We start from the raw sequence: 134,598 nt of genomic DNA on the forward strand, positions 1-134,598 counted from the left end.
AAGACCAACAAGATTAGCTGTATTGAAAATGTCCCATAGCCAATTTCAATCTTACCAATTCAGTGCAATTTTCTTTACGATAATGGTGATCAAAATTTCAAATTGTCAAATTAATTCAATGGAGTTAAAATCACCTCAATGCGCAGTAAAGTGAGCAATAATACATTTTCATTCTAAATTATCGAACATTTGACTTTATTTCTTCCCTCGAACGTAACCTAAGCATCGATGGTAAGATAAGGTACGGTTTGTTTGATACTGGACCCAAAGTTCTGCAAAAGCTTTTCCCACCGGACAGCATAAGTTCGGACTTTCTTACCCCAGCAAGAACGACCGTAAATACTACGGTATAGCTCTTTCGTAAAATCGATTTCACTCTCTCTCTCTCTCTCTCTCTCTCTCTCTCTCTCTCTCTCTCTCTCTCTCTTTCTCTCACACACACACTTTACCCTTAAATGGTGTATCGTAATCGATTGGTATAAAGTTTTCACCTACCAACCGTCCGTAGCAGTCGCAAGCCACATAGGGACTGAAAACTGCCAACCTTAGGAGAGAATAGCAAACAGAGAAGCGTCAAGGGATAAACCAGCGACTCCGGGACCGGAAGCGTCCGGAGGGTGTTCGGGATTGCGTACCGGGCCCGACGCGTAGCTGGCGGCCACTTTTCGACGCAATAAAACGTGATCAAAGAAGGTCGATGGGTTTTTATTGGCATGCTTCGAGGGAGGGGGTGGAGGCATTCCTTGAGAATTCTTAACGAACCTGCCGGGTCGGATCGGATCGGTTTGGTTGTGCTATGTAGCAGCCAACAGACGCACAGGACGCAATGAAGACGTACCGTTGCTTTCAGACGGATATCGTTCGTTTATTTGCTTCGCTGCAGTTTGGTCTCTACCGAGCGGCGGTAACTGATCAGCGTGATGGGATGCTGTGTATGGTTTATCGGTTCGCTTTTTGACCCCCGACACGGTACGGGATCGAATGCAGAGAGCGGCGGTAGGCACACAGAAACGCATCCGGAGGAGGTAAATGGGTAGGTTGGCTTTACAACCACCACTACATGAATAAACCGATGACAACTGTCGCAACGCTGTCAAGATGGAACAGCTGTGAAGAGACATCCAGGGTCTTGATGGTGCAGTCGTTAAATTGAATCGGTTTGTCGGAATGGGTTTTGTCTTGGGTCGGCCGCTGCTGCCCCGGTAGACCCCGGATGGCAAGAGTGAAAAGCTTCCGATCATCGCTGTTGCCGGTCGAGTCGATCTCTACACGCATAATCGTAAAGCGATAATAGATTTCGATTTCGTGTTGTCTCGGTTTTGTGCGAGTGGTCGATATGGCGATAAAATGTGAGATGAAAATAACGCGCAGATGACAAAAACAGATCGAGCTGTAGGTGTAAAATGATAAAACCGCCTGAAGGTACAAAAAAGAACCAACTATTGTATTTCTTATAATTTTTTTTTATTTAATTCTATTTCATTAGTCAATCCTGTAAACGCCTCAATGTATGCAATCAGCATCATGTGTCTCGAGAGATCAATTTAGATAATGGCATTTACATTTTTCATACATTTTTACACACACAAAAATACAAGTTAATTAACTTACCTTTAAATAAATGCTTCTAATAAGGTCTTCAGACTTCTCAATTTGCTCATACCCAATCCAATAGACTGTATGCGTCCTAGCAGCTCCATTCATCCATACAACCTGCAGCAATGTAGCAGTTGAATTGGAATGCATTTAACAGCGAATGAAAAGATCTTTTATCTCATCATCATGACAAAAAGCTTGTTGAGCTGCTAGGCACTCTTGGCGCTCTGAATCGGAACAGAGACTGTTTTGTTTGCAGCCCTCGTGTGCACGCATAAAGAACAGCCCAGTTCATTCAAGCATAATCGCTTTAACAGTAATCAGCAAGAAATTCATACACATTTACATATGGGATTCGCATACGCACTCGCACAGCTTTACCGTGAGTAAAATATAATCTCCCACAGCGTAAAAGGCACCACTCACAAAACCGTAAAGTACCACAAATAAGAATCTCAGTTGTAATCTTGCCATTTTATTCGCTCTACGTACGTCTGCGAGCAGCAGGTAAAGCATACCATGTGCTTTGTGTGTGTGTGAGTATTTTTATTTGTGTGTGCTCTCTTTCTTTCAACCTTCTATTTGTTCTACCTCTATCGGATGCTCTAGTGAAGGTTCCATACCATCCCGAAGGAGCTGTATGATAAATGAGCGTGATGGTAATATTAAAAGCCATGCTCCGGTGGCTAGACTCGTTAGACCGTTGGGAAGGGGAATGGGGCGTACCAGTTGGAGCGAAACCAGCAACAAGTACTTCAAGTGCTTCAAGGTCTCGTTAGGCGCTCTTCTCCGTCGGATGGGAAAGACACGGACGTGCTGCGACCACGGGAGAGCAATTATTTTTTACTGCTTAATCTTAATCGGTCTCTCCAATGTTCGGCAAGGGAATTTCGCTGGACGCCAGGTTGGCCTTGGCTGGACTGACGAAGTTTTCGTGCTGGTGGCTAGCTTTGCTGTACACGGTAAGCCATGTTTGTGGTTATTTAGCAGTAATCTAGTAGTAGTAGTAGTAGTACGCTTATCCACTCCACCGGAGAGCAACCGGGAAAGTTTTCCCTTGAACTTGAACGCGCCGGAGTTGGCTGCTGGAAGTCAAAGCAGTGTTATGTTCTACCTTTTGTGCAAGTTACATCAACAACCGAAATGCTGTATTTGGCAGCGTACCAGATGATCATGCTTCAAGGTGAAGCCTCACACAAATAATCTTTGACCAAAAAACGAGAAACAAACACTAGACCCAAAAAAAGGAGAGGAACCCACTAGTCCCCCCTCAAATGAAGTCAATGGATGGAAAATTTAATTATGATGGTAAATTAAATTTTGCCAAAAAACAACACATCATTCAGCCGGTCCCGGTGGTTTGGTCCTGCCCTGGTAGTGTTGCAAATGCTTTCGCACAACAGCCAAAACACCCGTAGGGCCACTTGGGCAACGTGCAACCTCGCCCGTCCCTGGGAACGAGCCAACGACGGGGGCAACAAGGCAAGGTCACGCAGACGGTTGCCGGGGCAAAAGTTTTATGAGCATAATATTTGAATGAAGATGTTCGCCAGAAGTGAAAAGTTTAATGAAGGTGAAACGATAAAGGCGGACGCGATCGGGGCCACTGATAAGCCGAGGCGGTGCGGCGGACCGTGCGCTGGACGTGTTGATGCAGCACGGCAAAAGCGTTGTTGATGAAATGAATTGAATGGACTTACCTTTGAAGTTGTTGCTGCTGGCTGGCGGCGTGTTTTATTTTGTGCGCGAGATAAATTTATGAGTATGGTTATCGCGTTGTTTCGCGTTTGAAGCGGAGTCTTTTTTCGCAGAATTTGTGGTAAATTAGATTACGCAAATTTATGGAAGCGAAAATGTGGCACGCTTTAAGAAGTCAGCTCAGGTCATTTGGGGCATTATCTCCAGCGATAAGACAGTGATTTGTGTCCATTAAAGTGAACACTTGTTTGCAGCATCGTTGAAAGAATAGCAGATTGCATACCTTTAGGCGTAACGTTTCGAGCAATGATTTGTAATGGAAATGTACGGAGTTTAATAATTAATTCTACCAAACTATAGCTATATGGTCTACTGCTGCCAAAGCTTAGTCAGTCCTGTATGTCATTTGAAGGCAACGCTTGTGTACATTACAATAAAAAAACGAAATTACATACCTTTAGGCGCAACGCTTGATCGATGGCTTGTAATGAAGATGTAAGAGTTGATTAATTAAAACTTGCCAAACTATTAGCCCGTTCTTTGCATACTTCCTTCTAGTGAAGCTTTCGGATAACTGTGAACGTTTCATTACACGATATGCAGCTGCACAGGTGGACAGTACTAACAGCCGTTGTTGACGTTCCTTCGCACGACCAAAGTCGTTTCCAAGCAGGGAACTAGTTAAATCCACTGCCTTCGCCCATTATCACCAATTAGCGTCCACTCGAATGCACTCCAGGTGGGATAATTGAATACGCTCGGAGTGAAAGACAATCGGCCCAGATGAACAACAACCAGCGGGAGTGAGTACAAGATTAGCGCCAGGTAAAACTATTTCTCAACTCACGGGTCCATGCCAACAAACAACACTCTTGACCGGGAATGGTTTCGTTTTTTAAATGTACTTTCATTTTATTGGGTCTCGGTTCGTTTGTTTGTTTGTTTTTTGTTGCACGTAATTGATTTGATTATACAGTTGCGCTTTTGCTGCCTTGCTCGGAACATGGAAATGGTGCATTTTGTTCGTGTTTGCTCCATGTTTGAACGTGTCTTTTTTATATATATATCGTATGGGCTTTACAGTACTTTGAAAGATGGTGCTTTACTTTGCTTTGTATTTGATTTGTATTGTTGTTTTTCGTTCTGGTTTTGCTTTCTATAAGTAAACTGCTATATTTTGTATCATTATTCTTGTTCTTCTTCTTTGCCTTACTTTTTTCTTATTTGTAGTCAGCAGTAAACTGTGGAATAGTGATGAAAGTTTTATGTTTGTTCGTGTTTTGCTGAAATTGTCTTTTAGATTGTCTTCAAAATAAAATGGTTAGATAATACTCGATGAACACTGGACCACGAAATGAGTCATTTTGTGATGTGAATGAAATGTACAATAATCAGTCTTAGGAAAAGGGATTACAATGTGTTATTTGCCTGAATGTGTTTGTCATCCAATACGATAAACGGAATAAATAACGTAAAGCTCATTTTTCCAAGCACTACTAAGATTTTTGGCTCCATTCCTTCCAAACTCATCGGAAAAGGTGCACGTGCGAGTAAGTAAGCGTATGCGTATGTTTGCTGTTGCGTACAAGTTGCGACAAGTGTGTAGTAGTACGTCCACGGATGGTACGAAACATTGGTCCACGAAATAAGACATTATACATCTTGTTTGGTTTTGCTGCTGTCCTTTCTTCCTGCGCATGCCCCTTTCCTCGCCTCATTCACTAACTGCCTGCTGGACTGGCTGGAACATAATTTTCCTCAGAACATGGTTTCTATTTTCGGTTCAACAACATGTATGTAACACGCCGGGACACAAGTCGCTCGTGACATTATGTTTTACGCGCGTGACTGTTGTTGTGCTGTTTCGGGGCTTTTTTCCTCCTTCTTCTTTACATGAGCTGAAGTGAAGTAATATAAGTAAGTGAATGTTTTGTTTTTTTTACCTTTCCTTTCGTCGCTTGCTCTGTGCCCCAGCGGCAAAACGGTGTACTAGTGTGTGGTAACGGGTTGGTTTGATTTGGTTTCGTTTGTTGGTGAGTACGTTGCTCAGTGTGCTTCTAAGCCGAGCTTTTAGATAATTTGTGATGAATTGTATAATAGCTTGTAATGTCACGATTCTGTCTCAGTTTCTGTATACATTTGCCAAATGCTGTCTACTACTTTGATTGGTGTTACAGGCTTTTGATGTTGTGTGCTAGCTTGATCGCCCCTTACCTTTACTATGGCGTATAAATCGAAAACATTTACAATAGAAATTCAACAAGACTCAAATGATGTTAATCTCTAAATTGCACCTAATGAGTTTTTCTTGCATTAAAATACACTCAAAACGCGATCGATTTTAGCATAATAAAATGTCAACAGAATGATAACACAAACAACAAATGCTTCTCTACATGTTCTTTTTTTCTATTTTCCCTCTACACGACACATCTTAATGGGCCTTATCTTTAAAAGGGTGAGTTAAACAACAATTTATATACCTTTGGTTGTGTGTAATAGGTTATAGCCTCTGTTTTTATGTTGCTGAAATGCTTAAATAGAAGTATGCATATAAAACGTGTTCGGTGTGCAGATGTACCCCTTTACCCGCCCCATTAACATGGCTAGATGTGCGCTTGATGCTTCGACATCAGACAATCAACCATTTGCTACCGGTTGCACTATCACTACATCATACGATTACAACTAGTACTATTTGAATGTGTGTTACAATGTAGGTAAACTCGAACAGAACGCTATGCAACGCTGCCTCAACATCGTCATCATCCTCATCACCACGGTTGTTAGGGTTGTTCGATTTCCGTTCGGCTGATTACGAGCTTTTAACGAACATTTTGCATAATCTTTAATCGTGTGTGCTTGTTGCGGTTTTTTTGTTTGTTTGTTTTGTTTTTACTTTCCATTTCTCAAATTGACAAACAGGACATCTATATCACAGTTATCACTAAACGTAGTAAACGAAATCGCATCACGCCCGCCAGCATTCCCCTTTGCTCTTATTACTGCGCTCAGCGTTTTAATCAGGGGTTGGTTGGAACAATGGAGACATTTTTTTCAATAAAATGCATTTTCCTACAACTACTGCAATGTAGATCGCTTTATGTTTGCTATAATTTAGGTTTCTACAAACACGTACGTTTGATTTTGTTTTTTGTCTACCGATGGGAATATGCTAAATGTTAATAATGTTATATGTTTGCAAGTAAAAAAATAAAAACACCTCCCGAACATGTTTCCACTAGTTCTCTGTATCGCTAGAGCATATGCGTATTTGCCGTGTGACTGTGAATAAATGGTGAATTTAATTCGAATTCATTCTACAGGTGTACCGGTGCGTTTTAAAAATCGTGTTTTGAAGTTGATCGTCTGTTGAGTGGATCTGGATCACTGCTCCATTTGCCTTTAATCGTTTGAATCCGATCAATGTGTATTTTATGTAACATTACTATGTTTATTATCATGGGAGGAGGCGCTTGCTTGCTTGCCGTCTGCGCCTGGCTCCTTTCGACGATATCTTACACTGTTAATATTTATATGCTTTCCCAATGCTACGCATTCGTATGGTGTGCTTTTGTTTTTATTTTTTGTTCTCTCTCTCTCTCTCTCTCTCTCTCTCTCTCGCGCGCATACTCCAGATGTTTGAGGAATATAAAACCGATAAAAAATATACGAAATTTATTGCTTTTGTACATGTATTCTGTACCATTTTTCGTGTCGTGTTTGTTTGTATGTTTTTTAATCTCGCAATCTACTTAAATCTAGAAGATAAGTATCATGTGGTGTGTTGTAACATATCAATGCCAATCGATTTTTTATACATTGTTTAGCACTTAATTGTAAGATCATTTGGGTGTGTTTTATTTTTCGAAGTTTGGGTTGCTTCCATCGCAGCCGTTGCGCAATTTATTGTGCCATTATGATCGTAACTATATGCCCATATTTACGTATCGCTCGACGTGAAAGGGATGGAATAAAAATCAACAAAAAGTACACAAAAATACAGTCAAACAAAGCACATGCAATGAAAAAAATGTACGAATGTCAGCTGCAACTAAATGACCATTTTAATCTTCTCAACCGTAGGTTTAATTCGTGACATTACCCAAGCCTACACCAACAGGAGGAAAACAATTAGAAGCCTCTACCCTGTTGGCACCAACCATGAACGCACTGTGTGCACATTAAGCCCCAAACTCATCCATTTAATCCCTAAACTCCAATTGTTGCTCGAAAGCACAAATCCAACCACCAGCGCAGGGAACCACGCCAGGGATCGTGCACGCTCTCTGCGCTAATTCTAATCTAATCCAATATTTACGCCGGTCATTAGGAGGTTATAGTTATTGAAATGATTGTTGCTCCCGCCGGCATGCCGGAAACATCGGGAGACGGAAATCTCCTAATGAAATCATTCCGGTTGTGGTCGGGTCCCCGAGCCACACGGCCCCGACTGGTGGGTCAGTCAGAGGTAGTATTGGGGTAATATTTTTCCGCTTGATTAAACTTCCATTAAAAGCTGCACAAGCGTAAGCAAACGAGCAACAAATGAACGTTCGGGCGCTTCGGGTCCGGTACAACAGTGTGTTTTTGTGGCGGCGCAAACAAAAGGGGGAAAGGCAGCAGCCGCGCTTTTTCGTTGCTGGCTAAACAAATATTCGACCCATACAATTCAACATTTTCCGAAGCCTCCGGTGGGAAGGAAAAATAAAGAGAAAAACAACCATTTCTATGAAGCGTTTGATTAATGATTATGATTCCAGTTTTGGGGGGGGGGGAGGCTTTGGAAGCTAAACATAATGTATTTACCCGCGTTCTTCTTCGATCGACGTACCGTTCTGGGGCTGGCCTAAAAAACCTATCGCTTCAATCAATTTGATACACCGCGCGCTCGTTCGGTGGTAAATGGGTAAGCGCTCACATAATTAGCGATGAATAAAAGGGGATTTTGTTCTCATTCTCGGAACCCACACACACACAGTTTCTCGCTTGCCTTCGATCGGGGTCGATTATCGGTGCGGTTTTTCCCCTGTGCAATAATTATTACTGCCTTAATGCTGCCTCCACATGCGAGAACGGTGTGGGCAAAACAGGTGAGGGGTACCAAAAACCCAGGGCATGTGGACAACCCGCCAGATTGGCATAATTACCGGAATAGATGGAAGTGCTCATAGTGCGATTGTTGTAGATTATCGGCTCGATTTTATTGTAGCGGGATGTTGAATAATAAAGCAGCATTTAATTATGCAAATAATGTGCATGCTCAAGCACACAATGTTCATACACTACTGCCACAAACTGTGCAGAAGGGTGAGAAGGGGAGTTGCAAACTATTCAGCGATCTGTCATAGGAAAAGTTTTAGTTTTGATGGTACAAAAAAGGGTATGAAACAATTTTCATCATGTTCATATTTTTACACACCGTTGAGTAAGGATGTAAATGTTGTGCTAAAAGTTTGCAGCATCCAATAAATCTCATGAGGGATGTTTTTTGTTTTTGCTGGTGTGCTGGTACAATGTCCATCCCATGTAATCTGGTTCGTGGAAAACTGTTCTCTATTTAGGAGCGCACACTTCAGCGTAAATGAGTGGATGATAAAATTGGTTTAGTGTGAAGAGGAGAAGAAGAGGAAGAAAAAGAAGGCTGTCAGTATCGTCAGGAATTGCATGTTTCGTTGTGCAGGGTTTACCCGTCCTTTTCGCGTTGTTAGCTACACTATTTGTCGTTCATTTTGGAAAGCATTTTGAATAATTTTCCAAATTTCTACAGACCCAAAGCATAAATGTTTAATTTGTTTTTCGATTTAATCTTCATCACATTACTTTCTACAGTGGAAAACGTAAAAATATGGGTAAAAAATAAAAAAAATCAATTTTTGGGATAAAAAACAATGCAATGAAGTAATAAAAAAACGAAAATAATTGTTCATATTCAATTCGATTTGTGGATTTAAAAACTTGTTTGCACGATATCAACCTCGAGTAGATTAGCCAAACAAATGCTCTTCAAAACAACGAGCTGTCGAGGAAAGCTCGAATAATGTTCAAAAGTAGCTCCAGATGGTGCTGTCGAGAGAAATTAGGACGAAAAGAGATAAGACAAAGAGAGACAACCAGCTGATCATAAATTGGGCCAAAACGGTAAGATTTGGCTAAGGTCCCTAAGCGGGGTCAGACAAGGTCAGCTGAAGATTATAGGGCTTATTGCCATCGAAGGCGGACAGTTTAGCAAAAGTTTAGCGAGAAAAAAGACGAATTTTCAAACTAATTTAAGATAATAGATAAACGCAAACGACAGTTGTAGAAAAGCCCGAAAAAAACTATTCAATCAAAAAAAAAAAATACTAGTCGTAGTAACAAAATTGCAAAACATTTTTCAATTGCCCAGTCTCCTAAAACACATTGGCTGGTATTATTGAATCCGTTCGTAGCGAGAACGTACGGCGCTCACATGAAATTCTAGGGATGGCAACACATTTCTTGAACCTGGTCCTACAACGCCGCGGTGAATAATTGTAGCAACCATCTAGTACGTTAGGAAAATGAGTGTCGGGACGTACGCCGCCGCTACGTACGGATTCAATAATACCAGCCATTGATTGTATAGTTATGCTGCGCACTGTACAGAAATATTTCTCTCTGGGCGAATTAAGTTGGGACAAAAATGAAGCCGAAATTAAATGCAAACAAACTATTTGTGAGTAAACATTCGGCTGCTTATAATTTAACAACTAAATCAGCTAATGGTTAAAATAATCAAGACTAATACTGCATAATTGTTACCTACAAATTACTTTCAAAAATGTAATGAAAATAAATAAGATGCAATAAGATGAAAATCTGTACTAAAACTGAGGCCTTATATTCATATTGCACAGATGAAGCAATAGTTTTGAACAATACATACATCTTAATAGACAATTTAGGCAGCTCACTTCGCAAAATTGATGCAAGAAACCCTGTTTTTTTAATTTAATTTAAAAAAAACATTAAACTAATTATAAAATAGCGTTAATTTTGTTTGCTCTCAGAGGTCAAACCGAGGTCAAATATGCAAATAATATTAAAAAAATGAATAAAACAAGACCCAAAACTGCTTCCATCATCACTATCATCATCAATCGCCCGTCTGAGCTATAAAAAAATCCATACAAACCAAAAAAAACACACCCACATAGAGTTGAAAAAAAAATGGCACCATCGGGCAACTTACAAAAAAAATGAAGCCAAAAATAAAGTTCCCTTTCAGCACGTTAGTCTCACATGGCATTATTTCGCGCATTGCTCGCTCGCTGCCTGCTGCCTACGGTAAAGTTTCCTTCGCAGTGCAAGAGTGTCTGTCCGTGTGTATGTTCGTTCCGTTGGTGCATTGGTGCCCCCTGCTGCGCTTCCGTTACAGTCCGATGCACCCTCTTTTTTATTGCCGCAATGTATCAAGCAGTGCAGGATGCATCTGCACTTCGCCATCGCTGTCCATCGCATCTATTTTAGTCTCGCTGGCTTCTCTAGGCTGCAGCGTTTTTTGTGCAGCCTTTCACATCATCATTCCCTCGCACATTTGTTCTATTTCTTTCATACATACTCACACACACACACACACACACACTGGCTGTGGTTATCGTTAACCGAAAAACGGAGCCCGGAAGCGATATCCTACCGCGGGCTGCCGTTATCCATCCAGCTTCCTTCTCAGGCAAGCTTACTGGCGAGTGAGCAACGATGCTCTACTTTCCCCGGCCACGCTACGGGGCCGTACCAATACGAAATTTCAAGTTTTGCACGAACCCAGCCACGTCCGGTCAACGCTTTTCGAGCGCGCTCGATCCATCGATGACACTGTGATGCGGAGTGATCCATACCGTTGATGATGAAATCAACGCCACGGGTACATTTCCTGCCATTTCTGCCTGGTTCAGGGTCGGTGGGTTTTCGATTCGCGGGCGACAAGGGGTGGGGGGAGAAGCGGCCCTTTTTATTGTTGTGCACTGCCGGGGGCGAGGGGGAGTTACGCGGTTGCGGTTACGCTCTTGGGAGGGCGATGATGCATTGTGCGGCTGGCTGATCGAACGGATCAGTCCACGGCACACTCGGCCGCAGTGACGTCCGCATTCATAGGTAGTTGGGCCGAGAGACGCAGCACAGCAGGCCCATGTTTTTGTATAATGATCCACGCCGTCGCTTCGCCGGCCAGGGTCCGTTGATTTCGGTCGTCAGGGCAATGGTTCGCTCTGGAAAAAACAGGTGAGGTGAGGTGTTTGGGGAATCACGCAAGGGATGGCCATCGGTATCGAATAAAATGAGTCAATCATGGCCCCGGCTACGAAAGGCTTTCCGGGTACGAAGGAAAAGCACGCAATGACAGTGTGTGTTTGTGTGGTTGTTTAAAAGTGATGCACTGTTTGTGGTAGTGCATACTTTTAGGCGCCAACGAGAGTGCTCGTGCAAGAGGTGGCGAAATGACGCACCCTCTCAACAACGGGGTTCAAAAACAATGAACATGCAGATGCTGCATTTGAGGGAAAGGGGTGGTTCAAAGCTTCCCACATGGTTTTGACATTTTCCCAAACGCTTGATGAATGTGTTCCAAATCAAGGCAAACAGAAACCACAAAAAGTACCACAAAAACCGAACGACCATTTCACATCTTTCAGTGTGACCAGGTGATCGATCGCCCCCGACTGTACCTACCCAGGTAGTTTTCCTGCTGCGGCATAAACTCCTGCAGCTCCTGCAGTATTCGGGCGATCTCCTGCGAGTCCTTCGTAATGCTGCACAGCTCCTCCTGGTTGAAGTCGGGCGTAATTTGCTTGCAGAGCAGTATCTGACTTATCACATTGCCCAGATTGGACGGGCCGGCCCGGTTCTCTGCGTGGGAGAAGATAAGCTTGGTTAGGCGCGACGGGGGCAACAGCATCACCGCACCATCGTTTTGAAGCGGAGGGGAAAGGATATAGGTCAACGAACTTACCGTAATAGCCGGACATGTCCATCGGTATTACCTGCACCAGTCGGTGGCTTTTGATTAATTCTCTTAGAAATAGTTGAGCAAGGTAGAACAGCAGCACCAGGTGCGGGTTATCGGTCAGGATACCCTCGGCGATGGCGCTATTGGGGGGAGGAGGATGAGAAAAAAGGACGAAAAGAACACTGTCATGAAGCTTTCAAATGGTTATTGGGAGGGTATCGATTTTTCTTCGCTTTTGTATGTGTACTAGTGATGGGAAAGTGAAGTTTGGGTCGGAATCGAATCCGATTTTTTATGGAATCAATTCCGGATAGTAGCTCCGCAATCAGTTTCCAAAATCGGTTCCGGAGATGGCTTTGGAATTGGAATCGATGCTGGAATCGGAATTGGCTCAGGTATCCGAATTGGTTTAGGAACCGGTTCTGGAGTCAGCTCCGGAATAGAATTCAGTTTTGGTGCCTCCATGAGTATAGGCTCCTATGCAGCTACGATTGTATCGATAGCCGCCAAGAACCCAAATTTATTTGTAAAAGATCCATTCTCATGGAGTTTGTGGGATTTCGGCGACTTCTTATTTCGATTTCGGAGTTGATTACAACTAACGGACCAATTCCGATTCCAGAGCCGATTCTGACTCCAGAATCAATTCCGGAATCGGATTCAACTCCGGAATTGGCTCCGGCATCGCAATCGATTCCAGAACTTGAATTGACACCAAAATTGATTCCCAAAACGGAATTGAAATTATCTCCGGAATCTGAATCGGAGTCTGCTGACGAATCGACTCCGACATCGGAATCCAAAATGGAATGAAACTGGAATTGATTGCGAAAATGTTATCGGAACCGGGTAGTTCAAAGTCCGAGTTCCCACCACTAACTTATACGTCTGTGTAAAGGTTCCACGGTGATTCTATCACATTAAAGTGATCAATTATGTTGACGCAAAAAAAGAGCTAGCGAGAGAGAGAGAAAAAACTATATCGATCAATTAATGAGCGCTGTCAGCAGAGATGAAATTGAGGAAAGCTCCCATCAACGAAGCAGTAAAATCGTAGTTTAAAACATTCTCATATACAGCACACTGTTTTTTTACTGTCCCGTGGGTGTGAGGATTTCTTCCTCCGCTACGCTACATTGACACAGTTTTCCGCTGGCAGTGCTCCAATTTTATCTCCACTGCAACGCGCACAACCACCTAGCGACGGCCATTACTGTGGCACTGTTTGTGGCTGCACTACATCACGTACATGATTATCATCGGCTGGGCTGTGGTAAAGCGCTCGAAACGCGCGGGTTAAAGATGAGACTGCTCGGCCAACGTACGGCTCAGTTAAACCGTGGTTGGCAGCAGCTGAATAGGGGAGGTGAACTTCCTTTAAGCATCCGGTTGGCATCGTAATTGGGTTACGGTCACATCAGCTTACAAAGCGTGCGATTTAAGGGCCAACCATTGCGAACAAACATGCGCCATTTACAGCAGGCACGGTGCATCGGATCGGTCGGTGGTGTCATAGTTCAGAAGCACCCCAAGGCACAGTGAGTTTATTATCGATTGGTCAAGTCCGTTCTAACGGAACGATCTTATGGTTAGAACAAGAGAGGAAGATCGTAACTTTTTACAAGTAAATGAAACAAGTAACAGGCCAACCAGTTTGCGCAGCTAATCGCATTGTACAACTTAGCCAATTAATTAATATAATTAATATAGCTCCAGCTCTGCACAAGATACAGAGAGAGAGAGAGAGAGAGAGAGTGTGTGTGTACAAGAAGGTGGTCAAACACGATGATGATAATCATTTCAAGGGGCAGCTCGGTCACATCGTTTGCGTTAATGGTCCTGGGATTTGTCTGCTCGTTACGAACCGTGCGCTAACGTCCCTTTTTTCCCCCGTTGCGTATGCTCGTGCGAAACGCAACCATGTTATGTTCTCACCAGAAAGCGCCTCCCCAAATAAGAAGGAGCAACAACATCACCTTCAGCTATACTTTTGACATTTGTTTACTTGGCAACGTGTCTGTGTGTGTGTGTGTTTGGGCGTGTCTCGGGGTTGTGATAATGTCCAGTGTTTATTAGGCTGCTGGTGCTGCTGCTGCTACTGCTGCTCTACGAAGTCCGGGCAAGGGCACGTAAAATCTTGGGAAGTCTCAGGAGTAAACCTTTTCCGAAACAAGGTTCTTTCACTTAGTGCATGTTCTTTAGCAAGGCAGACATGCTCTTTCCATTTCGAGAACGTCTTGAGCGGAATGGAGCAACGGGAGTGAAATGCGGGGAAAGTGTTGTTTCTTGCAAAACGGGGTGAAAGTTTCTGTTTGTGTTAAGTCATGTTTGCTGATTACCGAGAAACATTTGCACAGCCAACGGGTAACGGCTGGTATGGTGCAGAGCACTCATATTTTAAATTTGTTTTTGAGCATCTAGCATTTAAATTCCTCACCTACTATTACCTAGCACATTAAATAATTTATAAGAATTAAATATAAATATTTATCAAATAAACATGGCTTCAATTTAAGTTAATTTCCATCTGAATCCAATCTTATTAAAATATACTTTTTATTTGAAACATGTAATTCATTATAAGCTTTGCAATGTGTGATTTGCCATCTCAATTAGTAGCAGATCTGTAAATTGTCTGAAAGGTTTGTTTGAACCGTAATAAAACACACATTTTCCCAGTAAATAAATATAATGCGCTTAAAACCACATAATTAAGTGATTGCATTGAGCAAAAAAAGCAACAAAAAACAAACTGATTGCTTAATGATAATAGATGCAATTAAACAACCACATTAATTGCACTGCACATTTGCACTTAGCGGGGGAAAAAGCAATTTACTGCTTCATTAAGTACCATCACCAACGTTCACGCATTTGATTCATTATTGTAAATAGATGATTATTTAGATGGTTTGCAAAACTGTCCCATAACGTTGGCTGTTAGCGACACTTAACACAAGCTAGTTAAAGCTACTGCAACGACCGTTCAAATGCGCTTAATTTGCATACTGTAATTCATTTGTAAAATTCCACCCAATTGTGCTATACCGCTGCGTAGAAATGATTTTCCATCCGCGTGCGGGTGGTACCACCCAGACAGTGCTTTAATTGAATACTCAATCTCGATAGCATCATGATTCCTCTTGGAACAGGGAGAAGAGGAAGAAAAAAAACCCGGCACTCTGAAAACGTTAATGAGCACAAGCGTGCCTTTTTTACCTGGTGCGACTGGGGCACGTTTTGCGCGTCAGCGACCGTGCGTCTCCATGGGAGTAAGCGGCAGTAAAGTATCGTGCGTCTCCATCACGCAACGATATAGCACAGGGGGGAATTCCCTTTTGCTCACGCAAGGCGGGCAGCTGGCAGCAGCGGGAAACAAGCGGGAAAAATCTTCAATCAAGAGCGCCGGCCGTATGCTGCCGGAGCCTATCAGCACCGTTCCGGTAATGATCGGTTGCCACCCGGGTGGTATGATAAAAGGGGAAAACAATATCATCGCTTGCCGGGTGATGCGGAACGCATCGTACGCTCGATAGCAGGTTCCAGCTCACCTATTTTCAACCTCCTCCAATCGATTCGTTTGCCGGTGCGAGCACATTGATTCTCTTGCCTTTTTTTTTAATCTGCTCTTGCTTCAACTGCCAGGAATTGAAGAATCACAAACGCCAGAGATAGGAAAACAGTCTAACCAATCAATTTCCCATTCCCAGCACGGTGCCCGGCATGCTGCTAGGAGCAAGCAGTGTGCAGCCACTCATGGGCGTAAATGAGATCGACTTTTCAGCATTCTTGAAAAAAATAACATAAAGAAACTTTCCAAAATACGCTACCCCAAGAACGAACGAGCAGCATGTGATTTTTGGTTCCTCACCCTACCAGCTGTTTGAATTATACGCTCGGATGGCTTTCGGTGCTGCCGATACGGTATGTAAGTTGCCTTTTTTTCTCTCGGTTGGCTGAAGGGTTTTATTTTCAGCTCAAAATCACTCACCACGGCAGACAGGAAGTGCATGGCAGCGACGCACGACCGATCACGTTTGATGAAGCATGTTTTGCTGGTGTTATTTCGAAAAAAAAATTGATTAGAATTTTGTACCCGCCCCGCCTTGGCCCTGTGATTGGGCGGAAGCGCATTGATTAGGTTAGCGAAAACACGCGTAACAGATCGAAGACAATCACGATGCCAATCCACCAGCTGGGTAAAGGGCAGAGCGGGCTCGAGATAAAGCGCAGCAGTTTACATTCGGTCGTGCTGTGAATTTTTTAAACAAAATCATACTTATCTGCCTTTCCCTTCGCCAAGTGTTTGCCGCGTGGCTTGTTATCATTTCTCGCCTGCCTTTTTGTAGCGTTACTTTAAATCACCACGCATTCGCTGACGGGGCGAATTGATTTGATTATCTCCGTTACCTGGTGCCGACTTGTGGCTGTTTGTCAAAGTCGCGCGGGCGCACACGGAACGGTAATTTATTGTCCTGCTTGCGCGCGTGCGAGCGTGTGTACGTCAGGCACGGTTTCGAAAAACAATTTACCGGTAAGCTTAAGAATTTACGAGGCATTAGCAGGATGCTGCTACGGCGTAGCGGCGTCAATGCAAACGTACAGGTATCGCACACAGATAAAACACACCGAAGACGTTCATAATTAATGTACTTCATTAAGCGCGGTACAGCGCGTGTGGCAGCGTTTTCACAAGGCAGGGCGAGCACCGGGGGCTGTATCATGTGTCGCCCGTATTGCATACTTTTAGGATGAGTGGCAAAAATGGCTGCTTGCCGAAGTTGCTTGCCGTACCGCTATGAGGTAAGTTTTACTTTTTCTTTCGTGCCTGAGTGCGGCGCGCACTTGCCCAAAAGTACCCTCGTCATGTGCTATGGCTGCTTCGGAAACTAGGAGTAGATTTTACGAAAGCGTATCATCCCCCTTGTCAAGAGGGGGCTGTAAAATAGCTGATAAATTTCTAGACTATACATTCGCTCGTGCAAAAGTTTTGGGATGGGGCGGAAGCACCCGGTACGAAGGGATCGATCGTGATGGAGAATGGAAATTAATGTTTGTACCTTTCGGAGTATATTGGTGAAGTTTGTTTTCAAATCTTGAAACGCAACTTACCACGCAATCATGCACAGATTGAGGTGCCCGTTTAGGAAGGTTCCGCAGTGAAAAATCGTTCCACATGATGAAAATTACCCACACTTTGTAATCAGCAAAGGAAAAACATTAATAATGCTTAAACAAGTATGCTGCTAGCCATTTTCACCTTCTCTTATTAATATTACACTGCTTTTGTAAACTGAAAACTAAGCTGAAAGTTAATTAGTCAGCGGTGATTAAAGCTTTCTTGTCTCGTACGCGCAAACAAAGCCCACCGGCCTCCGACCACACGACCGGCAGCACGTGTCGCGTCAAAACCGAGAGCGATACACAATTATCGGGTTTGTCAGGACTAACAGCCGCCTGTCAGCAGCGGCTGTCTCGTCATTAGTTTCGTCATCCGTTGCGGTTAGTGATGATGTGGCACGCGTGTGGTGGTTGATTACTTCGTGGCTTGTTCGTTTGTCTGCTCCTGCCACTGTTAACCGGGTGGCCGTGAATTACGATGAAACATGATAATGTTTGGTTGCTTTGGGGTGGCTTTGTTTAAATGACAAACAATTCTTTACAAGAATCGATAAATCGTTCATCAAAGACCGCTTGGAATGTTTCGAATCAAAATGGCACATCTTTAGGCGTTTTTTTGTTTTTACTTCGAATTGCATACTTTAAGGCTGTAGCGCTTTGCTCGGCATCAAAACAATAAAAACACCTAATTCGAAGTTAACTGCTTTAATGGACGTCATGAAGATAAAACTGAAAACAATATAGTTGATAAAATGACTCAATAAAAATGATGAATGTTTGATAGCAAAAAATAAGCTACATAAAAATACATTTCCGCTTTAAAATAATGCAAACCCATAAACCCTTCGCGGACGGTTAGGGAACATTAGCACCTCACCGAGCCAAGGCATCCCTTTCTCGGATGATTTGTTGCAATCGGTGCAGCACGTAGAGCCGGCAGCTGAGCCCTTGCTTCTTGTTTTGCGAGTGTCATCTGCAGTGAACGGTAGCGTCCCTTGTCGCCCATTCACTACCAGTGTCTCAATAAATCAAACTTTCCTAGCCTTCCTTTTTGCTGTTGTAGTTGTTGATATTGCTGGGAGCAATCGGCCGGAATAGGATTAAGAATTTGCTTTTACAGTTGGGAGCACCAAGCAGCTGCACCGGTTCACTCGCGATCATGTTCATGCTTATGGTAGCATACAAAAAATAGATTGCACATTCCATGTAGTTCAGCTTGCGGACTGGTGGTCCGTGAAAAGTGTTTCCGTGCTAGTTTGCAGAGACGGCAGACGTTGTTTTATCCATATTTTAATACAGCACACTTGCCGGGCACTGTCAAGTGGGGCTCTGTCCGTGAGAAAGCGTGTAAAATTTACTGCCTTGAGATCTTTTTGTATGATGGACTCAGTTTTGATACAAGAGCTGTCTTGTGTAGACGAATATAGCAGTTGAAAAGTTTATCACGATCTACTGTCGCTATTGTGTACCGTTTGGACTGGGTGTGCGAATCAATTAAACTTCATAATGTCATAGTTAACGTTTGCACTACAGTCGTCCCAAAAGAAAATGCCTCAAATAGTGTCACTTTCCCGACACGATCTTAAGATTACGCTTCACTATCAAAGCCGTTTGATTCCGGCAAACCCCGCCAGTGGCTGTCGTGCTGATTTCCATCGGCCTTGCTGTGGGCCGAGTGTGGTTGTGAAAGGAAGGCAGAAAGATTATCCGACGATTGTGCCGAAAGGCAAATCTGCTTTTGAATAGATTATCTTCTACCATGCCGAGGCAATCCCGAACGTCCCGAACGTGCCGAAAGCTGGATTTTAAAGCGATGGTATGATGCTAGTCACGTGAGGAATGCGACTATTCCTTTCAAAACTGATCTCATGAATGATTGTTCACGCTCACAAAAGGAAACTGATTATAGCCTTAAGATATTTTCGCTCTTCTGTAGACTCTTACTGGTGTGTATGGATGTTGGAGGGTAAGCTGTTAATGTAGGATTATGCTGCATTTATAACAAAAACTAATAATGCAGGACAAATGGTGGTAGTGCAATAATTTGTGCCATTTTATCTAGAAAAAATAAAGAAATCGCATTAAAAATATCCTTAAATAACGTTTTAAACTTAGAATAATTGCAAAAGCGGTTGTGCAAAGGTTTATGTGCTCCTTGTTTATTAGAATAACGGCAGTGAGAACACTTTATATTTAATTTAAAAAAAAACACTCAAAGCATACGAAAGCTGTTTCATACTTTCGCAAGAAGTGCCATCACTGCAGTCATGTCCAATTCCATTATCGCACCCACCCCGCTGTATGTTCTGAAAACGCATAGAACAGGACAATGCAGCGTATGCCATGCCTTCAGCACTGCCCAAAAGCTTAAGAGCAAACGTGCAAAAACTCGTACCGACACAGAGAATAGTAGAGAGCACCGCCAAAAAACACAAAAAACAAACACTCACACACTAAAAAGAAACCACCAGCGCCGTACGTGACAGGAACGGGAAATGAAATAAATTGCATAAATTTTGAAACTCCGTTGTTTATTATTTTCTTTCCCAGCGCGGAACAGATTATGATGGTCCCGGCTCGGTAGTGACCGGTGGGCCGGAGGAAACGGCAGACAGCCAGTCTGACAGAGTTCATTACTTTTGCGCTGCTGGCGAAAGTGTGTTGCTGCTGTTGCTGCTCCAGCAATCGTGATTCGTGTTTATTTTGCCTCTTTCTCTACTTTCTACCCGGTGGTTTATTCTTCGCATTCTGGGTGAGGATTTATTTAAAATCTGTTGCCGGAGTCCGGATAGCTTAGCGAATGAATTGCCCGCGAAGCCTTAGACGGTGGTTTAACGCCCCGGCTGACTGTCAATTGCATTGAAAGATTAACGCCACTTGCTGTCAAAGTTGATAAATTGCAACCCACAATGGGAACAGTGCTGCTCGCTCGACATTTGTCGCTTAGAGATCGGCTCGAATAGAAAGGCTCGTTATGAGCATGCCGGGGAAAGAGGTGTGATTATGTATTTCTTCAGCTTTCTCACAGATAATGAAAAAACTTTCATAATCGTCTTATTCTTGTTCTGGTTCATGGTTTTTTTATTTGTTTTTGTAGAGATTTGTTTCTCCTCGGTTTGAAGTTGAGTTAAATTGTCCGCCAAGTCGATCAAGAAGTCTACAAAAAAGTATACCAAATTGCATACTCTCAGGCGGTTGGGTGTAGGTAGGAAATGGTTTAAATATTTCTGCATATATATTGCATACATTTAGGCGATATCGCAGAACGTAAAAACGCTTCAAACGATGATTAAAAGTATACAGCATTCTTTTGCAAAATATCAAATATTATGATTTGACGGTATCGTCATACAGAAGTTTTGGTTTCTCATCTTACAGCCCCATAATATGAAGTAGCTCGTTAGTACATTTTTTCGAACAAAAAGCACACTTTCTTTAACTGCAACCACTGGAAACAAGCAAAACAATACCGCTCTTCACCAAACAGGTCTATTGCTTTCGGGGTGTCTTACAAATGGTAGTCCCATTCTTAGACGGTGAGCCAACTTTACAAACACTTCACCGCCAACAGTAAGCTCCTTTCGGGCCGAAGTACCTTAAGTACTGCTCCTTACAACACAACCGGTCAGACCGCTCGGTGACACCCTCGGTTGGTCGCGTGCGCGCTCGCTCGCTGGGTAAATATTTAAACTGGCACAGGACAATTTCCAACCGGCCCATTCGAGAAAACAACTTCCGGCCGCTTTACACCCACCGGGAGCAAGGGGGCCTTGTTTGCATCTCGTTAGTTCGCTCGCTTGCTTGCGCTCACCGTGAACGCTTTCCGGGGCCGGCCAGCATGATATGAAAATAAACTTTTTCACTTTTCCTTGCAAGATCCTTGCTAGTTCCTCCAAACGGAAAGCATGTGTTTGTGCAGGAGCTGGATGTGGAGTACATTAGCCTTGGTGCCGAAAGATGGTAGCAAAGCATCCACTCGCATCTAACAACTTCCTGCTCTCGGGGTCGAGTCGAGAGTGTAGTGGACTCGCACGACTGCTATCGTACGTATCGTATTGCAGATCATATCGCCCGAAATGCCACACGAATGTTGGATAAAAGTGTTAACATACTCCCTTTTCCTCTTGCTTGTGACATGATGGAGTAAGTTTTTGTGAAATGTTTGCGTAAAGTAGAGGATAAGTGATACAATTCCACCACAACTCCGGATGCAGTGACACACTTACGTTCGTATTTGGGGCAGTATCAGGGCGGCGGTATGCTTGCAGGCCTCGACGCAGGATCGGCGAAGTTTTCGGATCTTCTCCCGCAGCTCCGGACAGTCCCTCGATTGGCCGACGTGTATGAGCAGGTCGCGAAATAGTGCCACCTCACTGTTGATTTCCAGGATGAGCTGCAAGGAGAGAATGCAAAAAGGAAGGCACGAGGTTGTATTAAAGTTAGCTTGGTACTGGGCCTTTAAAGGTACATCTTGTTCATGTTGAAAAGGCAGATACTTTGAATTAAAGTTCCTCTAAAATATTCTGCCTACACCTTCAACACACCAGCAGGATTTACAGTTCGGTGACTAAAACGCTTCATCTGGTTTGGTTACATTCTTAGTTTACACACCTTGAGCTAAGCATGTTACATGTGCGGTTGCTACAGTAGACAAAAGCTCATTTTCATGCTAAGCGCATAAGCAAGCAAGCATCCCCTTAAATGCTTCCTTCTTACAGTATTTCACCTGGCACTGGAAACATGCATCCTACAGGATGCCTTTTGAATATTAATGCTGCTCGAAAATGCGTCTAAAGCGTGCCAGACATGCAGTGCCTTGCAGTTGTGGTTTTAAGGTCGCTTTGCTAGACGGTGAATATGAGATGCAGAATTTTACCAGACTGTCATGCTTTGGGTATTAGTCAGGAAGAAAATGGCTCTAACAATGGCTCACAAGGTAAGCATAAACGATCAAAACGGATCGGGTTGAAAATGATAAATAACTTGTCTGCACTGGGAAAGCTAAAATAGGTGCTTGAGGACTTAACAAGACTTAAACGCCAAGCGGATTGCATACTTTTAGGCTAATATATCACATTTATGACAAAACGATAGTTTGAATACATTTTACGAGTTCAATGTAACCACAGCTGTCGGTTTGTGATACATTTTGGCATCATGTAAACCAACTAAAGCTTTCCTGTAGACAGCTGCTTCCAGCTCTTCTCCAGAAACAATAACTCATGTGCTAGACATATCAACGGTATGGTTATTGCTACGGGACAGTTCCATTTCCCATGTGTTTGCTGCACTATTTCGGTTGAACAATCGTATCGCTCCAATATACGACTCTACCAGCCGGTGTAACGCCCGCAGCATCCGTACACCTGCACCAGAAAAATCAACTCCTCCCCAGGTTCATCTCCGTTGCAAAATGCATACGAAAAACGTAAAGCTCCGGGTGCGCATCCGTACAACTTTGAAGCGTGCCAACCCCAGTGGGCGCTTCGCTTTCCCGTAGGCCCTGAATAATATATTAATAATTTGCACCAGCAGCAGTGAGCGATACTAGCGGCAACTCAAACAACCAAACGTGACACCACACACCCACCCACACCGTGGGAGCGTTTCCGGCCTAGAAACTCATTAAAATTCTATCTGTAGCGCTCGTGCCGTTTACATGCGCTGGTGAATTTAATTCCACGACGAAGCGGCCATTGTGTCGTTCCGAGCCATACTGGAAACGGTTGCATGGGTTTGATAAGGGGATGGAGAAGACGGAATGGAATGAATTCGATACCGAGACCTACGTCCGACAGTTCGATGGACGCTTCTAGGGAAGATGGTTTCGCTACTATTTCGATCTGCGGCGGGTAAGTTTATTAATATTCATAACTTACAACCAGCGAGTAGATCACAAATGTAGTTGTACGCTGTATGAACCTCGTGATGCGTGACTCGCAATATGTCACGGCAATCAAACAGGAGCGGCTCTATGTTGCTTGATTCCATTTTTGACCCAATGAGGTTCAATTTCGTGCACACACATAATGCTCGCTCGCACACGTTTAATCGTATCTAAATATCGCACGGTAAGCCAGCTCAGCCAGCTTATTTCCAATACACTAGCCGGCTTACATTTGGCGGTGTTTGGTGTTGATCCGTTCGGGTAGGGTAATAAACCTTCCGGTCAACCTGCCGGCCACAACCCGGGGCACGCTCTGCTAATCGATCGATATCGATTTTACGGCCGATGTACTGTCTGGATCTCCGCGGGGCGATAAATTGTGCGTCTAGCGAGCCGGGACCTAAATTAATTCACCCTCTCGTCGGCTCGTGAAATCACCCCTTGGATAAAGAGAGAGGGAGAGAGATGTAAGGGAGCGCCGTATTACCACGGGTCAAAGGATACTAAATTAAACAATTTACATAATAAACGCCACGAGCAGACAGACGCCGCCAAAATTCGAAACACGCAGTGGGTAGGTCATGGCAAACGCTGAACGCTGATAATTATTCAGCAGAAACTAATAGTCGTCTTCTCTCCCTGCTCTAAACGAATAATTTACATAAAAGCTTGTGATGTATGTGATGGCAAAGTAAACTTTGCTGGAGTTTACGACAAGTTTTTTTCACTCGAAAAAGATTTCTTTTTCCGTTAGATTTCTCTACTAAAAGCTGAAATAACGAAATGTTTTTACCTACTTTTCAACCTTTTAAAACCGCCGCAACCTTCACAGCCTGTGGGTTCCGGTTTGGACCATTTTAATTATTCTAATTGCTTAAGCCAAAACCTCTAACCCACAGCGATCGTTTGCGCACTCACACGTACAGTATCCTTCTCCCCTCCCTGATCACATTCCGCAATGCACCCGAATTGTGCAGACAGTGAAATTCATGCATGTAGTAAAATGTGTAGTAGTCGTATGCCACCGCCTGTTCCTTTATGTCGTAATGGGGCACAGCATGGGCACAAATAATAGGTGGGTTAGTCTCAGCGCACCAGAAGGTTCCAAAGTTTAATTAAAATGCTTCTCACAGCTCCCGCATCGGTGTGCATGGGGGTGTGTGTGTTTGGGCTTCCACCTGTTGTGGATGGGGAATATGTTAAAGGCTAGCAAAATGTTAAGGAATCAAAGTATAAAGAAGAAACCGTTTTTCTAATGAATATTTCGATGTTTTGTGTAAAACCAAAACCATATTTGTTTTTCATAGCAGGACGAGAATTGGTAATATTTTATGCTGCATAAAGACCATATCAATAGTGAAATTTATGTTTGTTCTTCTTAGTTGTTAACAAAACGATTTTTACTACTTTTACTTACATATGCATACTGCCCGTAAAACACACATATAGGAGGTTATGTCATCAAGCAAGCCTAATTTTAGGCGTTTTAAGTATCCAATGTTGTGACGCAAAACTTAAAGCGAGTTGCTGTCACTTTTGCTCCACATTGATTGACCTACGCTTGTTTAAAAATAAATTTCAGTTCCACGAAGGTAAAGCTAAAAACCAAAGTGATTTGTCCTGTTTCCATGTTGTTTCAACATTGTCGATTAAGATAAGACAGCAGGTGTAGTGGGATGGAATGATATGAAAAGGTAATTCCAGGGACGATTTTATAATAGAAAAAAAAACTACATCTACCTTTTTTCAACTCTACATCTCACAAAAAGGTTGATGAATGTGCTGTAAATTAATTCGTAAGTGTGCGCATAAAAAAGGATTCTAGATTTTGTTTACCCACACCGAGCTTATCAGCCCGAGCTCAACACACTAATGAAAATAGATGAAACCGCTAATGCTGAACGGTTGTGCGCCCGACACTAGGCTATGCAAACTTGTGAATGGCACCCGAAACACTGCTGCGCCCGAATGTAGGCAGCTCTTCAGGACTGCCAAATGAGTGAACTTGATTTTATTTTTGTTTTTTCTACATCCCAACACCAAACCCCAACAACATCATTAACATCTCGGAAAATGTTCACGTTCGTTGGTGACGAGTGTTTGTATACAATGTGTGTGTGTTTGTGGGTGTGTGTGTGTGTGAGTGTGGAAAGCTTTCAGAGCGTGATGGATGTTGATAGGATGGTAGGACTAGGAGCAGTTTTAATTAGATTCCCATGTTGTTTGTTACCTTGCTTGAAAGGTTGCCGGATCAGAGGGCAAACATAGTTGCTCAACCCCTGATGCCCCCGTCAGGCATTTACAAATTGTAAACTCCAAGCTGTATTTGCAGCTCGTATGCAATTGTTTTCTTGTCCTATTCATTAATGCCAGCTGTATCATCACCGCTGGTGACAGTAAGAATGTATTGTTGACTTGTTTATGTACTTCTGAGGTTTATAACTGTGTTGGAAAATCTTGAACGTGCTTCCAATACTCAGGAAAATACAGTAACCGACTTCAAACTCACCGTGTGCAGGTTGGAGATTTGGGTAACTTCCACCGGTGTCATATGGTGCATGGCCAACATGTCGTCGCGTGGGCACTACCAGTACGCGTGTCGCTAATACTCGCTTACCCTTACCCCCTACCCACTACTGTACGTACTAAACACGCGCCCAAACTACGAGCCCCCCGTGAGGCACGCGGACACGCAACACGATGCTTTTATTACGGCTACGATTTTCACTGGTGGCATCCGGCGCGACGGCAAGTAATGCTGGTCACGCAGTAAATCCAGACCCATTACGGACGCACGGGAGGAATGGACGCTGTACCACGGTAGGCACTGCAGTGATAGTCCCGAGCACCATTAACATCGATTTTTGCATCTTTCTCACATGCTTTCTTTTGCGCAGGTTGACTGTATGTTATTCTTATTCACATTTTATCGCTACTGCTAGACAGCCTTTAAGTAGACACTGGCACAGTAAGCACATATACACTCTGTCGACGATTCGAAGTGGTCACATTACGTTGTCACATTCTTTTATGATGATTGGCACAGTATTTCATAGTTTCACTCTGAATATCTCTTACTAGACGGACCGGAGAGAGCCTGGGGCATATATGTATGGTAAATTTTGTATTTGTTAACAATAGTATGCACGGAAGTAAGTTTTTCATTGATTTCAACCGAAATGCGCCTAAAATTATGCAATTTCATAAGAAATGCGCCTACAACTATGCAATTTACATTACTTTACATCATTTGTATGCGTTTACATTAGTTTTGAAACATTTTTCTTCCTAAAATCATGGTTCAATAGGGAATTTTGGATGAAATTAAGATGTCGTTTGTGGTGAATAAATCTCACCAACTTCCCCCGCAATACGCCCTGGACTGGGCAGAAAGCAATCTTGTATTGTGGAGAGCATCGATTGGATTCACGGGATGGAAACACCCCACTCTAGTTCCCTTTACACTATCCTTGAAGCCATTATACAATGATGCACGGTGCACAAAAGACACCATACCAACGCACCGAAGCTCATCTCGTTTCTACGCCCGGTCTCGAGGAAACGCGTCCCAACTTCAGCGAGCGAGTTTGACGTAGCGCCTCGAGGAAACGTAGCACAACCCGAAACAATGCTCATCGCAAACGAACAACGCAGTGAAATGTTAACTTGTGTGACTTCTTGCCCCGCACGGTGACTCGCGTCGCCTCGACACAATCGAAAGTTACACAGTTGCCTTTAAGGGAGGAAAGAGCGTCAGCAGTACGAACAGCAACCAGCAACACGAAGCGATGCCAACCGGAGGCGTGTATGCGATCAGTTTCGCCGGCCAGTCGGTGGCCGGTGCCGAGAGGGATAACGAACGAGCTACGAAATTGGCTCGCTTTCAGCAGCGAGCGAGGCCGAATGTTAGTGATTCCACTTCCTGGAACATGTTAACATGACGCTGAACGATGCTGCACCCCTCGCACCGTACGGGCTGCCTGGAAGCTCGCCAACGGAACAGCTCGTTTCGCAGCAGTACATTGCTGCGAGCATGGTGTAGCTATTGTCGGGCGATGCAATGGCGAAGTAATTGTAACGTGCTTTTAATAGAATGAGTCTGCCTTCAGACAGCTGTAGAGTGTGTACAATCTTTCGAATGAAACTATAACTTAATTCAATAAACCATGAAAAACCCCTCGCGAGCTTCATACAACTCACTAGTAAACAACCATTTCAGGGTCCGAATCGCCAATACAAACCATCTAAACCGGCCGAAAGTGATACCTCGGAAGGCTAGGAGGAAATGGCAGGGCCAATACCATTCCCCTGTAGTGTGCAAAGGACACAGGACGCATGTCTTTCCGTCTATCAGCGAGGCACTTGGCCAAAGTGGATCAATTAGAGTGCTGTTGTCGGTGCTGTTGGGCAATGGACACACACACACACACATACACAGTCAGCCAGTCAAACTCAACTGGTTGTTCGGTTGTGGACAACTGTCGCGCGCGCGGAAGCACTTCTGGCAGAACATGAGCAATTTTTCGGTTCCGCTGTCAGCGTCAGACAACCGAACCGACAAATGTGTGATTGCTCGTTTGTGCCGTCCTCTATGGTTATCCTGATCGCCTGCTACGGGCTGCTGTTCTGTGTTGTTTGTGCTTGTGGGCGTACACACATGCGTGTTTGCTCCGGAAGTCGATCCAAGTCGAGTTGTCTGCTTTCGGTGAGGGTTTTTTTCTGGGCAAATATGACACTGACAGCTATAGCCGGTTTTGTTTGTTGATCGTCTGATGCACTCAACACTGTAGTGGTGTAATAAAGGCTATTCTGGCTAGCTTGTGATGGTAATAAATTGTATATTACTCGTGTTGTTGTCGCGTTTTCCAACCATTCAACTTTTTACCGCGTCATTATTCCCTCGAATAAAAATACTTTGCTAAACAAGTTTAGCAGAAATATTTGGCGTGCAATGGAGTGAGGTTTGAAATTGGGCTTTTTTCTACAATCCTCATCCTTTTCTCCACGGTACGCAAAACTCAAGTCCAAAAGCGGTACATAAATAAGCGACTCTATACTCTTCGTTCTGGGGGACCACTTTTTCGGGCAGCTAATAAATCAAACACCGAACTGTAGCTTGCGCCAGCGAACGTTCACCACTCCGCGCCCGGGCTAAACGCATCAAAACTGGGGTAGATGGAAAACAAAAGGGGAGAAATATTTTGCATCTGCTCTGGCAGAAGAACAGCAATAGCAACGAACGATCGAGATAACAATTTGCATGTTTATGAAGGGGAAATATCGCTCCCCAGCGTTGGTTGGCTTTTTTGCGTTGTTCTCGCAAAACAGGAACATGATTGCAGATGAAAACTTTTGAACTCAAACTTTTGGCCAAAGCGGGCAAATTATCGTCCATGTTTTCTTGGAGCATCGAAAGTTAAAACACACGATAAGGCGGAAAGTGGCACGATGTTTGTTGCAGGAATATAGAATTTTAATGTGTTGCTCTGTTTGGATTATAATCTTCCTGGAAATGGAGAGTTGAAGCAAAATGTAAAAATGAGCAAAACGGCAACACATAATAATCTATCGTAATAAGCCGTGAGATGAAAGGATGTCTTTACAGGGTTTCCCACGATTTATTGGTTGGTTCCCACGATTTATTGGTGCGTTCCCACGATTTTTTGGTCATTTCCCATAATTTTTTGGTAGCAACCCACGATTTATTGGTCGGTTCCCAAATATTATTGGTCGGTTCCCAAATATTATTGGTCGTTTCCCAAATATTATTGGTCGGTATTATATTATATTATATTTGGGAACCGACCAATAATATTTGGGAAACGACCAATAATATTTGGGAACCGACCAATAATATTTGGGAACCGACCAATAAATCGTGGGTTGCTACCAAAAAATTATGGGAAATGACCAAAAAATCGTGGGAACGCACCAATAAATCGTGGGAACCAACCAATAAATCGTGGGAAACCCTGTACATATCTATCAAAAATTTAATTTATCGGTAAGCAAAGCTTAAAGAGTGCAGTTTTATACTGTTAACACGCCTAAAAGTATGCATTTTTAAATACGGATGGTATTTAAATACGCCAAATCGTCAAATTTAAATACGCCTAAAGGTATGCAATTAGGCGTATAAATTTGACACAATTGACGCGAAACGCATTTGTTTCTTTTAAATCGTTACCAGAGATTTATTGTTAATATATTTAAACAGTTTTACATATAGATTTATCTTTTAGAATATGTATTTTTATATTTAAAAAATGCATACTTCAATAACTCACACATTGCAAATCATTTAGATCAAGCGTCACTGTTTAGAAGCAACGCCACTGCCGCATGCTCGAAAGAACGGAATGCTCCCGGTCCGTTAATAAAAACAAGGAAGCGCCAACACACAGCACAAATAAATCTTTCCCATACCAGTCATCAACCAACTACCCCTCTGTTACTTCGCCCCTCCGTTATCATTTGTAATGGGTTGCATTTGACACCGGACTTGGCATACCCAAGCTCAGGCCCACCCAAGAAGGGGATGAGAACATCGGGAGCAGGAGTCGACATTTCACTTCCCTTAAACTGCTCTCAACAGCTGCATAAAACATCGGGCCGGCTGTCCCCCGACTACGCAGGAAGTACACGTTGCGGGGTACCGCTAGGGCCGAACGGGAGTACAAATTCCAGCAAATCGCGCCATCGGTGTGAAGTCCGCCCAGGGGCCAACCAGCGCCGCTGAAGTGAAGTGAACATAAAAAGGACCGCACTGGAGTGTGGTGCCGGCTTGCTGCATTTGCTGCTTCACTCCGGTGGTGTAGTGCTGTCAATGTGTGGGTGTGTGTTTGTATTATAGTGTGTGTGTGTTCCACCATGAAGCATGGTTGTTTTGCGAACGCTTTGTGAATCTTTCCTGGAGGTGATGAATCCTGCCAAATGGTGCTGAATTCCTTCATTACCGTGGAAAGCTTTTGTCCATTCATCGCACAACTCTGCAGCTGCGCTGGAGGAGGACGTCGAAAGTGAGAGGGTTTGTTTAGGAAAATATTTCAATATTGCTTTTTAACGGGAAGTTGTGGGCGGATTCTATTGTTCACTTGATTTAGGAGCTTTCATACGGAAATTTAAGTTTGGGATACACGGATTAGGCGTGTTATGTTTTACTATTTCAGGCATAATTAAATACAGAATGTCTTGCAATGATAAATGTAAATGAGCTGATTTGGGCAGCTTTCTTTGAGTATCGTATATATGTTTGTGTTATATAAAACACAATAAATAAAAACATTGTTTAAACTGCTTGAAATATTCATCAACTTATAATATTCCTATGAACATTACATACACAGAAAAACATTAACTATCATTGTGAATAATTCAAATAATAAAGTAACATATACTAGGGTAAACGTACCTATAGTGGTGCTAGTACCAATAGTGGTGGTATTGCACTAAAATGCGTCTCATACAATAAATTAACAGTAGTTAAGTTATTTATGATAGTGTGAAATGTTCTCTAGCCTTTTACAAAGGATTTAAAAATGAAATGGGGCCATTCCGTTTCTTAGTGACCGAAAAATCCATTATTTTGTGAAAGGTATCAACATTTTTCCAAAATCCTTAGGATTTCATAACGATACTCATATTCTTGTTAACGTTCTAAATGACCACATAACTACGCAATTATTCGTTTTTTAGCATAATTGTTATCAAATGATATTGTTTTATTCAAATTCATTGGCTTTTGACCATATTTACGTATTTTTAAATGTTTTTTTATGATAGTGCCATTATAGGTACACCAAACAGGCATGTTCCTACGGTGGTCCTAGTTCTAAAATCAATAAAAACAGTTAATTTTAGATTTTTTTCGACGACATTTTTGACATGTCGTACTGTTTTCATTAAAATAAGCAACAAAAATTAGTTTTCTGTAAGTAATTTGTGAAACAAAGGCCAAAATTCGCTTATCTGGCTGAGTGAAAAATCGACTTCAAATCGAGCAAACTCTTCTGAGTATGCGTTGACGACAGGAGTTATTCAGTACTTCAGTCAATATTTTCATCAACCAAATTCATACATTTTTTACGATCAAATTACGAAAGATATCATTATTATGGCAGTAATCCATGCTATTCATACGAAAACAGCCTCAAAACTAAGTTATATTGATATTATACACTGTTTTGAGGCATCTTTGTTTACCACCACTATAGGAACACAATACGACGACTATAGGAACCATACCACCATTATAGGTACAACGAAGCAATCACAAAAATATGTATTTTTTTCGTAGATTCGATGTGTTTTATGGTAAAAATGGTTTTGATTGCGAAGATAAAACATATTCCAACTGTTATGTGTTGAAATATTCAGAAATTGTCGTTTCTGACACTTTAAATCCATTAAAATAAATTTGTACCACCACAAATTGCACCACTATTGGTACATTTACCCTACTTGATATTCAACTTTAAACATTCAATTGCCAATTTCGAACGATACTGCTTGCAAACTACACAGTGAAGCTGCTGGGGGCAAGCCAAACAATCGAATCAAAATATTTGTCACTCTAATTGGTGTTGTGAAGCCGCGTTGAAGAAAAACATCCATACATGCTTCTTCGCCAAGCAAAACGTACACAACATGCCTGCCAAGAGCACGTATGAATGATTATTTTTAGAATCCGATTTAATGTTAAAGGATCTTGTTTTTTGTTTTTGTTGCTCTGTTCGTTTGCTCGGCTCGTTCCATTTCGTTTCGTTCATTAAAATATGAATCGTTCGAGCAGTGCAAATGTTTCCGACAGCAGCTGTACCAACTGGCAGCAGCAGAACCGCTTAACGTACCCCTAGAGGTATGCAATGTTAAGAAAGAAAGTATCACCATGAAGCATGAGCCTCTAGTCAGCTCCAAGAAAGCGAGAGAGAGAGAGAGAGAGAGAGTGAGAGAGAGAGAGAGAGAGAGGGAGAGAGAGAGGGAGAGAGAGTGTGTGAGAGAGAGAGAGAGAGAGAGAGGGAAAAAGAGAGAGAGCGAGAAACAAACAAAGTGCACAGCTTATGCTTACTTTCACCACTGGAATACAAGTGTTGTGGTTTTTTTTAATTGTTAGTCTCTACAATATTTTAAGTCGAAGGGAAGCAAACTGTCATGAACAATTCAGAGAGAAGAAAGCTCGAAGCAGAATATAAAAAAAGAACAACTTAGCAGACCTGTCTTGTTGATATAGTTTTTTTTAAACAATAATTACAGTATGTTGCAACGTGAGATTAGTATATGAAGCAAACTTAGCGTGTGGTTTTAATTACAATAAATATTTTAATTACAAAAAATGCTCCAACATTCGTCTCAGCTTCCTCATTGATGTTTTGTTTGAGTGATATTTTTTATATTTTCAGCAATTGGTATCGCCCTCGGCCAAAGATACACAATTGGTTGTTAATTCCATCTCCCTTCATCACGCGCACACGGGCATGGACATGAAAATTTTATTTTGCATCTATAAGCCCGTCCCCACAACCCCACGCACCAGTTTCATACCATCCAGCCAGCCTCCAAGCTCCAAGCTCTCATTGTATGTGCTCCCTTCACGTGCCTTTCACTTCCATTAGCTTGGCGGAAGTAAAAATATCCATCATTACGAGCGCATCATGTTTCCGGTTGTCGTGCCGGTAGCGAAGCGCATGGGACCGGAACCGTTGCCTTTTCCCTATTTGGTGGCTAGGTCTCATTGTTTGTTTGTGTGAAGAAAGGAGAGAGCGAGAGAGATATAGAAAGAGAGAGAGAGGCAGCACGAGCTTTTTCCTTTTCCCGTGTTGGGTTGGCGCTCGTTTGTCCACCCGCTGCAAAAAGGATGTCATCAAATTAATGTCAGCTCTGATAACGATATGACACTATTCCCACAAGCGCCGGCGGCATCGCCAAGCCAGCACCGGAAAGCTAACGATAGAATAAAAATGTTATGTTATTCTTCGTACCCTTGCGCGACTGACAGGCCCGCCAGACAACTGGAAGAGACGGGACAGAGGGATAGCGTGGGCCAGAAACGTGAGTGATAAGACGATATTGAGGTAAGCTTGCTAAAGAGCGGCAAAAAAGGGCTCCCAGCCCTTTCCGCCGGAAGTAATAGGGCCGAACGGGTGAAGCAATCATACTTTTTTTTTTGCGCCACCTTTCTTTTCTCTCTCGAGAACAATGCAAATTCAACGCCAAACAGCTGACCGAAGACTAGATTCGGCGCTGGCGCTTCAGCCAGACCATTTTCGCCCGGATGAGGATGATGCTAACGGTTGCGAACGGAAAATGGGTGCAGAGAGGAAGGCAACGGACAAAAGGTGAAAAGCGCCGGAACACTCCGAACGTTCCCGGGTGTGACAGACAGTGACAAATGGGAAGCAATGAGTGGTCGCTGCCAGCACCATTGTCAGCGCCACTGTCCGACAAGGTTATGAGGTTATGAGGCTGTATCACGCTTCGTGCTGGTTTTTGTATTTTATTTTGCGCGCCATCAGCAATGGTGACAGCAAGGTTGGTTAAGCATCAAACTGGTCGGTAAACAGTCCGGACCCCGCTTAGCTTGATGGCACCAGAAGCAGCACCCACAACAGCAGCGAGCAGATTTAAGACTCATTATTTTTGTTTTCCATTTTTTGCGGTAAATTTCCACGGAAAACCACCTACAGCATTGAGGCTGTGTGTGTGTCTGTGGGTGGGTTGTGGGCTTGATTTAAAAACACTTGCTGGTGAATCTCGTTCCGAGCAGCTCTGGCCGGATAGAAGGAAAAGGTGGGCGAAAAATCAATCAACCATTAAATTCATTTTTCCAAACTCTTCTCCACGTTTTTGCTCAACCTTCCACAGCTTTCGGTCACCTTTTGGGGTTGAACTTTTTGAGGGCAGAGCAAAAACAAAAAAAAATGCATGCTTCAGAATGAATGGAGAAAGTTTCGTGTTTGATCACAAATCTGATACGATGTTTTTTTGTGTTGAGCTCTTGAATTATTTTACATCCATTAAGTCATTAGATGGCAACGGTGGTCTGGCTGGGTTCAAGCACTCCATCGAGAACAAAATGGACTGAAATAAAAAAAAAATCACTAAAATCATTTTGTAGATTGGAAGCGTGTAAGTAGGAGAAAGTTTTTATTGAAATGGATTCAAATCACGTGGTTGGGCAGTAGATTTAACCAGTGGATAAAACAAATTGCGGACAGTTGCGAGATTGATCATTGTTGATAGTGTTTTAAAAGCGTTATTCAGACATTCAAAATGAAGAAAACGAAATGAAATGACAAACAGGAAATAGTGAAAAAAGGAAACGAAATCAATATTTGTTTGCATATAGAAGCTTAAAAATGGCAAATAAGATAACAGAGAATTCGTAAGAAGGGGTCAATTGGCAATGTTAAAAACGAGTACACAAAAAGAGCAAAATATTACTCTTTAAACACCGTCGCTCCCCTCGAAGGGAGTGTAAAAGTGAGCGGTGCGAGCAGGGCAAAAAGTCAATACGCTAGTGCACGACAATCAATGCCGGTTCGGGAACGAATCCTAATCAAATGTTTGCCTAAACTCTCAGCTGGCTCGTATCGGGTCAGCTTCGTTCCATTTTTTGCATGTATAAGTGTGTGCTGATTGCATCAAAAATGAAGGTTCACTTGTTGAACCATTGCTCGTAATATTGACTCGGGCATGAGCAGTCGAGTTCGTGTGTGTGTGTGTGTGTGTGTGTGTGTGTGTGTGTGTGTGTGTGTGTAGGTAAGGAGAACAGCATGTTTACATACAGGGGAAATGCTAGTTACGTGAATCTGGTTACCAGCTCATTGGCAGCGGATGATGTGTGCACGTACATGGGGATAGCCACTGGAGGATAAAGTTCGAGTAACGAGCTTTGAGTGTCGATTGCCCCGCAGAACTGGGTGTGGAAAATGGATAGTTCACATACACACACACACACCAACACCTTCGGGAATGCAAATTCAGTAACAAGATGAGGTTTAGACGGGTACAATGGTCGACACCGCAACGGCATGAAAAGGTTAGTACATTGAGTTGGTTTGCCCTCTCCCGGAGGAGTTTACGAGATGTTTTTGAACATTCCAAGCCGTGATTGTTAGAAGCTTGGCTTTGTACAGTTTCCTGTCCACTGAGTAACACAAGGACTATGGGGTGAAAGTTTGATCCAAGTTCGTTTTCGGAGATCGGCTCGGAAACCCTAGGGATACAGTTTGAAAGGAAACTGTTGTAAAGAGTATGCGAACTTTTGATATGAAAGAAGCTTAAGAACATTTAAGGGCGAAATCAAAAATTACTATTAAAACTGCATAATTTGATTGGTAGTTTCGACAGTGATGCACTGACAGCGCCTAAAAGTATGCCATGTTATTTGCATATTTGAATGTAATAATTAGGTTTATTCTATTCTGAACTCGATTCGATTCGAGTCGAGAAAATGAACTAAATGTGAACTTTTTCATACAAATGAACATAAAAAAAAATCATCAACTTGACATCGAGACGACTCGATTACAAGAATAGAATACATCTGAATGTTTTTTGTCAAGCTTTACATGCCCAGCACAAAGACTAGTGTTGACCATTCCCATCGAAAACCCAATAAATCAAGATGTTGTATGTTTGCATTGCATACATGCAGGAGTGCTCTACGTATGACTAAAATTGAACACGCCTAAATTTATACATTTCGTTCATCAAAATTACCATGTTAGCGTTTCCGTTCAAGTAGTTTCTCTTTTGTTTTCCTTTTGTTCCATTCCTACTCAGCTAGCGAGACACCGTAACCTACAAATTTACATTCGGTTGAACACTGCGCAGACCTTGTACCGATGGTAAGTATACATGGACACAGCTCGCCCAAAGACAGACAGATTCATGTTTATTCCGATGCACACCAGCGCACACCGTAATGAGAGACTCGACTCGACACTGCTACAATACACATACAAGCCAGAGATGACAATGACAAAACAAAGCTTAGTACCTTACCGTCTTGCATAAAAGCCCACCAATACCACAGGTGGAATGGAATGGAATCACCTGTGCGATTAAACGTACCTCTGCATTTCCATTCCCATTCGCTCATACTGCGCTCATACTCAAGGAAATAATACCAACCGACCTTAACAAACCGAACTCGAACCAAATGCAAATGCATCAATGAAGGCTGAAGCCGTACCGTACCGTCTATTATAGTCGATCCCTGTGATTTTCTTCCCTCGCGGTTTCAGCTCATAAGCTAAACAAAGGCTTAATTGTATGCGTCAAATCACCGTCACACGGAGCATTGTTGTCGAGCGGAGCGATGTACACACGAGTGACTGACTTGACGCAGCGCAAGAGAAAAAAAAGCTTCTCCAAATAGCGTGACAGCGAGCGCCGAGAATGGAGGAACCAGCCAAGAAGGGGAAATAATTATCTTCATCCGCGTGTGAGGTGGAATGTTTCCTTCTTTCAAGGGACGCGTCAGCGCTGGGGCTCTTTACGGTAGCGAGTGAGCTTAAGAGATGTTGCCTGCCGTTTTGTTTTTTTTTGTCGTTCTTCACCTTCTGCTACCTTCTGCTCCGTTACCAGGGTTTCATATTTCAGAATGTAAGCTTGCCACGCGGTGGCTAATGTTGCGGAAAAAGAAACCACAAGATGCCGACACCTTGTGGAATTTCACCGGTTGCGACAGGTTGGAAAGCAACACACGCGTGCACAGCTAATGATGGCAATTATTGATTTTTCGCTGCTTTTGTCCTTGAAAGTGGCAGATGGGTTTTTGTGTAAAAGGTTACTTTGTGAAAGGTGAAATAGCTGACGGTTAGACCATGGGATGGAACAAAATTTAAAAATTATCTTTGATCAAATACAAGCATGTTGTAGGGAAGCTTTGGCAAGCGCTGGTAAGTGCCCTAAAGGCATGGAAGCCTTGGCTTACAGCATCCTAAGCCATCTATTACTTCGATAAGAAATTACAGGCAAGGTTGTTTCCGGTTGAAGTTTTACAACACTTTAAAAAAAATGGCCGAATTGATAAAGCTCTCTCGCGCAAGCAACCAAACCTACCGACCGAAAAACCAATGAAAAGAAACAATCTTTTAAAAATCGAAAGAAACTTTTCCATTTACAAAGCAGCTTCCTTGCTGCTACGCTCCTCCCCTGGTCAGCACACCAAAGAGCTTCGGGCGCTCGAAACTGCACGAAAGCATCCCACATAATCTTCCCAGGCTAGGGGCTCGTACAACACTTCATTCACCAGCGTCCGGCGCATTGGCGCACCGGCGAAAGGAGGAAGCGGCCAAAGGTTTACAGAAACTCCTGTTCGGGGGATTCACTTTGAGCCTTTCGGAACCGGAGGATCCGGTTCGCAAAGGAAACACACTCTTGCAAAGCCCTGCCGGTATGGTGTAGCGTTTGTTTTGCTTTACCCAATCCCCCCATGAACACTCTATCCCTCTGGCACTCTGGCTCCTCAATCATTGGCTAGTTTGTTTCTGTGTGTTGCACTGTTCGCATTCATGCTTGCTTCGGGTGAGGCGCGCGTGGAAGAAAAACCAAGGAAAAGGATTGGCCAAACCCATCAAATCCCAAAACCGTACCGAAATGAAGTTAATTCACATCCCAACGCGCGCTTCGGCCGGCTTTGGAGGGTAGGAGGCACCAAATGCTTAGAATTGTGTGTGTGTGTGTTCATTCTTTCCGGTCGGCCGAAGCTTTTCCGTAGAATTTCACGGCCGGGGGTTTATTGATCCAACGCAAAAATTCCGGCAAGCCGAGCTTATCCCTTCAAACGTACGAGCTGCAGACGGTTTCCTTGGTGGACCTTTATTTCCTTTTTACTCGCATTGTTGTAAAACCGGTACAGTAAAAGTGCTGCGTTCGAGGAATTTATTTGTGGAAAAGATGTGTGCGTTTTTTTGCTCTCTTTCCTTTGTTAAGTCAGCTAAGAAAGATGAACATAATGGAATATGTTTCATAAAACATGTGAGATTAGATGCCATTCTTTTGTTGGCGATTACGTTCGAAAAAAAAGGTATCAATCACAATACGCTGTCAATGGTAAACATTTTTCCTCAATTTTTAGAATTAAATTTGTCATTAAAAAAAGCCTCATCTCTTTAAAGAATGCCTTCCTTCTAGGCAAGTAACAATTTAATCCTCACGATACAGCTGTCCTTAAAGGCGTCTGAGTCTGGGTTGTGCTCGTCGACTCACTCTTTGTGGCTGTGCTTGGTGCTGTCACTCTTCGCCAAATGTTCAATCAATCGCGCATATCGCACCGAAACCGATTCTCGTTACACGGTTACAATGAACCGTGGCTCTTCCCGTTCGTTTTATTTTAAAGATGTTCCATCCCCCAAATCCCATCAACCAGACGCCTACCGCGCCCTTACGTAGCGTTCCAAAATCAAATACAACGGATATTCTATATCCCGCGGCCCGTCAGAATCCTAAACCAAGGGTTGCGTGTAAACTGGGCTTTCCAGGCAGGTCCCACCGACGTGTCCCCTCGATGATGGATGGATGTTGCGTTGGCTTCATTGATATGTGCGTGTGTGGGTGTGTGATTTTTTTCGCACAAAATGCTCCCCAAGGGACACACTTGGCAAGCAAGTCGATTGTAAAGCTCGAAACGAAATGGATTTGTTTGCCGGTGAACCGGTTTTTCTGGTTGGTTAAGCCTACGACGATGCTTCTTACTGGGAAAGATGGCATGTTTGAGATTGCGGGAATGGGTATGTTAATCAAATTGGTTCAAAGTTTTCACACAAGTCAATCAATGTGTAATAAATAGAGTAAAGTATGCTGATTTATAACGTCTTAGCGATAAAACGATAGGAAGTTTAAGTATTTTTTATTGAAAGACGCTAAAAACGTGTTTTATTAAATGTTATTATTACAGCATTTAAACTTAAAACTCTAATAATGTAGCAATTTGCAATCCAAATTGTTATGATTGAAGAGATGTCAGGCGGTAGTTGCAGTCCCGACGTAAGTTTTGCCTGAAAGTATGCAACCGTTTGCACAACGGATAACGCCTGACATTATGCAATTTACATAACTCAACTATCTGCGTGAATATTACTTTCTGCAAAATAAGACAGGGTAATCCCCTTTTTGCAACGTGCATTACCAATTGTAAATGATTCCATGAATAAATAAATACACAGTTTTGATCACATATTCGATTTCAGTTTTAAAAACTTCACAGTATAAGCTCCATGTTTCAACTCCTATCAACGTTTCTATTTTTTCATCAATAACCCATCGATTCATAAAAATAAAGGAAAGCCACGCGATTAAACGCTTTGCGAAAGCCCATTTCGCACGCACGGTTCTGCCTCCATCGGTGCGGCCTTATTGCGATATCGGCAATTTCAATCTCTTTCCGATGAAGCGCTATCACTGGCTTCCGGAAATCCTCCCATTTCCATCAGTGCCAAATTCGTGCAGCACAGACGAACGGGATTTTCAGCGAAACTGTTGCGTTTGAGGCGAGGGCCCCCGGGCAGAAGCCAATTTTAACCTGGGCAGCACCTGGGACATGAGTTTTATCACCGCTCGATGCTGCTCAAGCGGTGCAGTAGCGAGGAAAAAAGGCTTCATTCTCCGGAACGAGATTAAACTGACTTGCTGGCGTGATGGAGACTACGGTGGCCGGGTTGGAGAAGCCTGTTCAAACTGGGCATATTGTTTCAATATGCCTGTCGTTCTGTGTGGGTGCAGCCGGGGCCACCGATCAAAAGATCACCGGGAAGATATCAATATTTGATCCATCGTTAGGGCGCCTCACGTTCGGCGGGGCGAAACATTCACTTAACACGTACGTATGATTATTGCACGCGATCGATTCGTGGCCCTTTTTCTCGTTCGGCAGGGCAATAAAAACAGGCAGCTGCTTCCTTTTAGCCCAGACGCAACATTTCAGCAGTAAAAGATAAGCCACAACGTCGTGAAAGGATCTTTACGCATTCGGCAGGTTTATGCCCATCGAAACATTAGCACGTAAGCACTTTCCTGCTTATTTGGAGTTGGGGCTGCTAGTACGCTCACCATGTGCCTGCAGTTTTGGTCGCACAATGCCATCGTGACAAAAGGAATGAGAGGGGCCTTCGGTAATTGAATTTTGTTCCCATAGCCCAACAATAATGGGACTTCATTAGAGACCAGACCGTTGCTTTTCGGGTGGTTTTAATTTTTCAGTTCCAACTAGCCCGAGGAGCATGAGCCCATACATACAAACACGTACCGACTATGGGTTGCGTTTGTTTTGTCGCAAACGAGGCATAGAGGCTTGCTGTGGCGTACCTTTCAACATAAAATAGAGCGCTGTTTGGGAGCGTGTTTGATAAATATTTAAGATTTGGGGATTTTGTTATCGCTCTTCTTTGGCGTACATAGGCAACGGCCCCATGTGCAATGGTGATTTGTTTAAAAATTCAATACACTTTAAAATTGCAAAAAGGGCCACCTCAAGCCTCACAGCTCTCATATGAAATGCCATGAACTTAAAAATATATATCCTGATAGTGACAGTTTAAGCTCCAAGCTCCGTACAAACACGTCCCCAGGAAAGAATGTCTGCATTTAATTGGGTGTTTTTCGAACATCGGAATCCGCTTTGCTGAAGATGACAAAAAACAAACAAACATAATGAAACCTCTTAAAGAACAAAACGGCAAGTCAAACAAACGATTGAAGAGGGCCCTCTTCCTATGTAAGGTCGAAGGATTATAACCCATGTCCGGACCAGACAGCAACCCAAGGTAAAGGTAAAAAATAATGATAAAGCTCTTAAGGAAAAGCATTCTTTTTGGGTACATTCTATGTCTGGATTGCAGAATTGAAAGCATTCTAAAAATATCAACAACTACTAATGGGCGTTAGTGTTATTATACTGATTAGAAAACGGCTTGTATACAACTGGATTTTTTGCTGCAATAATTATAGATACAAATTGGAATTCTACCCGTTTATTCTCAGAGTTAGTAATGTATGCAATCTGCAAGACATCATCCTGTAGTTATACAAAGGTCGGATCAGTACCATCTTATTTAGACCAATAATTTGTTACAGTGTGACCAATAATATGTTTTCACAGCGTGCCATTTCGTCTGGAATAATAACAAGATTATCGCAAAAACGACCCAGAAAGAAATAGTCACGCCGATGTTCCATCATCTAATTACGACACAACAATGTAAAAAGTTTAATCTGACACTGCACAGTTTCGAAAAGTCGAAAACTCATTCTTTTTATATCATTTCGTTGCTCGTGCAGAACGGTCATCGCCATTCCCTTCTTTCTGCGACATAAAACTACAATTTTTAAGATGCGCCCTTTCACACACTTTTCACCAAGATTCCGATCGCTCTCGACGATGGGTCATCGCATACTTTCGCCCGATCGATAGTTGCAGGTGTTTGGTGAAAGTTGCCCACTCTTGCCTGCATCTCTTGGGTCACTTCAACGTGGCTGCTGGCGAATGGAGAAACTTTTTCGAAATGATAAATTGACACCGGACACCTTCCCTTCAGTCCGTAGCCGTATCGTGGCGTATGGCAGTGTGGTGTGGTCCCGGCGTTGAACAGATCCAATATCCTTTCGTTCGTGTTTTACGTGTGTTTCAAATATCAATGGGATCACCCCCGGGTTCCTCAGCCTGCGCAGGCAAGCAGGTCTAACAGTTCGCTCATTGCCGTTGACAGCATTAGGGCAGCAAAGGTCACCGTTTCTTGCTGGCAGCTGCGTTTTATGACCCAGTTGATAGTGTGTCCGGCACAAAGGAGCAGCATTATTGGATGCTGGGTTTTACTGTACGTTATTTACGGTAAATTTTAAAGAGAATTGTAGATGGAACAAGCTTGCAATCAACTGTAATATTTACTGGTTGAGCATTTCAATGAATTTTTGGACCTATTTGATATACATTTCTTATGATGCTGACACGGTAAGATGTTGACACAAAATTTTCCAACAAAATTCCATCCCACACTGATCTTTGCACGAAAACAATCTTGTTGCGAAAAATTTTCACATCAATCCATTTCCCCGATACAAGCCATAGAATCACAAAACATCATTTTAAAACTTATAATGCACACCGTTTGCACCACCTCTTCACTTCTATGCACTTTTATTGCACACAGCACAACACTGAGGCTTCATATCCAATTATAACAATTCCCACAGAAATCGTCAGTTCCAGCACGCGTTTCCACGACTAGAACCAAGTGGCACTTGACGCGAGCCCGTGCTCAGCATCGCACGAGATGTAGAAATTAACTGGCAGTCCTGCAGCGGGCACGGCATTCCAGTAGGCCGTACGGGGCGCACAAGGAAACGACTTCCTCCTCGCGCTACCAAAGCAACAGCGAGTCGTGTCGAGCGTGAGCGGGAAACACTGATCCTGCCCCGAGCGGAACGGAACGGGCCAGATCGAAAGAGGACGAACACTTGAGGAATGAGCACGAGCACATTGAAGCCCGCTCAGCTGAAATCCACCATCATCAACATCATCGTCAGGAGTCGTCATCGTTGCACGCTGAGAGGGTAGTGATGGAGGCAATTCGAACCTCTCCAACTGCCGCGTTTATCATCGGGAGCGTGGGAGAACATGTCGTAGCAATGAAATGGAAGAGAAAATCATTATTTCCCCCATAATCGACCAACAAAATAGCGCGCCATTTTATGAGCTTTCCGCTTACGGTCAGGGTTGCTTCGTTTCGTCGACTGTGAGTGCCTTTTCCCCTCCGAGTGACTGTGGATGAGTTACCGTATTGCGAGAGCTTTAAGGAGAGGAAGCTTAAGTAAACAATAAGCGCGAGCTTTTACACATGCTTGGTACGCAGCGTTGTTTTGGTTTTTCCTTTCGAGAGTTCATTCACCAGCCCCAGCCGGTCAAGTCGATGATAGGGCTAACGTTTGACCATGATGAGGATGTGGAGAATGCTTTAAGTCGTTAAGTTTTCATTCTGTACACACAAACACAACGCCCCAAAATCAAATAGTGGCCGGATATTAGTCCGTCTCGCCTGACCGAACCAGTCGGAAGAGGTTCGGCCATTGCCAGACAAAGTGATAATGGCTGTTTTATTGCACCGTGAACTATTACTGTGCCGCCCTTTTTTTCCTTCCCTACTTACACACCCAAAACGGCAAAATTGCAGTGCACGCTGATCGCTGAGATAGTGTTGTTCGTATAATGGGAACTCGGCGGTACACATAAAAAGTAATGGAAAATTATGCACGATTGTTATCGCCAATACGCAACCAGCAAGGCTGTGCGGTGCGGCAGTAGCCCACGATAGTGGTTTTATTTACTTCGGCCGCCATTGCACAATGGGCAGTTTAGAACAAATTGCGGGATGAAATTATTTTTGCAGAAATTGTTAGTTTTTATCGTTTGTAGTAGAGTATTATGATAGTAAATAACATTTTATTTGTAGTTCGCATCCATACCACCAGGTGGCGCTACATAAAATAGTGTTTTAAGGGATTTTTGCTTAGTTTTATTAATTTTGTGTGTTTTTTTTCTTGTATTATTTGTTGCTAATAGTATAAACCATTTTAAAATATACTGTAATGTTCCATAATGAAGATTAAATAAATAATAATAATAATAATATATAAACAAAACATAATAATTTTGAATAAAATAATTGTTTCTGCTTTGTATAGGACAATTGTAGCTAATTCTCGTCACTTTTACTCACAGGTAGTACAAATATTAAAAATTTACATACACAACTTAGGTGGATGCTATTACAAGCTCCTGACGTCTAGTTCACTTTTCTAAAGACATGAATAAAGGCATTTAAATAATTAGATAGAGCAGGTGCATTGAAATAAAGTACTTCCCAAATTCGTAATGAAAAGCAGCACATATTGTTTATCTTTGAATATTCATCCAATACCTTTCCAAGTGCTGTACTGCCTTCAGAAGGGGTAATAAAACTAAAAATCCTTCTGGTGGTTTAATGGTTTTACAACTATCTGAAAAAATCAAAATTGCACGATAGCTACAAACTAAGTATTTACTTCATTTGTAAAGTTAAACCCTGTCTTTGTTTTAGTGCGTGTAGCTACTGATATTGAACTGGTTAACGAATCAGAGGAATACAGCTCATTATACAAAATGTCCTTCTGGATGCATTTTCTTTCTTGCAAAATATTCTTTGTAGCATCTCCCCTTTACTTATATTTAGTTTGTCATGAGTTTTGGGAGTTTCTTCTCCCAAAACTCCAATAGATGCTACTGCATTCATAACGTTTTCCTGTTATGCGTATAATTTAAGAATTATTTTCCTTATATCCTTCTATAATCTACAGTAGAACCAAAAGGTATTTGGTTCTGATTTGCTTCATTATATTTAATGATAAAGTTAGGTTAGAATAGAAATTTACATATTAGATAAGTACATGAGCTGAAACTAAGATACACAGCTTCGTAATTGAAATGAAAGTTGATCAAAAGCACGTAGAATATATTTTTGTAGAATACACGAAATACGCTACACTAGGCACCTATGGAGCCGCCTAGTTACGCATGTGTCTGTTTTTAGAAAAAGTTGATGTGAAAAAACTTCAATAAAATTCGCGTTCGCAAACTTTCGCAGAATATTTCTTCACAGATTGATAGTATATATATTACACTATGATGTGACATATATGAGACAACGCCACTCTACGCCACTTTTATAATGGCATCAAGTCAAAAATTAAAATTATGAAAATTTTCAGGAGGTTTCTTCAGTTATTATCGTATATTTTTGCATATGAATAACTTAGCTCAAAATTTTTCATGTGTTTATAAAGCTGACTAAATATCCTTTATAAAATGTCTAAATTTATCAAAATCGGTTCATATTTGAAAAAGTTACAAAGGTTTAAAGTTTTCCAAAAAAGTGGAGATTTTTCTGCGTTTTTTTAACAAATCTCGACTTTGAGAGGTTTTTTCTAGAGAACCAGAACAGATAAAGAGCTCATATTTGGTATTTTTCTTAGTTTAACCCTTAGTATTAAAACCTATTATTTGGAATTGCGCTATTACAAAGTTGATTTTTTGAATTTCATCCCGGCAAATGCCCATTGTGCATTGGGCTGGTGGATCAATATGCTTTAAGCGTGCAGATGAGGGATAAATCGAGTAGCGATTACGTTATTTACCAGATGGGTGTTTTTTTTTGTGGTTGTAATTTGGTTGGAGAACAAAACAGAAATTTGATCAGTTCTGATGAAATAAGTCCATGGAAAAGCATACCCAATGAGTTTTTATCTTAAAACTAAAATAAGCTTGGCAGAAAAAGCGCCTCAAAGTATGCAATAGTTGAAACAAAAGATGCATTATAATGCTGCAATGGAACAATACTGAACAGAACTGATAATAGTCCATTCGAACATACAAATATCCATTGAAAAAGTTTTTCCAAACTCAATTACAATAAGTTTCAAAATACATCGTCAAAATGTCCAATGCATGAAATCACCAAGAAGAAAAAAAATCATCGTTGAAAATCCGAAACAAATAAAGATACCCAGTATAACGATTGCAATAAAGATTATGGCGCTGATTCGTTCTCTGGCGGGTCTGTATACGAAATAATAGCAAACATTTTTCCACCAGCCACTGTACCCTTCCAGCAGCCCACAGAAACAACATCACGGGGTAAATAAAAGTCCAAGCTATTTTTCAACAGGAATCAATTTTCCTTCCGTTGCCCTCGCTCCGGCTAAAAAGGAAGATATCACCCACAGAACGTGCCCGCCGTTGCTGCGTTCGGAAATCGGAAACCAACCAGGCAACTAGGAAAGAATGGAAAATGTTGCGAAAATAATATTACACCGGTTTTTGCTGGACCATCCGGACCATGGTTGGACAAAGGGGAGCGGTTCGGATCGCGCTCAGGTATCTTATCATTGATTCAAACCCAGCAAAAGGATTCGATTTGTCATTTGGTTTCTTGCGACAAGTTTGTCATTTTTATTTTCCCTCGCTGCTTGGGTTGGGCTCAATCCAAGAAGCAAGAAGGAAGCAATAGCAACAACAAAAAACACAGGAAACGTCTTGAACGGCAAGGTATTCTTGGGGTCCGTTTGCTTGCTTGCTGCTTCTCTGCAGGTTCTTATTCGCTCCAATGCAGAAAGAGGACAGATCGGACGTCTTCGTTATGGGGCTACTATTTATCATTCTTTCAGTGCGATAGGTAGCGAAGCAGATAGTTGTTCATGGTCTGTTTTTTTTTTTTTGCTTGTCTACTTCTGCATAGCTGCTTCGCAGCATTCGCATTATGTATCCTTTTCCGGTTCCCTTCATATTTCTTATGTCACATTGCACATGGTTTCATGGATCCAGCAGTAAACCATTTCCTTAGTAACGCATCATGATTCATGTTTTTTCTTGGTCGTTTAAAGTCAGCTATGATATATGTTAACCCCTTTTTACTCCTCGTTTAGTCCCGTGCGCCTTTCACACTGGGACAGGCGCTTTCGGTAGAGTGTCGTACCAGTTTTCAGGTGAACTGGACGGATTCAGGTAAATGTGAAAAAATGACTTCCGCTTTACAAAATGATCGTACGCATTATTCATCGTGAGTCATCCGTTTGTCTGGGAATTTGCTTCGTTCGTTGGAAGTGAGCAAAGGGAATTTCACTTCCTGTACTAAAGAGTCATACGTGTTGTAATATGAGTTCTGAAGAAACAAACCACTCGTTCGCTAAATTACCCTTATTGTTTGGGTGTTCTTGTGAAAAAAGTGCAACGTGAAAAGTAGCGCCAAAAGCTGCCTTTCCACTTTTACCTGAACTTCATGTTGGGGTTTGCAATTTAGCCTCAAAACAGCCTTTTTCCAACCGAAACCCCTTTTCAAACCGCAAATGTGCTAAAAATAAAAACCCACAATTTATTAGTTTCGTTTACGATCAATTACGATACTTTGTTTCACCGCTATCCCGTTGCTGATTTGAGAAGTTTTTGTTTTCTTTCCTTTAACACTCTGCGTTCCTATTACAGATTGTTCGATAACTGAGGGCAGAGTTCCGGTTTCAAAAAGTAACCAGAGCCCAAGATTTTATTACCAATTCAGGGTAAGCAAAGGGTAAAGCCATCATAACAGTGGTAAAGTAAAAGTAGCTAAACCCCCGCCTAGAACAGTAGCAAAGCGTCTCAGCACCAAATCGCGGTACAAAGCGCACCCAACTGATCGAACCAAAGTTGCAATGCACACACACACACAACACAACTATCCCGTATTTGCCGGGTATATTGTATTGTCATTTCCGTCCACAGGAAAATCAACGGTATGTTGTTTGGAAAGTTTTTCCGCTTCAATCGCCCTTCCTTTCCTGTGCAATGGAAGTTCTGTGCACGGGAAGCACAACGCTTCCCCGTTCCCCACATTGGGCAGCAAACTTTTCCACCCCCTTCCCGGGCTGAGAAGAAAGTAAAGGACATTTTCTACCGCGTGAAAAAGCTTTGGCAAAACCTGTGAACGATGTTTATGATCAAAGTTTTAGTCAACAGTATCGGCTCGGCCGTGACGGAGCAGGATATATCCGGATGCCGGGGAACGGGTTCGAGGCTTGCTATACCAGCGCCCGAGAATCAAGCTCGAGCTCGAGAGGAAGGAAATTATTTTTTGTTCCATTGCCGCCCGTTGTCTCCCTCCGCAAGGTCCAATTTTACGATCCGATCGACACCGGAACCGTTGTTGGAAAAGTTTATTGCTTTACCGAACCGTGGACCGGCTGGACCGGACCGGTTTTTGCGGTATTGTTTTGAGGGGCTGTGGCAGAACGTGCGGCAGATTTTCTATTACACTGCGCGCTACCAGCCGTGTTGTTTTACTTCGAGCTTAGAACACTAACTAGAACTGCAGCCGTAGCGCATGGAGGGGGCGAGGGTTCAAAGTTTTCCGATCCGCTTGCTCCACCGGATGCCAGCCTGAAGAAACGTGCGATGGAAAATGTCAACAGCTTGCCGGCTGCTGCAGTGAAGCGCTAGATACGGCTTTGCGGCTGCTGCAGAATACCAAACAATGGTGTCGCCTTGCCCCGTGTTCCAATCAGCAGTGCAGTTGGTGTTCGCTCTAACAAACCCAGGAACCCAAGGGTTTTCTCATTTTCCATTTCGATGTAAATGGTAAGAGTAAGAGATGAAATGAAAATTGCCAATGTACAAACACACGGCACCGTTCTCATTTGTTTGTGTATCATAGTGACCGATTGCTATCAGCGAAGCTCGGTAATAGACAAACAGTGGTCCGAGTGATGTGCCCTGGCAGTGACCACTGCTTGCCCTGTGCCTTTTCTATCATGAATGAGGTTCTTGTTGCACCACTGCAATGATCATGCTCAATACTGCTGCTGGGTGAAGTGTAATGTGGAAACCGTTTACTGTACTTTTGCTGATATTTACGTTTGATTGCTGGTAGAAAGTGGCAGAATGAGCTCTAACCTTTGAAGACCAACTATCATCTCAGCCGAGTGAAAGATGAGAAGTCAAACTGAAGTAAAATATCGTTTTTTGTGTTTTAAATGCAGTGAAATATCGTCTGTTTGCTTTGTACTTAGAAACGCCTAAAAGTATGCAAACAGTACGACGCATACATCGTATTAAAGTACTTCCCTCTGCTTACTGCTTCGGTCCCATGGCAATCCTCTCGAGAGGTAAGTATTCTTTCTCGCCAATAATAACACTCAATGAAGCCGAATAATCCCCTGCTAATCCTCAGCTTACATGTTTATGAACATAAATGTTATCCACTACACACCCCCAAGACGATAATCGCTTAATGCGTCTTTGCGTGGCAGCCTAACGTGTTCATGAGACACTTTTTATCGACCGCACAAGGGTGCTGGCCGCCTGAGAGCTCATTCTTTCTTCGAGTAAGTAGTTACAAAACAACAAATCCTACTCCTACGCCGTCCTATTAAGTACTTACAGATGTTTTCCGTTCCGTGCGCTGGATGCTAAAGGAAGTTTCATTGAGTGTTGAGTAGGGGAAGAAATCTACCGGGGCCACCGGGAGTCTGCGTTCCAATTTTCATTCGCAACCGTTTATGCCTAATCATTCATGGCATTGAATCCTCTTTTACGGCACCTCATGACATTACAGCTTACGCACGTTCTCCGCAAAACACACGCTTCGCGTTGTTTGGAATATTTTCTTGCACGTCACTTCTGGTAAGAGGACGGTTTCCGAAGCGAAGGAAAAAAAAGGAATCGTTAAAACGAGATTGTATTTGCTGTCATCCTCCACACACTGCCAACCTTTCAAGTGAAAGCTCGAAATTGACTACGTATCCCAACGGGAGAGGGGGCGGGACGGGTCTATCAATTGGATGATGATCGGAGGAGTAGGAGCTCTTCCCCGAAACTATGGAACCATATTTTATCGACATGGCCGCACCATCATGGACAGCGTGCGCGTGTGATACCTTTGTGTCGGCGTGGTGTCCGTAGCCGTGCATCGCGTTTCTCGACTGTCACGGTGCGAGAATGTTAATGGACAAGCAATTGAACCTTCGGCACGTGATGTCTATCGTCTATTGCCCTGCTCTTGTCCCGCGCTTGTTCGGTGTGTGTGCGATATTTCTTCCGAACCATAAAGCTCATAAATGAGTGTCGTGGAAGTAGTGTCTATTGGTCTGTTGGTGTTGCCCAACGGCAGGTCATTTAAGATAAGTCAGGCTTTTCACCATAAATAGACAAAAAAAGTGTGAGGTGTCATTTTCGGTGCCCTCTAAGCTACTATTCCTAGTGAATGGAGGTCTTTATTAACTTCTCAACATCTTCACACCTCTTTAAAATGGCAAAAGGATGCTGTATAATTGGAAATTGTTTCATGACGTTCTAAACAAAGTAGTTGTAGTGACTTAAACACACAATTATAAACGACATATCTAACTGATAACATGTTATACTAATATCCGCCCCAAAGTATGCAAATCCCAAAGCAATGTGCTCCTTTTAGTACACTCATATACAGATTGCAGACTTTGAGGCGAATAGTAAATAACAAATCATTTTAATAAATCATGAGCCTACAATTCATAGTGCCAGTGCATTTCTTAGCAATAAAGTAGCAATAAAAATCACCTTACTACAACCAACGATACCCATCGTTCGCCGACCCGTACGATGCCCAACTTTCAACTTTAGCCCAACTCCATTCAACGCAAAAACCTGACCTGGGTTCAAACGGGCTCCGCCTCAAAAAGGCCTCACACACTGCCGCAATTCTTTTGCGACGGCTTTCAGCGCAAAAATGGGACGACAAATAAATTGACAAAGGCATCCTTGCTATCCGTACCCGTCAGCGGCCACATTGGGTAACGTAAATTTAATATGCCAAACAAAGTGCGATACAGGGAATCTCGACCAAAAAACCCACTCGACGCCATCTTAACAACCTTGCTGGACAGGGAAAAGATAGGAAGAGGGGGTGTAATATGGTCTGATGATCGATAAGTTAAACAAGATTGGACCTGAATGGGAGTCGACGTGATTCCCTTTTTTCTTGGGTGTAAGGTTGGTGAGACCAATTTTGTTGGACCTTTTGTGAATGGGACGAAAGTGAATAGCGAATCAATGTGACCAGCCGGTGTACCTACGTGGCTTGTTAATACTGGCTGAGTAGCCTTCACAAGTGCTTTCCGGGGGAGGACAGTTTCGGCACACGGGTCGAAAATCTGCTAGGTTCATCAAGAATGCGAGTTATGCTGAAGAATCTTGAACGGGAAAAGCGGAAAACGGCCTCTTTAAGCGGCTGTGTTTGAAGACAGAGAGGAATGGAATTTTATTGCAATTTAAAACATATAAAATAGACTCGTCACTGCAGATCTTACTACGTTAATCTTTTCACATGAACAATTCTTAAACAATTGCCAATTCATGGAACCATTGAATGCGCAACAAAACAAACAGTGTGCAATAAAAACACATCACACGGTTGAAAGTTATTTCAATTCGTGCCCAATTTGTAAGACCATCTCAGCCGGTTTCAATCCGACACATTGTTACAACTTTCAGCCATTTCAAGTTTTCCCGAAAGCCATGAATTATAGTCAAACCCATGTTACTTTTCTGCACCGTCTCTCGTGTCAGCTTTCCTTTACCCGTGCAAGAAAGGGGCGGGGTGCAAAAGTTTCCTGCTTGGCGTAGGAGCAAAAAGCCAGTACGCGTACCGGGTGCCGCAACAATTCAAATAAATGCCCGCCTCTTTACCTCATTCAAGCACGAGTCGTAACGACGGAAAGAATTAGACGTTCCGTTCAGTTTTTTTTCTTTCCGTGTATAAGATCCCTCAGCTAGATGGTGTAAAACTTTTAAACTTCTAAAAAAAAAAGAAAAACAAACAACCAAAAATCATCAACAATACAGCGCCACAATAAGGGGGAACATCTGCGTTCACTCGTCACCACAAAACAAGTCAAAAATTGGGAAAAGAAAGCGACAAAAAATAATGTTAAGCAAAAAACTTTGTTACCATCTCTATCGCAATACGTCGGGCTGGCCCTGAGTTGGACTGTTGTTTACTTATGATGACGGCTTTTCATGTGCTTTGTATGTGTCACAGGACTTGGTCGACTGCAATGAGATTTTAATATTCTGCTGCTTTTGAAGACTGCTATCGTTCGGCCGGATGACAAAACCATCTTTGGGAATGGTCATTCGACCAGCTGGCGGAGTGATAACGATGATGAAAGTGTCCATTTTCAATTTTCCCCAAATAATAGCCAGCCAGTAGTAAGGAAACCCACCGCCCACCATTTCCTTTTGTAGGTAGAATTTTGTCGTGGACCCCGGGGCTGCAATCGTTTACCCTCAAATTACTGACGTCGCAAAACTGAGGGAAAATGGTCTTGCACAGTACGTTTTCACCGTGGCTTTTTGCGTGCAACCCTGCTCAAACATTGAATTTTAAGTCTCGCTTGATTATTCACCGGCCAGTGCTTGCAGTGTTTCGTTTGTGTTCGTCCGTCACGCAAGTGCTTTTCAATCAAGGGAATATTGAATAAATTATGAATTCTATATTTCACTGTTTGCTCGTGGGTAGTCGAGAGGCTAATTGCTTTTTTTGCAAATAGTAATATTCCATTGATGTGACCGGATGGACGAATGCCATGTAGGACAATATACTATATAATTTTCAAATTGTCAAAAAATCGCTTAGTCAAGCAAAATTACAAGATTGTAAGCATGAGAAAAACAATAATCAATACATTCAATCATATTACACTCTCGTGCGCCAAAAAGTATGCAAATCTCAGCACAATGCATGATTGAACGTATGCTATGTGGATTGCATACTTTTAGGCAGTCAAAATCTATGAAATCACGTTTAATGCAAAAAACATAAAGAGTATGTTGCGTTATTTGTGAGACAAAACTACGTTTAAGATGTACGATGCTTTTAATCATATTAAAATATCAAATTAATTCGAAACATTTTTCTAAATTATCACCCAACAAAACCATAGCAAAAGCTTCCAAGCTCTCCCTCAACCGAACGACCGATTGGTTTCCGTGCTCACAAACAAAAAAAGCGCATCTCTCCGGCCGTTCTGAAATGAAATTCCACTGCCAATCAGGGCCATGGGGGAAAGTTTGCAGATAAATGAAATTAAATCAATCTTGCTCGGACTTGCAGTGGCTGTGTCCATACTGCGGTAAATGAGCGAAACCGCATACTATTAGGATCATCTACGATAGCTTTTCCTTTTTTTCCTCCCCCACTGGTACACACTTGCTGACGGGGTTTGTTCAACAAATCCAAGCGGGGTAGCGAAAGGGGACTACGGTTTCTGTGGATTGATTATGGATTCGAATGCTTCAATCATTGCAGTGCTTTCTCCCGGCCGCTCGCCATATTTCTGCTGGCAAACGGACCGATCGTTCTTATCAACCATCCAGAAAAGGGTAGCGGGATGAGAATATTCCCTTGCGTAGCGCAAATGGATCTCATTTTTCTCTGTTCGCAGAAAAGGGGAAAACAAGCAGCTCGAGCGTCCCGTAATCAATTTAACTGGTTTTTGGGGGTGGTGGTCTGTTGCTGTTTTTTCGATACATTTAGCACCGCAGAAAATAAATCTCCTTAAAGGGAAGTAGAACAAAGATGTAATCAAAAAACAAAGGTTATGGAACAGGCGCTCAATCTTAGTATTTGTAAGCAAAGATCATAACGGATCGGTATTCCCTATCAAAGAGATTATAAGACGTTGCTACGCTTGCACCCTCTCCCTCAGTTATGTCGCTTTATCATTGTGCTCATAAATATTCAAACGAGTTGATTGAAATACTAAACTCAATTGGTGTTGGGAGCATCTCGGGTCGGCCCTTTTTTCCAGCTAAACCAGTTTCTAGATTATAACATTATCATGCATCGTGATTGAAAATTACAATAAATCACGAAAGATTATAAACATAAACATTCGCGCGCCATCCCGCACCGGTGATGCTTGGTGATTTGATTTCTGCCGCTGCTGCGCGCGTGTAGCTGAAATTAGAAACCCATTAATCATCTCACGCGTCACCCGGCATCGCGCATCCCAACGGCTGCCATTAGCATCGGTCGTCATCTTTATCGGCATCCTTATCGACACCATTACCATCTTGGCCGCTTTAAAGCACAGCCGCTCGGTGGAACCGTACCTTTTGCGCTTTGTCCTACGCTTTCATCGCTTTTCTTAGCAAATCCCTCCCGCAGACGATCAAAGCGCAGCGCAGCGTTCGGCTCAATTGGGTGGTACAGATAGCAGAAAGTAAGCACCACTACCACCACTGCAAAATCATGAATGATAGATCTAACACAAACGACCACCACCGTTAACGAATTGGCGAGTGATCAAATCATCAAACCGAACGCAATTTGAAGAAATGGTACGAGACCTTTTTTTTAGTACCTTTTTTGTCGTTTTTTTTTCCTTCCTTCAATGGGACCGCTTTTCGTCACTGGAAAGTGTCTTGACCGACGCGTCATCCATCAAACCACACCCCGGGCTTCGAGGGAGAGGGGAGGGGGGGAGTGTTGACGGTGGGACAGTTATCTTTTGCAGAGATTTATGAAAATGTTTGACACTCCGGTACCAAAATCTTTTCGGTGCCATCAATGAGATGGAAGGAATGGGACAGCAAAAAAAAAGCAAAAGAAACTTATCTGCAGGCAAAAAGTTGAGCTTGGAGTGTGTCCTTTGGATGGCTTTTTTGCAAATATTTTTCGAGGGTTTCTTTTTCACTAGAATGCTCATTATTTTTGTGGTTTATGTTTCCATTTATTCGTATACTGCGAGAATAATTTTTCAGTTGCTAGGTGAAGCAAATTAAACCAATATTTTTTTTTGGCATTTTGCTTCCCTTCAAAGTCATTTCGGAACTTAATATCTGAATGGGGAATTAATTGACAAGAAGTAAGGATGCATTTGTTGCGTTTCATTTCATGCCTACCTTGAACGGATCACGGTCGTGCTGCGTTTGGTTGATGTACATGGAAGTCCGCCGGCCGACAATTGACCGACAGCCGATGGAGCTGCTCCGGCGTCCAAACCGATCCGCCGTCACTTGAAGCATTTTGGGAGCTTTATTGAACCTTTGATGTGTTTTTGTTACACGAGCAGCACTGCACTATTATACTCTTTGCACCACTAAACAAAAATTAAAATATTAATAATTATTTTTTTTTTAATTATTATTTCTTCCTCACACTGAACTTTACGGTATCAACATTCACTTGCATTCAATTTATTCACAAACCGTAAAAAACAGCATATTTCAAACACTCTCTTGACACCAGGTAATCCACCGCTAAGCTCACACTTTGTTGCTTTGATGCTTTGTTTTCCAACCCGTTCTGAAAAGAAACCAAAACGGCACCGAGGTCAGACATAGACAACAGCAGCAGTAAATGTATTGTAATCGATTGAGATCTATTCCTCCGGCACAGTGTCGCAGCGTATGCTCCACTTCCCGTTCTCCATCCTAACGGCAAACGCCGAAGGACATGCGTCAACGAAACTGGAAACAAATCACCGAACAAGCCACCGCAAAAGTAGTCGCGTCGGTGGAAAATGGAAACACGGTCACATTTTCCAATTCCATTCCGCCTCCCTAGCAACCCGAAGCGGAGTTGAGTGGGAGTTGATGAATTTCCATTGAATAATGTTTAATCGAATGGTTGATTTTGAGGTTTCTGTACACTGATCCTCGCCCAGTAACGTCGGTAACGAACGACGAATCCGATTACTTCGGACCGCAAAAGCAGCGAACGGTGAGTTTGTTGTGTGCCCGATTCCCCCTCTCCCTTGCCAGTACATTTGCACCATTTGTAGGCAGTTATTCATGGTGCGGGAGCGTGTACTGGCTGCGTGTTTTCATATTGTTTTCCGCTTTCCTTTTCTGGGCGCGTTCTCCCTACCCTAACGCTCCGCCAGCACAGGCTCCTTATTTTCCTCTCCGTTACACACGGTGGGAAGAATGTTCGGGAGAAATCATCGCAAACCATTGTACAAGTGGCGGAAAACCATCAATTCGGATATCCGGATAAAGCGACCGGTTTTTGCCAAAAGGTAAAACCGCAAAACATCGATGGGGAGATTTGGTTGGCTTGGCGTAACACAAAAGCGGCAGCAGCAGCAGCAGCTGTAACACAAAACAAAACAAAAATGAGCTTTCTGCACCCGCAGACAAGAGTGTGGTATTATTTTGGGCCTCCTCTGACCATTCTCCCCTTCCTCCTCCACCCCTCCCGCATCGCAACAATCGAGATTGATGGCATGCCTTGTCATAGGTGAAACGACCGAAAATCCTGCCACCGAGCCGAGGTGGGCCTTCTCGGGCGGTAACGAGATTTTGCTGGCATCTTCGCGCGCGCCGTCAGCCACAAATCGGAATTGATGGGTTGGTTGTGTGTGTGTGTGTGTATGTGTGTGTTTGTTTCTAACGAAAAGTGTATGATGCCCAACCCCGGGAAAAACCGGCTTAAGGTTCGGTAGCAACGCAAAAGAGCTGCCGACAACGTATTTTCATTAATGCTAATGTGACGAAGCAACAAGACGTATACGGGGCGGGTGTTTTTTCGGTGGAGGGTCGATCGGAAAGGGGTTATTCGATTCGGTAAACCATAAAAGTGGAAGATAAGAGGTACATACCCTTTTCTTTGTTTGTGGTAAGTTTGGCAAGAGAGAGAGAGAGAGATAGAGAGAGAAATAGCGACCATGGGGCTATAATTTTAGAGTGCGTGTTAATACATTTTACAGAAAAGCTTTGTTTGGCTATGGCGTGGGCCATCGTTTTGATGGGAAAATTTAACCTCGGAATTGAGAAAAAGCGCTAGCAACCGAGGGTAATGAGATGATCGAGCGGTAAAAGCCGATGTTGGAGAAGATTAAACCGGAATGCGATAAATTACTCGTAATAGGAAAATATTGCAATGCCATTAGAGGGAATTTAGGCGCTTTGCAAGGAAACACCAGTTATTTTATCTTTCTGTCCAATAGTGTTTGGAACCTGTAGTAAGACTGCCATTTTTTCTTTCTTGAGAAATCAATCACTGAGTAATCATCACATGATCATGCCTTTACAGGAGTTTCGAGGATTAAATAGACATGTTCAGCGAGTTGTAGTTTTGTTCAGGCATATAATAGACTCTTTCATCAAGATATGGTATTGTTGGGAAGAAGGCGTTGACATATTAGGCTATACTGTAGAGCTGGCACATTCGTACCCCATGAACTGCAGCTTGGCTCATTCTCATCAGTAGGTAAACAAACGGTTTTTGAAAATATATGCCCGTTTTAACTAACTTATATTGTAGAATAATTATTTGCTACTTTAAGGATATTTCAGAAAGAAAATTTTAACGCTGCGGCAGGGTGCAGTAGGGTACAAACAAAACAAATGACAACACTACAACATCACCGAACATGTCAACGTCTACTTCCCAACAATGCTATATCTCGCTGAAAGAGTCTAATATATGCCTGAATAAAACTACAACTCGCTGAACATGTCTATATAATCCCCAAAAACCTTGTATGTAAGCACAATTTTTCGCTAAGTTTATATATTCTATATTGAGCGTACTAAAATTACTTACTTATAAACATCTAATTGATAATATTTTTTTTTATAAAATTGTTTCAAACACAACAGAAAATAATTTTTCAACTAATTGGTGTGTAATGTGTACATTTTGTTAATTAATAAAAATAATGTTATTAAATAAGTGCATACATTAAGGCGCTTGCATCTACTAAGAGCTCAAATCGATACAGAAGCTTTGTCGCAATATGACCTTCACAATATAGCTCAGTGTTAATTCATCAACAATGGCGCATAGGTACTGACCAGTCTACACACTTACATCGAAACTTAAAATTGCACTTACCAAACGTACAGCTGATAGGTAAGCTGTAAAAAAATAGTCCAAAAAGCCAAAATCGAGCTTGGTGTGATTTTTATCTCCCTTCCCCTTATGCTCATTTCCAGGAAAGCACTCACGCTGCACCTATTTGGCTTGTAAGATATATGGATGGATGGATAGATCGCTTGGAAAACATACACTCCCACGTGCATTGCGCGCTTACTGTCAGCTGCACGGGAAGGACACTTTATTTCCACCAGGCATCGTACGCTCCCAAATTCTTGGAACCACTAAAAAACCTCCGGTTGTTTCAAACTGTGCTTGTCTCACCAAAATCTTCGTTTTTTTCTGTTTGAGTTGTATTTTACTTTTCCCCCCGCATAGGTAACGCTTTTGAATGAACCCACTAGAGTATACAGGGTTTTTTGTGTGTCTCTTGCTATCCCGTACCCTCGAAACTGTCCTCGATGGGTTTTGATGGTTTGTAAGAAAAAAAACGCAACCCGTTCCCAGCACGAGTTTCGTAAGCTACGAAATCTAGGAATAGGGAGAAGCAGAAAAAAAGATACTCACACACAACCGGGAAGACACTTATCACCATCACAAGCTAAGCCATCACTGAGACACGCTCGTAGACGGAAGTGTGAAAAATGTGTGTTTCCTTTCCATTTCGGTGCAACCGTAGCCTGTTCCCTGGCCTCCCCCCCCCCCCCCCCCCCAGCTTCACCACAGTGAGGGCGTATTTTGCTCATCGCTCAGGGGAAAAGCTCGTTCACCAACACACGCTACGCCAAGACAAGACACGTCCCACTGTCTTATGCAAAGAAATCCCCAACCATTCCTTTCCCACCGACACAGCTGCTTGATCGCGCTGCGGTAAGGCGTGAAATATTTTATGCAACCAGCAAAGCTTGTACGCGTGGATGGCGATATCCCCGTATGCTACCAGGGCGCAGGCGGTAGTAGGAAAACGTTCGCAGAACCGATTGTTTGCACGAGAGACCGAACCGCCGAACCGAACCGACGATGTTTGCATTGCGAATGAAGTGTTAAATTATAAACCCATTACGAGGAGAAGTGCTTCACCGTTGTGCGCGGATGTAAATTGCGGTAAAACGGCATTGCTTTCATTGCGCTATCAATCGGATCTGGTGTGCTGGTTGGGTTGAGTGGGAGAGAGCATTTAGATCTTAAGCCACAAAACAGCACCTCTCCACTTCAATTGGTTAGGAGGAGAGAGGCACAAAAACCATTCAAAATATTACAAATTAAGAGATAAAAGAATATGCGAATCCATTTTCTAGGAATCGTAAGCTTTTCATTGCAAGAGCCACCATTCATACAATCACCGGCACGAAGTACAATACGAACTGGCTGGTCGTTGGTACGGTCTTACTGCTCTCCCCCTCTCTCTGTACATTGCAGCCCGTTGTAGCGCCCAAAACATCGTCCCGATTGCATGCTGTGAATTCGGTGGAAAAGTGCCAACCACGCACATTATTATTACTGCCACCCTTCCCGCAAACGATATCGGGTCCGGCCATCGTCTCGGCGCGAGACACCGTGAATGGTTTGCATAAAATTATCTACCCTTTTGTTCCCGCGCTCCTTCAAAGCTTTCCTTCTCTCTCGCTCTCTTGAAGCTCTCGTTAGCTTCAGAACGTTTATGTTTGCCCACCCTCCGCTCTACGATGCCGTTTGCGTTTAGAAAATTAAGTTCTAAGAACGATGGTACACAAAAAAACAAGACATTCCCCCCCCCCCCCCCCCAACCACCAAACCTTACCAAGACGTTGCTGAGTCGACGGTTCTGCTCGGCCAGTGCGTGAAGATGAAGGCAACAAACCAATGCCCAATAAATATCCGATTCATTCCACTGGCCGCTGGAAGACTTGCTGGAATGCCGGCGCAAGAGGTGGGGGGGTTTTGTAAAAGTATTCAAATTTCAACTTTTCAACCAGAGCTTTCGATGTTGACACTCCCGCACACAAACACTCACACCAGGCAAGCGCTGTATTCTTCACTTTATTCTGACCCAATGTCAATCGCAAACGAGTGGAAAATTGAGATGCCAGCTGGCCTCATTTACATTCAAATGGATTTGGCCTCTTTTTCGTTTTCCATTCATTCCTATTTTTTTTTTCATGCTGCCTTTCCCTGTTTTATGTTATGCTGTGTCATGTTTCACCCAAAGCAAATCATCGCGGACGGCTCTTCGCACTCCCATAATTCTATGGTTTTGTACTTGATTTTTGAGCAGGTTTTTTGGGAAAATGTTAAGCCTTCACAATTCAAAACGCGCTGCTTGCATTGACACACAAACCGTGTGCCGTGAAAAAAGAGACACAGACAAGTGGTAAAAGGTTCGTGGTTTGGTGCGCGTTCAACTGTAGCGAGTGCTTCGCTGCACACACACACACTTTCGTTTTCGATCTTTTTAAATGCGAAAAAATGGGGGGAAAATCTGATGAGACAAAAATCGATTAAATGTTACGCTTTTGTGTTGCCGCTGGGGTCAAACCAATTTCACTTTAGAGCTCTCGGGTGACCCCGAGAGCAGATTGGTGATTGATTTAAATTATCCACTCCTTTCATCACTTTCAGCGCTCAACCATTAGGCGACACTTTTCGAGATGGTTTTCTGGTGCGGGAGGAGGAAGCAATGGTATCGGATTTTTAATTACGGCCCAGCATTACTCCACATTTTCGAAAATGAAATATTTAATCACACGAAACATCGGGATGGGGGAAAATACATTTAAAAAAACATACGAGCATTCAGCTATTGGCTGAGAGAGGGAATTAAATGCTTGTAAATGGTAACACTACAACAGTATCGGTGACAATTCTGGCCAACGTACTGCAACAGCTCGATAGAAGTCGAAATGAGGATAAATATGCAACAAATTAAAACCTTTTTCGAAACCGCTTCGAAACCGTATCACTCACCAGCGTGTCCGTGCTAATTAACGGACATTATTCTGTTTCATGCTACAACGCGCGTGCACCCAACCACGTGCAAACACGCATGGAAAATGAGGGTCGCATGGAAAAAAAAGAACAAGGAAGCCCATCACAATGATTGAATCAATTGAATGTCATCGAACAAAACGTGCGTGCCGCTTTTTTTTTTGCTTGAATTTAAAATTCAATATATTTTGCTGGCATGTCGTGTGTGTCGGCAGCGCTGCAACGGATTGCAATTTATGCATCGATCGCGCACCAAACCACCCCGGTGTACTACAACAAAATCCGATCTTCTTTCCACCGACTGGCTGCCGACACGATTGACAGGTTTCGGTTTTGGAGCTGGATGTAGATACGTGCTGCCCGGGATAGACAGTTCATTTAGCATGTATGTGGATGTGGCAACCACAAAACCGGTCACGAATCGTCGTACTTCTACCATTTCGAATGGTTGCTACCAAACTGTTCGTGGTTCGTTGCGGTTTTTATCGTTGGAATAACAAAACGGTTTTATCGCATCGCTCGGAACACATTGCGAAACAAAATGAGGGGTGGTGGGGAGGGGGATGCATAAATGATTGGCATATTTTCGACTGATTTGACCACAATCCCCCTTTTGTGACCCAGCCGTGGTTGCAGCGCCAGAAAACAGAAAACAATGCTCATGCGACCGGTACCGGATTAAAGTGAAATAGCCCTCATGGATGTGTTGCTCTACACACAAACACACACACACACGCACCCTGTAGAGTAGAGAGTGCAGCAAATGTTTGCTCGGAAAGTCGATGACAGAGCCATAATCCTTTCATCTTCTGGTGTTTTTTTTTGTTCAATCCTATTATTTCTTGTCTCCCGTCGGTACCGTAGCTTCCAAGCAATATGGTTCGGGAAATGAAGCATCTTCTCCTAGCACCATGGGAAAGGTAATCCTGGCAGCTGTGAGATTAATTTGTAGCAATTTGTATTTTCAGATGAATTGTGGCAGTTTTTCTTCACTCGAGAGGATGCAAAACGTTTGCTCAAGGTTTTTTTTTTTGCAGGAAAGGTTTACGGCCACAGTACGGTGCGATACAGTTTATGACGTTTTTGTTGGACCCTGGTGAGAAATTCGCTTCCCACTCCCGCTGGGACAAGACAAATGGTGCGTTGAAATTTGATTTTTGTTGTTAATATTGCGGCACGATCAGCGAGAGCATCGTGTTATGCTGAACAAAATTCACGTCAGAAGACATGTTTTGTATCTGCACGTGTAAGATGATTCATGTGTCTATTTAAAACGCCTGAAACTATGCTATGATTGACAGAATCTGCCATAAACGCCCAAAAGTAGGCAAATTGCATGTTTTTATCTATTCAAAGCATCAACAACAAGCAAATTGCCTACATTTAGGCGCTTCACATGCAACCCACATCACAACGGGCCAAGACGTTCATATGTAGCTTATTTTTATTACATCACCGCAATCCACACACGCTAGCTTCCATATTAAAGTCATATTTTTCAGTCTCTAAATCAGCTTCAGCTGTTCTACACCCCTGGGCCACCGCAACCCCTCCATGCATGAAGCTACATTCGTTTGCTTTTGCTATTAAAATAAATACACAAACCATCTGTCTCCTTTCCTCAGTCCTTAGTGGCCGCAATCGTTTCACCCAAAGGGAGAGAAGCACGAACTGCAAGCAAAAAAAAAGAAGCACAACCATCCGCAAGTAAAATATTGCAAATGGTCGTGATTGCCGGAAAGATGGTACCACTTCCGGCACGCGAAAACAATACCACAGGAAAAGCGAACGAGGCACAAAGCTACGGGCGTACAGCGAACGTACGCCACCGCACAAAGCATTGCCAGCGCATTACCATGTTACAAACGTTCTCACGCATAATGCTTTGCCCGCCGTGGCAGTAGTAGTCGCACTGCGTGTGCCGATAGCATACCGTACAGGCGCAGGAAGACGCATCGTAACGATCTCGAATGGTGTTATTCAAATGGTTGAGCAAAATAATAGCAAAAAAATGCTCGCAGGAGTAAAAAGTGATATTGACGATGGCTAGAAAAAAAGAATCGTATCATCGTGGTTTTGATGTTGTTTCATATTAATAAATTCTCACGAAACAGTAAATCGCACTGGTTTTGTAGAGTGGTAGAGTGTGTAAATATTCTACGCGCCAATGACATTTCAAGAGCATATTTGTTTGAATGACGAGTTTACATAATATTAAGCAAAATATATTAAAATATCCACAACACGATGGAGACGCCTGGTCACTTTCGTAATGGTGACATTGGGATAATAAATTACAGGCGACAAAAAGTAGCGAAAATGCTTATAAAAAGAGCACCAAGATTGAGATCAACTTTCGCTCAAGGTTTCTCATAAAATCAATTGCAGCGTCACAACCGCGTCATGACTTTACACAATTTCATTTCACTTAACGCATCAGTCCATAGAAAGTGTGAGTTCTTGGAGTGGAAATTCTTTTAAAAAAAGCGTTTGAACCGAACCAAACTCAAGAACAAAAAACCGCAGAACCAGCACTCCGGCATGAATAATCGTTCGTTTGAACTGGCTGTGGCACTTTCATGCCGCGTTTTGTTGAATGGTAGCTATTTCACTACGGCTTGGTACTGTTTCTCGTGTACATCAGACGGTTACCACGCAGATCGACACCTTGCAGCACGAAAAGTAAAGCACCCGAGTCGCAGCCGCAAAGCGAGTCGAAATGGCAAACGAAACGCGGAGTGGAGCAATCGAAGCAGCGATTTATATTTCCTTTTTTTCAACTCGCCTCAGGGCGAAGGAGCACACAGTGGAAGGTGATTTTATTTGCATGGCTTCTGTCATATTTTGCTGCTACTTTTTGTCTGCGTTCGTTCGAGCTTTGCCATTCCCGTAGCGGATTTCACGTGTATCGCGTTTGGTATGTTTAGCTAAAAAGAAGCAGGCGGTTTGGGCATTGTTTCACGCGCTTCGACATTTCATGAATCCGGTGGGACCCAACCGGCCAAAAGTAACACGAGGAAAACTTTTTTTTTATTTGTATTTTTGTTTCCCCTTTTTTTGTTTGATGCAGCAAACTTCTCTAACATGGGTGTGTGCGGAACGAATCGTTTAATCCACCAGTGGTCGTCGTCGTCGTCGCCGTCGTCGCCGTCAGCATTCAGCGGAAACGTTGTCGATTTCAAACGGCAAAACAAGCGGTACACGGGTATTGGCCGGACGGATACGTTTATGGGAAGAATAAAACAGAGCAGTCAGTCGAAATGATGAATATATTTGCGGTGGAAAGATTTATCGCCCACAGAAGGTCCGTTACTTCAAGCGTGGTAAAGGTTGCCCTCTTTTATTTGTGTTACTGTTTTCCAAAGTACTGCTTCGCCCATTACGGTTGGTGTGATTTTTGTACGATCGTTTTTTGTATTTAAACGTGTAATGTTTTATTCACTTGCATGTGTTTGCACTTTAGCTGAGACTCTTCAAAGTCACTGAAATAAATCACGGAAGCTTATGAATTATTACACCAAAACATAATTTAAATCCTTACGAGTGGAAAAACACGAGTTACAAAACAATTAATCAAGCACGCTTTAAAAGCGCTCACCCTTACTGACCCGCTCGATGTGAGGTCGCTCGTTAATCACAACCGTCCCGTGTGGCGTGTGAGCAGCCTGTGGCGAAAATTCGTTACAAAATTTAACTTAAACGTTGCTCCATCACGGCAAGCAATTAATCTTCCATTCTTTAGCTGACCTTTATTTAGTGATATCACAATTGGATGGATTGGCACGAAAAACAGTAACAAAACGACATGTAGGTAAAACAGTACCAGTCGTTAAAGCTACACACGTGCGGACTGGCTCGAATTAAGCGCGCGCCAAATTATGTCTCGGGGCAGTTTTATGGCGCCCTAACAAAAACCTTTCGCCCTTCATTACCCTGCGGGGTGTAAGCGGGCACGGATAAGCCCGTCGTGAGAAAATATCTTCTTTGTGAAGACGAATTCGTGCCCAGCCAGGCTGCTCGAGGATCGCTATTGAGCGCTGCACAGCAGTCAGTTGCTGCGCTATACAATGCGCTGGCGTTTCTTTTGTTTAGCCCCAGCAAGTGTCACTTTACACATCCATACACGAATCCACGGGGTGTCTGGAACGAGTGTGTTAGTGTGTGTGTGTCGATGAAGGAACGGAAAAGAAAGAGGAAAACTCGATGAAAGGCTACGATAACAACGGGATGGAATAAAAACTGCTCTTCGTTCTAGAACAGCAAGAGACTAAATTGGATCTCGGAGCTTAAGCGCCTAGAGGTATGCAATCATTTTACTATTTTACTTTTTTAAAGCCTTGCTTACTTATGTTTGTGTTATGAAATAAAGTAAAACCTTCGTGCTGCTTAAATTAAGTCTTTTTTCATTGATTCAATCTAATGCACAGTATTTTCAATAGTTTGCTCCGTTTAAAACTTTATCCCTGCGTACTTATTTGTGATTATATTTCCTCTCTAATACACCAATGGTTCATACTCTCCTTGCTCTAATGTTCATCCTCATCAGTGACATGAACCGTTCTGAAGCGGGAAACAATTTATTAGAATTAATGTGCCACTGGTTTCTCGCTGATAAGAACCGACAAAACCAACGGACATATTTATTGCAAAACACAATCGCACGCGTCACCCGTTCTTCTCCCCCATCCCACCACCGCCTTAATGGTATTCCTGCAACTGTTCAAGTTTTGTTGTTAACCAGGCACGACAGGCAGCTTAACATTGCCCGCAACACAACCAGTTCAGGGTAGCAGTTGAAGCGCTTCACTTTCGCTATTAAACTACAAACACAGCCAGGCCACAAGTTGGTTGCAACATTTCACTACAACCTGACACCTATCGTTTGCGATTAATATCCATCGTTGCCATCGTTCGTTGCCGTCGTTTCAGGTTTCGGGGACTGTTTTGAAGCCTTTGTGGGAAAGAAAACAAAAGACAAAGCGGTTCTCTTGTTCTCTGCTGTCTTCTTGCCCGAACAGATAGCCTTTCGTCGGCGGACGGGAAAGGGCTCCAGCTCTGGCAAATACATGATAACAAATCGTTTTGGACAACAGTCATAATAAAATAACTTGCACGAGGAAAAGAAAATCCTCACGCATCGCTCCCAAATAAACAAAAGCATGAGGAGGCGAAAGAAGCGTTTCTGTTATGGAAACTGGAAGAAGGAAAAAACATCCCTGATAATAGCTAAACACGTGATTGTATGAGAAGGAAATAACAAAAAAAAACACACACTCACTGTCGCTGTGTTGTTTTATGTTTGCAGTGAACGAATCGAACCGGCTCAACCGAACGGGGATAAATAAACCTTCCCCAAAAATCCCCCCGCTTTCACCGTAAAAGCTCGTTGACCATCCGCCCGCTTTATTCACTCCAACTTCCGATAAGTCTGCGGCGGTCCGATTTTCCTCGCCCCTCGATCTCTATAAATTCCTTAACACCTCTCCGCCAGTCGCCTGCCGCACGCCGATTCCACCGCCTGCATGATGCGTAATAAAACAAGGCACCCTTTCCCATAGGGGAAATCCCAACGACGCTTCGTTCGATCCCTTCGGACTGTTATCAAAACGCAGCGATGGGAGCAGGTTTCTTTGTGCGGTGTTCGGTTTTTCGACACGCACTGCCACGGCCATGTCATAAATTGTTGTTTCGTTCGGTGATTTTCAGCTGTTCGCCGACACAAACAAAGCAAACGAACGTATCAAGCGGTAAAAAGAAACCATTCCTCGTACGTATCGGAAGTGGGAGGAGGTTGGTGGGTCTTAAGATGACTTTCGATTTGATAAGGCAAACAAAAAAACAAGTTTTGGGAGAAGAAAAAAACGCGCCCTCAAAAAGTTCGGTGGGCGATGAGTAGAACCATGAGCGCTTCGAAGAAACACTTGTCATGGGAAAATAAATTGGCCAACTACATGCCTCCAGAGGGTGTAGGGAGTCGTATGAATCGTTTAAGGGCTGGTGTCGTTGCGGCAATTGTTGTGGTTGGTGTATTTAAGCCATTGAGTGTGTGTGTTCTTGTTAAATAAAATGTTGTTTGCTTCGGTATTGAACGGTGCAAATCAATCGTTTTATGGGGAGAAATAGCAAGTAAATCGATGGAATCCATTTTTTGTATCGATAGGACTATAATTTCAATGGATTAATTGGTTCTAAAATAATCAGAAAACTCAAATTCATTTTGCAAAATACAGTCGTTTCGAATACCATGCAATTTACAAATTTTGTTATGCAAATTGCATACTTTAGGGCGTAGTGGTTCTTACATCAAGCTGAGTATGCAATCCGCATTACTAAGTACAGCTTTTACATAGTTTTTGTTTATTTTTAGTTTTGGTTCTATAAGTTATGGTATCTACTAATATTAAATGAATCAATATATTACTCATACATTATTGGCAACTTTCGTTAAAAATCGAATTGCTCGTAGAGATTATACTTAATTATTTTTATTATTTCCAAACGGAATGTTATGTTATGCTTCGGCGAAAATTACGACACCCCTTGAAAAACAAACAATCAATAAAACACTCAACCCATTGGACAGTGTGGGTCAAAGTAAATTGTAAATGATTTATCGCTAAAGGTGTCGAAGGTTTGGGCCGAAAAACAAGCAAAACGCAAACACCCAATTCCCATCCAATTGGTCACGGCGCCAGCTGCATACCGTGAAACGTGTTTGCTTTATTAAAAGTAAATGGACGGGAGCCCTTTTTTCGATCAATCATATTTTCTCCCTTCCCAAGCACGGGTTCAAAAACGTCTCAAAAGCAGCACCGGCAACAGCATTTGGCATTTTATTTTACACTCTGAAGCAGTTCATGCGCTGCAAACTGATTTACATTCCGTCCTTCCAGCTAAAGAGTGAAATGCCACTCAATTCTGTAGAAGCCCCCGGTGGCGAATATTGCTAAAGAAAGATTTTCCAGCAGCATTGCTCCACAATCGCCCGAAAACTATCGCACTGACTAAAATAACGTTTAACCCTTCAGCTAACACCTTTCCATTTGAAAACATTCTTTTTCGCCGTGCGCAATATGCTGCCGGATATTCTCTTTCTCCCGCCTGAAGCTCCCTTCCTTAACCGTAATCGCTCCACTTGCCGTGCAGATGGTTCGCATATTTTCCTGGCGCCAAGTAATCCGATTAGCATGGCACGGCATGCCAAACTCGACGCGAGCACTACGCCCCCTCGATTGCCGTGTTGCGTCGATTGCTTCGACAATGCTCGACCCCTTTTCGGCCCCGAAAGGCTGACTAATGACGCTGCCGCCAATGACGCCCCATTATGATGATGATGATGAGAATGATGAATGAAAGTGTTAATTTGGTACGTGACTGCTTGGGTTAGGCGGTAGCACCATCTCACCATCCATCCTTTGCGAGTCTCGATCGCCTACGACCAGGTGGAATGGGCTATTTTCTTGTATCGTCAAAATTCAGAACGGGGCTTCATTGCGAGCAGGGTGAAAGTTTTCGTTTCGAAACCGTTGCATCATTATCTGAAGCTGGGTGCGTGTGTATTGTGCAAGCTGTACCACACGAACCTCCAGACCGACCTATTTAGCCCCATGTCAAAAGCTCCTTTCAGGTGAATCTGGTGGATTGGCCGCGGTAGAAGGTAGATGAAAGTTTCGATCGAATTTTCTTCGACAACTTCGCCGAGTGAAACAACTTGTTAGGTTTGATTTGAGTTTTATTACGGGCTTCCGTCAAGTTTGAGCCGGTCGTTCGACGTTGCATACCCAGCACGATACCCAACCGACCGACCCACAGCGCAGACACCGCAATGCGCGATTGTTTGGCCAACTTTGGCTGACCGGGAATGTTTCCCAATGGAAGACCGTCGAACAAAAGGGCTTCGAACAAAAATGGAGCAACCCGGGATCCCGGGTTTTGTGAGCTTTCGGGACGAAGCCACCGCTCAAATGCTAATTTCATTTCTTACCAGCCTTTGGCCACCCGAGCAAACCGAGAGCGATGGCGCTGGTGCATTCCGGGCAAAAATTATATTCCCCGCTGCCATGGGTACGGTCGCCACTGGTCACAATTTATGCTCTACTGCGGGTGGTCCTCCCTTGGACTCGCATTTTTTTCCCGCAGCATGCCCTCTAGCGCCAAGACAATTTACGACCTCACCAGACATAAATACCTTTCGGCTAACCCCGCTTTCGTACCGCGGGTGGGGCTGAGCTTACACCGTTTTTGCGTTAAACAGAACAACGTTGAAACCCCTTTTTCGGGGTTTCTCGCTTCCCCGCCCTTTCTCTCTGCTTGCTACATTCGCTATGTTAACATTTGCATGCTGCCCCATGTCCGCTGCCCAGTGGATACTGCTTTTTGTGTTTTCGTGCTCACTGCTCAACGTTACTTCGCGTGCTTTCGTGCCGTGGTTGTGCGCGAAAGAAAAGCTTCCATCCGTTCTAGACTCACAACAACAAAAAACGAAGCGAAAACAAATGTAACAGGAAAAACAAAATTGAAACGATGTACAGCATAACGTGCAACATGTTTGATAGTTTGGTGGGACGCGTTATTATTACAACTAGCGCGTTGATATCTCGCTGACAGGCCGCCGAGCCAGCCAGCTTAGCCGTGGATGACGATTGAAAAAGTGAGTGACGGTTTTTGCCTCCCCCACCTTCTCCATTACAGCACTTTACAGCACTGCCATGTTTTGGCTTTTATTGTATTTTGTTTTTTGTTGTTGTTTGCCTTGCCACTGTAATTCATGTTGCTATGCGCTATGTGCAGCTAAAGGTGGATGCATTCTTTCACTTCCGTGTGTCGTGTTTTGTTGGGTTTTTTTTAATCTTCCTTTTGTAGGGAGTTAAACGTAAACGCTATGCTACTGCTCGATTGAGTAGTTGATTGTGTTTGCAACTGGGGATGGTTTTGACATTGGAGCTAATTAAAAGTTGACTGGTAATACTGGTGCTGTTCGTACGTTATCTCGCCTGGTGTACCAGCGGACGGCTACAGGTCGGACAGCGTAAATGGTTTGCATGTTGTAGGATACAATAGATGAAGATAAACAGAGTGACTGGTTGAACGGCAACAATGCGCATACAATGTTGATAACCGTTGCTCGACTTTTCTTTGTGACCCATGGCAGTGTGCATTTCATACAAAGTCAAACGTAATTGCTAATAGAGACTAACTAGCTAATTAATACTAGCACAGCATTTTATGAACATTTTAAATTTTAAACATTTATAGCTGACCGATTTGTTAAAAAAATGCTTTAAGAAAGGCTTCAACGGCTCAGAGTCTCTGTAATAAAACCAATCAGGCTTCCGAAGCACAATTAACGTGCATTTGTTATGTTTATTGCATAGTTTTAGGCGTTTTAACATTTCTAAATTTCTAATGTTCATTTGCGCCTAAAGTTATGCAAAATTGATTTTCCCAGCACAAACCTTTGCACATTTCAATTAAATTGAACGTACACCTCGTAATCATTACCCTATCTCGATGTTCAGCAGACACAATCCATATTCAGCTCCTGAAAAACATTGTCTTACGCTTTCGTGCAATGATAACAACACGAAAGTGAAACAATGACATCAACTTTAATTAATTTACATCACTTTTCATTGTTTCACAGTTGCGCTCTAATGTGAATCACCCACCTACAAAGACAATGTTCCACCGCTTCTACCAACCGAAGTGCAATGCTTGAAATTGTTTGGAAATACTAAGCATTGTTTCGATCTCGGTCAAGCTTAATGTCTGCCAAATCGGTCGTCTAACCATGCAAAGAACCAACAAAAAAAAGACAAACAAACTTTAATAAACTGCCAAACTTTATCCTTCGCATGGAATGAGTCCCGCACAGACGATGCATGGATCAAGCTTCCCCGATTAATCCAGCACGACCAAAAGTTCTCGCACTCGCACTGAAATGGATCCGTTCGCCCCTTTCCCAAAGCGGCAGCCACATTCCAGTGCATCCTATTCTCGACGGGACATTAAATCTGCCATTTGTTAATGCGCCACTTTCGCTCGTTGCTTATCGTTCGATTCTTCGTCGGTGCGTTTCGGAGCAGCAGCAGCAGCAGCTCGACGCTGTTTGTGCGCCAAACGTTCTAATGCCCGCCGGGTGATAACAAGTTCAACGGTCTCGGGATGTGGAATCAGCCACCGACGGGACGAATCATGGGAAGGTTCAACCTTTTTTTTTGCTGCTTCTTTTTGTTTGCGCTATCGCTCTGATGGATCGTGGAAACGAAAGGAGCATCCTTGGGCAAACACTGTCCATTACTGTTGAACCACATTTTCCACCATTACCATCAACGCTCTTATTATTATTATCATCCAGTTCGCCATTGACGTGGACAGATGATATCGTTCGCTTGGAAAAGAACAGCGAATGGTACCATGCAATGATGCATTCCGTTTACACTTGATAGTGGCTGCACACTCGCAACCATTCCGAGAAAACAATGCTTTGGCATAATTTATGCACAACTTTTAGAACAAACAAAAAAGTCCATCCGATCTTGAATCTGCCATAGGGCCAACATTCATTTAGTGGGTGATTTATGCTCGGTTTGTATTTAATCGTACTCCAACCGAACGGACGAAAGCCGATGATTGTGTGTGTGTGTGATGGGCCGGATGTGGCAAACCCGAGCACGTTTGCTCATCGCAGCGCCAAAAGGTTATGGGTGAGTTCAAGCGTACTTGACTCGACGAGCAGCAGCAGCAAAGCGCTTAGAGCATATTCCGGAAGAATGCAATCATGCACCCCGCCAGCAATTGCCATTGTCCCAACGCAGCACTGTCCGGATGTGAGCTTACCTCAAACAACGTAACACTTGCTTCGGGGCGGTGAGGTGATAATGTTGTCGGTTCCTAACCCCTCGAGGGGCTTTAGATCAGATGGTCAACCCGGACACTGTTAGTAATCAACCACCCGTTCTAGCTCGGTTGAGCCGTTGCTTCCGTTGGCAGAACGGGGTACAGCTGTGACCGCTGGCCCTTTGGAAAGTGGCACTGGGTTGGAAAATCGAGATCCCGGTACTGGTAGCCTCCAAACTCCCTTTCAATACACACACACACACACTTACAGAGACACCGGATGCAGTAATGGCTAAACGACAGCGACACATGTGTTTGTGTGCTAAGTGATATTTAAATTGTACGGTTATCGTTTGCGGATGGGATGGCTCTGTTAGTGCTACCGCTTTTCCCTTGCTGTCCGGCTTCTCCCAGCCTTTTCCGTACCGTTGCTACTATTCACCAAACATACACTTTATCATGTTAGTCACGCAATACCACCGTGAAGTCGTACAACTGTGGTGTGGTGGCAAGAAGGGAGGGCAAGCAAAAGGCGCTACACTGTCCTTCCGGTCATTCTTTCCGCCCGATGGGAGAGTGGATCATAATTGCCCTGGGAGCCTTGGCGGCAATCACTTTGATGGTGATGATGATGACTGCGCTGCGGTGATGAGCATGCGTTAGTCCTCGCACAGTACAGTGGGATTTCCCACTTTCCCACAGCAATGTTGGTGCTTTTGTCCACATTTTTGCGCCAATGAAACTTACTCTGTTGCGATCGAGCAAAGAAGGATCCTGCGAATTAAGATAATTAGTGCACAAATTTGCGGTGAAATGTAGCATTAGGAAGCATCAAACATAATCTCTTGTACTGGAACCGTTTAGACACACAAAAAAGGCTGGTTCAAGCGATGCATAAAGCGGATACAAACAAATTCGCCTAAAGCTATGCAATCCGCAATACAATTTTATTTTTATTAGCACATTGTCTAGCGCCTTTGAACTGCTCTACATTTTTTGTGATGATCATCATTTTCTGAAGAGAAATTTTTCATATAACTACTGACCGACAGTGGCTTTAATAGGACCCTTTAATTGTACTCACACCCCGAAACATAAGCATCAAATAGATGCGCCTCATTTTTATTCTACCCGTAACATTAATCCGTTGCTGCATATACACAGACACACAAAGCTGTGCAAACAACAGCATGCAAATCACTCGACACGATCCGTCAAGACAGCTGTCAGTGCAATGAAACCTAAGCGCTTTCAAGCGCCTGCAAGCTGTCAGGCTCAGCTGTTTTCCGCCCTCTGCTTTCCGGATGCTGAAAATTCATTTCATCAGCCGTTTTGAGAAGGGTAACTAGTGCGCTCAAGGACGCAACAGAGGCGGCACGAAGGGGTGAGCGAAGACGTTGCTATTATTTTGCGCTATCTTTCTTATTTTGAGCACACGAAGTGCCGGGCTTTCGACGTTTCCATGATGATTTCAAAATATCTTTGCGTTCCCTTTGTTTGGCTGACCCGCTGTAGCGTTTGGTCAACAGAGAATGGATTGTTATTCTTGTATTTTTTTTTTAATGATGCATCCCAAGATTCTCAGTCGGTTTTGTGTAGCAAGCAGCGTTTGTAGTTCAAAATTTCACCATCCACTGACGCCTTGTCATTACACATTACTATGCAGTATAATGTATCCCAGCGAGCTACAAACACGTTTTGACTGAAGACGTTTGAGAAGACCTTGAGCGATACAAACCATCGCTGCTACAACATGATGTGTCATTCGGTCCATGAAGATGGGTGGCAGAGCTTTACTGCCACGTTGGCACCGGAACAACATGACGAACAATAATATATTTCGCACGTCACTGACGCGTGCGGTAAGAAACATTAGATTTGCAGGAATGCATTATGCAAGGCACTTTCAGCCATTGCGTGAACTGGGCAAATTCATGTAGAACACCGGAACAGGAGGGCGGTAAAAGGTGAAAGACAGGCAGGGCAAGCAGGTTGTGTGTTTGATGAGGTGATAAGCTCGGAAGCTATTTAATGGATGGTTAAAGTGAGCGCATCGATACGGATGCCTTGAGGGAAGCAATTTGGGTGAAAAATGTTCAATTTAATGGTTCTGTAGTGGATACGATCAATTATTTGCACTAAAATGCTATACAAACGACCAGATGGTACAAAGGTTGCTTAGAGTCGTCACTCAACTCGTCTTTCAGTATGCAATCCGCATTACAAAAGGAGTGCAATAGTTACACTTCTGATTTAAACTCTCTTTATCAAACTATTTGTCTCTTTTAGAAGGTTATTTTGCAGAAACTGATAAAAATGACATTTTTCGTCTTAAAAGTGTAAGTAATTCTTCTGTCTTCCGCTTCAAAAGGAATGATCCAAAGTACCACCAACTCATAATGCAGTTTATTCATGCTTGAGGACATAGAAAATTTCGCTCCTTGCATTAATCCTTCCAAAACTCTCAGCTCCCGGTCCATAAACTAGCAAGAATAAGTTTTTCCTTTTTTTTTTTTGTTTCCAACTCAAAAGTTTTCTCCCTTTTAATTTGCACTCTTGCACAGCTCATACGTGCCAACCATCGTGCCATCGATTGCCTTTGTCCACCCACACATAGCCAGACACAAACACACTTCTATTACTCCGTCAACATCCGGCGACCGAAAGCAACGTTTGAAACCCGAGTTTTATTGCGGCTTGAAATGTGGAGCAAAGTTTTGCCACCACCAGGTCAGCAGCGGTTGGAAGGTAGAAGGGCGGAAGAAAAACTGAAACTGCAAAGGATTACTTGTGGAAAATCCAATCGAAACTTACCCATCGAACCGTTATGTTGCTGCTGACATTTCGCCTTGAGTCACGTTTGTGATCTGACGGAGCGTTTCCTTCCACTTGCGCTCTATCTCTCCCTTGCTTTGCCTTCGCCCTGCTCAGCCAGTCACTAAAAAGAGCACTCGAATCTAATGATTTACCACTTCGATACTCGATCAACGGATAAGCTTGGGTGGGTACAACACACACGCGGTACACACGAGTGGGCCCGCCCGCTCCGGCCCCGGCACAAACGGAACCGTCAGTTTGATTAATTGACACCGCCTCTTAATTACTGCCAACAGTCGAGTGGAGCAGTGGGTCCGTGAGGGAGGGGGGCTGCGGAGGTCTGTGTTTGGTGGCACTGGAATGTTGGAGGATGCTATTGCTATTGCCTGCAACTAATTGGCTGCTGCTCTTTAAAAGATTGACCATGGAAAGGTGAGTGACGTTGCGTCAAGCAGCATGGCGGGGTGGCGACGCTGGCTGGCCTGCAGGACGATCGTTCGCACTGCTACACGTGTATTGTATTAGAAGTGAATTGACTTTATAAGATTACGCTGATGTTTAATTTACTCGCATTCTGATACACAATTTTTTAAACTATCTCGTGTTTGAAGTTACTCAGTTTTTGTCATTAGAAAAATTTGATGTATCAATATTGTACCAAACTTTCGTGTTCACGGCATAAATTTTCACGAAAATTAAACTCGTTTTCCACTTTTTTACCCCACACCAACCAAACTAGAATCATGAATCATTCGATGCTTAAACTGTCCGACACACGATCAATCACGGTGCAGCCATGGGACCGTTTGCGCTAAACCTTTCCCTTCGCCACGTGTTACATCGAAATCAAGACATCGCTTTGGGAAGATGAACCCAAAAAAAGCATGCTAGAAACTGTATGTTATCCACCGTTTGTGCGCTCTTTCGATCAATCATCTACATTGCACAGTCGATGCACTAATACCGTGTTTTTATCCTTATTTTTTAACACACAGTTCACTATTTTTTGTTTAGCGGTACCTCTTTCTTCACAGCACCTTTCCTTCAAGAAGTTTTTTTGTTGTTGTGTGTTAATACTAAAAGTGCGCGCACTGAACTGTCCGACGAGAAGCACCCCAATCACTTGTACGTGAGAGTCTCTTCATCATCGAAGCAGTCGTATCGAACTAACGTACCGTTGCTCAGAACGCAAACAACAAATACTAGATGGCGCGAAAATGTTCGCTCTTCGGGTTTTATCAGGCGGCGTTCGTGCCACATTCGGTTGCAGGGGCTGTCAACCGCAGGGAAACGAAAGGATACGAAAGTAAACGGACTATATGAAGAAAGCAGTACTAAGGCGAAATTGAATTGATCGGTTTGATTGTATATTTTGGTTGTAAATGCAAAAAAATAAAAGGTGTAAATAAATAAATGTCATATAACTAAGCATTTAATCTCAAAATAATTAATAAAAGCCTAAATTACAGATGATTTTTACACGATCGAGTAAGTTACAACAGAAACATCTTCATCTATCATACATCATCTACTACGCCTAAAGGTATGCAATTTCCGAGAAAATTTAGTTTAGCCTGAAGAATATACCTTTAGGATTAATTTACATATTTACATGCTTAGTAAGATACTTCATTTTATTTACTTTTCATGACTAACATCCTGGAAATGATATAAAGTTATTAAACCACCAATACCAAGAGCATCTCAACAGCTCAACAAACCGAACACCTGCTTCGGATCTACTCGAATTGTCATTCGCAACAACTGCTCGATTATTTCCAACCACCTTTTCCGACCGGTTAGTAAGAGCCTTTCCAACGTAGGATGTGATTTTGATACGTTCACGGGCAGTCCCAACGATGGATATGTCAGCCAGCTCGCCTGTCTGCATGCCTAGCAAAGCAACAAAACAATGCAAACACACGTCACATAAAGTGAGAACAGCGTCGGATGGGCCAATTTCGGTCGGCTGCGTTGCTCGTGTGAAAAAAGGGCACGTTTCGTTGATGTTACACTACACTCGCTCTACAAAGATCTAACACCAGCATTTGATTGTTTGCGCTTCATCGTTCTCATTTCGCGTACGATACGTACAATCATGGAAAGTGGGGTGCGAAGAGTATGTTAGTGTATGCTGTTCGTGTTAGTGGGGCAGCTCTACGCGTGCTGCACGAAATGCGAATGCGTGGTCACAGCTTATCCTTCATCCCGCGCCTGCTGACCGTCGAGCGTCACGAATTGTTGACCTCTGAAAGCACATGCTCTTTCAACATTTTCACAGCTGGCTGATTTCATCCCGATGGTGTGCCCAGGCTCGAGATTCAATAACCATTTTTTGTTCTCAGCACGTCAGCAGAATTACGGACAGGACAGGACGGTGGTTTAAGCGCACAGTCAAACAGCAGAGGTAAGAAACGAAACGGAATCGCTTTTAAATCCTGCTATCTGACTGAGACTAATGGTCTCGCCGAGAGGCTGGAGTAATGATGCCATGAACGCTTCAATGGCGATAACAGAGACTATACATGGCTAGCGTAAATGGATACTGTGAAGAAGCAGGGTAAAAAACAGTAATGTATGTTGGGTATCCGAGTAAAACAATATTCAAAACATGTGGATAAAGCATAAATTAACAACTAATTAAAACGCACTCATGTTGCAATGTATAGCGCATAACATATATATTATATATACATAACACATATATTAACATATATTATTAATGTTTGCTTTTAGTTTAAGCGGATTTGTGATTTGGTTGTTTCAGAAAAGGAAAAAAAAATAAAATAACACTTATAATTTACCAGCCTTAAGGTATGCAATCGGCAAAACTATTTTCTCATTTTAAGCATCTGTAGAGCTTGAAAAGCCTTTTTCAACTTTAATTCATTAAACCTTGTTTAATACTCAGTATTATTTTACAATATATACGTTTCATGAGCTGAAAGCTTTATTTTGAATTCTAATAGGCCGCAAAAACGCACAAAATCCATGTGACCTACTTCCTTCACGAGTACCGGGAAAGCCTACGCACACAAAAACACACTCCAACACTAAACTCAATTAAACCAGCATAAATTCAATTTGAATGTCAGATAGCTGCCGATGTTGGGTGGTTTTTATTCGCAAAGCATGTGTTGCATCCCATTCCACTGTCCGAATGATTGACAGGAAAACGGAGTGCTTCAAAAAATTCAAAAGTATAAATAACTTTGGGCTTGTTTTTGCATTGCCCTGGATATGCATTAGTTTACACTTCCCTGCTACTACGCTCTGGCACTCAGGCTTAACGGCGATTGTTATAAACCAGCTTCATAATCTGACCTGGTTTTCGGTAGGCCAGCCCCAGGTACCGTGTCCTGATTGCTCAATGCCCTGCCTCGTAAATCCTGTAAACAAAGCCACGCTTTAGAAAGTTTAGCATCAAGTTCGTCGATAATGTTGGTCACGCAGAAGGAACTTGCTCTTGTTGGGTGCGTGCTTACATCGAAAGTCTTCGCTCACTGCTTTCCACTCCAATCCGAGAGCTGATTCGTGCCAAAATCAACCAACGTCGTTTGATATGCAAATATCAGAAATTTCTCTATTTTGAGTACATGGAGACTTACAGCAGAGCGTTTGGATAGATGCAAACGATAGTTCGATTTTCGTCTACATTGCTTTATTTAAACCGAATTGCATTGACTTAACGAGTTACGGGTGGAATGAAGCTCCTTTACGGTGATGTGATGATCGATAGATGTGATTGAATCGTTTGCTTTGTTTGAAATGAAAACTTGTGCTTTTTTCTGAGTTAACAATTGTCTTTGTGATTATTCAATTAAGTTCGTTCGAGTTTCTTTTACTAAAGCTTTTGATTATGGCAAGTAAATATAACAAAAAAAGGATTATTTTTTCGACTTGAATATCTTTAGCCGTATCTATCCTACTAAAAATCAAAATCCAAATTCTCCTTAAAGTATGCAATGTACCTTGCAATATTTCATTATTACGATTTATTCTCAAATATTGACCGGATTGTTAGCCATAAACATGCAACAGCAAACGAATCAAGCATGAATGCACCAACACAAGAACTCCATTTTTGTGCAGCTCAAATTTCAACATGCATAACACATCTCACCAATCCGCCAGTCGTTTGCCCTTGTAAAAGAGGGTCAGCAGCTTCCAGCAGCCAAACGAATGCAATCCCGCCAGGTGCTCCTGTTAGCATTGCAGTTGCGGCACACACTTACATAGCAGCACTTGAGGCACGTAACACCGATTCACCGATCCCAATGTCAACCCGGCGTAGGACAATATGTCAATGTGCTGCCGGAAGTGCAGTTTTTTTTTTTTGGTACTCTGAGTCTCGCACACGCCCTTCGTGACGTCTCTCGCCAGACACCATGGCGACGGCGAGTTCATTCATTTTTTGCTCTTCTTCCTCTTCTGTTCCGCAACTTTAGAGCATCAACCACATTCGTCACGATGGAACTCTCAACAGCTGCAAAAATCGGTTGAGAGCCGGTCGTTAGAAGCCAACAATTGTAGTGCCATCCTTCCGCCGGATATTGGTACTCCCCCATCGGTGCCGTGCGGAATGCCAACACGGGACAAACTCTTCACGAAACGATTGCATTTTCGTTCCACGCCACCAATCTGGGACCGAGCAATTAGAGGAAGAATGCAACGTGCGAAAACTTTTCACTTCCCTCGGGGCAAGGACGAGCGACAGCGTTTTGGCGGGGAAGGAAGCATGCCCCCGGCGAGTGAGGGGGGGGGGGGAGGGACCTATCGGATACCGTCTGTCGGATGCTCGTGCCGAAGTGTTGTGGCTGCGGACAATGGCAGTGCCAGACGCAATCGTCACCATAATGATACCGCAATAACCGCGTCTGTGTGGTTTAACGCTGTGCCATTTAAGACGGAGGACGGAATTTGTGGCAGACATCTTGGGGAGCAATGAAAGAGTGGCAGGGTGATGGTGAAGATGGAAGATAGTTTTTACTTGTTGTGTCAGAGGAAAACTTTACGCAGTACAGGGTTATCGGGCGACTAACAATCGTCCTTCGAAGAACAATTAAGTTTTAAACAAGCGTTTCTTTAGTTTTGTGAGTTGCATACATTGAGGCGTTCTTGAAATAGCTTGCATACTTTTTGGCGAATTTCGATCGCTTTGAAAAGGCCTGCAGCCGTCGTTTTTTTTCTCATTGTATTGCATTTGATATGTTTATATGAACCCTTTCTTACGCAACGAAACACATTTCTTGCTGACGGCGGTGTAGAAGATTATTCACCATTTAATAAACTCCCCTGCGGGACATCAAACTCCTCTTTTGATCCGTACCATACTAAGAAAATGGCTACTAATTAACCACTAATTTGTGCTCCTATTTTCAAACCTTAATGACACATAAAACATCACTCCGCCTACCGTGAAGCGCCCACAAAGGCAAGATACGATTATTGGCAGTAAATTTTGACTCCCAAAGGGTACAAAAAAATGCTCCCCACTATTTACGACATCCTGCAAGCAACGCTTATCAAAGAGCAGGCCGGCAACACACGTCGTCAGCGGAAATCGGTACTTAATTAAATTATCCTCCCACCAAACTCAACATACTTCCATACACCCAAAGCCCCAATCACTTACAAACTCCCATTTTTCCACCGTGCGCACACTCACAACCGCGTTCGTTTTGTTTTCGAACATTTTAATCGCTGCCCGGCGTCCCAACGGAAAGCGAGCATCCCTTTTGCACCGTGCTTCTTTCGATAGGGAGATCGTAAATTAATCAAATAAACTAGCGAAACCGGTTCGGTTTCGTTCTGCACCGCACTGTTTAGCCACTGGTGACAGACCATGAGCCCGCTAATGTTATTAACTCGCAGCGGAGGAACAAAAAGCACCCTGCACAACCGGCACACTGAAAGGCGTCAGCAACTTTGCTTGCTTTACGTTTTTACACGGCGCGCAAGAAAAGAAGTAGCGTAGTGGACTCCTTCTTGGCTTGGAAGGAAACGACCGTTGGAGCAGTATCTCGCATCTTGCCCGCTAACAGGGCGGAAGTATCGCGACCATCTTGTTCTAATTGGATTAAACAAGTTTTTCTTTTTGTGCCGTGCAGCAGCAGCAGCAGCGGCACGTCGATGGTGAAGGTTCGGTCGCGTGCGTTGAACGGTCTGTTTGATGGGCAGCATCCGAAGGGAAAAAGAAACCACAAAACTAGTATTTTTTTTTTCATGTGCAAAACTATGCGAGTTACGTTCAAATTTTCCACAGCATTGACGTTGCTGAAGGTGGTAAAGTAAGGCAAGGAATGAACCTTTTTCAAACAGCTTTTTCTCAGCAGAGATTTCTTGTTGTTTTTTGTGGGAAAGGTTAATTTCATGCTCTTGATGCTTCGTTTTCGCACCGCGTGGCGTCAGAAAGGCACTCTAGCCAATCTTAATAAACCCACTTCAGATCCACCGAATGTACAAAAATGGTTTAGAGCAAACGATAAAGTTTTATACAGGATTGTAGGATTATTTTTCTTCTCACAATTACCTTTTTAGTAAAAGCAACAGCTATATTTCACGGGTTGCACCTTTGTTTTATTTGCTCAAACTATTATGATACAAAAAATAAATCTCGTAGCAACGAAGCTTCAACCAATGAGATGAAGAAACTGTACAGCAAATCCCCCTTGACCGCTACCACATTGACCAATCTTCCAGGGTAGCAAACTTTTCAATTGTGCAGTTTAAAAGATAGTTTTTGATATAAGCATTGAGAAGGAACATAATTTGTAATATTTATGTAACGATGAACAGCGTGTTAAAAAGGTCCAATCATGTTTAGTATCTTAAATATTATCATATTTAATTATTTCCTTCAACTTTTTGAACGGCCAGTGCAATGCACTCTGTACTCATAACTTACTGAGCAACAGTATCGTGTGTTGCATACCTTAAGGCGTTTCATAGACTTGATATTGAACGAAGCTCAAACTGGACTTAAAATATCAAAATTTGCATGCTAAAACAGTGGGAAAATAACATCCCAATTGTTTGTTTTATTATGTAACCAAACAATTGTTCACGCCTTGATGTCAGACGGTGGTATACTCAAATAATTTGTAACATGATTTGAAACGGCTAAAGCTAGGCAAATCGTGTTTCGTAATAACATCATCCTGCGGATTTAATTGCTATATTTAATACAATTTCATATCATTTGTTGGACTAGATAATTAGAAAATCATGCATAACTACAGCATATACATAAAAAATGCAAAAGGCTATCGTTTTGTAAAAAAACCCCTTCATTCGTGAGCTTTTATCAGAAAATGTTATAGCTATGCTCGGCAAGAGCACTCAAACCTGCAGAGTGGGTAACTTCTAATAACGTAATCCTCTCCGGACATCGTCCAGATGAACTGTAAAGGTACACTATTTCGCCTCAAATCCGAAAGAAACTGCAACCGGCGTGTACGATGCGATATCTCCAAGCACTCCTCCCCCAGGAGTACGTTCTGGGTACGTTCAATTTCTTGATCGTGTTATTTCCGCTGCGCACAGCTCCGCAACGTTCCCCGTATCATACATCATCACGTCCATTTCTCCATCAGTTTACAAGGTTCGAAAAGCACCAAACAAAACTACTGCTCGGAATGATGATAAATCCATCCGGACAATATGGAGATGAGAGTGCAGTTTTTCCCCCATCCCCGTTTGCTCGTCCGGCCCTTACGTTGCAACATTCCACATCAAAGATTCAGTGCGAGATTTTTGCTTCAAGAATGGCAACATCGAAAGGATGTAACTGATGTTCGTTCTGTGTCGTTCGTGCTTACCGGTCGGGTGGGAGGATTTTCATATGAGAAATGAGTGAAGACCACACACTCACACACGCCAGGTACAATGGCAGTGGCAAAAAAAAAAGAAGAAACAGTCGTACCAATTGCTAAAACACAATCCATTCGAGTTCGAACGCCTCTCCCCTCGGACCGTTCGCTACATCGGTACCTAAACTCTAAACCACAAAAATGTTTGTAAGCTAGAAGCTTGTAAAAACGAAAAAAAGAGTCCGTTCCCATCATTCCATCCGATGTCCGTTTCAGTCTCTTTTTCTCTCTATCATTCTCTTGCAGACGCACAGCATATGGTCCGATGACAACTTGGCCTTGGTCGATACCACTCCATTACAGTGATCACGGAAGCGATAAAACCATCGCTTGGCTTGGTAGCTTACTATTTCCCGCTGCTAGCACGCACAACAGAGCCGATCTGCGTACGCGTACGACAAACCCGGCGGGATGTCGATGATGACGAACGTCGGCGCAAAAGAGTTGACGGCGTGTAGAACGCAAACGCACGCCATTTGGCGACGCGATGAAGCACGAACGTAACCATGGGAGCATCCTTCGACGGTACAGGGCTGCTCGGCACGCATCATCAAAGCACTCATCTCCTAGCACGTGGCACCGGTAAAGCGCCTAAAAGTATGCAATCCAATGATATTCATAGCAAAATATTATCAAACACCGTACAAGACACCAACTGAACGAATCGATTTTCAATAGTGCCTCGTCCGCTCGGGTAGTCCCCCAAGATCCGTCACAATCAGGCCCAGTGCGACGTCATTACCGACTCCCGCCGGGTAACGAATGACGTTGGCAAAAAGTTGTCAAAGACGCCACGCCACTAACAGGCTGCACCCAGAGGATTGCGGCACCGAGGCATCTCTTGAGCGTAAAGTTTTCAGTTACGCATCCTTTGGGCAACAAAAAGCGATTCCAGAACCAGTCCCCAGATTCCATGCATAATTGTTCATCGCTGATGTAACTGACCTTGAAAAGCTGTCGCTACACACTGTACCATTCAGGCTGCTTTAAATAATCGACCGCTCCTCGCAGCTCGCCACCTAGCGGGAAGCGGGATAGGTCATTAAGTTAAATGGTTGCCGCTTTGGCTTTTGTGTTGTGCCACCGCTTCCGGGCGGCGATCTGTACGGCAAGTTACTTCGACACTTGCTTCACACCGTATCTAATCGCGACTGCTTCAAAGGCGCTGACTGCTGACCTGCTGACTGAGTTCCCGGGTAGCCGAACCGACCACGCTGGCACACGCTTCCGGTACTGCATCCAATTCAATGCTGTCGTCCTTTCGCTTACCATCCATCCCCCCGGCGGGACCTGATAGGCTCATTTGCATCTCATTGCGTTTTTTTCTCCTTTCTTTCGCGTCATTAACGGTGCCTAAATACTTCGGCTGCGCTTCGTATTCTCTCTCGCTCGCTCTCTCTCTCTCTCTCTGTTCTCCCTTGGTGGAGGGTGAAATAATGGTCCTTGGGGACACGTGTTAATAATTCCGATGTTGCAAGAAGCGATGGGGACGATCACAATTGCAAATTGTGCGCTGGGTCCAGGATGGATCGGTTGGTATAGGAGGGATGTCAATTAGTGTTGAACGTGGCTTTTTGGTGTGGAATGATGGAAAGATGTAACGCGCTTTCTCGGGTACAACTAGACGCTCGATCTATTTTCAAGGTGCGCGCAAGTTTTAATTGGAACACCAAGATGATGTTCGATTATGTTCTGTTTCTGCCGTTTCTGTGAAGGCCCCCTCACGCTGGATGGTAATTTATTTACTGACCTAAATTTAAATCTCAATTTTCCGTGCCAAAGAAGTAATTTTACCACCTGGAGATGATTTTGCTCTTAATATGAAGCATTTACAGCCTGCCCTCTTTAATTTGAGGACAATTTCCTGCCAACGCGCTGGAAAGACTGAGGCAGCGCTCTAGCAGCAATCGAACACGACATCGAACATGAAAAATATATGGGATTTGACATGTTCGATTTAATAAACAACAAATCGAACATGTCAAATCCCATACATTTTTCATGTTCGATGTCTTGTTCGATTGCTGCTAGAGCGCCGGGTGAGTTTGGAGATGCTTTTGCACCAATCGGATAAAGGAAATGAATTTATTATGATTTTGAAGATGGACGTTGGACACAGGAGCTGGAGTTCGGAAAATGGCACCCACCACTAGCAAAAAGGAGCAATTCCAAGTTGAGTTGACAAATTTATTCATTAAGTTCGTTGTGAGGCTCGTGTCACAATTTCCTGCACGTTTTAGTTTTACGAATGTCTTCATTGGAGTTGTGTAGATCGTAGAAAATAGTTCCATTACATATTCATGTCCGTTTTGGTGAAGATGGAGAAACACTCTTCACCGAGCACTTCTCCTTTGGGATTTCAGATTCCGCCCTCAAAGCTATCTCCCCTTTGGTTAATCGTTTTGAAGTAGTATCCCCTGTACGGTGGTTATTAGCTTAACACACGCACACACACACACACATATATACACACACACACACACACACACACACACACACACACACACAGATACACACTCGATCACTTGAGCAGAGAATATGTTTACCAACTCTTGGGAGCGGTATGGTGGTGTTGAACTGCTACTTCAGGGAATCTTCGATGACCTACTTGCGGGGACCCGATTGTTGATACTACTGACCGCAGAGAGAGCGAGAGATGGTTGGTTAGCAAGTGGCTCTCTTCTAGGTGAGGTGCCAAAGTTTAAGGTTAAAGATGGAGCAGGATGGCACAACAGAGCTCCATGTCTGTAGCAAGCCGGTTTACATTGGCCTGGGCTTCATTTGCATCTTGAGTGTACCAATTAGTGAGGCAGGTTGAATGAAGCTGCGGTAAGGAAAACGGACTGCTACCTTGCTATTAAAGATGGCAAATTAAGATGCCAGGGATCTTGTGAACTGCTTCGGAATGTGTTTGAGCACTACTATACGACTAATAAAATGATAAGAAACATGTAGATTGTAAATAGGTGCAAAATAAGCTCTTAGCGGTACGGTATGCCGTGCGTGTTGCATACCTTTAGGCGGGTTTTTATTCTTTCGCGAGCGTTGGCATTTTTCATGCTATTTTCTGCACAGAAAACCCATAAAGTTTCGCCTAAACTGCTCCGTACAATCCCCATTCGTATGTAAATGAAACAATTTTACTACCTTTTCTTTCTCCCCTTTTCACATCACCCATGTCACGCATCCGTTTACCTTTTTTTCCGTTTGCTCTTGCCAGTAATATGTTCATTCCATTCAGCTTGTACGGTGTCTCGGAGCAAATCTCTTTATTGCGTGTACTTAATGTTTAGCCATTTCTCCGATACGGTCAGCCATAAAATGGCTCCTGACAGACGCACTTTCCTTACCCTTGAGCTACGCAATCACTCCGGCAATCGATTGTGGAAGGTCTACCAGCGCTAACTATGAATTATGGCCCACAACTCAAGAGTTTGTCGGTTTTGAGCACGTGAGAAAATTGGCACAGCTTGTAATGAACAAAAAAGGGAATGTACAGCCTCGAATAAGGGGCATGATTAGCATACAGTTTTCCCCTTTGTCGGTTAAAATAGTAAATTAATTACTGGAGCCAATAATTCCAAGTTCTTACCTCTCTAATTAGTGAAAGATTTCGTTTGCTTGAACATTTTAAATTTCAAACCTTCAAAATAATGTTCCCAATCGGCAGGAGCGAAACGTTTAATAATTAATAGTAATTGCAGCATTACAATCCCCCTCTGTTTTCTACCATCCCGCCTTTACGGATCATTAATTAATTCCGCTCGAGAACAATCGTCCGTGGATTATAATTCATCGAACGGAAAAACTTGCTCCTTGCGCTGGGCTGGTAGTCTCAGGAGAGACACATTTTCTCCCAAGAGCTCAACTTTCCACTTTGGCTGCAGTCGGTCACAGACCGGTTTATTGCTTTCCGACTTTACATCTTGGCCAAACTTAACGCGCCCGGCCGCAAAACGAACCGTCAGCTGGTGGTGGAAGCATCCCGAAAAGCTTTCTTTAAAAAAAATGGCACCACACTGCTTCCTTTTAGCAGCGTTTAATTCGTTTCCACTAGACATTGTTGCATGAATTGTGAACCGGAGAAGGGAACGACTGGGCTGGGCTTCAATAACAGACGCGACGACGATTTTATGCGCTGTCTTCCTAATGTCTTTTTAATTTCTTCAAACCAAACCCAGTGGATGAGGAGCTTTCCCATGTTGGACCATTCTATCATTTGAGTGTGAGTGTGAGGGAGTTGCTCTTGTACTTGTACTAGTTCGTGCGAGGATCCAACACGTGACAATATATGTATAATCGGATCAAAACGATACTAACTATCTATTGCAATTTGTACCACACAGCGTTTTCTCTCGTCTGTTTTGTCCATTTATTTAAGCTAATTGTACCGTACAATATAAATGTGTTAAAATCTCAACCATACGTTCAACTTGAATTGTAATGTTTCTTTTGCTTCTTTGTTTTGTGTCCTTACCAGTGTAACGGAATTAGAAAGAACGGACGTTTCTTTTCCTATTCTCATATTTATATACTCTTCTTTTTTATCATTCTATTGGTATGTAAAAAACACTACCTCTGTCTTTCAAATGGGTTGAGAAGTTCAACAAAACACACACAAACAAACACACGCACAAACATACGCACACACTCAATTCATCAACATTTGCTCAATGCATGCAGCATCGGACGATTCGGCACCACCACCGTCCGCCCTGCTTGGGCCGGTGTTGTTCAGCGTCGAGCCACCGAGAAACTCGCGCAACTCGCTATCGATATCGACCGGTGGTGGTCCATGTGCGGCCGGTGTAGCGGAAACCATCGGATTCGGTTGAATTATCGATTGCTGCTGACCCGGGCCGGGAAGGGTCGCAGAAGGTTGCGTTTGCCGCGCCAGATGATGCGGATGGGGATGGTGCTGATGGTGGTGGTGTGAAATCGGTTCCGGCTCCAGGTCCATATCCATCGGTGTGGTGTCAATGTCTGTTAAAAAGGAAGAAAGGGCAATTATTTGTTAGTGCTATTTTCAAGTAGACTTTTCACTTTATGTTCACTAACCTATAGCAGTCGGTGCTGGTGGTGCTGGATGTGTGTTTGGGTTCGAAATACTGCTACCGGCCGAAAGGGAGGTGCTCCCGGTACCGTTCGGTGGCTGCTGCTGTACTGGCTGCTGCAGTGCTGGTGCAGGTACTGACGGTTGTGTGCCATGCGTTGGCGGTGGCGGTTGAAAGACCTCCAATCCAGCTACAATTAACAGGAAAATGAGAAAAAAGTTATAAAGCAAATTTCCTTTAATCGCCACCGCCGTCGTTTTCTCCACTAACCCGTGCTGATTCCCATCGCTTTCCTCAGCGCTTGCGGATGGGCGATTGCGGACGGCGGTAGTTGCTTCGCTATCTGCGTCAGATTGCTCGTTATTTGCCCCGCCAACTCCAGCTCACCCTCGGACGGATGCTGAATGTGGGACAGATGGGCGGGCAGCGGTGCCGACAGCCGATCCGTCTGCAGCTGGTGCAACTTCTGCAGCAGGTCCGAATTGGTGCTGAGCGATTGCTGCAGCTGCGGGCCAATTTCCGCACCCTTCAGCTGGCACTCGAGCTCGTCCAGAAACTGCACGTCCACCCCCAAGCTGGACAGCGAACGTAAGCTGTCGAAGTCGATTCGCACGTTCGCGTACCGCTTCACCTCCTCGGCCACCTCGACCGGGTCGAGGAACGTTTGCCGTACGGCGTTACTCTCCTCCCGCTGCATGTGCGACTCGTACAGCTTCCCGTACGTCTGCCGATGCTCCCCGTTCGTCAGCACGTCCAGCAGATTGTGCGCCATGCCGGCCGCGAACGGGCTGTCCATGGCGAAGCGCAGTATGCTCTCCGCATAGTCCGCGCCCGTCTCGCACCCGTACGTGTTCAGCACCATCTCCGTTTCCTCCTTGCTCAGGTTGGCGAAGCGCGAATCGAACACCGGCGCAAACGAGCTGAACGCACCGTAGCTGAGCGGTTTCACGATCTTGGCGCTGTTGCGCCGATCCTCCCGGAACCCCTGCAGCTGCCCGGTGCCGTACTGCAGCTTGCCGGTGTGCGCACCGAGCGTCACCGTTCGCTCCGGGCCGCCCTCGCCACCCTCCGACTTCGCGTCGAGCAGTATCTTCATCGAGGTCGTGCCGTCCTTGTGCTGGCGCAGGAAGCCCAGCTTGTGGGCGGACTTGCGCTTCAGCAGCTTCGTCCGCGCGTTCAGCGCGGCGCTCTGCACCTGGGCCAGCACCTCGTCCGCCGTCAGGTCGTCCACGAACGCTTCGAACTTGGTGTGCGGATTGTTCTCCAGCCGGATCTGTTTGCGCTTCTCCTCCTCCTCGATCTGTGCGTTAATGCCCTCGTCGACAGCGGCCGCCATCGCTTCGTCGGCCGAGTCTGCCGTGTGGTGCGCGTGGTGGAAGTCACTGTCCGGGCCGTCGGCCGACCCGGCCGGCAGCTCGAACCCGAGTTCCTTCGCCGTCAGCTCGCGCATGTACGTCATAAGCGGGCGCAGCGAGCGCATCAGATTGTCCGACTGCAGCAGCCGGGCGCCCACGTGCAGCAGCTTCTTCGCCGCCTTGTGGTACACCGTCTCCGAATGGTTGTACTTGATCGCGTTCTCGCACATCAGCTTGAAATCGTCGCTGAACTCCGTCACCGAGCCGTACTCGTTGTCCTCGATCTTCTGCCGGATGGTGGAGAAGTCCATCGGCTTCAGTATGATGGACGAGTAGCCGGGCGCAATGTCGTCGGTCACGGGCCACGCGAAGAACTGGTGCGGATCGCGCTTCTCGAGCGCTTTCAGCAGATGGTCGAGCAGCTTGTTCAGCGGCGTGCGGCTCTGCTTCTGCTTCAGCACGCAGGTCCGCGGCTCCCGCCCGCTGCAGTCCGAGTTGGGCGTTTTCGGTGCCTGGCTCGAGCTGGTGTCGTGAAAGTCGATCTTGCTGCCGGGTCGCGACGACGACTGCATCGAGCCGGGGCTCTGCAGCGGTTCGTCCGTCGTGACCGAGCTCGGTGCGGTCGTCAGCTCGTCCTTCGGCACCAGCCCACCGGCAAGGGGGCCGCTTGCTTCTTGCTCGATAGACGCTGCCGCATGCGCTTCCTGTTCGTTTTCCGGTTCCAGCTTCGGAGTAAGCAACGATTCCGGCAGCAAAGGCTTCGTGACGGGCTGGGCGGCTAGCGATGTACTGGCGGCCGCAGCCACGGCTGCTACGGCCGCAGAGCTGGCGGCGGGATAGTGCACGCTTGCCACCGGATCGACCGTCGCCTGGGAGCTTTCGTCCCCGTAGCTGTTGAACTCTTCTTCCTCCTCCTCATCCTCCTCGCCAAGGCTCGTATCGTCGGTACCGCGGTGCCGATGCCGCTTCTCCTTATGATGATGTTTGTGCTTCTTTTCGCGATCCTTTTTCTTTTTCTTCTTTTTCGATTTCTTGTGCCGCTCGGGGTAGTCGCCACCGCTGGTGCTGGTGAAGAGGGTGCTTCCGCCGTCCGACTGGATGCCATACGCCGGCGAATCGTTCCCATGCTCCGGGGTCGAGCTGTTGCCACTGACCTTCAGAATAAGCTTCAAGCTCGGTGGCCGGTCAAGGCTGAACGATTTCTCTGAAAAAGGAACAGCCGAAACGTTGTAAATTCATGAAGCAAAAACCACTGCCACTGCTGTCTCATCGAAGCGTCGGGAGACGGCAACCGGCAGGCACGCGTCTCGCTCTTCAGTTTCGGCAGATAACAAATCTTACCCTTGCCAAGTTCACGCTCCTTGCGTTCTGATTTATGCTTCTTGTGTTTTTTCGAGCCCATTGCGAACGAACTAGCGGCGAAAACCCGGAATATCACGCAAATCTTTCCCCCCGCGCAAGCCAAAAACAAGCGCTACAAATGGCAGATGCAAACGTAAACAAAGCGTCACTAGCAAATGACAGTGGGCACCGTACGGTCACGATGGCAGGCATCTGTCAGGCCAAAAACCGGTTGTCGTGAGCTCGGCAACGCTAAAAATCGGTGCAATTTTCCCTCGCTGACGATGCTTTTTGTAAGAAGTTGTGACGGTTTATGACGTTTCGAGCGAGGGTTTTTAAGGGTTCAAGATGGCCGGCAAAAGTTGACAAAAAGTGACAAAATTTGACGTTCGCGAAAAAGCGTAAACAAACAGCTATTTGGCACAGTTGTGACCCATTGCTATGATAATAATTCTAAAATTCATGATTCTAATTGATTTATTTACCTATTTAGTACTTCGTAAAGAAAATATCGATGGTATTTAGATGCTTGAGCTTTTTGTCGTTCTTGTGTATATTTTTGGTGCGGCCACAAGAAAAGCTCATGTTTGCAGTGGACTAGCAATTTTGACAAAGTTGACATTTTTTTCAACATTTTGTCATCTCCGTGGCCGACCCCCAAAAGGCCTTTTTCCACCACCTGGTATTATTAATCCACCTTGCCTCGACTGCAAGCGAACAAAAGAAATGCATTGGCGCATTACAATACATGCAATTGGAGGTGACGGACGTGAAAAATCTTATCTAGCGACACAACCCCCGAGAGATTGGAAAATCAACTCAGTGCTGAAATTGTAAGTAAAAATACCGACGATCCAAATGGTTAATGATGTTTGTTGTCGATTTCTTCTACCGGCATCTATTTCTGGTGAAGTGTGCATCTTATTAAAATTGTGCAATACGCGCGCGCGTGTGTGTGTGGGTGTACGTCAAACTGCCGGGGCATATAAGTGAGGTTACGGCTGCATATGATTGCACAAAGCACATAGCAATAGTTAGAAGCAATAATTTCTCGCAAGCTAGAACACAAATTCTTGATGTAAAATATCTTAAAACGATTTTGTGATTTATGATTAGTTCGAGTGAGACAGGCGTGTCTGTTCGTTCATCGCGTGACGGTATGGAACGCTCATAAAACGCTGATACTGTTTTCCCATGCATGCCGAAAAGATCATAAATATCTTCTCTTCTTTAGTTATGTCCACTAGTGTTTATGTATGAACTCATTTTTGGTGCATAATTGGTGAAATAAAGCAATGTGTAAGTAACGAGTTTTTTCTCTTTGTAATTTAGGGCAAAATTGCATCATCATTAACCTTATCAGAAGAGGATCTGTTCCGAATCTCAAACAGCATTTCCTTCCGGTAAGTGAACTTAAGCTATTCATGTAAGTGTGTGTGTGTGTGTGTTTTTTTTTTTAATCAGTTACAGGTTTTATTGTTCTCTTTGTTGTTACAAATTATATCCCCTCTCCTCGCCCACTCCCTTCCCTCTTGCCCCGCGAGGTGTCTATGAGGGAGGGCTTTTACTGCTCCTTGGAGCCTCTCTTTGTCGTTCGCAAGGCACCTAACACATTTTGATTTCCCCCCTTCTTTTTAACATTTTTCCCTGCCTGCCGCTCAGAATGCGGAGATGGGATGGCCAGTAACTGTCTGCGATAGCGCTCCCCAAGGAAGCGGACTTCTGCCCGCCTCCCTACCACTCTGGGTGGAGGTGACGGTGGTGGGTGACGTCTACCCCGTTGTTCTTCTCTGGTGTTAACCGCCCGTTGTACCGTGAGATGCGGACATTCCGGGTTGAATCGAATCGCGGACACTCAAACATAGCATGTTCTGTGCTCTCCGCTACGCCAGGGCAATGCGTGCGGTCCGGGGACAACGTGAGTTTCATACCGCACAGGTGCTCTCGGGGGAAAAAAACCCGTGACCAGAAAGTACCTGGGATAGGAGGAACCCTGGCGTATCTGCTGGCTCTTTCTTTGGCGGTGGCCGCGTCCCACGTTGATTGCCACTCTTTTATGGACCGCTGGCGCTTCTCCCTCCGTATTGCATTGTTTATGCCTGTTCCACGGCGACTGTGCACTCGGTTGTTCACCTTGATTGCTAGGCAGATCGGTAAGAGCAACACCGCAAGCAACACTGCAGTCTCGTTAGTGATATTTACTTCCTCTAGAGGTTGCTTGAGCCTGGAGATCATCGTCACCTCCGTCTTTGCATGACCCAGTTCCAAGCGATGCTCGAGAAGCCAATGCTCCGCTGCTGTCCCTGCTTCCTCCGCTACTGCTGCTGCTGATATGCGGCGCCATAGTCAATGATCTCTGCCCCTGGCGATAGCCCGACTTCGAAACCCCCGTCATAAATGATATTCCACATTGTAGGGCCCAGTATGGACCCGTGTGGGACTCCTGCACTGATGTGTCGTTCGATAGGGCCTTCGCTAGTGTCAAACAGCAGCTTGCGTCCTTCGAAATAGTGTGTGTATGTGTGTGAATCACTAGGAAATGTATTTAATTCATTGTTTTAACATGTTATATATTCAATGAACTATAGCAAAAGAGCCCAAAATGTCACGTTCAATTTCACTCGTGCTGCTGTGAACCGGGCTTAAGAAGGATATTTATTCCATTGCGCGTTTCCTGTTCGTATAAAACAGGGGCCTCCAAACTTTTCAGCTCGCGGGCCGCATTGGTTCAAAAATAACTATGTTGAGGGCCATATGACGCTACTTTTAACTGATGAGTGAACGTTTAAATCTCGTTTTTATAACAATATACTAACGATACTTGTACAGCTTCGTGTTACTAAAGTTTGATTTTTGTCTAAGAAAAGTAAAAAATACAATTTTATTTGCAAAAGTCAAAATAACGTAATATTTATTTTAACTCTGGCAAAGTCATCGTGGGCCGCATTATAAGCTCTTGAGGGCCGCATGCGGCCCGCGAGCCGTAGTTCGGAGACCCCTGGTATAAAATATACTGAACATGTTTTTTTTTTCTTTGATTAGTGCGGCCCAAATCGTGGTACCATCATTCACCTCGGCCAAAAAGAATCGGTGAAAACAATTATGGGTTCCCGCTCTTCGGACAAAACATCCCCAATGCAGGCGTCGGATGCACCGACAACTCCTCCCCCAGGACCAGCAGCTGTTCCGGTAATGCCGAACGCCCCGGGTGACGCTTCCAGAGGGCCGACGTCAGCCATGCAGACTCCTACAGGTACTGCTGCCACAACCCCGCTTGTGTCAGCATTGCAGCAGACGGCTCAAAAAGATGCTGCTATAGAGCAACAGGCCTCGAGTGAGCCATCACAAGAACAAACTCCTCAACGATCTGCTCAGAGTGCAGCAGGAATGCAGCAGGCGGCTCGAGCAGATGATGCTCCGGTAAACAACTTTTCCTTTTCACCTTCCATAACTATAGACAATTTTTCGATATCGTTTATAATCGTCCCTCCTCTACGGGGATTACGCCGCGCAGGACAATGGTGTTCATCAATGAAAAATGCGTTTTTAAGAGCATTTAATAGACGATAATGACGGTCGTAAATAATCAGGACACGGTGCAATGGTGCAATTTCCAACACAACCATGAGCTAAAAACCTTTGGATCAGGAAATTAATTTTTTTTTTCGAATTATTTGAAATCAAAATTAAGCAAGTTCAAAAGTTTATAGTGTAAGGGCAATAAAGTGGCAACAAAGGGAGACTACCACCATTCTAGATTCTAGAACAGGAGCTAGAAATTCTAGAAAAGGAGATCTCTCTGTACCGTCCACTTTTCGCTAGGGGTAAAAGGCAGGCAATATTGACGAGAGTGTAATGATAGGAGAAATAACATTGACATACTTAAACGTATATAAAAGGCTCGTGATAAGATCATCTTAAAGGTCAAAAGGCTAGTGATAGGATAACTAATAGTAAGATACTTTAATGTATACACTAGGCTAATGATTGGAGAGTCTAAATTGTCAAAAAGGGTAGTCATAAGAGGAATAACTTAGGAATAACTAAGTTTAAGAAATCTGTTCTAGAACTAGTCATGAAATCCAAGGAGGAACAGCTTTTACCACTTTCTTTCAGCTTCTTCGCGCGTGAGATCTCAACTGATGGCTATTTCTACGTATATACCCAACACAATTCTTTGACAAAATATCTTTCCTAACCATTTCGTAGGAAGGCATATTTGTAAACACCTTTGTATTATAATGCTATGCACATTGCTTTTCGTTTCTCTTTTCGTTTCTTTCTTTCTTTCTTTTTTTCTTTCTTTCTTTCTTTCTTTCATTCATGTTTAGGTATTTTTTCTCTTTGACTTAATATCAGTATTGCTTTTTTTATTATTTAGCAAAGCAGAGCTATCCCCTCATGTCCGGCGGTTCGCTGAAGATCACTTTCTCAAATGGAATATGTGCCCGACATCATCATGCCCATGGATGAGCAGATTGCGAAACATCGTCTGGAGAATAGATGGCAGCATAAATGGCTTTTATTATTTAACTAATAAAGACTGACTAAACCCTCTGTCCCTAGCGTGTAGGCCGGCATCGCATGGATCGAGCTTATGGTATACAAAGTTGATGAATTGGCTGCCATCATCACGACACCGTATGCGCTACAGAGGAAATGTGAAAACATACCTTCCATGAAAACAAACGTAAGTGAATGTAAAATCGTTGGAGAACAAAACAAGTAATGCAAATTAAATATTTATCTCTTCCTTTTTTTTTGTTCCGTGCTGCAGAAAGTTGTCGCCGGCTGGGCTGGTTGTACATGACTGCGGGAACCAGATTATGCCAACGATTTTGACGGGAAAAGGCAAGTTTAAAGCAATGTGGTGAAATTGGCCAACATAGCCCGATAAAGTAAGTGTGTTGAGATAAAGCTGAACCCACCCAGCAAGGCTAAGACGAAGATGAACTTACATGATGTTTGCATTCTTCCAGATCTGGCTGCATTCTTCTTCATCGACCACCCCGCAACGTCGGCAATACTACTTCGGAACTCTGTAACGTTAGTACCAGCCAACAACATACCTTGTAATTCAACAAGAAGAGCTTAGGCAGGATTTGCTATCCAAGCTATTCGAAGTCTCATCATAGATGTGTCCCAGCTAGAACGAAGAAGACTGTTACTACAATTGATGTGATATTCAATATAAGACCGAACACAACTACTCAAAATATTGAAAATATACGAAAAGAACCATCATATTAGTGTGTGAATTTGTGTTGACTATTCATTTATTTCCATGGAAGGAAGATCAAAATCAAAAATGAAGAATCCAGTATCATCGTGGAAGAATTATTTTCTTATTGATTACAGGTTCTAGTTTAGTTTTTCGCCAATTTGCACCCATGTAACCTTAATACTTTCGTAAAAAGCCATCACATCATACATTCTTTTATAGTGTTTTCTCTTTCCTTCTCTCTATGCAAGAATACCAAAATTGAAGAAAATTACTAAAGCATTCAGTTACACGTACTGTATTTGTTACGCGTGCGATTATTCAAAATGTCTCAAACTGCATTTCGCGTGGTGCGCGATCAGCTTAATCTAGAAACCGGGAACGCTACGTGTAAAAGTGGAATAAAAATGCGTCACAAACACTAACATGCGGCACTCACGCGTACGTATACTTATGTACTATTATCCTCGGAAAGGATAAACTAACACCCTAAAAATTGTAGGGGCTTCCGGGGGTATAAAAGGGACCGAACTTTCAATAAATAATCATTCGGATTTTGCATCTCTAAGAAACCTCTTTTTTAATTTTGCATATTCGGATCAGAAAGAAATCTCTCATCCCTCTTCACCCCCTTCTGCGGCATAGGCTCTTCCTGCGGCATTACTTGAGAGAGCAACTAGCGGGAAGGTTAATTATTGGTGTTGAACGGTTGAGAAGATCGCTGTTACCCGAGCGGGTTTGATTTACAAGGCCGCATCCTTCGCGTGGCCCACAGATCCGCTCGCCGTAGTAACAGTATTTATGTCCAATAAGCTTAAACAATAAACAATATGATTCATGAAGCAATACGGTCGAAGTACTTCCTACTGCGTGAAAAAGAAACAAAATAAAATTAAAAATCTTTTCACATCAGCATGAGCTTAACCAAAATTTTGGTGAAACAGATATCTCAAACAATGTCGAAAATGTTCCGCCCCTACATCTTGACTCAAATGGTGACCTTGATCACACACTTCATTATTTGAAAGCGAAATCGTCAAAAGCAAAATTATTTCCAGCAGTAAAACAAGTTATTAAAGATATTTTTTATCATCTTCATCTAACATATATCAGTGTGAGTATTCATTTATGCACATATTTAAAGCATCCGTCGTGCCTCGTTTGTTTTCTTTTCCGCAAAACGAATATTAATTCCATGAACATCACGATCTCTAAAATGGAATGATTCAATCAAATTGTGCTGATATAGAATACCATTGTTTCTACTCTTTTTGTAAAACATTTATTATATCGCCACGCGTTCGATTGGGCTTTTTCACTCCTGCGCATGTGTTCTAACGGAAATTTCCCCTCAACTTTAAATAATAACCCACCTTTGACACGATTTGCCCAGCCAGGCGGCTTCTACTGTGTCGGCACGTCAAATTTTGACACTGCCGCACACCTTGCTGCAATGCACCTTGTGACACTGTCGCACGTCGAAAGACAAGAACAAAAAAGACCTCCCCCCTTTCATTGGTTGCAAAGTGGAAGCGCGTGGTTGCAGCGAAATTTTTCGAGATTTTCTGCACCCTGCCCCGAAGCGAGCGAAAGCTGGAGCGTCCAGGAAGTGGTCGAAACCGCTGCCCGCGTGTCCCCTAGGCGCAGTGTTACGTTCTCTAGGTTTTTTGGCCGATTAGTTTTCCTCGGTTTTATTCCTTTTTTGCGTTAGTGCCCTCCTCCCGTCCGCGAAAAACGTACCACGTCGGCGGGTCTTGCTTGATCGGTCTCGCACGTTCGGCCAATGTGTATGTGTGTGTGCCGCGTTTCGCTGTGGGGCTGACTGGTGTGTTGGAGAACACCCGACCGTAAGGAAGAAAGACACCGAACGTGTGTGCGCCTGTTCTCCGGTATCCTGCCGTCGCGGGTTTTCTACGGTGTTTCCGTTTGCTTCCGTTTCCGAGTTTCGGTTCCGCCGTAGAGAGTGTGCTCTCCTCCCTCTCTCTTACTCACACACCCTGCACGACTGTTCGTCTGTCGCGCTTCGAGAGCGCTCAGGTTACGTTGCACACGCACCACCGTTTCGCGCGCGCCAGTGTATGTGTGCGGAGCTATAAGTGCGTACGTGCGTGTGTGTGTGTGTGTGTGGGTAAAGTGAAATTCCGGTGCAAGACAAGCACCTTCACATCCCGCATCCCACCGCCGCCGCCCAAGAAAGGCAACGCAAAGTGCACTTTCATCACAGGGAAACCTGCTCTCCCTCGCCTCCCTCCCCCCCGTCCGGCGCGGCTTAACCCGGCTAAAGCACTGTGTTACGTGTGAGACTCGACCGTGCGTGCGTGTACACGAGTGGAAGTGAGTGGCAGTGAATATATAGAAGTGAGTGAGCGGTTGGCAAAAATGGCACAGGATAGCGATAGCAACGAGGTGGCGAAGAAGCTGAGCACGCTGAACGTGAACGCGATGGAGTTCGTGCCGGGCAAATTCTCGCCCGCACCGGCAGCGGTGCAGACGGCGGCGGCGGCGACTGCCGCCCCATCCGGCACATCGCCGGCGGGCTCGCCGACGGCCCCGGCCGCGGCCACCGCACTGCCGGCGACCGCATCGTCCGCCACGTCGAGCGCCGGAAGCAGCAGCGGCGGAGGCGGCGGAGGCGGCGGCGGTGGCGGTGGTGGCGGTGCCACCACTCCGACGTCCACCGCTGCCACACCGACGCCGCCATCTTCGTCGGCCCCGACACCGATGGAAAGGGACGCCGATCCGGTGCAGATGCCAGAAAACAATGGTAATGACAAGAAGCAATGCCGCAGATACGTTTGACCGTAACCCGGCTGTGCTCCTCCGGTTTGTTAGAATGTGTCGCTCGGCCAGACAAGGAGGGGTTGAAAAAATGTTCCACACCAAAAGGAGAAACGATCAAAGGAACCATCGATGGGGCGGTGAAACAGACGGTGACGTTCCGTTCCCAACCGTACGAAGGAGGAGAGCGCAAAGAGCGACCTACACTCGTGCCTTCTCGCTCGCTCACCGGTGATGTGTCAAACGAGCTTCCGTCACACATACACAATTTGTCCAAGTTGCACACCGACGGATCGGGAAACACCGCCTGTACCGGCTATGTCCGTCCCATGCTGGGTGGCGTTTCCATCTGCATCCCCCTTTTCACCACCCCCTACGTTACAGGGAGGGTGGAACCTTCACCGTGTGCACTTTTATGAATGGGCACACGCTTCTGCCCCGTTCAATGGGCGGTGGCGCTTAAACACTTCTAAGGTCCCAATGTTGGAGGCGCCAGTTTGTTGTTTTCTGCAGTCATCCATGCGATGACCCACCTTTGACGGACACGGACCCGTTTCGTGCTCTCCAGCAGACGAATAGGCTCTCTTTCTCTCCGTGTGCAGTTTTTTGAGCCTACTAAGGAACGATGAATCATCGCGCACAGAAAGCATGCTTGAATGCAGCATTGGAAAATATGTCAAAACACGTCTTAAGGGCAATTGTGCCGAAATAAGGCGTAAAGCAGGCTCTCTGTAGTAGCTTAAGAAACAGGGATAGGGATTGATAGTAGAGAAGAATGGGACAAAATTGTCACTAAATTGTAGTACAGATCAGCAAAACCCTTCAAAACCGCAATCCTCAACACTCGAACCATTAGCGTGACGAAATTTCATTAAAAGGGCTTGCCCGGGAACCTTCGAATGGTTTCGGCGGCACGACATGGTCCACCCTGACCCGATGATGTCATCAGTAGGTGGCTTAAATTCTATGCTTTGTCCTGTATACACTACCTGCTGCTGCGGCTGCCTTGACTTTTGCAAATTGTGACGAATTGAGCGAAAGGACAAAAGTTAACCCATCGTGACGTTTGCCACTGCAAGGAGCAATCGGCTTAACTCTTTACTGTTCTTGCTGCTCTATACAATGGTAATCCTTTGTGCATGTCGTATCTTCATCTGCAGCACTGTGTGAGTGTGTGTGTGTCTGTGTGGCCCACTTCTCGCCCGCTTTCCACATTAATCATTCAACTGAACACCGTGGGAAGTCGAAAGGGCTGCGTCTTCGGAACGGAGTTCCTCGTTTGCGGGAGTGCTTTCATTCGGCCACACTCTCCCACTGCCGCCAACACCCCCACCAACGTGTGCAAAGTTTTGGTAGCAAGGTGTGTGTGTGTGTGTGGCTGTGTGTTTTTGTGGTGTTTTAGCTACTGATTGAATAAAAATCGATGCCATATGCCACACACCGACACCACCGCGTGTCCTGTTCCTATCAAACCACTCACACCCACGTGGCAACCCCATTAGTGCCCACTGTCCTGCTTCGTGACCTCAATTCCGGACGGTGACCGTAGTTTTGAAACCGGCGCTGCATTCATGTGAAGGAAGAAGCTTTGTTTTTTTTGCGATTAGAGTTCTTCCCCCCTGTACCCGAAAAGAGGAAAGACGCTATAAATGCGTTTTTAAAATAGGAAAAATACGTCCTATGTGCGTGTTTGTGGTCCTGCAAGGCAGAGAATGAATCAATTTCAAGCTGTCCGAACTGCTCCACTGCAGACTGGCGACCCAATTAGGACGCGCCAGACAGCATGATATTAATTGTTTGTTGGTAGCTGTGTGCGTGTGTGTGTGTGTGTGTGTGTGTGTGTGTGTGTGTGTGTGTGTGTGTGTGTGTGTGTGTGTGTGTGTGTGTGTGTGTGTGTGTGTGTGTGTGTGTGTGTGTGTGTGTGTGTGTGTGTGTGTGTGTGTGTGTGTGTGTGTGTGTGTGTGTGTGTGTGTGTGTGTGTGTGTGTGTGTGTGTGTGTGTGTGTGTGTGTGTGTGTGTGTGTGTGTGTGTGTGTGTGTGTGTGTGTGTGTGTGTGTGTGTGTGTGTGTGTGTGTGTGTGTGTGTGTGTGTGTGTGTGTGTGTGTGTGTGTGTGTGTGTGTGTGTGTGTGTGTGTGTGTGTGTGTGTGTGTGTGTGTGTGTGTGTGTGTGTGTGTGTGTGTGTGTGTGTGTGTGTGTGTGTGTGTGTGTGTGTGTGTGTGTGTGTGTGTGTGTGTGTGTGTGTCTGTGTGTGTGTGTGTGTGTGTGTGTGTGTGTGTGTGTGTGTGTGTGTGTGTGTGTGTGTGTGTGTGTGTGTGTGTGTGTGTGTGTGTGTGTGTGTGTGTGTGTTTGTTTGTTTGTTACTTGCCAAACCAACCTACCCGGTATGGCGGGCACGAAGCAGATGAACCCCAGTGGGTGGTTTGACGCACTTCAGTCGCAATGTTTACCATCCCGCGCGGGTGGGTGCTTGCCTGCTCTCTTTATTTCACCCATTTGTAGGTGTTGTTTTTTCCCTTTTTTCTATTAATATGCTTTTCTGTGCCTTTTCTCCATCTAGAAAGTGAACCACTGGACAGCTGGGACGCGGAGGAGGACTCGATCCTGACGCCGGAAGATGAGGAAATGGAATTGGACGATGTCGAGGCGGACGGCGAGACGGCACCGAAGGTGTCGAAAAAGAAGCCCCCGAAGGTGGAGGAAAGCCGAAGCAAAAAGGAACACGTGAACGTGGTGTTCATCGGTCATGTCGGTAGGTGTAACGGGTGGCGTCGGGGAAGGAAGCCAATATCGTTGTTTTTCACCAGGAGCGCTTTTATTTAACGATTTGTTCTTTCGTGTGTCTTCCAGATGCGGGTAAATCTACGATCGGCGGACAGATCATGTCACTCACCGGCATGGTGGACAAACGAACGCTCGAAAAGTACGAACGGGAGGCGCGCGAAAAGTCGCGAGAAAGCTGGTACTTATCGTGGGCGCTCGACACGAATCAGGAAGGTACGATTGTTGTTGTTGTTTGACTTGGCGCATCGCAAAGACTGCAATGATGCTTAAAATGTGTGTGTTTCCTTGTACTCCTCCCCCCCCCGCACAGAACGTGACAAGGGAAAGACGGTGGAAGTTGGTCGTGCCTATTTTGAGACTGAGAAGAAACATTTCACCATCCTCGATGCACCCGGGCACAAGAGCTTCGTGCCGAACATGATTGGCGGTGCGGCCCAGGCCGACCTGGCCGTGCTGGTCATCTCGGCGCGCAAGGGCGAGTTCGAGACCGGGTTCGATCGGGGCGGGCAGACGCGGGAGCACGCGATGCTGGCGAAGACGGCCGGCGTCAAGCATCTGGTCGTGCTGGTGAACAAGATGGACGACCCGACGGTCAACTGGGACCTTGAGCGCTACAACGAATGCAAAGACAAAATCTTACCATACCTCAAGAAACTAGGGTAAGGTTGTGTGAGAGGCGGGTGGAAAATTGTCCCCATTTGGTCACGATGTTTGTTCTTCCGTTCTCTTCCATTGGCAGATTTAATCCACTGAAGGATCTTACGTTCATGCCGGTTTCGGGCATTACCGGACAGGGACTGCGGGAGCCAATCGATGCGTCCACGTGCCCGTGGTACCAGGGGCCGGCCTTTATTCCGTTCATTGACGAGCTGCCGTCGCTCAACCGCAAAACGGACGGCCCGTTCATCATGCCAATCGTCGACAAGTACAAGGACATGGGCACGGTGCTGATGGGCAAGGTGGAATCGGGCGTGGCAAAGAAGGGCACGAACTTGCTAGTGATGCCTAATAGAGTGAGTATGCAGCCGGGGAGGCGTTGCTGGTGCGGAAGGCGTACAATTTGAAATGCTTCTTATGCATTTCCTATCCCTTTTTTTCCTACAGACGCAAGTGTGCGTCGATCAGCTGTGGTCGGACGACGAGGAGGTAACGTCGGTGGGGCCAGGCGAAAATGTGAAAATCAAAGTAAAGGTAAGTGTTGGCGGTGATCGCACGTGTTGCCATCCTGAGCTTATTTTACTTTAATCTTTTTTTTTTGCTTTCTCTCTGTCGCTTTCATTCCTCCCCTAGGGCATAGAAGAGGAGGACGTCTCGCCCGGATTTGTCCTGTGCGACGCTTCCAATCCGATCAAGACGGGCAAGATTTTCGACGCACAGGTGGTCATCCTAGAACACAAGTCAATCATTTGTGCAGGATACTCGGCCGTGATGCATATACACTGTGCCGCTGAGGAAATTACTGTTAAGGTTAGTTCATGCGCTTGCTGTGTGTCCCAAATGTCTGACCATACTCACGTGTGTGTGGGTGTTCCCTTTTTTCTCTCCAGGCTCTTATTTGTTTAGTTGATAAGAAGACGGGGGAAAAATCCAAGACAAGGCCGCGCTTCGTAAAGCAGGATCAGGTCGCCATTATGAGGATTGAATGCTCCGGATTGATATGCTTAGAGCAGTTTAAACTATTCCCCCAGATGGGTCGCTTCACGCTTCGAGATGAAAGTAAGTGTGGAATAAGGGTCCGAGAGCATTTTAGAACCGTTTTTCTCATTTTCTCTCTCTCTCTCTCTCTCTCTCTCTCTCTCTCTCTCTCTCTCTCTTCTCTTCGCAGATAAAACTATCGCTATCGGAAAGGTGCTGAAGGTTGTGGAGTAAAATGTGACCAAGCCCCCCCCCTTCTAATGCAACCCGACGACTCACGAACATCTCGTTTGATTGGGCAGCGAAGAAGAAGAAGAAGAAGAAGAAAAGAGAAGAAGCAAAGAAACAGTGTCCTTTAATCATCCAAACATACCGCGACCGTACACACAAATACACCACGCATACACTCACGACACACACCTACACACGCGCGCGTACACACATACCTACACAACACCACACTGTTACAGCCATTGCAGACACACGCAAACCACAACGCGCCACCACTTTCCGCTCGTTGTTGCGCTACGCACCGTTCAAACGCATATTGAAGCAAATCCGTTTAACCTACGACCGTGCTTAACCCAAAATGCCGTTTCGCGGACAATCTTGTTCGAGGTTCTTATTGTTAATCTGTCGCTTTCTCTTCCCCCTTTTCTCCTGTTGGCGGTATGCGTGTGTGTGTGTATGTTCGGCTCCTACTTCTTCTTACGCATTCTCAAAATCTCTCTTACCTCTCGTTGTTGCCACGAACCCTGCCGCTTTGGGTTGGAGATGGGTGGAATTGAACTCCCCGAAACTAGACTGTACCAATACGATTCTGCCATTACTAGGAAGAGGAAGCGAGAAAAAGAGAGTAGAAGGGGAGGAGTGTGCGTAGAAGAGACCGCAAGCTTCAACTAAACCCCGTATTATAGCTATATTTGCGCAAAGTAAAGTAAAAACAAACAAAAACACGCATATACACTTACAGACAAAAATCGCAGAACCAATCGCAATCGAATATACACACAAGGAAAGAGAAACAAAGCAGTAGAGCATAAACAAAACAAATGTGAACAAGCCAGCGAATTAGCCTCTGTCCAGCAGCATTAGCAGACGACGCGTACCACAGCTCCCCTTTTAGGAGGGAACCGCAAACCCATGTGTACAGGCATTTTTTACACCCAACATCCCCACCCCTCCCCCTCGTCAGCTTCCTTCCAAATAGGGCAACTCCAACGGACTGATGAGCACACGCTATATTGGTGGATATACAAATGCTGGACAGGAGAAAAATGAAACAGGATAGGATGGCACCCAGCCAGCCAGTTTGATATGCAATTCGCAGCCGCAATCACGCAAAAGCAAGTGTCCTGCGGGTTCGAATGAACATACCAGAAACCTAATAACGTAATGCGCAGCAATCGCTTCTAAAGGCGAGCAACAAAACTCTCAGTAGCAAGTAAATGATGAAAAAACAAAACAAAAACAACAACACCACAATGCAAATCGAAACCTTCATTCAATGCCAGTTGCCGGGCTGTGCACTGAGGTAAACCTTATAAGGCTACAACACTACTAACCAACCAATACAAAATCAGACGGCAAACATAAATATGGTGCCCAGCGTGTGCGCGCGCCACGTGGACTGAATGTAGCGCGACACGCGTGTAGCGTAACGAAAGTGTATGAGTGTGTGCGTGCGTGTGTGTGTGTGGGGGGCGCATATAGGAAGAACGAGACGGGACGAGAGCTCCCCTCTCGTACGTGGTTGCCAGACAGGAAGAGGAGTCGGGAGAAGAGTATCACCACGCAGCAGCTAATACGCATCAGGAACAATAATATTAAACTTGATAATGTAACACTGTAACCGGGACAAGAGGAGTGCACTGTATGTGTGTGTGTGCACGCGCGCGTGCGTGTGTGTGTGGAATGTGCGTGCAGTTATGGATAAATATGTCCAGCCACATATAGAGTACTGCTGAACCGGAACAGACAGAGGCAGATAGAACGAGCTAGAAAGATGGAAGGGTATGATATTTCGAAGCAATCACCGGAACCGGAATCGGTATGAAGAATAAACGGCAGCAAGGAACAGTTAAGCAGCCGCAAAAAAAAAATAAAAACAAATATGTGCAGAGTGATACAAGAAAAAGGACATTTATTAATGTAAACGGGATGTAGAGATATACAGAAAGAGAGAGAAACAAAGCGCGCGTTATACACAATAAGAGCATCTCCCTTCTGAACACCCCGCGCCGCCAGCCGAAGAGAACTTTTAAAGTCGCCGCCTGTTAAATGAAGTTTTTGATTGTTTGTTTTTTCTTCCTTTTTACTTTTGAATAATTTTCCCCCATCGTGTCCCCAACGCAAAGGAAACACACGCGAAGCAAAGCAACGCAAATCAAGAGCAAAAGAAAGAGCTAGAGAGAGAGAGATAGAGTGGGGAAGATTATAGGTGAAGCTGCAGTAGTAGTAGCAGTAGCAGCGAGATTTACATTGTAAGCAATTGGCTAGTGGGCAGGAAGAGCTATATAGCCAAAAAAAAAAGTGAGGAAGGGAAACAGAGAAACCGCAAAAGTACAGAAAAGAACGCACTAACACACTTGCAAAACACACATACACACACGGATAGCGCTCGGAAGAAGGGCGACAATGATATATACACTACCGTATGGAATATTGTTACTTTACGATTGTTTTTTGAAGCTCGATCGATCATTATTGTATTAATCGAAAGCAAGGTTTCTTCTATTCGTTTGTTTTTTTTTTAACTCGGAATGATGCATTTCTTATATTTGTTGCTCATTTCATTTGCGTTGGTTCAACCCTAACGGCTAAGCTAAGTGATTAACGGTTTTGCATTCAACGCGAAGACAGTGTGTGTTGTTAGTAGGATATTCGAATGATGCCGACGAATGAATTGATTTTGATTTGTTTTTTCTTTTTGAAATAAGCCCTTTCTTTTCCTCCAATTACTAAACGGTTCCACTTTCACGTGCATTGCTTTGGAAGATGTTTTCGCATTGTTTGGTGCATTTAAAATTGCGACTCTATAAAAAGGAAATGAGAGAGGGAACAGTTACAAACAAAAAAAGAGAATAATTGAGGAGGATACAAAAAAAAAAGAAAATGAGACACTCGCCAACGTCAAAGTCAAGCTTAGCTGTTCCACACCGTCATCATCCCCCGCCCCGCTACTAGACAGGAACACGTAGCTACTCTTCATCTAATCAAAACAGACGATAAACAAACACACCTCCTTCAATGATAATACTACTAGTGCATAACACTTGTTACTGGATATTATTTTGGTTTTGAAACATTTCGTTTGCAATTTTTGGAATTGTATTAGTTAACCAGTTTTCGTACTGTTTTTTTTTGTCTCTCCGTAAAATTTCTCATTCATTTTCAATAATTTGACGAAAAAGAAAAAAGAAAGCATTGCGAAAGTGAAGTAAAACAAAGAAAAAAACCGAACACGAAAGCAAACAATGCAGGAAGATAATAAAGAAGTCTCTTTTTGAAAATGGAATCAAACATCAACCGGTGGCGAATCGTGTGTTGGATATAGAAAAGAAAAGAAATGTTTAACGAAACAATGTCGTGGATCCTTGTGAAAGCAGTCAGCAATTTATGGCAGCTAATCTTAGCGCGGAGGAAACCTATACACACCACAAGGTAAATAATACTTGTTTTCCACTAAACCGTATCTGTCAACTATATCTTCTTTCGCTCAAGAATTAGCAAACACGCGAGTGCCAACGTCGATCTCTCTTGTAGGTTACACAGAACACTGGTCAAGGACACACGGCTCCCAATCACAACACCCCCCTGGTTTCGTGGGGTTAGCGTCCGTTATGAAGTTAGCCATTCAATTATGTTCGTCATGCACTGGACCGACCCACCCACCTTCTCATACGCGCCCTGCGATTGAGGGAGCCCGATAATTTGCCCCCACGGTCCGGCGCGATCAATCGATAATGACTACAGCACCGCAACCATCACCGGGCAAGCAAATTGTTCTACCGCGCGACGACGATCTGCGGCGAGGGAGCGTGACCGAGGGTATGCTTATGCTGTCCTGGGCCGAACAAGTTTTATTCGTTTCTCTCCGTTACTAATTACACGTTTTTAATAATTGTGGCCCTGGACATTAGATTCTGGCGATAAATGGTCGCTGAATTTGGTTGGTAGGATGGAAGACCGTCGTTGGTATGTTGGACGTATCACACCTTTAGAAGCTGTCGTAGGCAACGACAGCACAGTGATACGTTTAATAGCTTAAAGCGAATGGTGACGGAGCGTTTAAAGGAAGAATCGTTTTTTTGTGTTACTCCCTTACCATTCTTGTGATCTGTTCATTCTTGCGAGTTGCCTATGTGCGTGCCTATCATCTCCTCTGCAAGAAGGTGTACAGTCTCCTCCTACTCTCAAGTTGTGTACATACGGTTGGGCCAGCAAAAAGTCGCTTGAACATCTCGCACAGTTCTTTTTTTTGTTATTGCTCCATGTTGCAACATGTTCTCCCGCAAATGGAAGAACTGGAATGGCAGCAGTAAACAAAACAACAACAGCACCCCGATGGCGGCATTCAACGGCGCGAAGGGTTAAACGCCTCTTCCCGTCGCCGTCGTCGTCGTCGTCGGAGCTGTGTTGTGATGGGGTATCTCATCCGGGGGGACACGCCGCGGGGAGGAGGAGGTATTGGCGGGCAAGTCCGGCGGATGTGAGCACTCGCCGCGCGCACACGTAATAATCAACCCCGAGAGGCGCAACAAACCGCTCGCGCGAGTGCGTTCAGTTAGCGTTGACGCGTCGAGCCAGAACGTTGGCGTGCCAAGAACAGAACAGGGAGGGAGAGCAAGTACTCCAAGGTTCGTGCTCGGGAGACACTGCCGTAACATTGGTGTGGAGCATTGTGTGCGGAGCGTTCGGGACTTCTGTCTGTGTGTTTGTGTGGGGAGTTCTTTGTTGCATTCCAGGGTGGTTCGCTTTGTTCCGATAGCGTATGCTTCGTCTCGCGTCGACATAGATCGTGACTTTATGCTGCTGGGAGAGCTTCCTGGGTGGCAGTGGTGGTGAGAAAGCAAAGAATCGGCGTGGCTTGCATCAGTCATCAACGGACGGTGCATCGGGTGAGACACATAAGCGCGAGATCGGAAAAGGACACGGGCTTTTCGAGGCACGATCGGATTACACAGCAGCAATTCTTGCATATAAGGAGACGGACATTTGAGAGGTACGGTGATATTTACGCAAGAAACCGTATCATGTTCCACTACCGCTTGTGAGCAAATGTCTATCGTAGGTCATTACGACGCAGGAACTAACAGTGGCAAGAAGTGTAGGCAAAAACATTACTGATAAGGATTATCACTAGAAGAGTGACCTCCAGTGTGCACGAGTGCTTTGAGCCTTGTACTGATTTCGAATGTGCGTCTTGTTGAACGGCCTCCCCCCTAGAGGGTGTCCAGGTGGATTAGTTCTGGGCACAATCGATCAAGTGCCCAGAAGTTGTTTACTGCCTTCGTTAACCGCAACAATTATTGGTAGACAAATGGCCGATAATGGAACCCAAGTCAGCATGCGACAGTGACGTGGTTGTGGGATTGGAATTTGAAGCAATTGTAAAAAGGAGGAGAAACTTGGAAAACATTCCGATTTGTGGAGAGGTACTGGAGATGGTACTGTGTGTGTGTGTGTGTATGAGATAACATCAATTACGACACTTTTCTCGCAGCTTCCCTTGATGGGCTGCTGCCACTAATAGAGTTGCCTTTTGCGAACAGTTCGCCGTCTGGTGACGTCCGTGCAGTCCTTGAGATTGAATATTTATAGTTCCACATAGAATTGCTTGCAATGTTTTCCAGTTCCTTCCCACCCCCCTTCACCCAATACAGTACATCTGTACTGTTCGGTTGAACTTGGAACGTTGGGGCATGGTGGTAGCGCCGGCACCCGGAGCCTGGTGGGCTACCTTCAGGTGACATCGATCGTGAAAGTGAAGGTTCCAACCGGTGGCGGTTCCAATGTAACAGTTTTGTAAATGCGGAATTGTTCGAGAAGCAGTACGCATGTCGGAGTTCCTCGGAGGCTCGATTGTTGCTGCTCGATGCGCTGTGGAGGATGATCTTCCACTTCCTTGATCGGTTTGTTCGTGTACGCGAGAAAAGGGCCTGCAATAAAATTATGTGTTAATTGGTAGCACTTTTTTATGGTGGAGTGAATGAACTTCTGTTTCTTTAGCAAAACACCGAGTTGGTTGACTGCTAGATTTCTTGGCAAATATCACATATCTGTGATCGTATAGCATGTCCCTCTTCAAAACAAGCTACTTCAAGCAACAGTCTCACAGCTTTTTCTTCAATTTAATATTCTCGATGCGTACGTTTCGGTGGACACATGTTTAGCCCATGCAAAGTAGTGCCGTTTTTATCGTTGTGCTGTTTTGTTTTGTGCGTGATTTACTCTAAAGATTTGCGCAAAAAACAACATTTAGCTCAAGAGCAAATGAAGCAACAAAAACCAGCTTATAGCAAGCCGTGAAAACCTGGATAACAACGACTTGGCGTATCACACACACTATTTGCGCAAGTCACCACGCTTGATGAGGAGCGCGTGTGAGTGAACGACAGCGGAAAGGAGTCGAAAAAAGAGGGCAAACAAAATTCCTACAAATGATTGAAGCATCCTTCAAACTTCCTGGAATGACTTGTGGAGATTTTTGTTTTAATGATGCATAACAAGTACCACTATTCATATATCAATTTTACGATGTTTACTAATTTTACGGCGTACTTATACTGTGATTAGTTTTTGCTCTTCCCCTTGTCGCAAGGTTCTCCACTTAGTGTGGTGGAGTACGTCCATTTAAATCTCGTCACTGTGTGAACTAAAGCGCCGTTAGTGGTTAAACAAACGTGCCAAACGTGCGACCACTTCAGAGGCTTCGCAGTCGGCCGGCTGCAAGTTTGATGAGGGAGGTGACCCAATTTGGTGGAGCTTCGTCGTGCTCTTGCAGCGTAGCACACTCAAAATGTCAATAACTAACAGCTGCTTTACCGTTGGAGGTTCAAAAACATTGTCCTATACCGCACCTTTCAATCAAAAGCTTGGTTTATTGGCACGTTTATCGACAGCCCCGAGGGGTGAAGATTGCAAGACTGGATAAGGGCGGCAGGCCGCCCGTTAGGAGCATTTAAGCAATCGATTCTCAGTGTAGAAGGTAAGGCACGCGTCTCACGTCGTTTGAAAAAATGAGCTCGAGTTAATGGGCGGTTAGTCGGATATTAAAGAACAGCACAGCTCGTTACATTCTATATCCCTACTAATGGATGTATTCAACACAGAAAAACTGCTGCTAGGGTTCTTAGGGCGGAGTGAGGTCTCTGGTGTACGGTGGAGATCACCAAACCGATCAGTTTCTCACCCGCACCGCACTTCAGCCGGACCGACTGGGCTAAAGCTATTAACCTCTGCATAAAACGGGGGGTTGGGTTCTATTTTCCTCCACCTAGTCTGGGAAATAGAAGCAATTGTTGATGTACACGGTGGGTCATTTGGTGCTAGAATACAAAACAATGCAGCACTTCTCCCGTTTAAGATTGACAACTTTGAAGCATCGCTTGGTCTCGAGACAACTTCGCAAGCTAAAATTGGCGTCGCAACGTGATCGTAGCGTTAAGTGTGACCCGCGATGGGAACGAATGGGGATGACTGTTCGCTACTCCCACGCGAGTAACTCCATTAGCCGTTGTTCTACAGGCACGCACAAGGGAGCAATTGTGTGACACTGGTTCCGGGGGAGTAAAGTTCAAGCAGTTCAGCTCAAGGTTCTTTTTGAGTGTTTATTTCGTGTGAGCGATCGCGTGCTCAATATTCTGTCATCTGGCGGACAGAACAGTTCATTTCGCTTGTTGTTTGTACCACCTGTACCACCGTAGGTTATCTTATCCACTGCTTACAACAAAAAAGGGAAGTAATTGTAGTTGGTGCGGTGAATGGTATCTGTCCCATTGTTTGACGGGACCGGACCCCATTCCCCGATTCGGTGGGAACGGAGACCTCACAGTCATCGAAGTTTAAGGTCAGTGGTAACGCTCGTCCCCAACTCGTGGTGTTTCCTTTGTTGAAGTACCTCTTCAAGATGACTCACATACATTGGCGTGTGTTCAGCATGCAGTTCAACGTTCTGTGTGTTTAGCTGCTCGTTTTGCTCCATTTCGATCTGGTTTGTAAATGATCCAGAATATACTACAGCGACGATCGACGATCGTACGTGCCTGTTGTGTGGTGTACGTTACAGAGTCATTCCTGATCACACTCTGCTCTACTTCCTTTCTTTGTTTTGACTCTCTGAGTAGGGGTTTGTAGCTCACATTGGACCAGAAAAAACAGGAAACTGTAAGTGATCCTCTGAAGGACTTGCTGGAGGACTGCTGCGGTGGCGTTCCATTCTCCCATTTTATTTTGCATTCTTTCCCTTCAAGCAAAAGCTACCGAGAGAGTCAGTCAATGACTCGGCCCTAGGAGGTCGGTGGAGAATCCGTTGTAAAGCGCGCACATTGCCATACCTTTCATACACCAAAGCGACCTTGGAATTGAAGCCCGCACGCCGTGGGATGGGTTTGTAAAGGTGAACGCCTCCAACACTGCTGCTGCGCGCCGATACATGACACCTGGATCACGAGCAAAAAGGGCCACCTTTTTGGCCGGTAAGCTCTCGTGCAAAACCCGTTTTGAAAGCGAGCGGTGCTACGAAGTTTCGTTATCGCTCTTGAGAAGAGAGCGAGTGTGTGTGTGTGTGGGAATGTAGGAAATTGGCTGAATCGAGTCCAGGTGTGCCGGGAGAATTGGTTCATCTGGTGTAAGCCAGTTCAGGATTGGATCTTCGCCTTCGTACACACGCTTGAGTTCGCAGTGGACACACGGAGCTAGAGTCATCTAGAAGTTTTGTGAACGCGTGCTATATTGTTGGTGGATTTTGTGTGAAAAAGTGTTAAAAAGAGGAAGCATGAATGTCGCTACCCTAAAGCCAGCTCCCATTGGGAGTTGGAAGGCAAGCTCCTGTGCGAAGAATTCCGATGTCGTAAGGTTCCACGTGTTACATATTATGCGCAAACAACAATTACAGCTAGAATATCTCGTGCCCTTACTTACATCTCTTCCAGTTAGATGATATGGAATGGGAAAGCGGGAAACGGGGGAGGTCTATCAACAATCTCCTCCCCAACAGCGTGTAATGGTTGATCGAATTATCGATAGTGGTGCGTGCCTGGTTAGCAGCATGTAATGAACCCCCGCCGGCTCCTTTTGAGCGTGAGGGAAGCTAATTTCCTCCGACCCTGTTTAACCCGGCCAGGACAAGTTACACGGACACGCGACCATCGCGCTGTGATAATCAAGAGCGTGGTGATGGTGGTCGCATGATCTGTTCGATCTACGAAATTGACCCTTTCCGGAATGATTGGGTATGATGATGCATCGCCCAAATGCCCAAAGGGTTGTTGCTGCGTTGCATTTTAGTGAATTCCACGTCCCTCTTACGCAGCGTCACGCGAAACTGCAGGCAACAAATTCACTTCAAATCGTGCGTCATTTTGCGCTTATTAGCTGTTATCTTGTAGAAGAACACTTCACAGAGATCTCTTGCTGGGCGGGAATTAGAAAGATTATAAGCTTCTGTTCTAGCTTTGAACAAGCAGAGTAGTAGTTTGTTATACGTTATCAGCTGTGTGAGCCCTTTCCGTTACGCATCATGCATCGCCTGCATCTGCCGTTATTTAATGCAGGCATACACTCTCACAGTTGCAGTTTTACCGTTTGCATCTCACTGCATTGCAAGTTGGCCCAGATTGGGAGCAGGTTTTCGTAGTTGTTGTTGTTGCTGTTGTAGGTGCCACACGAACGAGTGCGCACAACGGAGAAAGATCGTGTGTCTTTAGGGGTGATAATTGCAGTTGTTGTTGTTGTTGTTGTTGGTGACTGATCGTATGGCTTGGCAATAATAATGGGCGAGAGACCCCTGTCTCGGCGAGTGGGTGGGTGACATCGATTGGCTGAGCCGAGGGTAATGAGATGCTCTGCATGCAAACGGCATACGGCACACACGTGAGCTGGACCAGGCCTATAAGGTCACTAGCCGACCATGTGGAGTTTGTTCGTTAAGTCATTTTCATATTCTATTGGATTATCGAGCCTCCCAAAAATTAGGTCAAACTGGTGTCTCTGTAGGGGAGGAGGAGAGGACCTTATGACCCATCCAACCCGTGCTGAGTTACTGCAGTTCAACATCCTTAGCGCCATGGGGGGAAGCTGCGTGAAGCTAAAAATACACCACTGATTGATAGAATGTCGCCAAACAGGACCACCTTGATGGAACTGATGGTTGTGCCGTACACTGCTGTACAAGTTCAAGCACCATGCCATGTTTTTTTATGTGGTGTTTGTGGGGAGTTCCACTTCGGAACGCATCTAGCAGTAGAAAGCCATGCGAGATGCATTGAGACGCCCTGTAAACCAGTTTCACGATCGAGAGCACGCTCTAACACGCTCTGGTCGATCGAGGGGGTCGGGTGGCGATTAGTCACAAATCATAGCCTCATTAGGGTAGTCATTAGGAGGAGGAAGGGAATGGTGGTTGGGATGCCGGCTGACCGGATCGAGTGGAAGAAATTTACGGTTTTATTGCGCGATAAATACTGTGATATGCGGGTCATCGACGGGTGTCATCTTCGTACGCAGAGGTCATCATCATCGAACGACGCCTCTAAGTGGGTGTGGAAATTTTTGGTCGATAAGAGAGGTTGCGTTTTGTTTCGATTTATATCGTTTTCATTTCAGCTGTTTAGACATAACATCGAATTTAATGCATTAACGTTTGATAACGCTTAACGCTTGGGCATTCTTAAGCAAGCCTTGGCAACTGTGATCGTACCATTGGCATTGAGCATAGCACGTAGTTGGCCGAAACGTGGTCGAAAATCACGTACAGCTGCACGTAAACAATTGCAAGCACTTTTGCGTGAGCTGAATACTCAGTTTGTCTGTCAATTGGTAGGTAAATTGTGTGTATTTTATAAGCTAAATGTAACGTACAACTAAAGTCAAAAAGTTACAAGGTGTTTCACAAACATTTAAGTGTATAAAACTTCGCTAGAACACTGTCGTTCTTCAATTTTGGATTGGAGTTCAAGGCTCTAGGAATCAAACGAGCTGAAATATTATATATTTGAATCATTTATCTCAAAAAGATGTTAAATTCAATAGAACAAGAACTCTCCTCCAAAAAGGCAGCCAAGAACAGGTAGCTTAATGTGTTTAAACAACTGAAGATATTGTGTGCCTCAACTCCTTCCCAACAACTCCATCGGCGTCCAAGTATGGCATCCACCCCGACACTGAACATCATCGGTTCCGCCATTGGAACAGGCCATGATGAGCGTGTTGCTGGTGATGATTTGCATGAACAAAACAAGCACGGTGGAATATTGTTGTTGACAACAAAACTAGGCAGTAGTACCCTATCATAATACCAACGCCATTTCTGTCCACTTCCCCACATCAATTTGTTTGTTATTGAACCGTGTAATCTGAAGCCGCGGTGTGCGTACAGTAGACGGCGAACATCGCTTCTGTCCCATCTCATCATCGATGCTGCGTAAATTCTAGTCCCCAAAAACAACAACAAAGCATCCCCCAAACACAGGCTTCGGAAAGTTTTGAATGGAAATATTTCGAGATTTGATTGATAACTTCGCGCGCCTAACGTGCCCTTGCAATCGCAGCGGTGTAACTTCACACTGCTGCATACGGTCGCCCTCGCGGACGCGGTGTAACTTCCAGTCGACCATAACCGGAAAGTCACCGTACCCGGGGGTACACCTTTTCCGGCGACACTGCCGATTATTATATTTGTGGATGTGCGCAGACCTTCGCAGACTGCCCAAGAGACTACCTCAATGCGTGAGGTGAGCTTCTCCACAGAGCATGTCGAGCCCTTAGAGCGGGAGGGGGAAGGTTCATCGATATGCGATCGGTTCAGTGAACGGACCGTGGGTGCGCTACCGGTTGCAACCGCTGGGTGGGTTCTTGATGGAAAAAGCCCTACCAAGACGTCAGGCGTGCATGCGTGTGTGTGTATGCGTGTGACCAATTTGTCATTGACCGCGAAAGCCGAATGGTCAACGTGTTGTTGCTGGCAAACGCCATCGGGCAAACGGGTAATACGAGGGGTGAGGGAAAGAAAATGCGTGCGATCGATCTGGCGTTGTTCGGAAGTCGGATGGGGCCGAACACCCTCGGATCAGTCGCTTGCCGTCGGACGGTGTGAACGCAACGTGGTGCATTTCTTGGACGCTTCGAGCGCAGCAACATAGGCACACGGGAGACAGCATAAACTGCAGCAACATGGTAGTGGCAAACGTTATTCAAATTACTTGGTGCTTGGGATCGGTTAAAGTGTAGATAGATTGCAGAAAAAATAATCTTGTCTGCAGTGCACGAAGCAAGAAATATGATGAAGGTTAACCGCGTCGGAGAAATCAAGCGCGAATTAATATTGGTTTTAATGCCTATTAATTAGTGTGCTTGCAATGGCTCTCCGTGGTGTGTCGTTTCGGTTCAGGAGATATTTAAACGGCTTTATTGTGAAAAAAACCTACTCTTGATCTTTGTAAAATCGATACTAAAATGTGTTGTAAAATGTGTCTTTGTGTGTGTTTATTTGTAGGTGAAAAAGCAAATCCTAATACCGCCCCGAAAGTACAGAGCGTGTCGTTTGTGGCAGGGTCCCCAGATCGTGCGCAGAATGCCGGAACCGGAGGGAGTGATCCATCAGCTGTACATGGAGCGGCAGCTCCCACCCAAGGTGGCCGAGGTCGCTCGTACGCAGGGCGAAGATCCGGACCGAACGAGCCTAATGATCGAGGAGCTGCGTGATATGATTTATGGTAAGAGTGTGTGGAAAAGTACCGGCTCAGCTCGTGCCAGTGACACTGACGATTGGTTTTTCAATTACCATTGTAGAAAAGGGCGAATGCATTCCGCACCGCATCGACGACGACTATCTGGTAAAGTTTCTGCGCGCTCGGTTCTGGAATGTTCACCATGCGTACAACCTGATGGTGCGCTACTACGCGTTCCGGGAAAGCAATCCCGAGTTCTACGAGAACGTCAATCCGATGGCGCTGCGTTCGTTGGGTGATGACGACATTATCTCGATCTCGCCCTACCGCGATCAGGAGGGCCGGCGGGTGATTTGCTTCAAGTTTGGCAAGTGGCGCCCGTCCAAGATACCGATTGTGGATCTGTTCCGGGCGACGATGCTGCTGCTGGAGGTCGGTTCGCTCGAACCACAGTCGCAGGTGCTGGGCGGAATTGGGATTATGGATCTGGAGGGACTTACGCTGAACCACGCGTGGAATCTGACGCCTGCCGTTGCCCAGAAGATGCTGGCCCTGCTGGCCACCAGTATGCCGCTGCGAACGAGCCAGATACACATCGTCAACCAGGGCTGGGTGTTTGATACGGCGTTTCAAATCTTTAAACCCCTGCTGACGGACAAGATGCGGCAGCGGCTGTTCTTCCACGGTACGGATCGGGCCTCGCTGCACAAGTACATTGATCCGGAGGCGCTGCCCGAGCGGTACGGTGGAACGAAGCCGGAGTATCCGTACACGTACTGGCTGGAGCATTTGAGCCGGGACGAAAAGGTGGTGGATGAGCTGCAGCAGCTCGGGTACGTGTCGGAACCACTGCTGGAGGATTGAAGGAAGTGTGTGCATGTGTGTGGGCACATTCGAAGGAGACTGTTTGGGAGGGTTTTTGTGTAGCGATGAAAAGCGCCAACCGTACAGGGTCTTAGATTTATAAGCTGAGTATAGCCGTTGCATGAAAAAGTGCGGGAAGTAGATAGTGTGATACATATATTTTCAAAAAGAAAACAAAAAAATGAATTAGTTCATGATTCGCCATACCTTTTAGACGTAGGATACATACATGACATTTAATCAATAAATAAAAAAGAAGAAGTTAGTTTGTTAGTTTCTAAAATTATACCCGAATATTATGTTCAGCCGTTCCCAACCCGCAAAATCCGGCAATGCTATAAAATTTTCGACGTCGTGCATAAGTCGTGCGAACGTCCACCCGTCGTCGGGGCTACGTCGCTTATAAGAGGTTACTCGACGAAGCGAATTTTTTGAAATAGATTTCACGGCGAAAAACAGCAAAATTATGGGTGGTTTTGCTGATTTTGGGTTGTTGTATCGAATAGCAGCCACAAAAAAATAGATTTTATGGATGGCTACAAAAAAACGAATATTGCCCTCCCCCCTTACTCCTTGCTTGTCGGTAGTGGCGATCACACCAGCTGTTCATAGGCTGCTAGTGGTGGGAGTGATAACACGCTTGTCTGCTGTCCTCTTTATCCGTTCTTCCAGATCACAGTCGCTTTGTGTGACGTCGCTTTCCACCACCTCCTTCGTTCCCCTCTTTCTCCCAGCGGCTATTAGCGAATGCTTGACCTTGTGTGAGCGCGCTTGACTTGGGGTTATTGTTTTTTTTCCTTCCCGTTTTTTTTGGCTGCTGATGCATTGCGCGTTGCCTGCAGCCGTCGTTCGAATCCGGATTTGATCACCGCGCAAAGTTGTCGTGTGGATGGAATCGATTTACCGATCGAGCTATTTGCCGGATCGATTGAATGCATGCTTCGTAGTGGTTTTATATTGTTTGTTAGTGCAGTTAGTTGCGCTTGTGCAAAAAAAAAGAAGAAGCAATCAAAGGACAATTATCAATGCACTAGTACGCACATGTGAAGCCAACCAATGCTTAGATAAACTTAACGGAAAGTCAAATGTTCAAATGACGAATGTTATCATTGAACACATGTTGTCTTTCCATTTATTACTTTTTTATCAATAATGCACAAACCCATCCAATCCTCCCCTACCCCTCTCTATCCCTTCATCCCTACCAATGGGGATTACAAGTAAGGATGCATTTTGTACTGTCTTCTTCTTTATTACCGGGGTCTACTCTTCGGAAGAGAGAAAGGAACGTCTCCCCCGCCTCTCGCTCGATGCTGTAAGCAAGGAAGACCCCGCCTCGACATGGCTGGCGCACGCATCGCTCGCTCGCGTTGCCTGGCTTGCTCCTTCTCTCGCCTTTTTTGGAGACGCATCATCGTTGCGGATGGTGCGGCGCGGCCATGTCGCTGCCTGGCGGGTGGCATAGAGAGTTGTGTTCTAGCCCGTCGCTGAACTCGCCATCGACGCAGCATGCGTAAGTGATGTTTATGCTGCATGCATTGTCGATAGCGCTGCGGCTGCGCTCGGGGATAGGCTGTGGCGACCGGCCCTCGGGAGCCTCACATGCCGGCGATGCAGCCGGACCTTTCACGCGCCAAGGTGCTCCACGCGTCCCCGCATTCTATGGATTGCTTGGTTGGTTTCGGCGGTCCCTCGTTGTCGTGATACCCGAACACAATACCACAACATACCAGTCCTAGGTTCAAGCCCCGTATGGTGCTAGTAGCTCAGGACTGGCTATCCCGCTATGGGTAAATCAATTAGTAACGTCAACTCGCACGACTTAACAACATGCTCGTCTTCGGTTCAATCCTCGTATGGGCTGACTATCCGGCTGCCGGCATGAACGCGCAGGGCGTTACGCCAAGATGAATAACAAAAAAACAGGAGATCCGTGCTCAAGAGTGGTTGAGGCAGGTAGAAAAACAATGGTTGTTGTGTAAAATAAGAAAAAGATAAATAAACTTTCTACGATCCTCCGCTCATAAGATTGATGTAGACAATACTTTTGATTTCATTTTTAACAGAAATTTATTTTCAAAGTGTGGCGGGAAGGAAGAATATTTACTTACAAAAAATGCATGTTGCTTCCTTCCTGTATGTCCTTCCCGCTCCCCTTCCAGCTCGCTTCGCTCTCGTCCATTCCGATCCATTGTTTAGAGCCCATCGTCGCTCCGGAACAATCCGCGCTGCTGCACGCAATCCACGCATTCTTCTTCTCATCTCACCTCTTCGGTGATAGTCGAACCGCTCCTTCCCGCCCCTCCTTCCGCTCTTGTTTGCCCACCATTTCCATACTCCCTTCCCTTTTCTTTCCTTTTTGATTCGTGTTGCTGTTTAATAAGGCTAGCATAGTTTAGTATACAAGGTACGGGCAGGGCGGATTAACCAGTACGCAGTGGCTGATAAAGGGTATTGGGGGCTCTAGGCGATTAGACGAGTTGAGGCCCCCTGTAAATGGTGTTCTAGGGGGGGGGGGGGGGGGGGGGTGGTTTCCGGCACTGCTTGCTGTAGGGATATTTAACAGTAAACCTGAAAAAAATTGCTGGGGGGGGGGGAAGGGAGTTGTGCAAATGATTAGCCAGCCTCGGGGCCCCAACGTCCATCCTTCCGGGTGCCCTTGTCGCTAGTACTCTGTCCATAGGCATACTATAGACTAGCGAACTACGGAGCCCCTAAACCGGCGGAGCCCCAGGCGACCGACTAGTCCGCCTACCGTAAGATTCGCCACTGCCAGTACGCAAATAAAGCGGCCGTGTGGGGCCCCCGCTCAAAAGTAAAATCGACTCGCTCGACACATTCGTGTGACCGCTTAGGGCCTCTACACCTGTTAATCCGCCACTGGGTGGGGGTCGACCTACCGGGTGGGAACCATCCGTAAACGATCCGGATCATTTGAGCCGACTCGAACTCGTTGCTCCCACGGGACGGGATGGTGGCTGGCGAACTACATACTGCACTTGCTGACCACATACCAGCGCTCCGTGGAGCCACGTGATCGATTGCAGTCCGTGGCCGATAAGACCCCACAGCTCCCTGCCATCTTCCTGATCTCTTTGTTGTACAGGTGATCTTGCATCCCTTACGAGCCGAGGCTTAGCGCAGCAATTCAAGCCACATCCTCCCGTACAAAGTTTCTTCTTCTTTGAAGTAACGACCAATACTGTGGACCGGGCTGTAACGGCTTCTTCTTTACCTTACTAAAACCACGTTATCGGATAGTCAGTTCTTCATACCTGAGGAATGGTCCGGATGAGAATCGAACGCGTATGGCCTCGTAGGAAACGGTTTAATCACATCATGCGTTCAATGAGTCTGTGTGCATGTCAAATAGAGCAGCAGAATGACGTTTAAATCGCATTCTGCCGTTTAGTTTAAAGGGTTTACAATATGCGGCATTTAATTGTTGCCCGTCCGTGTAAAATGTACCAAATCTACACACAACATCATACATGTGCTTTAGGTTCTTTTTAATTCAGGACTAAAGCCAGGGCTGTGTTGCTAAATTGTGTTGTTGTGCTAGTCACAAAACGTTTTCCGTACAGTGTGGCACATAAAGTGCACGAATTTGTGCAGCATTGAGTGTGCCACAGCCATTGCTGCTAACAATTTACCTTTAACTAACTAACGGATCAGGAGGATGATGATCGTTCGCAGCCAATGCCACACATGGGAATAACAAGGAGAAAGAAAACTCCCTCACGTGCGAGAAAGAGCAGCAACAACCACAGCTTTGCGCCTATAAAATGGTGAGAATGCGACGGGACACCATCGTCTGTGAGCGAGAGCGAAACAGAAGACAGAACCATAATCTTCCCATCCATAATCAGCCACCATAATTTGTGTGTGTGTGTGTTCGCCCCATACAAATGTTATAATTTTTATTTTCGCTTGGTCGTAAATCCCGGCGAAAATGAGCTTTTGCGGGTTGGGTAATTGTAGGAACGTTTCATCGAACGTTTTCGGACGAAATGTTTTGAATGCATAATTAAGTTGCAATAAATAGTACTCGAAATAATTTCACAATAAAATATCACACTTCAAATGTATTTGACTCTTTTTTCTTCTCTTTCTTACGATTTGCAAAACACTTGCTTCTCCAACTCGCGAATTAATCTCAACCGTGCTCTATATTAAAATGTGCTGATTTGTTGAGTCACGAGCCACAGTCGAAACAAAAGCCACACAGCCACTGCCCCCCTGCTGTCTGCCAATGTTCGTTGAACTCATCAACGGTAGAAATTGAAGCTAAAAAGTGCCATCTCGGTCAAAAAACAGCACCAATTCAGTGACCGAAAAACACAACGTTCTCCTACATACACACACACACGCAGTTCCCAGAATTTAGAAGCTCCAAATTGAGTAACAAAGTGCAATGAAAAGCATTTCCTTTCCAAGCGCCCTACACTTGCCGAAAACACCAAAATCGATCAACCCAAGAGAAGGAAAAAAACCCGATCACAAAAGTGTGCTGCTGCTGGTGCAAGCGTCAGCAAGCGCTCGGGTTGCGAGCGGGTGAGCGCGCGCGCGCGCGCGATCGCTTCCCGCACCGTGGAATAAAACCTTCCGGACGCGTGGCGGCAGCTCACATTCGAAACGCGTCCGTCCACGAGTGCGGTATCAAGTGCCGACGGTATCAAAGTGTTGTTTTTTGTTCGGTGCGTGTGTGTGTGCTAGAAAACTATAGAGACCGGTAAGTGTGAGTGTATGTGTGTATGTGTGTGCTTTGAGTTTAGGGTTGCATCGAATTCGATTTTCTCGAAAGGGTTCATCGCTATCGGTTGCATTGAAGTCTCTCGTCTCGCCTTTGCCCGCTGCAACGGTGGCTTATCGGATTCGAATACTGTTTTGTGTGTGTTGGCCTTGGAAATATTCAGTGGTTTCAGTGTTTACCGTTTACAGGCGGGTCGGACTGGAAAGTCGACGGATGTGTGTCAATCGAAAGTTGCTAAACTTCCAGCAAAAGCAACAAACAAACGAAATCCACCGTAAAAGGGATATCCCGTAAAAAGTGATCCTGTGCGCTGCTGGTTGCAGTGCATATTTGGTGCCGGTTTCAAACACAAAAGTGCCGTTGCTGTTTTTGGGGGGAGGCTTGTTGTTGGTGGTAATCCATTGTAAAGGGAGTCCCAAGTGAAGCGGTCGGGCACATCCGTTAATGAGTAGAAAATTATGCAACGAGGATAGACTTTTAGGATGGCGTTCAGGTCACGACTGTGCTGGAGTGTGCACGGTTATGTAGCGGTGGGGTAAAGCGAGTGTTTGTGTTAATGTATGCTGTAAACCTTGTGACCTTTATTCGCTAATGAATAGTTCCGTATTTCAAAGCAGTGGTGAAGGCCTAAAGACTTGCCTTTGTGTATGTATGTATGTATGTATGTATATATGTTTCACAAGAAGATGATTTGCAAAACCGGGCTCAAATAACAACCGATCATGTCTCGTGGATTAAAGATCGTGTTTCATTTGTAGAGGTGTATGAGAACGCTGAAACATGTCGCTTGAAACTGTGTCGTACTTGAAGGTTGAATCCCCTCAGACGCATAGATTGACCCGAGTGTAACACAAACGCATTCCTTCATTTTACCCAATTAAATTACCCTTCAAGTGGTGTCTTCTTTTTATGGTCCTTTTTTTCTCAACCATCACAAACTCCCTCCCAACTAGCAGCTCTATATGCTTAGTAAAAAAAGCCACGAATTAATGCTTTCCAAGCAGGACGTGGACGTGGTGGCTCACTACTCACCATTCGACCACAGTCGTCGACAATTTGATGTGCAAAGTGCCTAGAGATTGTAAATCAAATTAGTGTGCGCCAAGTGCCGGGCGAACCCATTCCCAACCCAACCCGCTTGTGCCTGCTGACCTTGCAGTAAGCCCGCTCCATTGCTATGCAGTGTTAGTACAACTTTCGCTGTCGTTTCAATTTTCTACCCATTTGGGCGATTTGCGCATTCGGCGAGTGGAGCGCCCCACAACAGCAAGGGGGTGGAGCGGGAATAAATATTACTAATTCACGAATAGCTTGCTCTCCGTGTGACGCTTTGCTGGTAGGGCAAGGTTGTACCAGACAGCTGGTGCGTAAAGCATACCAAAAATCAGATTGTTTTGTGCTGGGGCAAATGTCGTTTGTCTACGCGATATATGAACAAAAAATTAGAAGACTGGCACACCATAAATGCAGCTTTGTCGCAACGTATTATTAAGTGGCTTTTAGACTATTTTATTGCATCGTTGGTTGGTTGTAGATAGGGTGCAGCAGCAGCACAAAATGCCAATGAAAGAAAAGAATTTAGTGTTGTTCCCCCCACCCGGTGAGGGTGTAAATTGAATGTTTTGCAATTCGTTTTCAAAACAGCGCGGCAGCACATTGAACTTTACAGCACCGTTCAACTGTTGTACCGAACAGAACAGAATGACAACAGGCGTTTATTTAATGACACTTTCGGGGTGTGATGTTTTATTAGCACTGCAACGTGAAAAGTATAACCCCTTTATAAATCGTGCTACAATGTGTACGATTATTTGGTTTGCTTGATTGTGCATGCCGACATGTAAATGGATGTGAGAGATGTTGTAAAGAACAAAGCTTATAGGAGAGACAGTGGTAAATGGTTGTATTGATAGAAGCGCATCCTAATAGCAAGACAAATGTGTTAAGTGCATAGTATAATTAGTTGCAATACAAGGGGTTTTCAGAGATTCTCATAGTTGTGGGAGACTCAAGAATGTCTCTTTCTTACGAAAAAAAATAAGCTTTATACGATGGGAATTGGACTCTACAGCACCCTTTTTGGAAAATAATCTAATAAGATTTACCAATCAGGTAGTCCATCAAGAGTGCCATGGATTTAAATCCCATAGAATATAGTCAACTTTAAGAGTCAAGAGTCAAGGAAGTGCCCGATAGCTTTGAGAACCTTTGTAAACCCATATAAAAAGACGCACTAGATTCGTTGGTCATTCTGTGGATTCGTCGCTTAGTTAAATTTTTAGAACGAAATTAAACGTTTGCCTATAAAAGAACTCACTTTTACAATACAGGGTTTTCGATGATTATATAGACATGTTCAGCGAGTTGTAGTTTCGTTCAGACATATAATAGACTCTTTCAGCGAGATATAGAATTGTTAGGAAGTAGGTGTTGACATGTTCAGCGATTCTGTAGTGCTGTCGTTTGTTTTGTTTACACACTGTGCCTTAGGGTTCAATTTTTCATTCTTGAAAGTCTTAAAAGTAGCTAATAATCATTCCTCAAGCTGTTCAATACATGAATTAGTTAAAACAAACATATTTTTACGAAAATCGTTTGTTTACCTTCAGATGAGAATGATCCAAGCTGCAGTCCAAGGGGTTCGAAAGTGACATCTTTACAGTATAACCGAACATGTCAACGCCTACTTCCGAACAATTCTATATCTCGCTGAAATATTCTATTATATGCCTGAACGAATCTACAACACGCTGAACATGTCTATGTAATCCTCAAACACCCTGTAATACCATTGATTCTTCCTACAATAATGTACCACAATATACCTCTTGAATGACCTCAATATGAGGTCTTTTTTCATTCTTAAAGCTATGCTTGAACTCAGAAAGCGAAAGGAGGCTGTCGGCCTTTGCTTTCCCGTTGTATAATGCCCCGCCAGTCGTTAATGAACGCCTGTTTTCTTCTTAGCATTTCAATTTTAACTTTGATCTAATTTCAACCGTTCCACCGAACTAAAGCTCCCTTTCCCCTCCAAAAAAACCTCATCAATCTCCGGCTGCGTGGTTACCAAAAAAGCGAACAACAACCTTCTTCCCATTGTCGAGAGCGGGGTTTCTTTCGGGGGGTTTTTTTTGACGTCAATTCGTCGCAGCATCGATCACCCAGCACACCAACCAGTACGGGCCAGCCAGAACAACAAACAAACCTGCTACGCACCTTGTTAACGGCGCACCACGCTTCCGTTCCGGGCGCTCCAAACGCTTGGTTTTGTAATTAACCTTCACATCAACCGGCTTATCACCTTCGGCTAGTTATATATTAATGACGGTACCAGTTCAATCGCCGTCCCAAGAATTATCGTTTTGTTGTCCATTCTGGCACGCAAGCGCCACGTGTGTTGAATTTTGTAAGATTAGCGTAACCCCCGTACCAGGACGCTATCAATATCGAAAACATCGTAATGCGATCGTGTTTGGAATGTTGAATCATTACAATAACAACAACAATAACCCTCCTACTTCCGCTTCGATTTGTTTACAGAACTCACCAGTGTGCTCACCGTCATGCCGGAAATAAAGGCGGTAGCGAAAAGTGCGCCAAACGCACGCAAGGACCAGACGGAAGATGTCACCAGTGCCGGTGACGCCCCAGTGACCCTTTTCGCCGATCAGCCCGAACGCGTGAGGAAGATCAACGAACTGCGCAAGCTGATACAAAGTAAGTGGCTGCTGGTAGGTGGTGGGCGCACGAAATCGACCTCTTCGGCTGGTGCGGTGACATTGAAGGTTGAAGCGATCGTGCGTATGTGTGTGCGTGTGTGTTAGAAAAGAAGGGCAAGACACGAAAAAGCTCTTTTGAGGAGTGTTTAGGGATAGACCGTTCGGCCGTTCGATGCGTGCCTGGTTTTATTCATTAGTGTCCAGCAAGATCGCGATCAAGCACCTCTGCAGATGGGCGACCCATCAAGGGGTCGAAGCGCGCAGAGAGTGGAATCAGACACTGAAACCGCCATTCATCTACAAACACACACACAAAAACTAACGCATCAGCATATTTATCAACGCCGCTGCATATTTAATGTCGATCACAAATGGAGCGGCCAGCTGAAAGGCGGAACGATCGCGGCATGAGAAACTTCGGGCCGAGGGCAAGCGGAGATTGATCATTGGACTGGTCGATTGAAAATTTTCCATTCTTTTACACTCTTTGAGTGACTTTTAAGTAGGTTTGCGTAAGTTTCAGAGTAATCTTAAGAAGCATTTGTTTGTAAAAAGATACAGAGTTTCCAAGGATTTTGGAGTGTTTTGCAAACAGATTTGAATTTGTCACCTATAGTGGTGGTAGTACCAATAGTGGTGGTATTGCACTAAAAAGCGGTTCATACGGCAAATTACAAGTAATTACGTTATTTACGTTAGTGTGAAATGTTCTTTAGCCTTTTACAAAGGGTTTAAAAGTTAAATGGGGCCATTCCGTTACTTAGCGACCGAAAAATCCATTATTTTGTGAAATGTGTCAACATTTTTCCAAAATCCTTAGGATTTCATAACGAAACTCATATTTCTGTTAACGTTCTAAATGACCATATAACCACGCAATTACTAGTTTTTCAAAATAACTGTTATGAAATGTTATTGTTCTACTAAAATTATTTGCCTTTTAACCATATTTATGCATTTTTAAGTGTTTTTCACCATAGTGCCATTATAGGTACACAAAACAGGCATGTTCCTATAGTGGTTATAGTTATAAAATCAATAAAAACAGGTCGTTTTCTGTTTATTCGAGGATATTTTTGACATGTACTGTTTTCACTAAAATAAGCAACAGAAATGAGTTTTATGAAGGAAATTTACCAAAAACAGGCCAAAATTCGCTTATATGGCTGAATGAAAAATTGACTTCAAATCAAGCACACTCTTCCGGGTGTAGGTTGACGACAGGTGTGATGCAGTACTTTAGTCAATAGTTTCATCGATCAAATTTATACATTTTTTTACGATCAAATTACGGAAGAAACCAATATTATGGCAGTAATCTTTGCTATTCATACGAAAACAGCTTCTAAACTAAGTTTCATTGATATTATACACCGTTTTTGATGCATCTTTGTTTACCACCACTATAGGAACACAATAAGACGACTATAGGAACCATACCACCACTATAGGTACAACGAAGCAGTCACAAAAAATTGTATTTTTTTGAAAATTTGATGTATTTCATGGTAAAAATGGTTGTGATTGCGAAGATAAAACATATTACAATTGCTATGTGTTAAAATATTCAGAAAATGTCCTTTCTTACACTTTAAATCCATTAAAACACATCGGTACCACTACAAATTGCACCACTATTGGTACATTTAACCTAAATACAATTTTGAATAATGCAAAAAATCGTTAAAAGGATTCAATTTATTTTTATTCAACAGTCTATGAATCGTATGAAAAAAAAAAAGATAAAAAGTAAAAACAATAATTCAAATAATTGATAAACTGTTGTAAAACAACGGCAACCCCTGTAAATGGTGTTGCAAGCAGCATCGCAGCAAAGATCATCAAACAATGCAATTGCACGGAAGTACACGGTCACGGGCTCGTCACAATTATGCTGCACTGAATGCACTTTTGATTGCACCTGCAATAGAGAAAAAGCTTGCAGCGACTACCCTTTTGTTTCGCCGGTTGGCAAGACACGAAAGCGAAAGTGCGCGCTGCAATTAAGCTGTATCGAATGCATTTCTCTGCCAGTGAAAGCTGTATGTACCTTTTTCAAATTTCATTTTTTGTGTGTGGCTGTGTGTCTAAGATTGTTTGGAGCCAGACATTGTCAACGGACCAAACGCCTAATGATGTAAGATCGCTAATAATGAATGGGCTCGAATGTGAGGAAGTTAATTCACTCACCAATCTTTTTTTTTTATTGCAATAAACAACAGGCTTTCGTAAACGAGCTACCTATTACCAGCGTTCCATTAAACGATGGCCACCGGACGCCATTCAATCAGCCCAGTTAGCACCAACGTGATCATCTGCCAATCGGTTGCAAACTATTAGTTAATAAGTCAATCGTAAGCACGAGCACGGCATGTGAGGCCGCGTCTCTCAATAAGGCCTCATGTGCCGTTCCGTCCCGTTTTGGCTGCAATACCGATTAAACTGCAGACGAAGAAAAGCAAGCAAAAAAACCCACCTCCAACTGCGACCTTCTTGCGTGCTATGGAAGCATGGCAGGTATGTTTCGTTTGCTGTCGCTCGTTCGCTCGCCCGCGGTCACTGTCATGGACGCACTCAGTGGATCGTTCACGAGTGGTGGTTTATTTATGTGCGCGGGAGAGCGTCGTTCACAAGTGGATATACAACTGTGGGGGTACGAGAGCCCACTTAACACCAACGAGGAACTAGTAGCTTTGACGATTAGTCAGATGGGGTGTAAACGACGATACTACGTATACGGATTCGTATTTGCTTTTGAGTGAGAATGCATCCAGGCACACACACACTTAGCTTCAGCTAATGATTTCGCTATCGTGAATTTGTAATGCGATGGCATTGAAAAACTTGTTTGGTTGGTTGCTTTTACTTTCCACCGGTTTAAGCGCTAGATAGAACTTATTTCCATAAATTCCTTCCATGCTGTTCTATGCTTTGTGTTTTGCTTCTTTTTAGCAGCGTTTCATTTTCTCTTTTTAAAAGGTGTTTGTCTAAAACTTCAAACTTAAATAACAAATTCTATAATGGTATTACATTTAAATGTAACAGTGAAAAAACATTATAATAAACATAATAATCCATATGAAATGGATAAAAACGTGCACAATGTTTTCAGTTTCATAATCTTCGAAACAAAATGCTCTAAAAAGTAATGAATTACTTTTGCTGGTAAAATAATACTTTATAATTTACTTAAAACAGTATAAATTTCAACAGCGAAAAACGCTTTACTATCTTGCCCTAAAAAAGAAAGTAATATAAGAATAATCAAGCAAGGGCTGTTGCATTATTAAAATATTATTTTATTATTATTATTATTATTATTATTATTATTATTTTTATTATTATTATTATAATAATAATAATTATTATTATTATTATTATTATTATTATTTTTATTTTTATTATTATTATTATTATTATTATTATTATTATTATTATTATTATTATTTTATTATTATAAATTATTTTATTCAAAAAAATTACGATAGTAAAAAGCCCAAAACTGAGAAAATATTAAGTGTTCTTTATCAATACCTTTGAGTTTTACATTTAGTGTAACGTATAATTTGAAAAAAAAAAATGAAAAGCCTCCTTCGATTACACTACTAGAAACCGTCAAAAGGTGTTCAAACGAAAGAGAAACTCTCGATACAAATGGCTTCAAATATCTCTCGTGTACGGTGTGCTTAAGCTGCTCCATCGATCACCACACGCTGTTCATCGAACCGCACGTACAGCAGAAAACGAACGCACCACAAAACACGCAACTAAGCTTCTTTATCCAACCGGTTTTATCTGCTCTAAAACCGCTCTTATAACCGCTGCTAATCAGACTCGTTTTAACGTGTTTCTTTTTGCTCTCTTTCGTTCGATTCTTTCCTTCCTAGACTACGATGACTGCGAGCGTAGAAGCGACGAACTGTTTCTCTGCCGATTTCTGTACTGCTGCGACTGGGACGTACAGGAAGCGTTTGGGCGCATCGTGAAACTGATCAAGCTGAAGGTGAGTTACAGCTACAGTTGCTCGGATGTGCCTTATGACTCACTAACGCCCCCTGCTTCTATTTAAAAAAAAAACCAGGAAGCGAATCCGGAATGGTTCTTCCACAAACCGATCGCCACCTACAGCGAGCTGCTGAATCGAAATGTAAAGTTCGCGCTGGACCGGCGCGACCGGCGAGGCCGGCGCGTCTTTATCACCCGCCTCGGGGCGATCGACTTCTCCAGCATGGCCGTGACCGATCTGGCCAATCTGGACGATATCTGGTTCGAGCTGATGCTGAACGAGCTCGAGACGCTCGAGAGCGGCGTCACGTGCCTGATCGATATGAGCGGCTACTCGCTGAAGAGCTTTCGGTTTCTAACGCCACAAAACATACGCATCGGGTCGGCTAAGACGGATTTGTTGCCGCTGAAGAACATCGAATTTCACGTGGTCAACTCTTCGGTGTTTATGAATGCAGCGATCGCCATCCTGTACCCGATGCTGAGCAAGAAGATTAAGGACCAGGTACGCTTCCACTACTCCAACTGGGCGTCACTGCACGAGTACATTCCGGCGGACATACTGCCGGCCGAGTATGGGGGCACCGCGGGGAAAACGTTCGACTTTCAAACCATCCACGGCCAGGTGCTGGATCGTGCGAACGATTTCGATCGATTACTGACGTACGGTGTACGGGATGGGTCCGCTCCTACCGCGACTGCTGCTACGGCACCGATTGTCTCCAAGGGCAAGGGAGGTAAAGCGAAGGGAAAGCACAGAGAGACGGAAAAGAAAAAGTCACTGGCGGGGTGCACTGTCGAGGAGTAAAATCTAAGTGATATACCGTAGCAATTAGTGATAAGGTTGTTAGATGTAGAGCCTTTATTCTTTTACAAAAAAAAAAAACAAACAGATAGCAAATAAAGTGCCCATGGGAAAATTGGAAGTAATTTTAATGGAAGTCATGTCACCGCTTATCAAAACACACGCTCCGGTAATGAGTCTGCGGATGAGAAATTCCCCTTCACGCAGGCTGTTTTGCACGGTCAAGATAGCGAGCTGATAAAAAAGACTTCGTCATATCGAACAAAGATACCATACCTAGACCACAACTTCTCAAGTAGTGCGATGACATGTTGAAGTGGGTTTTAAAAGTAAATAAAGCTTATTATAAAAGCGAAATGGCTTGCACACTTGGTAGGTTTTTGCGTACATCAAAACGATGAAACTACTTCTGATAGGAGTGCTAGCGCTTTGCCTTGGGCAGGTAAGTCCCAGCGAACTACGAATATCAAGATTTGTATCTACATAGAAGTGCCTTCCCATCCCATCTCATAAGCTCCAAGCTGGCCCGGTAGCAGTGCCAGCGAAAAAAGTCCCTTCCGCGGAAACACGAGCCCTATTCTTCGCCGAGTTCACCCATCTGCTCGACGGCATTGCAAAGGAGGCACTCGCAAGCCTCACCTCGCTGGAGCAGAACGCCGGCAAACAGATCGCCTCGGTCGAAGATGCCATCCAGGATCTGGAGCAGCTGTACAACGAGAAGGTGCTGAAGGAAATCGAACGTTACGATGGTGCACTGAACGAGCTTAGCTCCAGCGTGTCGCCGTGCTTCGAGTCGGTCCCGCAGAACATTAGGGACATTGTGCAAGGTGCCCGTGGTAAGGCGGGACAGTGTGGCAAGCAAACGTTGGACCGTGTGCGTAAGATACAGGCAAACATTGAGCAACACATTCAAGATGGTGCGGAAAAGGTGAAGCAAATTGTGGCGATTGGGCAGAAGTGTCTGCAGGACAACTCCTGGATCGGGGATCAGATTAACTGTGCGCTGCAGAATGTGAGTATTTTTGAGTGTGGGATGTGTTTTTCGAGATTCTAATAGATCTTCTCCATCACCAATAGGCCCCCGTCGCGGTAAGCATTGTGGAGGGCATCGTGAAGGATGCGGCCGGACTCATCGGCCACACGTCCCGCGAAGTGTCCGCGCTGGCGAAAGACACCGAGCAGTGTCTGGCGGTGGCGGTACAGGGTGCGGTGGGCGAGTTTAACGACATGTTGGCCCAGGTCGTCGGCTGCTTGGATGCGAGTCAGAGCGGCAACTGAGGCCTTTGCACGTTGCAGCAGTACCGTATAAGCGTTCCTTCTCTAAGTACGATTAAGCCCGAGCCAAAGTTGATCAGTGAAACATTTGTCGTAGTGTGCCATGCAATACATACATATACAGTACGATTTACAAGAGTACAAAGGTAGAAGAAGACATATGTCAAGGGCGCCTATTACTCTCTCGTATTGGTGACAGCTGCCGCTGCGGCAACAATCGGGAACCGGGATTTTGGTGTGAGGGATGGGGAAAACATCTGTTTTCCACGCCGTGAGCTAATTTTCTTTTCGTGAGACGAAAATGAGAATCTCTTTGAAATGAAAAGAGAACCAGAGAGAGAGAGAGAGAGAGCTTGTACGTGTGGATCGAAAGGTCCCGCCCTGTTTTGTTGAATGCGCTCTCGACCAAACGCTCCGGAGTTTCGGCGCGCGCGTCAGTTCGTATTGAGAAACCGCACGGGATAGTATCGCGTGGAAAAGCGTGAAGCAACACCCCTCGGAACGTTGTCCGTGCAGGTGTGTGTGTGTTTGTGGTTGTGAAGGAAAGGAAAAAGCGGTGTGATAGGAAAATCCTTGCACATTGCTCATAAGTGTAGTGGAATGTGTTTGTAGAATTCGAGGTTTTTTGCTGCAAATTGTCAAGTTTCGGCCATGTCGTTTGTGTCATCCCGGTTTGTGGAAAAGCTGTATTCACTTACGAGCATCTAAACAGCCAGTGGTTCTAAAGAAACGAATGTGTATTTGCTCGGCACTCGGCACGCTCTATTTCGTGCGTTCTAATAGGCAAAAAAGTGGAAACGAATCTCTTCCCCCGTCCGTTTTTCCTTCAGTGTAGTGTCATTACAACACATTCTGCACTGCAAACGTGTACGAAGCCCGTGTAAAAGTGCATTCAAAATTTCGCAACCAACACGAAGCAAACGTCCCCGAACGCTCTTCGCTGCGGCCGCTGTGTCTGTGTGTAATTGGATGTGATATTTTAATTAATTTGCCATTCTTCAAGCCACGGTTCTACACATCCCCGCGGCAGCTTGCTGGTAAGTGAAGGGTACGGTCAGGTACGGGAATGGGTAAGGTGTCAACAACAGTGAGGTTGCTTTTTTATACGAGAATCGACAGAGAAGGATAGAAGAAATAAAAAAATCGAGCAAGACAAGCGCCATTACATGCAAGATGTGTCGGATTTTCACGCCGGTTGGGACATGCCTTCTCTTGATTCCTTTTAAATGTGTTTTTAAGAAGATTACACTATTTTTCATATAACGGTGTAACATTACATTTAATGTAGTAATATTCCCACAAACTCTGCTTCGATTGCTCAATTTCGTATGCATTGCGTATCGGCAGAGCAGCGGCGACAAAACACATTAACGTCTCTCACACAATCACCCTGTGTACCGCCCCGTCCGCCTAGCGTGTTGTATCGATACTCCATGGAGTGTGCGCTTTGAGATCACGCTCTCGTCCTACACGCGGAACCCCGAATCTCCCCCCAAACACACACACACACACACACACACACACATTCTCCTTGCTCCTCACACATCACAGGGATACGCATGCAAGGAGACCGCGTACAGCAACATCCCGGTCCGCGTAGAGTGGGAATGTGATGACGCAAACCGAACGCAAGCACAGCACTGTGGATCCGAACGACCGAACGGCTTTTCAACACGGTGGTAGTGTCCTTAACATGAACCGAGCACTTTTTGGCGCCACATTGTCTTTGGCGTGACATGCAGTTGGCCTTTTGTAAGGGTTTGCTGCCTGGTATTAGGGCAAACACAGAAACGATTGAAAATTGGGTAATTTTGTGAAACGTTCGCGTGACCAGCTGCAATTACCATAGAGGGGGCTGGGGGGAAGGGAGCTTTCCCGGGAGCAACAGGAACACCGGGGATACCGGGGTTTCGATGGACCGAGTGACCAGGATCTGGAGAAGACGATGATTTGCATTGCAAAACAGCCATCAAGACTGCGTGCAATGCTGTTGATGTGTTGAAATAGGAACCGGGTCCTTCTCGTCCGTTCGATACGGCAGAGCGTTTTGGGATGCCCGTTCTCGATGGCAGCTGATTGACTGGTTTGTTGATGACCGGGTTGATACAATCATTTGGGATGTTTCGGTGCAGTTGTTCCGTTTCGAAGAGAGGATCACTGTGGTGTACACGATTATCAATTAGTGGTTGGCTGGGCGGATGGATGAGATTGTGCAAATGGACGCCTATAGGAAGTACATTATGGATCAAAATGAAATCAAACATGTGAGTGGTTTAAGCACTCTTTTAATTAAAAAATCTTGCTCCATCAAACTAATTTTAGATTATTAGGAGTGAAATTCAATCATTTTACTGATTCAGAGAAAACAGCGCCTAAATGTATGCAAAACGTGTTTTGGTATGCTTCATTAGATTTACTTTGACTTTCTTTTTTCGATTCTATTGAAAGTAAAAATTAAAAGAAGACTCAATCGAAATAAATTTATTGTTAAAGTCTTGATTGTTTAATGCTTAAATCTAGATAATTAATAACATAAAATAGTTAAACTGTTCATTGTGTCGCGAAACAAACAAATTAACTTAAAAAAAGACTAAAAAAGGTCAAGCTACTTACTACTTTTCCTTCTAAAATGCCGTTAAGAATAGCAAAAATATTTAACATTTTTTTAGAAGAGTTGAAAGTGTAGCCATCCCATAAACAGCCAAGGAAAAGCCAAAAACTAATTGTCAAAAAAGGCAATAAAATCAAAACTATTTTGCTTTACTATTATATATTCTATTTATTCACTAAATTTTGAATCAGCTGAAATTGTAATCGTTAATTACTATTAAAATATCGCTTGTTCTTTAAATAATGTTAAAGCTTTGTGTATTTTAAACTATATGCAAAAAAAAAAAACATTTTGATGATATACTGAGGCACTCCCATGTTCTGAACCTGTGGAAGTAAATGCAACATCCAATTTCAACTCCTTATTGTTAACGAACGGCAGCGCACTCCGATGTCTATTGAAACACAACTCAACCTTACACCACCAAATGCCAAGACATAACCACTTCAAGACTCAATAAACAATACCGCACGATGAGTTACACTAATTGTGTGCCGTGACGGTGACACCTACCTATCGATTCTGAGAAAAAATGTGTGTACACGCACACTCTGCACGAACAGCATTACGCTATGATGGTCTAATTTTAACAAGCATTTGTCACGCTTTTCGGGGCGAACGTTCAAGAAGCGAATGAAGCGAAAAGAATATAATATTTAAACAACATACCGTACTAATCGGTATGCCAACAGATTAAAATCTCGTTTGGCGTCCCTTTCGAACGCTTCGGCCGTATGCTTTTCATACCGTGTCAGATGCTGTTAGCGCCATCATAAAGTGTGAAGCTTGTGTGATGGTAGATTCCCTACCTGAAGCAGCAAGACATATGCGCATTTATATGAGCAGGGACACTTGTTTCAACACTCTGCAAGATGCACTTGAAATGCATTGTCTAGTGGATTCCCATTCCTTTCTAGTCGATTCGTTTCGCTATGGTTCGTTTCGCAATCTCTGAAGGGACGAGGCTTATGGTGAGAAGCAGAAACAACGTGCGGCGTGTTCAGGTGGCGAAAGAATCGGGCGTAGTTGTTTCTGCTAAAAATAAGCTGCTCTATCGTCTTTGGGCCGATTCTCAAAGGTGCTCTTGATACGGCTGAAAGGTTGGTCCGTACGGTCCACCAAGCAGCCTAGCCGTTGTTTGCCTCAGGTTCGGCGGCATCTTTTGCTCTCCTTCTCATACCTCAACCTCCATCTCAAACCTCCCTTTGCAGATGAGTTCGTTCACACGCGGTGTGTGTGCAAAAAGCGGTCGTTTGGAAGAATTTTTTTTTCTTTGCTTTGGTCGGCCCCGTCAATGGTCGGCCGTGAATTTATGAATCACTTAAACGGCGTCGTACATCATGCTGTTGTATGAATTCAAATCAAACGAGAGAGAGAGAGAGAGA

At 44.3% G+C, this 134,598-nt stretch overlaps 8 protein-coding genes and 1 pseudogene across 15 annotated transcripts in view; 7 read left to right on the forward strand and 2 right to left on the reverse strand.

The window, feature by feature from the left end:
- Positions 1-10,871: 10,871 nt before the first annotated feature.
- Positions 10,872-55,381, reverse strand: LOC120958171 (uncharacterized). 2 transcript variants are annotated; one of them, XM_040380775.2, is made up of 6 exons: positions 42,374-42,729; positions 25,777-26,364; positions 21,607-21,773; positions 12,263-12,399; positions 11,983-12,159; positions 10,872-11,522 (listed from the first exon to the last, which is right to left on the reverse strand). In XM_040380775.2, exons 2-6 carry the CDS (start codon positions 25,834-25,836, stop codon positions 11,404-11,406), a joined length of 660 nt encoding a protein of 219 aa, XP_040236709.1. In that variant the 5' UTR covers positions 25,837-26,364; positions 42,374-42,729; the 3' UTR covers positions 10,872-11,403. The 2 variants fall into 2 exon arrangements, with proteins under 2 accessions (XP_040236709.1, XP_049464725.1); XM_049608768.1 differs by lacking the exons at positions 25,777-26,364; positions 42,374-42,729 and adding an exon at positions 54,715-55,381.
- A 31,092-nt stretch (positions 55,382-86,473) lies between these two features.
- On the reverse strand, positions 86,474-90,072 carry LOC120957964 (bromodomain-containing protein 7). Its single transcript, XM_040380458.2, has 4 exons — positions 89,876-90,072; positions 87,450-89,738; positions 87,184-87,369; positions 86,474-87,108 (listed from the first exon to the last, which is right to left on the reverse strand). The coding sequence occupies exons 1-4, from the start codon at positions 89,934-89,936 to the stop codon at positions 86,777-86,779; spliced, it is 2,868 nt and encodes a 955-aa protein (XP_040236392.2). The 5' UTR covers positions 89,937-90,072; the 3' UTR covers positions 86,474-86,776.
- Positions 90,073-90,575: 503 nt separating this feature from the next.
- LOC120958487 (uncharacterized) lies at positions 90,576-95,121 on the forward strand. 3 transcript variants are annotated; one of them, XR_005752049.2, is made up of 6 exons: positions 90,576-90,708; positions 91,208-91,278; positions 92,918-93,295; positions 94,207-94,565; positions 94,653-94,773; positions 94,855-95,121. XR_005752049.2 is itself a non-coding variant. In XM_049608769.1 (6 exons), the coding sequence occupies exons 1-4, from the start codon at positions 90,984-90,986 to the stop codon at positions 94,293-94,295; spliced, it is 537 nt and encodes a 178-aa protein (XP_049464726.1). In that variant the 5' UTR covers positions 90,749-90,983; the 3' UTR covers positions 94,296-94,565; positions 94,653-94,773; positions 94,855-95,121. The 3 variants fall into 3 exon arrangements, 1 of the variants encoding a protein (XP_049464726.1); XM_049608769.1 differs by lacking the exon at positions 90,576-90,708 and adding an exon at positions 90,749-91,032 and having other exon boundaries at positions 94,257-94,565; XR_005752047.2 differs by having other exon boundaries at positions 92,918-94,565.
- Positions 95,122-96,578: 1,457 nt separating this feature from the next.
- LOC120958434 (eukaryotic peptide chain release factor GTP-binding subunit ERF3A) lies at positions 96,579-105,819 on the forward strand. The gene is made up of 9 exons (XM_040381257.2): positions 96,579-97,860; positions 100,433-100,624; positions 100,723-100,869; positions 100,967-101,315; positions 101,396-101,669; positions 101,761-101,847; positions 101,947-102,123; positions 102,204-102,372; positions 102,482-105,819. Exons 1-9 carry the CDS (start codon positions 97,476-97,478, stop codon positions 102,523-102,525), a joined length of 1,824 nt encoding a protein of 607 aa, XP_040237191.1. The 5' UTR covers positions 96,579-97,475; the 3' UTR covers positions 102,526-105,819.
- Positions 105,820-105,894: 75 nt separating this feature from the next.
- On the forward strand, positions 105,895-116,310 carry LOC120958437 (alpha-tocopherol transfer protein-like). 5 transcript variants are annotated; one of them, XM_049608760.1, is made up of 3 exons: positions 105,895-105,954; positions 115,007-115,226; positions 115,303-116,310. In XM_049608760.1, the coding sequence occupies exons 1-3, from the start codon at positions 105,910-105,912 to the stop codon at positions 116,043-116,045; spliced, it is 1,008 nt and encodes a 335-aa protein (XP_049464717.1). In that variant the 5' UTR covers positions 105,895-105,909; the 3' UTR covers positions 116,046-116,310. The 5 variants fall into 5 exon arrangements, with proteins under 5 accessions (XP_049464717.1, XP_049464720.1, XP_049464719.1 ...); XM_049608763.1 differs by lacking the exon at positions 105,895-105,954 and adding an exon at positions 107,043-107,150; XM_049608762.1 differs by lacking the exon at positions 105,895-105,954 and adding an exon at positions 107,049-107,515.
- A 4,287-nt stretch (positions 116,311-120,597) lies between these two features.
- On the forward strand, positions 120,598-129,769 carry LOC120958436 (alpha-tocopherol transfer protein-like). The gene is made up of 3 exons (XM_049608765.1): positions 120,598-124,515; positions 128,405-128,520; positions 128,599-129,769. The coding sequence occupies exons 1-3, from the start codon at positions 124,362-124,364 to the stop codon at positions 129,328-129,330; spliced, it is 1,002 nt and encodes a 333-aa protein (XP_049464722.1). The 5' UTR covers positions 120,598-124,361; the 3' UTR covers positions 129,331-129,769.
- Positions 129,657-130,759, forward strand: LOC120958438 (uncharacterized). The gene is made up of 3 exons (XM_040381261.2): positions 129,657-129,769; positions 129,842-130,339; positions 130,405-130,759. The coding sequence occupies exons 1-3, from the start codon at positions 129,725-129,727 to the stop codon at positions 130,603-130,605; spliced, it is 744 nt and encodes a 247-aa protein (XP_040237195.2). The 5' UTR covers positions 129,657-129,724; the 3' UTR covers positions 130,606-130,759.
- A 112-nt stretch (positions 130,760-130,871) lies between these two features.
- LOC120958435 (alpha-tocopherol transfer protein-like) overlaps positions 130,872-134,598 on the forward strand; it is an 8,864-nt gene continuing 5,137 nt past the window's right edge. The window contains exon 1 of the mRNA XM_040381258.2: positions 130,872-131,639. The gene's annotated coding sequence lies outside the window, so the exon portion shown is untranslated. The remainder of the gene's footprint in view (positions 131,640-134,598) is intronic.
- Positions 131,669-134,598, forward strand: part of LOC125907213 (probable serine/threonine-protein kinase clkA) — a 4,689-nt pseudogene continuing 1,759 nt past the window's right edge.

Source organism: Anopheles coluzzii, chromosome 3 (genome assembly GCF_943734685.1).
Source record: "Anopheles coluzzii chromosome 3, AcolN3, whole genome shotgun sequence".
Taxonomy (NCBI): Eukaryota; Metazoa; Arthropoda; class Insecta; order Diptera; family Culicidae; genus Anopheles; species Anopheles coluzzii.

Excerpts from the sequence above, each read along its gene's own strand:
- LOC120958171 (XM_049608768.1), bottom strand. The coding sequence starts at position 54,837 with ATGCTTCAAGTGACGGCGGATCGGTTTGGACGCCGGAGCAGCTCCATC. Across the intron at positions 21,774-54,714 it reads ACGACCGTGATCCGTTCAAG|CTCATCCTGGAAATCAACAG; the intron begins GTAGGCATGAAA and ends CTCTCCTTGCAG. Across the intron at positions 12,160-12,262 it reads GGACATGTCCGGCTATTACG|AGAACCGGGCCGGCCCGTCC; the intron begins GTAAGTTCGTTG and ends TCTCCCACGCAG.
- LOC120958438 (XM_040381261.2), top strand. The coding sequence starts at position 129,725 with ATGAAACTACTTCTGATAGGAGTGCTAGCGCTTTGCCTTGGGCAG. Across the intron at positions 129,770-129,841 it reads TAGCGCTTTGCCTTGGGCAG|CTCCAAGCTGGCCCGGTAGC; the intron begins GTAAGTCCCAGC and ends CCATCTCATAAG. Across the intron at positions 130,340-130,404 it reads TTAACTGTGCGCTGCAGAAT|GCCCCCGTCGCGGTAAGCAT; the intron begins GTGAGTATTTTT and ends CATCACCAATAG.
- LOC120957964 (XM_040380458.2), bottom strand. The coding sequence starts at position 89,936 with ATGGGCTCGAAAAAACACAAGAAGCATAAATCAGAACGCAAGGAGCGT. Across the intron at positions 89,739-89,875 it reads GGAGCGTGAACTTGGCAAGG|AGAAATCGTTCAGCCTTGAC; the intron begins GTAAGATTTGTT and ends TTCCTTTTTCAG. Across the intron at positions 87,370-87,449 it reads AGCGATGGGAATCAGCACGG|CTGGATTGGAGGTCTTTCAA; the intron begins GTTAGTGGAGAA and ends TGTTAATTGTAG.
- LOC120958436 (XM_049608765.1), top strand. The coding sequence starts at position 124,362 with ATGCCGGAAATAAAGGCGGTAGCGAAAAGTGCGCCAAACGCACGCAAG. Across the intron at positions 124,516-128,404 it reads ACTGCGCAAGCTGATACAAA|ACTACGATGACTGCGAGCGT; the intron begins GTAAGTGGCTGC and ends TTTCCTTCCTAG. Across the intron at positions 128,521-128,598 it reads TGAAACTGATCAAGCTGAAG|GAAGCGAATCCGGAATGGTT; the intron begins GTGAGTTACAGC and ends AAAAAAAACCAG.
- LOC120958487 (XM_049608769.1), top strand. The coding sequence starts at position 90,984 with ATGATTAGTTCGAGTGAGACAGGCGTGTCTGTTCGTTCATCGCGTGAC. Across the intron at positions 91,279-92,917 it reads TCAAACAGCATTTCCTTCCG|TGCGGCCCAAATCGTGGTAC; the intron begins GTAAGTGAACTT and ends TTCTTTGATTAG. Across the intron at positions 93,296-94,256 it reads CTCGAGCAGATGATGCTCCG|CAAAGCAGAGCTATCCCCTC; the intron begins GTAAACAACTTT and ends TTTATTATTTAG.
- LOC120958434 (XM_040381257.2), top strand. The coding sequence starts at position 97,476 with ATGGCACAGGATAGCGATAGCAACGAGGTGGCGAAGAAGCTGAGCACG. Across the intron at positions 100,870-100,966 it reads GCTCGACACGAATCAGGAAG|AACGTGACAAGGGAAAGACG; the intron begins GTACGATTGTTG and ends CCCCCCGCACAG. Across the intron at positions 102,373-102,481 it reads CTTCACGCTTCGAGATGAAA|ATAAAACTATCGCTATCGGA; the intron begins GTAAGTGTGGAA and ends TTCTCTTCGCAG.
- LOC120958437 (XM_049608759.1), top strand. The coding sequence starts at position 111,290 with ATGAATGTCGCTACCCTAAAGCCAGCTCCCATTGGGAGTTGGAAGGCA. Across the intron at positions 111,365-115,006 it reads GTGCGAAGAATTCCGATGTC|GTGAAAAAGCAAATCCTAAT; the intron begins GTAAGGTTCCAC and ends GTTTATTTGTAG. Across the intron at positions 115,227-115,302 it reads GCTGCGTGATATGATTTATG|AAAAGGGCGAATGCATTCCG; the intron begins GTAAGAGTGTGT and ends TTACCATTGTAG.